This window comes from Antechinus flavipes, chromosome X (assembly GCF_016432865.1).
Source record: "Antechinus flavipes isolate AdamAnt ecotype Samford, QLD, Australia chromosome X, AdamAnt_v2, whole genome shotgun sequence".
NCBI lineage: Eukaryota > Metazoa > Chordata > Mammalia > Dasyuromorphia > Dasyuridae > Antechinus > Antechinus flavipes.
In genome coordinates, this window is record NC_067404.1 from 78,024,963 (window position 1) to 78,169,141 (window position 144,179).

General features: G+C 37.4%; 1 protein-coding gene and 1 long non-coding RNA gene across 4 annotated transcripts; one reads left to right on the plus strand and one right to left on the minus strand.

Annotated features, from left to right (window-relative positions):
• Positions 1-12,814: 12,814 nt before the first annotated feature.
• LOC127542309 (uncharacterized) lies at positions 12,815-16,617 on the minus strand. The gene is made up of 2 exons (XR_007948634.1): positions 16,565-16,617; positions 12,815-16,143 (listed from the first exon to the last, which is right to left on the minus strand). It is a non-coding gene; the product is annotated as an uncharacterized LOC127542309 (long non-coding RNA).
• A 155-nt stretch (positions 16,618-16,772) lies between these two features.
• Positions 16,773-114,717, plus strand: LRCH2 (leucine rich repeats and calponin homology domain containing 2). Of its 3 annotated transcripts, XM_051967770.1 has the most exons (22): positions 16,773-17,302; positions 38,991-39,135; positions 45,164-45,290; positions 56,879-56,984; positions 57,066-57,202; positions 68,566-68,699; positions 69,187-69,274; positions 71,338-71,449; positions 71,621-71,718; positions 71,838-71,896; positions 75,793-75,900; positions 81,402-81,479; positions 83,498-83,566; positions 87,202-87,250; positions 87,330-87,446; positions 101,094-101,138; positions 102,802-102,852; positions 104,559-104,616; positions 105,420-105,532; positions 105,717-105,854; positions 106,035-106,112; positions 110,064-114,717. In XM_051967770.1, exons 1-22 carry the CDS (start codon positions 16,978-16,980, stop codon positions 110,181-110,183), a joined length of 2,355 nt encoding a protein of 784 aa, XP_051823730.1. In that variant the 5' UTR covers positions 16,773-16,977; the 3' UTR covers positions 110,184-114,717. The 3 variants fall into 3 exon arrangements, with proteins under 3 accessions (XP_051823730.1, XP_051823731.1, XP_051823732.1); XM_051967771.1 differs by lacking the exon at positions 81,402-81,479 and having other exon boundaries at positions 16,774-17,302; XM_051967772.1 differs by lacking the exons at positions 81,402-81,479; positions 102,802-102,852 and having other exon boundaries at positions 16,774-17,302.
• Positions 114,718-144,179: the final 29,462 nt, after the last annotated feature.

Below are 144,179 nucleotides of genomic sequence, written 5' to 3' on the forward strand. Positions count from 1 at the left end.
AAATATATTAAATTTAAAGTATATGTTTATTTATATTAAATATATTATATATGTAATTGATATATTAATTAATCATATTAATATGCTAATTATTTATATTATGTTTATATTAAATTTAGAATCTATGTTTACATAAAAATATGTTCATATATTTTAATATGTTTAACATATATTGGATCACTTGCCATCTTGGGGAGGGGGCGGGGGAAGGAGGGGAAAATTTGGAACACAAGGTTTTTGCAAGAGTCAATGTTGAAAAATGATCCATGCGTATGTTTTGTAAATAAAAAAGCTATAATGATAAACATCATCTTCAGACTGGGCACGATACATGATGCGTTCCAGTATGACTCTGTCCCTCTCCCCCAAAAGATTCTGGGTGATATTTAGAGGGATGTTGAACTAGGAAAAGATAGTCGGGATGAACCTTACACTCCATTCCTCCTGGATCACTCCCCATGAGGCTACATCCCTGAGATCTATATTGAGAATTTCACTCAATAGGATATCAAAGCTGCTTCCCATTTCCCAGAAGAAGACACTTCCCCCTTTTTGGTGTTCAAATCGAGCAGTTGCTTCATGGCATGGGGAAGGCAATGATTTTATCCAGATAAGATCCACCCTTTATCCACCCTTGAGCAATTTCCCTTAGAAAGACCTTTTGATTGTCTGCCTATTAGCCTACCTTTTCTAGGAGCTTTCTCTAAATGTGTGAAAAGGGCTTTAGAGAGAAATCGTGATTTTTTATTTTTTATTTATTTATTTATTTTTTTGCTGAGGCAATGCCCAGGGTCACACAGCTAGAAATTGTTAAGTGTCTGAGGTCAGATTTGAACTCAGGTCCTCCTGACTTCAGGGCTGGTGCTCTATCTACTTTGCCACCTAGATGCCCTGAAATGTTGTTTCTTAATATTTCTAAGGAAGGAAAAAAATGTTAATGTGCTTCCACAACTCCCCTTCTGTAAAAAAATGAAAACATCGTCTTTATTAATTCTAAGATCTGTTTTGGATCTGCCATTTAATAGCAAGATAACATTACAAAATATGGAGTTCTCTGTTTTACTTATTTTTATTGTTGTTCAATCGTATCCAATTCTTTGTAACCCTATTTGAGGTTTTCTTAGCAGATACTATTATATATGTGTACATATGTATATATAGTATAATGTTATAAATATGATACCAGAGCAGTTTGCAATTTCCTTCTCCAACTCATTTTACAGATGAGGAGAAACTGAGGTAAGCAGAGTGAAGTAACTTGCTCAGGGTCACTCATAGGAAGTGTCTGAGGCCAGATTTGACCTTAGAAAGATGAGTCTTCCTGATTGCAACCTCAGGGCTCTATCTACTGCACCTTACACAGAGCTGCTTCTTTGAATGCAGCAAAATTAGTAAGATGACAAGTTTTATTCCAAATGCAATACAAGTATACCGAGTGACATAACAGGATTATGGCATTGCCTTGATTTGGTATATAGAAAGCAGTGTAATGGGTAGCGACAAACACAGTAGTCAAATGTGCAGTGAGTTTATAGCCATCCCTTTTCATCTGTAACCGTAAGTTGTACAACTTAAGAAAGCTGTTTAGGGACAAGGTGGTCTAGTTAAAGACAATTGGAACTTTCTCCTGCTCCTTAGTGGGTGGAGGGATAATCTGATCCCCTTAGTCGTAGCCCTTCAATCGTAGATATTTTGAGTCTAGATGCTGATTCTTCCCATAGGTCTCTGGTTCTCATCTGGAGAGTGACACCACATACTGCCATCACATCTGTAGCTCCAAAATTTGCTCACCCTGCAATTGGCCAGTTAGGAAGATCAGTCGGCTCATTCATTTCCTGTTCCATACCAGATATTTGGCTTTATTCCAGGAGGTCTTACTCTAAACTGACCCGGTTCTTGTGGGGGTTTGAGTTTCCATACACCACCCTGGACTCTTTTATCCTGCATGCATCCTTCTCAGGGTCCCCAAGTCAAGGCTCACATGCTTTCAAAGGTACAAAAAGTCATGCTGTGGGTGGCTGTGCTGAAATCTGAACCCAAGCACCTCCAGGGATAATTTTATGGTCAAAGGACAAGGAATTCTTGATTACTTGAACTGCCCGAGCAACATGGCCAACGGGGTTACCATGTATGACCGTTCAAGGCTGGCCAGTCAAGAATTTCTGGAACTCAGAGCATTGTGCTCTCCCATTGGGCTATCCTATTCTCTTCCCAATCTGATTCATGAGTGAGAAGAGACTTTATGTGGTTGCCTCATGTAGAAATAACAGGGACCATGGCTGAAGCTATCTGGATCTGAATCTGTAGCTCTTAATAAGAACAACGGTTTTTCCAATTGCACCAATTAGTGGCCTTTTCTTATCTAGGACTGAAAATACAGCTTCATTGTAAGATTGCCAATTAAATCTTGTTTACATCTCTCAGGCAGTAAGGACCATTCCGTCTGGTTCAATCAAGTTGTATCCATCAGATAACTGTAGTCTTAGAACAATCAGAATATTGGGAAGCAGCAGGTCATTGAAAGAAAGAGCCATGTAAAAATCCCTAGCGTACCATTTACAGCTATCCGTTCCCTTTCCCAATTTTAGATTCTGTAATAAAATAGAAGGGGCAATCGCGGGGACACCATAGGGCACAGAGTGCCGGGTCTGGAGTCAGGAAGGCTCATCTTCCTGAGTTCAAATGTAGCCTGGGAGATTTACTAGTTAAGCGAGCCTGGACAAGTGACTTCACCTTGTTTGCCTCAGTTTCCTCATCTGTAAAATGAACAGGAGAAGAAAATGGCCAGTCACTCCGGTATCCCTGCAAGAAAGCCCCATCTCAATCAGCTCACCGGCATTAGGAAGCATGCAAGGGAGATTCTGGTCAGTTATGGGCAGGTATGGGCACTGGTGATAACAATGTATAAAATAAATAGACATTTTGTATACTAGCATGCATACTTCACAAATATTTTATCCTAGTGTTAATATTTAATCTTTTTTGGTAAATTTCAAAGTTTATTGTAAATTTAAATGCAAAATAAGAAAATGAAAAAAATTGCCATGTGTACAGCAGAACATGAGAGAGGATTCGAGATAAAACAATACATTGCCATTTAAAGAAAACTTATATAATAAATACCACACATTGTTTTCAGAGCTGTTCAGCTTTTCTTTGCTTCCTTGTAGAGTTTCTTTTGTTCTCTGTTGTTTACTGGTTCCCCCGTCCCTTCCTCCTGCTCTAAGGAGGCTATAATTAAGTGCTGAGATATCTAGATATCTATATCTATGTCCTAGATATCTATATCTATAAACATAGATATAGATATATAGATATACACACATATATGTAAGACTAGAGTATGCTTATTTCCATTTGTTCATCTGTTTCTCTGAAAGTGGATAAGATTCCTTGATAAGTCCAAGTCTTTCCTTTTTTCCCCCTGAGGCAATTGGGTTTAAGTGATTTGCCTAAAGTCACACAGCTAGGAAGTGTTAAGTGTCTGAGGCCAGATTGGAACTCAGGTGGCCCTGACTTCAGGGCTGGTACTCTATTCAGTGCCATCTAGCTGCCCCTTTCCTTGTGTTTCTAAATTAAAGAGCTCATTTCCTATACCACAGCAATATTCCAGCTCACTCATATTCTATATGAGAGATTGTCTCTAAAAGTCCCCCCCCATTTTATGTATTCCTTCTACTCTTGGCTGCATTTTATTTATACAAAAAATCATAATTGAAAATAATCAAAATTATCCATTTTACACTTCAGCAGTTCTGATACTACTGAATCTGCTTACTTTATATCTTTTTTCCCCCAGGTTACTTTGAAGTTCCTGACCTTTTGTTCTTCCAAATGAATTTTCGTATTATTTTTTCTAACTCAGTAACATAATTTTTAGTAATTTAATGAGGATGGCATTACATAAATAGATCAATTAAGTAAAATTTTCACTTTTTTATTATATTGACTTTACCTACCAGTGAACAATAAATATTACTTAAGTTATTTAGATGTGATTTTATTTGTATAAAAAGTACTTTATGTTTATATAGTTCCTGTGTCTGTTTTGGCAAGTATACTCTCAGATATTTTATACCGTTTAGGTATTTTAAATGATCTAAAACCATATTGAATACTATTGCTGGCAGTGTAGTTTCCCTGATTGTCCTTTGATTAAATCTATTTTAGATTTTACTTTGGCTGAGATTTTGGATTTTCGCATTTAGGGTTAGGGATTTTTTGGCATCATAAATTCTACCCCTGACCCTTATTTTATCTTTAATGTGTGTCTCTCACTTTTTAGCATTTCCTAAAAGCAACATATTGTTGAATTCCAAATTTTCATCTGTTATCATTTTCCATTTCATGAGCAAATTCATCCCATTCCCATTCTAAACTATAATTATTTGTACATTTTCTTCCTTCCTATTTTTCCTCATTATCCTTCTAACCCTATTTACCTTATCCCTCCTCCCTCATCTAGGATGCCTTTCCTTTCTGTTTCTTAATCTACCTCTCCCTGTAAGAGTCTTCCTTCCCTTATCCTCTCCAACACTGTCCATATTAATCTACCTATCTTACTAAAAGTTTCTCCCTTCTCCCCTTCCTCCCTCCTAATTCTTAATCTATCCACCTTTCTAAAAGTCCTCTTATTCTTTCTCCTACCTCTCTTATTTCTTTCCATAGATTGTCTCTCCTCGATCTATTTTCCAGGTCAGTTATTTTCCCAACAAAGCATTTTACATTTTCTTTTCTATTTTTCATTTCTTTCTAAATCTATAAGACCTTTATACTCTTAGAGGTGTATGTGGGTCCCTTTTTAATCCATTTCTGATGAGAATAAGTTTCTAGCAATTCCTGCTCTTCCCCCCTACTTACTTTTTCTGTATCAATACTTCCTTTCATGCTTCATTTGTATGAAATAATTGATTCCTTTTTAATATATGCAGTTTTATTTTTTAGAACCATCTCATTTTACCCAGATCAGCCTAAGCCTTACTTTCAAATTAACCAAATGAAAATGACAGTCATAAAAGAACTAATAATATTGTATATATAAGAAGTAAACAAGTTGGTCTTATTGAGTCCTTAATGTTTACTTTATTTTTCTCCAGAATGTTATATATAGAATTTTCCTTTAAGTTCCACTGTTTTTTGTCACAAATACCTGAGAGTCTTTCAGTTTGTTAAATGTCCATCTTAAGCTCCATTATCTTCCTCTGAATATAAATAGAGATCTTCTCTATTCCCATAGTAGCTATCTATGGTTGAGTTCTTTCTTCTCTGCTTTCTATTTTTATTTTTGGTTTGATTTTGTTTTTAGCAGCTATTAATGCAATCAAGTTCTAGTCCTGAAATTTGGGGAATGATGCTCTAAGCCTCAGGTCCTCCTTACTGTTGCATTCTGGGGTCTATCTTACCTTGGGCTCTCTTCTCGACTCCTACTCCTCCTTCTCTAAATCCCACCTGCCATGCTCTTGTAAATGCTCTTGTTCCATTGGGTCTCCCTGATGGCTGCAAGCTCTAGCTGTTCTTTCTGCCTTGAAACTGGAACCGGGGACTCATCTCCAGTAAGTACGTACAGCCAGCAGGGTCCCTGGCCCTGTGCAGGGCCCCTCTCTCAGCAGGCATGTGCTAGCCCCTTCTCCCCCTCAATGATCTAAAACAATAACCAATACTATTTTTACAATGACATGGTCAATCCCAAGACATTCTGAGATTTACTTCTGAAAAATCCCTCTACTTCATTTAGTCTGTGAAAACACAAAGATCCCCAAGTTTATTCTTCACCAGGAGTTCTGATTTTGCTTTTTTACTTTTGGAAAACCGGTGAACAAGTGAGAAGGAAGGGACTGAAAGATCAAGAGAATGGCAGGGCTGAGGAGTGGGAGATGGGGGAGAATGGTGTCTGTAGACAATTGCAAGAGGCTATATTAGGTCCCTTGCAGACATCCTCTGATAAATGTTTAACCGTCCTAAAGGGAAGATGAGGATCATTTGACCCGGTCAAGGAAATTGTTTGGTTTTTCTAAGATTTGACAGCTTTTCCAACTTCCTCAAGTCCGCCCCACTATTTACCAAATTTAAATGGACACTTTGCCAAATCCACAGAATCCACAGTGGAATACTTGATATAGTCATTAATTTCTGGAAGAGCTGAGGAAACCTTGGGACTATATAATAGTCCTAATTCCTAAAACAGAATTCTGATCAAGGAGGATCAAACTTCCAAGTGTCGCCGACAACTGCTGCCAAGGAATGACATTCTAGGCACCCTTCTCACATCAACCACACTTCTAGCCAGTGATTTCCCAGAATCACCTTGTTGAAACTTATAAATCACACGAACATAAAACGACCTCAGGGACTTAAATGAACACTTACTTGGCATTCAAATAACAGGAATCCAGTTGAGTGCTTCTCCAGATCAGCTACATGCAAAAAAATTTCTAATTCAGCTACCAATTTGGGCATTCTACACCAGTTGTATTCAGAAGCCATTTTAGAGTAGATTTCACTTTTTATTCTTAGTTACAAAGGGTGGCAACCAGCAATTACGATACAGGGCACAGATCAAATAGGCAAGGAAAAATAATTGTCCCCCAATTAATTTATCAAGCCCAATGTAAATTTGGAGGGAATAAGCATTTATTAGGCACCTATTACATGCCAAGCACTGTGCCATTTTACATACATTATCCATCTTGGAAGGTAGGTACCATTTTACAGAAAACTGAGATAGAGATGAACTGACTTGTCTAGGGTCACATAACTAGTAAATGTCTGAGGCTAGATTTCAAGTCAGACTCCAGGCCCAGTGTCCTATCCACTAGCTACCTCATGATTAAAGACAGCTCCATGATTCTTGCTATTTTTCCACATCCACAAGGATAGCAGAATCTGTGAAGTTAACTTTGGAAATCATTAGCAAAAACTAACTCCAATTCTCTGAAGAGGAAATAAATATTTTCTCAAATACAATTTTACAGTATTGCAGGCAGGGCGATCTTTTCCCAGCTTGCTACTTTTCTGTTTATTTCAATGGTGTTAAAAAGTTCCTTAAACTTCCATTGCTGTCTCTTCTTTCTCCTCTTCTTCCTCCTCCTCTTCCTCTTTTTTCTCTCTTTGTCCATCTGTTTCTCTTTCTCTATGTCTGTCTCTGCCTCTGTTGATCTTTCCGCCTCTCTGTCTTTGTGTGTGTCTCTGTCTTTGTCTCTGGCTATGTGTCTGTCTCTGTCTCTTTCTGTCCCTCTCTCTCTGTCTCTCTCTCCTATCTTTCTGAATTGCTTTTTGCTGGAGATTATAACAGTTAGCAAAAAAAAGTCCTCATTTAAGTGAAAAAAATACCACTATTTCCTTGCTCTTGTGGAATCAGAAACTGAAGTCATTCATCAGAGCTCTAGGGTATACAGAGTTGCATTTTTTTTTAACTTTTAAGAGAACCTCCATAAACTTCTTATTGCCTTTTAATAGAACTTTAGTCTATACTGTATCAGTGTTATCTTTTATTTTCTTTAGTTCTTTTTTTTTCCATTTACTGACCCTGACAATTCTAAATTGAGCTTTTCTTTTTTTTCTTTTTTCTTTTTTTGGCATTTAAACCTTTTAAATTCATTTTTAATACTTTTGATTTTCAAAACACATGCATAGCTTTCAACATTTACCCTTGCAAAATCTTATGTTCCAATTTTTTCCTCCCTCCCTTCCTGTCCCCCCCTGTCTTAAATGGCTAGTAATCCAATATAGCTTACTCATGTGCAATTCTTTATTTTTCCACAATTATCATGCTGCACAAGAAAAATCAGATCAAAAAAGGGGAAAAAAAGAAAGATAACAAAAAGCAAGCAAACAACAATAACAAAGGTAAAAATACTATGCAGTGATCACATTCTGTCCCCCACAATCCTCTTTCTGGATGCAGAAGACTCTCTTCATCCCAAGTCTATTGGAACTGGCCTGAATTACCTTGTTGTTGAAAAGAGTCACGTCCATCAGAGTTGATCATCACATAATCTTGCTGTTGCCGTCTAAGATATTCTCTCGGTTCTACTCACTTCACTTAGCATCAGTTCAATGTTTTTATAAGTAAAATGCGATTGCTAGTGGAAAGAATAGAAAAGGAGGCAAAGTGAAAAAAAAAAAAGAATTCATTAAGCAGGTCCTGGGGGAAAAAACAACCACAAATAAAAATGCTTAGTAACATCATAGCCAAAATCCAGAGCTTCCAGGTTTGAAGTATCAAGGAGCCACAATCAGGATCACATTCAATTTAGCAGTCATCACTATAAAGAAGCAGAGAGCTTGGGATGGGATATTCCAGAAGACAAACAATATCGATTTACAGCTAAGAATAATTTAAGCAGAAAGACTAAGTATAATGCTATAGGTCAAAAAGTGGATTTTAATGAAATGAAGGACTTCCAAACATTCCTAAAGACCAGAACTATGTAGGAACTTTGAAGTTCGAGCACAGAAGCTAAGAGATGTTTAAAAAAAAAAAAAGAAAAGCTAAAAAGAAAGAACAATGAAAATGAGGGACTAAGCAAGGATAAAATGCTTACATTCAAATAGATGATACATGGAAACCTCCCTGATGTCTCTTATCAATAGGGATCATGGAAGGAGCTTAATTAGACTGAAGCTCTAGGAGTGGTTCTGTTATGCTATGATTATCTTAAAAGAAAAATGGAGAGGGAAGATAAATTATTTCACAGAATTGAGGTGTACAAATAGAAAGTTAGACAAAAAAAGGAATCAGGAATCAAGGGGAGGAGCTGATACTTGAACCTCATACTCATCTGAATTGGTGAAAGGAAGGAAGAATACATAGACACACACAGAGTTCCTTTAATAGGGAAATAGGAGGGGGAGAGCCGGCCATCTCTAATTGTTGTGATCTATATCTTGCCATTGTAGCCGGAGGGCTCCAGAGAAGAGAGTGAGGTTTCTGATAAAGGCCTGCTTTCCAAAATATATAGAGAAATGAGTCAAATTTATAAGAATACAAGTCATTCCCCAATTGATAAATGGTCAAATAAAGTTTTCAAATCAAGAAATCAAAGCTATCTATAGACCGAAGAATAAGCATTCTAAATAACTTTTGATTAGAGAAATGCAAATTAAAACAAATTAAAACCTCCTCACACCTTTCAGATTGGCTAATATGACAGAAAAGGAAAATGATAAAGGTGGGATGTGGGAAAATCGCAACACTAATGTACTGTTGGTGAAATTGTGAACAGATTCAACCATTCTGGAGAGCAATTTGGAACTATCCCCACAGAGCTACAAAACTGTGCATACCATTTGATCAAGCAAGGCCACTTGATCTGTATCCCAAAGAGTTCATAAAAAAGGAAAAGGATCCATAGGAACAAAAATGTTTATAAGAGCTCTTTTCATGGTGGCAAAGAATTGGAAATTGGGGGGAATGCCTAAAAATGGCTGGACAAATTGTGCATTTGTTCCGTATTATTTATAGAGCAATAATACTATTGTTCTATAAGAAATGGATTTCAGGAAAGAAAAACATGGAAAGACTTACATGAACTGATGTTACATGAAGTGAACAGAACCAGGAGAATGTTGTACACAGTAACGGGCAAGATTGTGCGATGATTGACTTTGATAGACTCAGCTCTTCTCAGCTAAGACAATGACAAAAGACCCATGATGGAAATGCTGTCCACATTCAGAGAAAGAACTATGGAGTCTGAATGTAGATCGAAGCAGACTATTTTCACTTTTTTGTGTTTTTTTTTCTTGTGGTTTTTCCCTTTTGTTCTGATTTTTCTTTCACAACATGACTAATGTGGAACTATGTTTAATATAATTGTACATGTCTAACTTATATAAGATTGCTTGTTCTCTGGGGTAAGGGATAAGGGGAGGAAGGGAAAAATGGAAATCAAAATCTTATAAATGTTGAAAACTAAAAAAAATGAAAAAAAAAGAATTGGAAAACACCTCAAAGAAGCCTACTTAAGGCTGAGAAGGCTGATCACTGAAAAGACATCTCTACAATATCCCTACCGATCAGTTATCCAGACTCTGCCCTTGACCTTCAAGAAAAATGCTCTGAATTTGTTTACTGGCATTACAGTGATGCAAGAATTTGGTTTGCACGGCATTGCCACACTGATATTTTAAGTATTATTGTTGTTGGTATGGTTGATCTCTAGAACTCAACCATTCCTTTGGAGTTTGACTAGAAATAAATATATGAACAGGCCCTATTTTGGTACACATAGCTAGTCCCTTTAAGTAACAAGTTGTTGTTTGGTAATAATGAAAACTTTGAGATGATTGTCAAGTTTCTCAAGTACCAAGCTCATGTAAGAAGAATCAAAAAGCAATAATAAATTCTAATGTCATGGAATAAAAAAAAAATTCCCCAAGGTATAAACATAGAAAAAAATGGTCTCAGGCAGAACTCCCACCTGATAAGTTTCCATCCTGCTATTGAGACTGCTTTGTGAGCTCTTTAGCAAGATTCTGGAAAATTACTAGGCCATTTAACATGATGTATTAGCAGACATCCTTGGATCTTAAAACATTTACTCTATTCTCTCTATGTGTTGTTGTTTGTGGGTCAGTTTACTTCGTGGGGTTTATTTCATTCCCTGTGGGTAGTTAGAGCCTCCAGGTGTTCTTGTTTACAGATTCTGTACATATTGTGATAATTGCATTGACCCCCACCCTCTCCCACCATTCCTATTGGATCATCTCTGTGATTTTCATATTCATTCAGAACTAACTTTCCATACAGGAAAAATCGACATAGAATACTCATAACCCGGATTAGGACACAAAACTGAATGGCTTGTCCATTCAATCAGACTATGTATTTTAGACAAGTACCATATATACCCAGTGAGCTGGTTTCTCAGCTGAAGAGGAAGAGGCAAATGAACGTGCTGCTTTGTATCTTTGTAGGTCCGGTATTTAATATAAGGCTATTATATTAATATATAGCTGCTATTAGAAGTTATTTTTTAACACCAGTATTCTCTCGATGATGTTATATGACTGACAATCATAGAAAATCAGGATCTCTGAAAAAATCAACATTAGAAATAACCCAAAGGGCACTAGAGAAGGGCAAAGTGAGCTTAAATAGACCATATCCCTTAATAGTAATGATGTGTATAAGAAGTGAGAAAGCTATCATCAGGGACAAGCGTGACTGCAAAAGGAGATGGGTCACATATGGTCCTGTTGGCTGGCAGATTCACTACTGAGAATGCCCTCTTTATACCTCCCACCTCCTTTGTCCTTTTCTCCTGCTGTGGCTGCTCCTATGGTTTGGATAAGAGAGGATTTACTAGCCCTTCCTGTGAGATGAAGGGCCACCAGGCCTTAGCATTTGCCCCATCACTGCCTCCTAAAGTCTTACGGGCCTTCCCAACCTGACTCCATGCCCTTCAGATCCCCAGCATTGTCATCTGACCCAAAGGCATAAACTAAGGATCCCTTGGACCTTTCAATCTAGCACTTTGAGATTTTATCATTCACCCTCCCTGCATCAGAACTCTCTTTTATATGTTATCTCTCCCAAGTAGAATGTGAACCCCTCAAGAGCAGGGACTGTCCTATTTTTTTCTATTGTATTTTCAGTGCTTGGCATATAATAAGTGGGGTTTTTCCATTCATTCACTCATAAATTGCAGCAAGGCATGATAAATTGAAGTACTACACTGCTACCTTGTGTTTATGGAAAGCCATGGACAAGAATGACAAAAGAGAAAAAGGCATTAATGGGTTGAAATTTGTGAGATCATGAATCCATCAACGCAGTGTGTCCTAATCCTGTAGCAAATGTGGGGGATAATCAATGGCTGGCCCAATTGTTGTACCCATAAGTTCAGATCTTCAGGGATCTGAGGATCACATTTTTTTCTTTTCATAATAGCTTTTTATTTTTCCAAATAGTTTTTTTTTGACATTCACCTTTTCAAAATTTTATGTTCCAATTTTTTCTCCCTCCCTTTAGACAGCAAGTAATTCAATATGGGTTAAATATGTACAATTCTTCTAAACATATTTCCGTATTCACCAACTGCACAAAAAAAAAATCATATCAAAAGGTAGGAAAGAAAACTAGAAAGACAAAAAGTCAAGCAAACAAAAACAACAAAAAGTGAAATACCATGCTTTGATCTACATTCAGTCTCCATAGGCCCTTTCTCTGGAGGTGAATGGTGTTTGCCATCCCATGTCCATTAGAATTGCCTTGAATCATCTCCTTGCTGAAAAGAGTCAAGTCAGGGGAGCTAAGTAGGTGGCACAATGGCTAGAGCACCAGCCCTGAAGTCAGGAGGACTTGAGTTCAAATCTAACCTCAGACACTTAACCTTTCCTAGTTGTGTGACCCTAGGCAAATCACTTAATCCCAATTTCCTCAGCAAAAAAAAAAAGGAAAAAAAAGAGTCAAGTCCATTACTGCTAGCTATCACTCATCTACTTTTTCTTATTTAGTGGAAGTTGTGTCCATGTTTCTCTGTGGATACTCCACAAGAGTTTCACAAAGAGTGTTCATGAGCTGTTAGAATAATCTAACACTTTGGTTAGATCCTCTATGGAGTTCACTAATTTAAAAAAAAATTTTTTTTCAATACTATTTTTTTCCAATTATATCTAAAACCAATTTTGAACATTCATTTTTTAAAGTCTTGAAAACTAAATTGTCTTCCTCTCTTCCCCTTCCTCATTCAGTGAGATGGTAAGCAATTTTATAAACTTATACATTTTAAAAATGCAAACATATTTCTGGATTACATTATTGAGATCACAGATCCTTTGAACTGTCAAAGAACTGTAGAGAGCAGTTAACTGGGGTTCTGAAAATGTGTAGTTTTAATATTTTAATAAGTACATTTCAGTATCATTGATATTCTTCAGAATCATGTATTTTATGCATTTAAAAACATTTTTCTGAGAAAGGGTCCCCGGGCTTCCCCAGGCTGCCTTCCCAAAGGATCCCACACAACACAAAAAAGATGAAGATGCTCTGCTTTGGAGACGTCTCATTTTACACAAAAGATATATGCCTTAAAAATGACTTGATATTTTTTTTGGGGGGGTGGTGGTGGCAAAAGGAAATGCATCTTAAAAACACTAGGGAAACTCACTAAAGGATCTTTCTGGTAAATCGATTTATGAAGCAAGAATTATTGTACAATGAAAATATTTCCTAATTTGTTGGTTTTGTAAGTGCTGATCTTCTGGTGCCGGATCAGGTTTTCTTAAAGCAAGATTCACCTGTAGTGTATGTGTGAGTTTTGTCCTGCTTAACTGTAAGACTTCCCTTCCCCATCCCCACCCCTGGACCTTTTCTTCTTCCCTCTCCATGCTTGTTTCACGTGCAGACTTCAGCTCTCCCATTAGTTTATTATCTCTATGATACATATTCAGCTTTCGTCTTTCTCCCAATCACTAATCCCCTAGGGCTGATGGGATATTTCGATCTGGATGTCCTACAGACAGCTTAAACTCATTATGTATACAAAACTAAGCTTAGAATTCCTCCTTCCATTACTCTTGAGAGCATCACTACCCTCCCGGTCCCTCAGATTCACAATCTGGGTATTATTCTGGGCTCCTCACTATCTCTCACCCTCCACGTCCACTTGGTTGCCAAAGTCTACGGATCTGACCTTTGCAATATCTCTCAAATGCTCCCCCCTTTTCTCTTCTGACATCGTCCCCATCCTGGTGCTGGTCTTCTTCACCTCTCTCGTGGACTATTGCAATAGGTGCTGGAGAGGTCGGCCTGATTCAAGTCTCTCCCCAGTCCAGACCATCCTCCACTCAGTTGCCAAAGTGATTTTCCTAAAGCACAGATTCCACCATGTCACCCTCCCCTCCACTCCAATGGCTCCCTATTCTTCCAGGATCAAATGACAACAGCTAACATTTATGCGGCACCTCCTGCATGCCAAGCACAACGCTAAGTGCTTTACAACGATAATTTCATTGGTTCCTCACGACAACTACCTGGGAGGTAGGTGATCCTATTGTACCCATTTTCCAAATGAGGAAACTGAGGCAAATAGCCATTAAGTGAATTGCCTAGAGTGAAATAACTAGTAGGTATCTGAGGTCAAATTTGAATACAGGGTCTTCCTAACTCCAAGCCTGGGGTTCTAGCCACTGTACCACCTAGCTCCCCTAAATCTAAAGATCTTTGGCTTTTAATGCCTTTTCTAACCTAGCCCCTTCTTCCACTTACAACCTTTTTATTCCCTCTTTCCCCCCATGTATTGCTGACTTCCTTGTTGTTCTATCTCCTGATTGCCTTTTCATGGGCAATTCTCCTGCCTAGGATGTATGCCCTTGCCCGGTCTCCTTCCATTTACCTGCCAATGTGACTTTGGGAAACTGATCCGGTGAGTCAACGGTTAAGGTGGTCTGTGAAAAACAACCCCCCAAACCCTAATAGAGAGATATTTGCCACTTTTGCCAACGAAGCCTATAATCCGGCCCTAGCTTCCCTGGGACCTCTGTGACTGCTCAGGGAAGAGAGATCTTGCCGGCTATATTGCTCTGGCCCCCTTTTTGGTAGCTCTCATTTGCCCACCCTAATAATATGCTACTGCCCTCCGTGTCTATTGGAGTCGTAGTCTGGATTATTTAGACAATATTGATTCAGTGGGCTGTGGTGACTTGTTCCTTAAGGTCGGTGACTCAAGGGTCCCTCCGCTATCTGCCTGTGGCAGCGTTTCGAAGACCCTGGCAATCACCTCTGACATCTGGATGGGCAAATTCTATGTTCTAGCTATTCCTGCATAAGTCCTAGTATATTAAAGATGATCTATTTGTTAAACACATTGCCTGGCCCAAGGAAGGGCCAGGAATCGCCTTCCAGCCCTCGTTCTGTTTACTTGGATTCGTTTGAACTTTGGACAAAGCTTGGAAGGGCTTCCAGCGCTACTAAAATCATCCCAAGAAACAAGGAGAAGTCCTCTGCCTTCGTGGCTCGGGCTCTCGGTGGGTAGCATTCCATTAAATCTATGTAATCTAGCAAAAGGCAGTTTCCCATTGCATTTAATCTGGCCAGCTCCATGCCAGAGTCTATAGATTTAGGTCACTGGCTCCGAATCACACTTCCATTGACCAAGACTATTATGTTTTCCTCACTCCAGGAAAAGCCCCACAGATACTGGAGGGAAGCGGGCAGACAGCTGGCAGACATCCTCATTGCCGGCCTGAGGGCTATAAAAAGCAATTCGCCAAATCTGTCTTGCCCCACTTCATTTCACATCATTTTTTTCAAGACTTCTACTTTTGCCCTCAGGATTTCAGCACGTCTGCTGACAAGAGAGCAGCCGAAATTGAGAATTCGTCACCATCTATTTGCATATTCATTCGCAGGGATTTTGGCCACCGGCTTCTTAACACTTTGGAGTAGTCTTTCTCCACAATCACCCCCCTCCCCTTCCTCCTCCCCCTCTCTCCATATAGTTTCAAGCAAGACTGCAGGATCAGGGATAGAAGGGACTTCAGTGAGAGTGTCTACTAGTCCACCCCCTATATGTTAGAGGGGAAAGGGAAGCGCCGAGATTTAACATCTTTGCTAAGAGCTTGGCTAAGGTCACACTCCAAGTCCTCTCCTTGGGAAGGCCGGGCCCCTCTCTCGGGTACCAAAAGGCCTCCGCCGGCACTTTCCCTTTAAACGTGCCGCGTGCTGCTTGATTAATTGGCTCAGGAGTGAGGGAGGGAGGGATAATGGGATTCAGAGTAGCCTCAGTAAAAAGGGAGAGAAGGGGAGAGGAGGGGAGGGGAAGGGGGGATTACAAAAGGAAGGGAATGGGCATATTCGTCTGCTATGTGCCAGGCACTGTGCCGTTGCCAACAGCCCGTTGCAAACGGGGACTCTCTCCTCCGCGGCTCTTGCCATAGACGGCATCTCTGTGCCCACGATGCAAAACGACTCGCTGGGATCCAGGCTGATCCCGGTCCAAGCCGTGCTCGGGGTGGGTGGGAGTGCGGACCCGGGACTCGGAACTTTCCGTGCGAGCGCAGCTCGGGGGGGCTGGGGCAAGAGGAGACAGACGCCTTTCTTTCTCGGGGCCGTCGAGCAGACGGTGCCAGGGGGCAGCAGGTGCCGGGGCCCCCACACTTGGCAGCGATCTCTTGCTTTCATCGGCCGGACGAGTCGCCCTAGCAGTTTGAGAGAGGAGAGAAGGCGGCTTGGGAGGGGGCGACCGGATCACTTGGCCGCGGCGATCAGGACTTTTCTGGCCGCGCTGCGCTTTTTGCCTTTCCGTTCTCGTGGCTACCCTTCCCCGACCCCCCCCCCCCCGCACCCCCGCCCCTGCTTTAGCCCGGTGAGCTCATAGTGAGTGACCTCCGGCTCACAGCTGTCATTTGCCTTTCCTGCCTGGGTCTCCCCCTCGTTCTTCCCCCGCTGCCAGCAGCCCCTAGCTTCCTCCGGCCAGAAGTGGGCCGGAGGACGCAGGTCCCACCCGCAGCGCCAGGAGCCTGCCGCCGCTCCCTCTGCCTGATGGGGGTCGATGCCCACCCCGAGCCGCGGAGCCCAACCTCCGAATCCTTTCCCTCAGGAACCCCGACCTGCCCTCACCGAGGCGGGTTCCTCCGGGGCACGCTCCTCTTCCCCTCCCATGCCAGGCGACAGGAACGGCCCCGCCCCCTCAGCCCCGCTCCTCATGGCCCCCTCCCCTCGGCCTCTCTCCTGCTGCGCTCCGCCCCGCCTCTCGCGCCCCCCGCCCGCCGGCTCCCATTCGGCGCATGCGCACCCCCCGCGCTCCACACCCCACAGCCCCCGCTCGGCCAGGAGTATTGTAGCGGGGTCTTGTCGCTGTCGCTCTGTTTCTCTCTGTTTCTCTCTTTCTTTTCTTTCTCTCCTCTCTGTCTGTGTGTCTGTCTCTTTCTTTTCTCTCTCGCTCTCTTGCTCTCGCTCTCTCGGTCTCTCCCCACTCTCCCATACAGGCACGCACACACACGGGCGACACTCGCCCGCTCGCTCCCAGGAACATGGCGGCGAGTCAGGGCAGCGGCGGCGGCGGTGGCGGCAGCGGCAACGGCGGCGGTGGCGGCGGGGGTAGTCCGGCTCCGGGGCCCGCGGGGTCGGGGGCGGGCCCGGGGGCGGGCCCGGGCCCGGGCCCGACGCTCTTCAGCCAGCCCTTCTCGGGCGGGCCGCAGTGGCCCCCGGGGAGCCTGCAGCCCCCGCCGGCCGCCGGCCGAAGCCTGGACCGGGCCCTGGAGGAGGCGGGCACGTCGGGCATCCTGAGCCTCAGCGGCCGCAAGCTCCGCGACTTCCCGGGCTGCGGCTACGACCTCACGGACACCACGCAAGCAGGTGCCAGGGGCCGGGCCGGGGGCGGAGAGGCGGCTGGGCGCCCTGGGCGTGGCGCGGCTGTGGATTCAGGGAGGGGGTCCCCAGGCTGGCACCTAGGTGGCAAAGTCCGCTCCTGCCGTCCCCTTCCCCTCTGTACCCCGGCCATGGCACAGCCCTTTGCTTTTCTCCAGTTCCCCCGCATTTCGTTTGTTATCCCGGGATGGGGGGGGGGGCGCGGCGGAGAAGGACGGTTTCTTCATTGTCCCGGGAGCGGAGGGGGTGCTGTGAGCTAGTGGGACTACGAGGTCGGATCCTGGGGAGCTTGCTTATTTGAGGTTAAACCGGAACCTTACTATTAAACCAAACAAAACGTGGCAAAATTTCTAAAGGGAAAAAACTGCTCCCCCCCACCAAAAAAAAAAGTTACTCCGGGATCAAATTACAAATAGGATGTTAAGTCGCTCAGGTAACATTGTTTAAGTGAGTGCCTACTGTGCGCCAGGCCCCTTGTTAATTGTTTTCCCGACCTCAAAGTGAGACTCTAAATATTAGGTATATTATTATCACTTTGACTGAGAAAGTGGCCATTATGTTGTTCCCACTTAGCAGTGCCCACCCAGTGTTCTTCGAATTCATCAAATACTTATTTTCTGCTAACCTCTGTGGTGTATTGCATTTTCTCTTATGAACACATCCCTTTCTCCCCCCTTCTTTCTTCCCAGCTAGGGTTGATTATTTTTGAGTGTGTGATGAAAAGGTCACTTTGCTTGTTCTTTAATTCTGTGCTCTCTTCCATTTTCTATATGGAGTTAAATCACAGATGAAATTGCTTTAATTGTTTTGAAATAGATATGGTGAATCTAAAGCTTTTAGGCTTCGCTGTGAATTTGCTGTTAATGAGAGAGAATAAAAAACCATTTATATGTAGAGCAAGATTTCAGCATGTTGAATTTCGGGCAAAAACAAAAACCAAGGTGTAATATTAGCTTACCTTCTCTTGTCTTTACATTTTGTCTTCCAGACAGCCTTTTAAGATAAATATCAAGAGAGCCATTTCCCTGATTTTACAGAGGCCCAGAAACCTTATTTGTCCAAAGTCATGTGGCAGTTAGGATTTGAAGCCAGATCAGTGGATAGAGTGTGGGACCTGAAGTCAGAAAGACTAGCCTCAGATACTTACAGGCCTTGCGACCCTGGGTATGTCACTTCACCCTGTTGGAATCAGTTTCCTCATCTGTGAATGAGTTGGAGCAGGAAATGGCAAACCACTCCAGTATCTCAGCTAAGAAACCCCCACCCCTCAAAGGGGTCCCAAAATTGACTTAACAAGAACTTTTGAGTTCAAGTCCACAGCTATTGCTGCTCCATGGTGCAGAAGTGGTCATTATGGAGAGAAAACAAAGCAGAAGTGATCTATTTTTTTTCCCTTTTAGCCCTTTAATTTGTGATTAATCTCCTTTCAAGTACAGGCTACTTTGAATTCATTCTTGGAACAAACATTTGTGATTTAGGGATCCCCCTGTGCAATACATCCTAAGTTATGGTTCCAGCCCTCAATAATCGTAAAACCTAATGGATATCAGAAGATATGTACACAGATATAATACAGATTGGATTAATTAGAGGTACATAAGGACAAGAAAAAGTCCTTTGAGCTCAGATAAGGAAAGATACATCCAAGCGTGGGAGAATCAGGGAATTGGCCTTCAAAAACTGTTGGTAAATTGCTATTTAGGGATGAATATGGAATTTGTGAAGGTTGCTAAATGTTCTTTCTCTCACGATAACTATATCGCCAAAACAACACAAATAGATATTTAAGTAACTTTTTTGTTAGGCTGTTCTTTGTATTTGCTTCTCTCTGAGAATGTTTGTGGAAGGGATTGTTCTGTATTGCCTTGTTACACAGAATTGAAAGTATTTATTCTTGATTAACTTTCAGACCTATATGATAAAAGTCAAACTTAGCCTGCTTATCATGGACCTCCAGTGTCCGGACACTGCAGATTTATCTTCCTTAATTGTGCCTCCCCTTTCCAATACGATTCCAGACACACTCACTGATCCCCTCTAGAAAATTATACTGTTTTCTGTTCCTCCCTATTGTCCATGTACCTTATTTGTACACACATTTGACCAAATTTAGCTCGTTTTCTTTGTGAAATCATTCTTGAGCATTCTAGCCTATAGTGAACTTTTCCTCTTTTGGTCTCTTGTATTGTTTTATATACTACATTTTTGGTATTTGTACTATCTTTCTTTTTTTGCTTTTTTCTTTTAAATAAAGTCACAGAAGCGAAGTCTTTTAGATGTAGAAGAGAACTCAGAGATCAGCTAATACTGGCTTTTGTGTTTGTTTCCCTTGACTAGGTTGCCTAGTCCCTGAAAGGTACTTAATCTTCCACTTGATATTCCCCCCTTTCCCCGAACCTAGTGCTGTCCTTTGCTCACAATAGGCAGTAGATAAATATTTATGCAGTGATTGGCCTGATGTGTGTTCATTTAGGAATTCCTGGAGTTATACATACATTTAGCAAACCAGTTTACTATTTCAAATTGAGGAGCTTCCAAGATGTTGTGGACTCCTTTCCAGGTAGTCATTTCCCTAGATTTATTAGAGAATTTAAAAAGTCAAAATTAGAGATAGTAAACTTTAACTCTAGTCCAATCCATCCTTGAAAGGCAAATAGCCACTCTGAAGTCTCTAATACAAAGTCATTTAACTCTCCTTGAAGACCCCTATGGATAGGGGAAACAGATTCTCTTTCAAGATACTTGGGAACAGCGCTGAGGGTTTACAAGTTTTCCCTCCAGCCGTCCCTTCTTCTGGACGTTCTCTAGCTTTTTGATATCTTTCTTAAACTGTGGTATCTCCAAACTGCACAGATGAAGTCTAAGGGCAGAAATCCTCTGAAATTCTTCTCTTCATTAATTTGATTTTAAATTTTGGTTAATGTAAACCTTTAATATTACACAGGAAATATTTTGTTGCTGGTATTTCTCTTCTCTCTTGAACTTTCTAAAAATTTTAGACTGTTGCCTATCCCCTTGAGCTGCTGCTCTCGCCTGGTTCTCTTAGCTGTCTGGTCTCAAGACACTGGGCTTTTGTGACCTAGGAAAATCATTTAACCCCTGTTTGCCTCAGTTTCCTCATCAGAATGGAGGTAATAACAACACTTAACTCCAAGGTTATTGTAAGACTCAGTGAGATAGATGTAAAGTGCCATATAAATGTTAGTTATTATTATTGTTGTTATTGTTGCTGCTGCTGCTACTACTAAACATGAATGTCCTAAGTTCTGTCCTAGATTCTCACCCTCAGCTCTTTTTCTCCCTTTCACCTGCCTGCTTTAAACACATCCAAAACATTCTTTTCCCCTAAAAGTACTCCTTCCTTTCATCTTCCTAATTTCTCTTGATAGCTGCTCTCCCATCCTTCCTGCCACCTCTGTTTCAAGTCTCTGGATCATCTCCAACTCTTTCCTTCATGTCCTACATCCTGTGATTATTTGACTGTCTATTCTTTCTCCCCAATTTCTCTCCCATCCCCCTGCTTTCCACCTATATCCATAGTTTCTAGTCCCATTTCAGACTTCTTTCCCCTTTCTTCAATTGTCTTTTTGCTCTAAATCGTCCTTAACATAACTACCAAAATCATGCTAGTAATGCATAAATCAGACCATAACACTCAGCTGCCCCAAACACTTTTGTGATTCCCTTTCACAGCTAGGATAAATAAAATACAAACTCAGCCTGGCTTTTAATGCCCTTCACAAATTTATTCTGCTATAACCTCCCAGCTTACTTTCATACTAGATCTTTTCTTGTGTTTTAGCCATTATCTGATCTTGTCTTTAGGGATGGCCATGCCCCATACCTTGAACATATGCTTTCTGCTTCCTTGCCTAAAAAATAAGCTTCCTTCAAGGCCCAAGTTAGCATCTCTTTCTCAAGCCTTCCCTTATTTCAACTGAATTGGATCTTTCCATTTTCAGATTTTCAAAGCTTGAATTGTGCTGCTTTGTATATCTCTTATCTCCTCCCTTAAATTTCATTCGATTTTGTTTTATTTTTTTCAGGTCTGAATTCTTACCTACTCTCCTCCCCAACCCATTGAGAAGGCCCTTCCTTCCTTCTTTCCTTCCTTCCTTCCTCCCTCCCTCCCTTCCTCCTTCCTTTCTTCCTTCTCTTCTCTTCTTCCTTCCTTCCCTTCCCTTTCCTTCCTTCCTTCTTTCCTCCCTTCCCTTTATTTCCTTTCCCTTTCCTTCCTTCCTCTCTTTCGTCCTCTCTTCCTTCCCTTTTTCTTTCCTTCCTCCCTCCCTCCCTCCTTCCTTCCTGCTTCCCTTCTTCCCTCTCACCCTCCTTCTCTCCTTCCTTTTCTTTCTTTCCTTCTTCCCTCCCTCCCTCTCTCCCTCCTTCCTTTCCCATTGATAGACCTAATTCTAGAACTCATCATCTTTGACCTGCTGTTTTTTCTGATTTGATTAGGTTTGCTCCTACTTAAGCAGTCTGGTGACCCTACTGAATTGTTAGTATTAGGGTTGGGCTTTAAAATGCTCTCCATATGTTATCTCATTTAATCCTCAAAACAACTCTGTGATGGAGATATTCTCTCCATTTTACAGACAAAGAACAGAGGCTTAGAGGCAAAGTGCTTTAGGGTCTCACAGCATTAATGGTTGTCAAAAGGTAGAATTTGAGATCAGACCTTTCCTGATTCAGATCTAATCCTCTGTTATACTACTCTATAAAAAATTCTCAGATAAGATTTAAAAACCTACTTCAGTTTTCTGTAATTTTTTTGTGTATTATATTCTCAAGTAGTTCTGCCTTGTGCCCAACTGCTTTTTTGCTATAATTTAAAACTGTTTTCTCTAGTATGGGCATGCACACATCCTGCGCAAGTCATTTATAGCCTTCATATATTTGACTATAGTTATTTTGCTCCACAATTTGCCTTGCGAATAAATAGATCTGACTTTTTATGCTGTTTTTATAGGACTTGTTTTCAAATCCATCAGTCTTCTCTAGACCACTTGTTCTGAAGATATGCATGCCAAAGTGTTAATTGAATGTGGTAATAAAACAACTGAGATCAATCCTAAAGCTAAGGAAGGAAGAATGATTTTGATAGAATGTCAAAATCCTGCCCAGATCTCCTTGGCTTAGGTTTTAACTTGTGGTTTCCTATTAATACCGCCCCCCCCCAGCTCTTTTATGATATACTTAAGCTTAGCTCAGTTGTGTTGCCTTTGATTTATTTTTATTCAACTCTACTATTTTTTACTTTGTTCTTTTAGCTTATGTGCCTTTTTGTAGGCCATCTGTCTAAATTATTGGAGCTGTTTTCAATTTGGAATTTTTGCAATTCTTTCTTTTAGTAATCTCTGTAATCCCTCCACCCACATCCCCTGTTCTCCCCCAAGGATGAACAATATTCCAGCAACAAAGTCACTCTGGCTAAACTCGGGCAGTTCTGACATTGCACCATTCATCCTTCCAGTTTAACAACCGGCATTGTAGTCAGGGAACCCCCTCTACTTATCAGCCAATGAAATGTAATTGTAGGCCATGTTTTCTGATCTTTTTTCAAAATAATATTAATGTATGGCACAGAGTAGGGCCTCAGATATTTTTGACTTGAATTGAAGTAGTCAGTTTACCTGTGAATTATAATTCTCCTCTCCCCTCAACTGATAAATTCCCTTTATAACATACCTAACAAATGCTCTCTTCCCTCTTTTCCCCATCCATTACAAATGATGGGGTGACCTATTACCTTACAAGGCAGCTTGCTCACTTCTTATATTGAGCCAAAATCTACCTCCCTGTAACTTCTTCACACTGATCCCATTGGGTAAACCAAATCCTATTCACTTGATATCACTTCCCCTATGTGAAGACACTATCATGTCCCCTTTCAACTTTCCTTGTTTGTATAAATGGAACAATAATAGTAACTGATGTTTGAGTAGTGCATGCATTTGCATGCTTTATTTCATTTGATCTTCATAACAGCCTTGTGAGATTAGATAATACAAATTTTGTTATTCCCATTTGACTAAGAAACTGAAGCACATTGAAAGTAAGTGATTCATAGAGCTGATGGTTGGTGATAGTTGGTGATAGAGTGGTTAGTCTCTCTCACACTGCATGTGCATCCTGTTACTTCAGCAATGTCTCATAATGAAATGGTTTTGAGTCACCTTAACCCTCCTGCTGGCTTTTCTCAGGATATGTTTCAGCTTGTCAGCATCACTCTTAAAATGTGGCTTGTAAGTCCTGCCTCTGACACCACGGACTGTGTGATGCCGGGCATGTCATTTCAACTTTCTTTGCTGAAGACTACTCTCTTACGGCTACAAATTGCAGAACAGATAGCAATCTGTATTGGTAGGGGGAGATTCCTCACCAGGAAGTTCCTGCACCTAAATCACAGGTCCAGAAAAAAAGAAAAACCCCGTAGGGTGAAATGAACATTTCTGGCTAATTCACATGGTTGATTAATATTTCATCTATAGTTACTACAGCTATATATCTATGTCTGTCTACTTATCCACACATACATACTTACCACCTACCCACACACATACATGCACACGTCTCATTTCTCCTTTGAGGATAAAAAAATTGAGAATGTACGTCAGCATATAACATGTATATATTTAATAAGAATAGCCAGCAATTACAGCATTTTGTAAAGCTTTTTATAGATATCATCTATATACAATTTGACTGTTTTAAGATACATATTCTTTTTGCATTTGCTGACTTTGGTAGCCTATATATATGGTTAGTTCATGTGAGAGATTTATTCTTTTTTTTTTTCCAGTTTTCTATAGTTTTTGTTCCAGGGTATAGAAATTAATTGAATTTTATTTGATGTCTACTTTGTTAACAATGTTTGTGATGATGACCAAAATACACTTTTGAAGATTTTTTTTATTTGTATGTTGTCAGTGCAAAAGAATTTTTGTTAAAAAAATGGCTTTTGACATCTTTTGTGTATGTATATACATTTTAAAGAACCAATTGTTACTTCTTGTTCAATTCTTTCCTTGGCCTTAATTTTGTGTGTATATATGCCTTTGACATGTAGAGTGATCAGGATGACAGGAAGTTTATGGGATCAGGAAATCAAATTCATCCTTTATTTCAGGGGTGGGGGTGGGAATGGGAGTGGGGTGTTGACCAATTGGAACCTGCAAGCTGTGACCGGAGGGCCAAAAACATGTGGCAATAACTTTTGGTGACTAAGAAATAGTTTTTACATTTTTTATAATAAAACTTGATTTTAAAGTGTAAAAACTCTTTTTACCTCTAGAGACGAACAAAAACAGGTGGTATCTAGACATATTTTGCTGATCCCTCCTTTATATAAAAGAAAAAAATAAGATTTCAGCCAGTCAGTAAACATTTATTACACTGTGCTAAGTAAGTGGACATAGAAAGAAAGGGAAGAGAAAGTCCTTGTCTTCAAGGAACTTAGTCTTACTAAAGGAGACAGCTTTCAAAACAGTAAGTGCAAATAAGCTACAGACAGGATAAATTTGAAATAATCAGTAGTGGGAAGATGCTAAGGGCCTAGATCTCTCCTCCTTCCAACTCACCAAAGGAGGATTTTCATCGGGTGTCGGGGGGGAGGTTGGGGTGGAGGGTGGGGATCAGACAGTCAAGTAACCATATGACTTAGTGAACCAGTCCAACATGAATGAATGATAAAACATTTATTAAGCATTTTCTCTGTTTAGAAATCACTGTACTAATAACTGGGGCTACAAACAGAAGTCTGCCAGTCCCGGCTTTCAAGGAATTCGTGTTAATACATGGGGAAGGTTTCCGCCGCCAGGCAGATGAAAATCGAGGTCGTTCTTTGTTTGTACAACTAGTTCTATTCCCTCACTTGAGTGACTACAATTGTCTAGATTTGGATGTTCACTGACACAAATAGGCATCTCTTTTTGATCCCTTCCATCCACCTGATAGCCTTGCTGGGAAAGAATGTCACTAGAAGTTGTTGGACAGCTTAGTGCCAATTTGGGGACACTATATATTTCCCATCCCTTGAAGAATGGTTTATGTGAATGAATTATTCAGAGATAATTTTCCTTGAGATTGATAACCTTCAGAATTTTACCATTTTTTCATAAATAATTGTATGGTTTTTAAAAACTCAATGTGAAATGATAGTTGTTAACAGTTATTTGAGAAAAGGAGTACTACATAAGTGACTAGGGGTGTCTGTGTGCAGAGTATTCATGTTCTCCAGCAGCAAGAACAGTGGACTGTGAATCTGGCCTCATTTTCCCACTCAGGTGGCTTACTTTGTCCCTCTGGGCTGCATAGCCTCCTTGGAGGAGGGGTAAAGGACTGAGATGAGGTTCTCTCCAAGGGACATTTTACAATTCCTGAGTCTGCCTGACTCCTGCTTGGCACTTGGGTTGCATAGTCCAGAGTGATTTAGGAAGATCTAAGTTCAAATCCTGTTTTAGACTTATCAAGCTGGCTGACCTGAGCAAATCACAGAATCTCTATCAACCTGCGTTTTCTCATCTGTAAAATGAGGGCATCGACTTTGATGTCCTCTACAATGGATTCTAGCTTTAAATCGATGATCCCCCTTCTAGCCATTTTAGAAATTTCTCCTTTTTAGGATTTTTCTAGTTGAATGTATTCCCTAACCCTACTAAATTGAGTGTGACTTAGAACATTTTGTCTTCCTGCTGTACCTTCTTGCTGCATTCCCATCATTTTGGATGGTGTGATCCTTGTATTGTCCTCCCAAGTCTGAAATCTGGGAATGATTTTTGATACTCATCTTTCTTCCCCAGAGGGCCCAGACAATTGGCTGCTTCTTGTCAGTTCTGGTTAACTTATTTTAATGGTATTCCAGTTGTCAGCCATTCTGGCATCTCCTGTATATTGCAACAAAAATAATTTCTTAATGTCTACTATTTTATTTAGTTAGATTAGAGTTCTCTAATTCAAGGAACTTAGTTATTTGGTCTCCCAGCTAGAGGCAGCCAGTAGGCACAGGAAATAAAATGTTATACTTAGACTTAGGAAGAAAGACATGAATTCACATCTGGCCCCAGACACTAATTTTGGTCCTAGATGCTTACAAACTGGGTGTGAGATCGAGTAAATTGCTTAAGCTCTGTTTGCTTCAGCTTTCTCAACTGTGAAATGGGGATAAGAATAGCACTTACCTTCTAGGGTTATGATGAGGATCAGATGACATGATATTTATAAAGTGCTTAGCACCACGCGTAGCAAATAGTAAGTACTTAACAAATAAATCCCACCTCTTTTCCTTCCCTGTCCTTACATTCATCTTATTAGAAAGAAGATGTTAAGAGAGCAAGTAGTTGCTAGAGAGAGGTCCTCCAGCACTATAAAGCAATGCCAGCTGCTGGGAGAGGCCTAGAAGTTCCAAAACAAGTTCCTGATAAAAGTCCTCAGTCTTACCTCTTTGGGGTCACTTTGCATACAAGTAGCCAGTTTTACATTCCTCCATAAGGCATCACAACATGGTAATCAGGGTTTAGAATTATTGAGAATCATCAAGCAGAGGCTAAATTGATTGGTCTATTCAGTTTTCCTATTTGTAAAATGTCTCCAAATGGAAGCACAGAAAGTCAGACTTGCCTTAAACAACCAGTAATACGCACTGAGAATGCTAAACATCATTCCTAACTGGTGCTACAGAACTAAGCAGAGAAGACTCCCCTAGAGAGTTTCCCCTCAGGAGCCTGGTTTTCATGACTCTAATTGAGCTCTCACCTTCCTATCCCCCACCAACCCCATCCCTATCCCCCCCCTCAGCAAACTCCAGTCCATCCTAGCTTGAGTCTTACAAAGGGGTTTCCTAGTAGCAGGAATTCTTGGTCTGTTATCCTTGCATTTGTTTTTTAAAAATATTTTGAGGACTCTATAGGAATGTAATTTGTTTTCCAAAATATTCATACACATGATTATTATCTATTATAATGTATAACATACACATGTATAATAATAATGTATGTACATACCTATGTATATTCATATATGCACATGTGTGTATACATATACATATACACATATACGCAGACATGGTGCTTCTGAACAGCACTCCAAACGCTTCCCCTTTAAGTTAAGGGGAAGTATCAGCAGCTCATGGCATGCAAGGCAAAGTGATTTCAATGTAAATAACTGTTCCGGTGTATGTGATTGCTCTTTTCAGAGAGAATAATGAGGTCTTGAAGTCTTTTTGCTTTCCTGCGCCCTTATTCCCTTTCTTCTTTTGTTTTCTCCTGGATTCACCTCCAGTTTTCCAGAATTCCTTATCATCACCCTTCATCCAAACTTGCCTTCTTCATACTCCCCAGTCATAAATTCCACGTCCTCCACTGAGTGACAGAAAAGGGCAGTTCGATTATGTGATTTAAAGGGTTTCACATTTGTGTCCCTTGCCTTTGCCCTGCACTCTTTCCTTCCTCACCAGGACAGAAGAACAGGAAGCAACAGATTGGTACCACACCGATTTCTGAAAGATTGCTTAATCCTTGTGGAAAGGTGTCTTTTGGATCGCCTTCAGCCAAATGTCCTAGAAAGCAGTCGTATGCATCTGGTCATTATCCTGTGCTGATTTATTGGCCTCATATCCAGGCTCATCCAGCAAGCATTTATTAAATGCTTATTACTATGGTCAAGGGTATTATGCTAAATGCTGGGGATTCAAAAACAAAACACAGTATAGCTCCTTCCCTCAAAGAACTTAGACTCTCCTAGGGCAAAAGCTCTTAGCCTGATAGCCATGAATAGATTTTAAGGGCTCTGTGAACTTTGAATCAGAAAAAAGTGACCTCTTTATTTTTATTCATTTCTACCTAAAATTTACCAATATTGTCAATGATGAATAGCACCAGTAAACCACAGGAGAATTGACAGTAGCCGTTGATTATGTCACCAGTTGAAGTGACAAATATTTTCATATTGCATTATAGTTGTAATACATATCTCCTAATGCTGTAATCACTGTATTTGTTAGCCCTTCTGCTGGATTGCATGTGATCCCAGTCTTCCTGCCCTCAGATGCTTCTGGAATGGAGCTGGCCACTTGGGGGAGTCCCTAAGTTTTACTTGATTGCTAAAGAGATCTCTGATACCAAAAAGGTTAAGAATAAGCACCATTGTCTTAGGAGGGTAAATATATATATCAACACAATTTAAGAGTGGGGCAGAATGGGTCAGAAAAGACACATAATGACTTTATGCTAGGAAGAGGTGGAAATGAAGAGTGCAATGTAAGCATGCATTGGGGCCACACCCAGACGGGAGAAGGAATGTTGCATCTAGGGAATAGCTAACTAGTAGGCAGATTTGGCCAGAGCATCGAGTGTTTGAAGGAAAATAATTTGTGTGGGCTAAGTCTGGAAAGATTGGCTGGACCAGATCAGAAAGGGCTTCAAAAGGGAAGCTGAAAAGTTTTCATTTTCTTTTAGAGGCGGTAAGAAACCAATGATGGCTCTTAAACAGGGAAGTGATATGGTCAGACTTGTGCTTCGGGAACAATCAATTTGGCAGCTGTGCTGGAATCCAGTCCAGTTAGGAATCCCTTGTAATAGTATAAGCCAGACATCATAATGGCCCAAACTTAGCAATGGCCCTTTCAGAGAGAAGGGCATGGGTGCAAGAGATACTGTGGAGGCACATTTAACAAAACTGCATTGATTTGATATGTGGGCGGGGGACAGGAAAAATTGAAGGGTGCCTTTAAGGTTGTCTCCTTTGGTGACTAAAAGGATAGTAGCACTCTCAGTAGAGTTAGGGATACTCTGATGGGGAAATGGGGCTGGGGGGAAGATAATGAATTGTATTTGGAGATGTCCAACAAGACACTGGGCAGCGTGGTGGTGAGGTGTTCAAGAAAAGAACGTGTCGACTGGGGTGTGGGGGGGAATTCTACCCTGGGATTTAGCAAATTTGTTTTAAAAAATATTGTGAATAACTAAACTTCAGTATAATTTTTGTATAATTCTTTGTAGTTTGTTTTATGCATTTAAAATATTCTGAGAAAGATTCACTAGGTTTTGCCAACCTGCCAAGGGCGTCTCTGACACACAGAAATTTAAGAACCCTTAATAGAGAACAGTTGTAGAGTTTGGGGTCCTAAGCTGTTCTATGCAGTGCTCCCAAGTTGGTACAGCTCTCTTGGTGTCACCTCAGGCTCCTTAAAGCATTTCCATATTTTTCTACTTTTTAGTCTCAACCTTGTTGTAGGCCTCCATCAGCTACATGTTTTCTTGTTAAAAACATAAAAAAGGCAAGCCAGTGTTTTTTCCCTATGTGTGTTGGCTTACATCTATATACATGGGCATTGTATGCATTTGATCAGCCTGCAAAAGTCAAGGCAGCAGAGACCCAACGGTTGACCTATGTCCTCTGAAACCTAAGTCTATCTAGTATATGATCTTGTCACATGGCCTATCTGTCCCTTCCCCAGCCTTAGCATTAGGAAGAGCTACCACCAGAGAAAGGTGAGTTTGCTTTGTGGATGATGAGCATGTCTGTCAGTGCTCTGGGATGATTTGTTAGGGTTTCGAGGTGGAAAGAAAAAGCTGCCGAAATTGCTGACAGACAGCTGCCAGGCCTTGGACAACTGGGTTCTGCTTCTTTTTTCCTCAATGTAAAGATCCCTCCTTTGAATGAGCCTGATGGCTACGGGGCCATTCACATTGCTAGATAATCCTCGTCATCTATGTTCAGAGTTGGGCCTTTTGCTTTTAATGTCAGTTTGTGTTTTTATTTTATTTTTTGCTTCTCAGGCTGTTTTTGTTTTCTCAAAATGGGCATCCCATCATCCATTGCTACAATTCAGAGAAGTCCTTTTGCTGTTGCTTTCCATAATTGGTAGTTGTACCACTTATTTCAGTGTGCATTGGGAAAGTTTCTTTATTCCATGATGTCTCTGTCATTGATTAAGTTCTTTGGGAGTATCTTAGAAATTTGGTGACCATGTATTTTATTCATCCCTATGAGCCTTCACTGGCATGGACTGATTGTATTAATTTGTCCTGATTGATAGTATGATTTCTTGAGAGTACTTAGTTGAGAAGTCACCTGTCCGTATAGGGCATCTGTTGAAAGCAGATGCCAAAGCCATGAGATAGTCATTTCCCATCAGGCTCCAGCACCAGTCTTCATTCCTTCAAAAATAATCTCAACTGCAGTATCCATAGCTCTAGCTACTGGCTCCTCTTTGCTATTCCTCTTGATAGTTCTTTTAGATGGGAAAATATAGAAGGAAGTAAGACTTGAGAGGATATTAATTAGTATGGTAACTGCTTTATATTGTCAAATTCATAAGGAACATAAGACTGTTTTCTTCTTTATTTTGACACTGAAGAGCTGAACATGTGCTGAGGGCTGTTAGGTCTTTTCTTAAATATTTTATAGAATTTATATAAAGTTCTAATGATACATACACAAGACCATACTGTATACAGTCCTGTTTAACAAAAACATTGTCCTTGTCACGAGAACCAAGCATACCTTTTTCTAGCATTTTTAAAAATTATGCATGTGGTGATCATGAATTTCTTGGATTGTTGTTATGTTTTTTCCTGGTACAAAGTTCAGAGTGTTTCATAGCTAGTTTCCAACATCCTTGAATGGTATTAGTGAGAATAGAAGGGATGGTAATAATCATGACACGTTCAAGATTTAATAACTAGCGATGGAGACAAAATTGGAATTTAAGTATATAGTTCAATGCTTCATCTGCTAGGCCAGAATTTCCCAAATGTTATCACCTAATACCTAAGAACTTTTGGAAACAGGCCTATGAGAAGAAAGTGTTGAAAATGCCATTCTCTTGATGAGTTGTTTAATTGCTAGATAAAAAATGTTAACTAATCTTAGAATTTCGCTAGAATTATGTATGTACTCAATGGCTTTGTTTTTCAAACTTTTTTCTCCCCCTTTTGTTGGTGTGATTCATCTAGGTTAGGGTACTAAGGAGGGAGCAGAAACTAGGGTTACTCTAGAATTGGAAAGACAGGCACAAGGTTTTGGGAAATTTGGGAGTGACACTTGAGGAGTTTTTGCTGAAATTAGAATTCACTTATGTACATTCTAGTCTCTAAATGTATCAAAAACAGAAAGGTTTTTTTGGAGTTTACAATCCAATCTCTGGGTCAGATTGCATATCTTTCTTGAGTCAGATCAGCAAATTGTCAATCCCAAGGATTTGTTGAAGGATAGTTGTTGATCACAATACTTAACCATGTAATGGCTTAATTTTTCTCCTCCTTACTGCTTACTATCATTAATTACATATAATCTTCCTTAACTACATATTATTTTTGTGATATTCAGCATCAGTTAAACAATCAATAGAGGAAAGACACTAGCATTAAGTAGGGAATCAGAAAAAGTTTCTTGTAGAATGGGGGATTTTACCTAGGACTTGAAGGAAATCCAAAGGCAGAGATGAGGAGAGAGAGCATTCCAGCCTGGGTGAGAGATCAGAATGTCTTGTTCAAGGAACCAGAAGCATTGATATGGTCAGCGGGAGTGAGTGATGTATAAGGAGACTGATAAGATATGAGGGGGCCAGAGGAAAAAGAGTTTAAACACCAAATGACAGACTTTATATTTAATCCCGGAGGTGATGAGGAGCCACTGAAATTTATTGGATGGGGAGGGTAGGAAATATCATCACATCTGTACTTTATGAGGAATAATCTGATACCTGAGTGGAGAATGGACTGCAGTGGGAAGAGAGGCAGATAGACCCACCAGCAGACTATTGGAGTAGTCCAGTTGTAACATGATAAGGACCTCCCCAAGGATGGCAGCAGTGTCATAGGTGAGGAGTATCTGCGAAAGATGTTACAAAGGTAAAATGAAGGATGTGCCTTATGAGAATGAAGAAGCAGGAATTGTGAGCCTGGGTAATTGGGAGGATGGTGATGTCCTTGACTAAGAGAGAAATTGGAAGAGGGTTTTGGAGAAAAGATAATGAATTCAGTTTGGGGCATGTTGAGAGATGTCTCTGGAACATTAGTTCGAGATATCCGTTAGGCAATTGAAAATGTAAGACTATACATCAGGACATAGGTCAGGGCTGAATAAATAGCTCTGAGAATCATGAGTAGAAAAATAATTGAATCCATGGGAGGGGATGAGATTATCAGGTGAAATAATGTGGGGAAAGAAGAGAAGAGGAAGTAGGACAGAATCCTGTGGGACACCCACCATTAATTGAAATGATCTGGACCAGGGATTCTTAAACTTTCTCCTCTCATGATCCATTTCTGCCTGATAAATTTGTGTATGACCCTGGGTATATAAGTATATAAAATAGGCATACAGATCACACTTTTACTAAGAATAAATTTTAGTTTGGGGACTCCCACATTCAGTTATGGAACCCCGTATGGGGTTGTATCCCAGAATTTAGGAAGCTGGACTAGATAAAGTCCAGCAAAGGAGGCTGAGAAGCAGTCAGATAGGAAGAGAACCAGGCTAGAGGAGTGTGTAGAAAGACTAGAGACAAGAATATCAGGAGAAGAGGCTGATTGACAGTGTCAAAGCCTACAAAGGTTAGGAAACATGAAGATAGTACAGTGATGTTAAAAATCTTTGATACCTTTGGAGAGAGCAGAGCCAGTTGAATTATGACATTTGAAGAAAGAGTTAAGAAGACTGAGAGGTAGGGCAGCTAGGTGGGGCAGTGGATAGAGCACCAGTCCCAGAATCATGAGGGCCCGAGTTCAAATGTGGCCTCAGACACTTAACACTTCCTAACTGTGTGACCCTGGGCACGTCACTTAACCCCAATTGCCATACCCTCCCCCCCCAAAAAAAAAAGGAAAGGAAAGAAAAAAAAAGATAACGAAGAGTGAGAGTAAAAGAATTAAGAGATTCCATTGTAGATGATCTTCTCAAGGAGTTTAATCTAAAGAGGAGAAATATGGAATGATAGCTAGTGAGGAGTGCATGAATCAGTGAGTTTTTTTTTTTTTAAAGATGGGGGACATATGGGCATATTTGTAGGCAGCAGAGAAGCAGCCATTAGACAGATTAGAAGATGAGTGGAAATGATAAGAGGGGAAAATCTATTGATGAAGAGAGGAATGGAATGAGATCATTTGTGCATGTGAAGGAGTTTGCCCTGGCAAGGAGAGGGTCTACCTCATTATGTGAGACAGGGAGTGTAAGATGAGGAAGGGAGAACAGGGAGCCCCCAGCTAATGGCCCTCAATTGTTTTCAATGAAATATGAGACTAGTTTCCCAGCTGAAAATATGGGAGGTTTGAGGAGGGATGAAAAGATTTAGAAAAGTTTCTGTGGTCAATGGGCTAGTGAATTAATTTGGACAATATAAAAAGGATTACCTTGTAGCATTGAGGATTAACTTGAGCTTGTATAACACAGATTTGTAGTGGACCCAATCAGCAGGAATTTGTAACTTTTTCTCCATTTTTGTTCAGCAGCAGGTATGTAGAAGTGAAGGCAGAGAGTAGAGGTTAAGGGAGTTTGCCTACGAAGACCGCCCTACGCCAGTGAAATCATACATTTGGATCATAATAGTATAACATGGTTTTATTTGTGATAAAGCATGTCAGTTACAAAAACTGATTTTTTTGTTCATTTAGAATCGCAAAATATGGTTCTTCTAGCAAACTTGGAACTTTATTGTAAGATATAAAGATAATCCAGGAAGCATAGCAGTTCATTCTACAGAAACACAAAAAGAGGTACAAATAAATATGGCTAAATATTTAACTAAATCCTAATTAAATAAAATTGAATATGATAGAAAACAAGATATTCATCATAATATCAACTTAATTAATAGAAGGAACCCATAGTGCCTTGAGATAAAAGTCTGTCTGTACCACAGCTTTTAGCAATCAATTAGTAAATATTAAATGTTGCATAGGGAGAATTGGATTCAGAAGGTATAAATAACCCGGGAAGAAAAACAAAAATGCAGATAGTTCACATTCGTTTCCCAGTGTTCTTTCTTTGGGTGTAGCACTGTTCGGTTCTGCAAACATATATTGTATCTAGGATATACTGCAACATATCCAACATATAAAGGACTGCTTGCCATCTAGGGGAGGGGGTGGAGGGAGGGAGGGGAAAAAAAGTCAGAACAGAAACGAGTGTCAATATAAAGTAATTATTAAATTAAAAAAAATCCTAAAATTAAAAAAAAAAAAGTAAATATTAAATGCCTTTCTTGTGCCAGAAGCTGGTCCTGGGAATCCAGATACAGAAAAGAAAATGAGCTCTATTGTCAAGGTGCTTGCATCCTATTGGGGGAGATAACATCTAATTATATAAAGAAGAGGGATTATGTGAGCTTATATTCTATCCCAGAGGCAGTAGGGATACACTGGAGTTTAGTGGAGAACTGCTATGGTCACATCAGCAATTAGGGAAACTCCCTTTGACAGCTGTATGCCAGATAGATTAGAGTGAGGAGACACTTATTAGGATGTCTTGACAGTAGGCCAGGTGAGAGTGGTGAGGACTTGCACTTCAACATCTGGTTTGTCTCTTACTTGTGCCACACGTTGTTCTTCTTGTTGACATCTTCCTCATTTTCTAGCTTTTGAAGCTCCAAGTGGTGTAAAGCAAAACTTATACCAAATTGTTTTAAATTATTAATATATTATCAGTCTAAGCAAGCTTTCAGCAGTTTCACAGACTTTTTATTTTTTTAATCTCTGTCTCTTTTTTTTATTTTCAAAATATATACACGAATAATTTTCAACATTCACCCTTACAAAATCTTGTGTTCTAAATTTTTTTCCTTGCCCTAGATAGCAAGTCATCTAATATATGTTAAACATGTACAATTCTTCTATACATATTTCCATAAATATTTTGCTGCATAGGAAAAATCAGATCAAAAAGGAAAAAATGAGAAAGAAAACAAAAAGCAAGCAAATAATAACAAAAAGAGTGAAAGTGCTATGTTGTGAATCATACTCAGTCCCCACAGCCCTCTCTCTGGGTGCAGTTGGTTCTCTTCATCACAAGACCATTGGAAGTATCCTGAATCATCTCACTGTTGAAAAGAGCTGTGTCCATCAGAATTGATCATCTTACAGTCTGGTTGCTTGCCATGTACGATGATCTCCTGGTTCTGCTCATTTCACTTAGCATCAATTCATGTAAGTCTCTTTAGGCCTCTCTGAAATCATCCTGCTGATTGTTTCTTATAAAACACTAATATTTTATAACCTTTATATACCATAATTTATTTAACGATTCCCCAACTGATGGGCATCCACTCAGTTTCCAGTTTCTTGCTACTACAAAAAGGGCTGTCACAAACATTATTGCACATGTGAGTCAGTTCCACTTTTTGGAAGAAAAAGTAGATAGCAGAAGATTTCTTTCTTTCTTTTTTTAGTACTGCTGTGTTAAGGAAGAAGCATTATTTCTGATGGAGTCATGGAGATAGCTTTTACTACTCAGAAAGTACAATGGAATTAAAAATTTAAGGAATGTTGCAAAGACTAACTCATTAATCCTCAGACCAAACTCTTGGAAAAATGTGGTTTTCTTGAGCATTTCCTCCTGCATGAAAAGCAGTCTCATATACATGGTACCCACTTTAATGTGGTCACGGTCCAGTTAACTATCTTAGTTTTTTTTAAATTTCAAATTTCAAGCCAGCTTTTACATTCTTCTTTTATTCTTATCAAGAGACTTCTTCTTAATTCTTCTTCATTTAGATATTGCTGAAACTATGCACAAAATCTTTTTAGTTTGCAGTTTACTGTGGCAGCCTTTGAGAATTCAGGCTCACCTCCCCAGAGCAATGAGGAAGGTAGCTTTGGTAGAAGAACATATAAAAGTTTATTATTGGGGTTTTTTGGGGAGGGAAAACAAAATTGGGGGGCATAAGGTGACAGTATTGTGAAATATTTCAAGAATGTGAGCAAATAAGTCTATTTGCTGCTTTCTCACCTCCCCTTATTCTATGGATCTACTTTCTTGCTCTTCTTTTAGCAGATTTACTTGTGCTGTTTGTTAAACCTCCACAAAGGATGTTTTTGCTCTTTCAAAATCTGAGGAAAATTGGAAGTAGACTTTGTTAATTAGAGGGTTGGTAATTAGCTAGTATTTTTATTTTGACTATAGTATGTATTATCTTCTTTGGCTCCACTAAATTAGACTAATTCTACAATTTTAAAGTCATGTTTACAAAGTGAATAGAAAACCTCCTGTAGAATTTGGTTGAGCACATTCATTAGGTGGCCTGGCGAAGCCTGGAAGCATCAAAATCTGAAGGAAGTTGTAAAATTCTTTTGGATGAGATAATGAAATGCTCTTTTTGGTGAGGGGAAATGGCTGTTAGAGAGAGGAATAAGGACTTGCTTGGGCTTTTCATCCTCCTTCAGTGTAGGACAGTGAAGGGGAGACCTTTTGTGCCACTGACAGCCTTGGAATATTGCCTGGGTACTGACAGGGAAAGTGACTTGCTCAGAGGGTCACATAGCCTGTAGCCTCTATGTTTATGTATGTACTTACTGTTTATGGACATACATGCAGTCATGTGTACGTGCAAGTATGTGGCATATGTCCATGTGCATGGTGTATATACAGTGTAGTTTGTTTAACATGATGTATATTTGTATGTGTGTATGTACATGTGTGTCAGAGGTAGCACTTAAAGGTAAGTCTTCCTGGTTCTGAAGACCATTCTCTTTATTCTTCCAAATGCTAACTCATTGAAAAAAGTTGATATTTTCATAAACAATGCTTTTTTATTTATTAAAATATCCATGTTTGTGTTTAAGTTAATAACTAAGTAAATTAAAATGTGTAGGTTATAAAAATATTTGTTTGCTATTCTAAAATTGGTGAGCGTGCTGAGCTCAGCATATGGAGGATCTATCTTCAGGTCCTCTGAAACACACGTTTCCCTCCTCCCAGTAATTGCTGCGACCCCCCCCCACCCCACCCCCCGGCAGTTCTCAAAAACTCAGTTGTAGAGCAGAAGGAGTTTCCTGACCAGGAGTTCCCTCTCTTGTGGTCATAGCCCTGTACAGTATACCACATTCATTTGCCCATTTCATGTCATACTCACTGATTCCCTTTACATTCTGGAATGAAAATATCGGCCAATGTTGTTTTAGCATACTTCTGCTTCCCAACTGTCAATATCATTGCAATAAGAATAACAATAAGAGCTTTTTAGGTAGTGATTTTAAGGTTTTTGTTGTTCAATATTTTTCAGGCATATCCCACTCTCTGACCCCATTGGGGTTTTCTTGGCAAAGGTACTGTAGTAGTTTGCCACTATCTTCTCCAACTGATTTTACAGGTGAGGAAACTGAGGCAAATAGGGTGAAGGGACTTAACCAGGATCACACAGCCAGTAAGTCTGAAACTAGACTTGACTTCTTGCCTCTTTCTTCTATTCCTGCACAATTGCCTAGAGATTTACAAATGAAAGGGACCTCAGTCCAATCCCCTTGGATTATATTTGGATTATAGTTGAAGCAACTGAAGTCTCCTTCCTACTTGCGTTGGGCATACATTTGAAAATGGGGTGACTCAGATTAAGGAGGACTCCGCAGTAAAGGAACTTAGCTTTGACTGATGACCTAGTTTAGTGGATGGAATCTGGGATGTGGAGTTAGAAGAGTTTATGACTTTGAATCAGCCACTGCCTCTTTGGACCTCATATTCTTCATCTTTGAAATGATGGTCACCAATGACCCTTCAACTCCAAATCGATTTTCCAGGAGGGATAGTTTATGTTCGAAGTAGTGACGAGGAGCAAAAGGAATATAGACAGAGGATTCAGCTTGAGAAGCCATTGAAATAAATCAGGGTTGAGAGGAAAGTCTGAAAGAGGAAGATAGCAGTAAGAGTAGAGACTAAAGGATGGACAATGAAGAGGAAATTACAGCAATGATTAGGAGCTATTTTGCCCAACTGTATGCCAATAAACCTGCTAATCTAAACAAAATGGGTGAATACTTACAAAAATATAGACTGCCCAGATTAACAGAAGAGGAGGTGAATTACTTAAATAGTCCCATTTTAAAAAAAGAAACTAAGCAAGTCTGTAGGGTGGATCTTGGAGATACTTTGAAGGAAATTGACCCCATTTCATTGGATTCAGAGTCCTTTTCTTTATTCATGGATGCTGACTGTTCAAGTAGTACCAAATGAGATTTCTCTGCCTTGACTGTCCCCTCCTTTCTCCACTCAGAAATGAGCTTTCATTTTGCATATTTCCACTTGGCCTGGCTCTTTGCATTTTTTCTTTGTCTTCATCATCATTATTTAAATAATTGTCCCTTTCCATTACAATCTGAAAGCATGTTCTGTCCTATTCAAACTTTTTTGTTCCTGTTACCTAGCACATTCAGTACTTTGTACATAATAAGCACGTAGCACAAGCAAGAACATTTCATCTATCTTATTTATTTGACGCATGCTGGAATGTAATACTCATATCAAATCCAGAATGTCAATAAAAATTCCTCTCCTGAGTGTGGTTTGGAAAGTTATGTTTTTTCCTTGTCTTCTAGGTCACAGTGGAGTGTTTTATATTTTATGTGTCTATGAATAACTTTGAACATTCTAATTCTACATCACTCATCATATATGAAAACGGTACTGTTGATTACCAAAGCTATAGATTCTTGGTTCTAATGTTCCAATAAAGACAAACTTTTATTTTCAGATCTTTCAAGAAATCGATTTACAGAGATTCCTTCTGATGTCTGGTTATTTGCACCACTCGAGACCTTAAATTTATATCATAATTGCATCAAAGCTATTCCTGAAACCATAAAAAACCTGCAGATGTTAACGTACCTTAACATTAGGTAAGCACACCTTTTTTCCCACCATGGTTCTCAGATTGTTATCCATTCTACTAGCTAGGGAATGTTTGGTTCCAGTTGACACAGAATTTTACTTATGTTCTATGTATTTTTTCTGGTTTTCCTTATTTATAATGATGAAAGAAGGATTGAGTTGGGAATTGGAGGGTCGTAATTTGACAAGCCCTAATGGGTTAATTTTGAACCTATCCAAGGAAAATAGATCACATTGCTGCTGTCATTTAATGGTTCTAGTGTGAATTACCTCTTAGAATTTATTTCTTGTTGGGTTCATTTAAGTTTGGGATAGCTATTTTTCTTCTAATTATAACATTTATTTAGCTGGAATTCAGGCAATGTGATCAATACCATTTTTCCTTTTACTGTGATCTCTCAGTTTTACACAAGTTCTCACTCAAAAGTATTTTTGGTTTCTTTTTTTTGTTTTGTTTTGTTTTTCATCTGTTATTTTTATTTTCTTTTATTTTTTTTAAAATAACTTTTTATTGATAGAACGCATGCCAGGGTAATTTTTTACAGCATTATCCCTTGCATTCACTTCTGTTCCGATTTTTCCCCTCCCTCCCTCCACCCCTTCCCCCAGATGGCAAGCAGTCCTTTACATGTTGAATGGGTTGCAGTATATCCTAGATACAATATATGTGTGCAGAACCGAACAGTTTTCTTGTTGCACAGGGAGAATTGAATTCCGAAGGTATAAATAACCCGGAAAGAAAAACAAAAATGCAAGCAGTTTATATTCATTTCCCAGTGTTCTTTCTCTGGGTGTAGCTGCTTCTGTTCATCTTTGATCAATTAAGGCTCTCTTTATCGAAGAGATCCACTTCCATCAGAATACATCCTCAAACAGTATCGTTGTTGAGGTATATAATGATCTCCTGGTTCTGCTCATCTCACTCAGCATCAGTTCATGTAAGTCTCGCCAGTCCTCTCTGTATTCATCCTACTGGTCATTCCTTACAGAACAATAATATTCCATAACATTCATATACCACAATTTACCCAACCATTCTCCAATGGATGGACATCCATTCATTTTCCAGCTTCTAGCCACTACAAACAGGGCTGCCACAAACATTTTGGCACATACAGGTCCCTTTCCTTTCTTTAGTATCTCTTTGGGGTATAAGCCCAGTAGAAACACTGCTGGATCAAAGGGTATGCACAGTTTGATAACTTTTTGAGCATAGTTCCAAATTGCTCTCCAGAATTGCTGGATCCATTCACAATTCCACCAACAATGTATCAGTGTCCCAGTTTCCCACGTCCCCTCCAACATTATTTTTCCCTGTCATTCTAGCCAATCTGACAGGTGTGTAGTGGTATCTCAGAGTTGTCTTAATTTGCATTTCTCTGATTAATAATGATTTGGAGCATATTTTCATATGTCTATAAATAGTTTCAATTTCAGAAGTATTTTTGAATGAACTATCCTTTGCTGTGTTTTTGACCAAGAAAGTAATGCTCACAAAAGCAAAAAACAAAACAAAACAACAAAAAACAAAAACAAGAGTGAATGTGGCAGCTGATGCCTGAGTTTTGTACTTGAACCTCATATTTCATGATTAGACAGTCCAAATCTTATAGTTTTGGTCTTTAATCCTCATTAACTTCTTTGTCTCTTTTTCCATTCCACACAGTATAGGTCACTTTGGGCAGGAAATTGAGAGAATCTTTATGGTTTTTTTGAATTTAGAATATTAATTCAGTTTCTACTCTGGATCTAAGATTTATTTAAGGAAAGGGAAGCTTAATATTTAAAACTTTCTGGTTATAAGATGGAATCTTTTCATCATTTGGATTGGCAGAACTGTTTTTTCTACTTTTTTTTGAATAAAAGAAATTTCCAAGGAGAACTTTCCCCATCAGAGTGGTAGTAGTTTGGACATATTAAATTGTCACATTTTATGTTGGAAATTTTAGTTTGTGTTGCCTATGGGCCCTGTAATGTTGATACTCTCGGGCCTTAGGTTCAAGTTGTAGGGACTTTTATGACTTGTTCAAGATCACATAGCTAGGAGGTATAGGAGCCACGAGTTGAACCTAGCTCCTTGACTATAAACCTAGTATTCATTGAATAGCATCAAAGCAATTAAATAACATATCCTGAAATAATTTATAAAGTACCTGGAAAATAAAGTAAACCACCAATCTTCTCTCTCAGTAAAGAAGGCAGGACTGAGGTCTTCCTGGAAATGAAGAGGGTAATGGTGAAGAACTTCATCTACATGGCATCTACGTCTCTGGGAAGATCATTCATTAGTTACTGCTTGGATATCTTCTTTCTGGGCTCTCTGGGGTATTAGGGACCATCTAGAATATTACCAGTCTTTTTGGTCTCTTTACATGGTTACAAACCCCAACTGAAAACTCCCCTTAAAAGCTCCATTTCCTTCCCAGCAGTTTCCTTGATGCTGTTGACACCCATCTGTCAGTAATTTTAAGAATTAGAGTTTTTCAGATAAGATGGAAACAGGACTTGTGATTTCATCATGGTACGGAGCTACCTGTGCTGAGAAAATTTGGTATCTTCACTGCAATTTAGCTCTAAAGAATTTCCAGCTTTAGAAGTGTCAAACTCTTGGGCCCTCAGAGTCTTAAGGGAGCCAGATTAAAATATAATTGGGAAATATTTAACAAAATAAATCAAAATACAACAAAATGTAGATAATGTTAACTTGTGGTTTCTTAAGTCAGTATGCTGCCAGCAGAGATCTGTTTCTCTGAGTTTGGCACTGCTGTTTTAGAGCACGAAAGTTTAAGTGATTTACCCATGGTCACACAGTCTGTATTTGTCAGAGACAGTACTTGAATCTAGGTCGTTATGGCTTTCACAGCAGTTCTTTTCAGTATTGCCACTCCACCACAAATTGTGAGATTTAGATATATTTGGTTCTCCCTCCTCCCCCACTTCATACTGTTTACTTTTTTGTAAACTGTGTAATAAATAGTATACATTGTTTTCAGAGTCACCCTGTTGTTCTGTGCTTCCTTCTAACTTTTCTTTTGTTTTTTTGCTGGACACTTTTTCCCCCTCTGTCCCTCTCTACCCTATCCTATAGAAGGCTACCATTAGACGTATATATGTATACATGTTAAACCATACTATATATCTGTTTATGGTTTTTCTTTGGAGGTGGATAGTATCATACTTCATTGGTTCTTTCTATCTTTTTTTAGTAGTTGGGATAATCAAAAGGACTTAGTTCAAAGTTGTTTTAAGAGCAATGTTGTTGTTACTGTGTACAGTGTTCCCTTGGTTCTCTTCATTTCACTCTTCAGTACTTCCTGCAAGTCTTTCCATGTTTTTCTAAAATCAACCAGCTCATCATTTCTTCACACAATAGTATTCCATCCTAATCATATGCCATAGCTTGTTCAGCCATTCTACAACTGATGAGTACTCCTTCAATTTCCTGTTCTTTGTCACTACAAAAAAGAATGCTTATTAATGTAATCTTGGCTATGTTGGTTTATTTGTACATACATTTTTTAAAATAATGTAATCAAAATTATCCATTTTAAACCTCACAATGGTCTTTATCTTTTATTTATTCATAAATTATTCTCCTACCCATAAGTCTGATAGGTAACATGTTCTAATTTTCTTATGAAAATCTCCTTTTATATCGAGATCATATATCCACTTATCTTGATTAATTGTGTAAGATATTTGTCTATGTCCCGTTTCAGACTGCTTCCCAGCCTTCCTGACCTTTTTTTAAACCAAATAATGCATTTTAGTCCCCCAAATCTTAAATCTTTACATTTGTCAAGCACAAAAGTACTATAATCATTTGCTACTCTGTATTGTTGGCCTAATTTGTTCCACTGATCTACTTTTCTCTTTCTTAGCCAATACCAGATAGTTTTGATAATTGTTGCTGTGTAGCATACTTTTAAGATCTGGTACTCCTAAAACTTCTTCCTTTACATTTTTTCATTCATTCCTTTGATATTCTTGATCTTTTGTTCTTCTGAATGAATGTGTTATTATTTTGTTTTAGTTCAATAAGATAATTTTTTGGTAATTTAATTGAAAAGGCATTGAATACATTAGTTTAGGTAAAACTGACATTTTTATTATATTGGCTTTGCCTTCTCATGAACAATTAATATTTCTCAAATTATTTAAATCTAACTTTATTTGTATTGTTTTATAATTATGTTCATGTAGTTCCTGGCTTTGTTTTGGTAACTATACTCCCAAGTGTTTTATATTGTCTACAGTTATTTTAAATGGCATATCTCTTACTATTTCTTCTTGTAGGGTTTTGTTGGTAATATATAAAAATGCTGCTGATTTATGTGGCATGATTTTATATCCTGCTACTCTGCTAAAATTATTGTTTCAGCTAACTAGTTGAACCTCTAGGATGTTACAAGGATATCATCATATCAGCAAAAAGAGATAGTTTCATTGCCCATTCTGATTCCTTCATTTTTTTCTTATTGCTTTTACTAGTATGAATAATATTGATGATAATGGGCATTCTTGTTTCACTACTACTCTTATTGGGAAAGCTTTTAGTTTATCTTCATTACAAATAATGTTTGCTAGTGGTTTTAGGTAGATGCTTATTATTATTTTAAGGAAAAATCCATTCACATCTATGATGTTTTTAATAGAAATGAGTGTTGTATTTTATCAAAAGCTATTTCTGCATCTACTGACATAATCATGTGATTTTTATTATTTTTGTTATTGATATAATCCAGTTATGTTAATAGTTTTCCTTATATCATCCTTGCTTCCCCAGTATAAATCCCACTTGATCACATTGTACAATATTGTTGTAGCCTTGTAACTAGTATTTTATTCAGGTTTTTTTTTTATATTTCTTAAGATGTATTATTTATAACCATTGTAGAAACTAAATAGTTGACTAGTAAGTCTCTACCAAATATTTCTTTAAATTTCTAAAACTTGATCTGATTTTCATTTCAGATTTTTGGAACATATTATATTAAAGAATGTCATCTAGTTCTGATGTTTTTTTTTTTTTACCAGTTTCCCAAGTATACAGTGAAAAGTGGTCAAATATATTTTCCTTTTTGTGTATAGGCAACTATAGTAAAGGAGGTTAATGATCCTAGATTTCATGATCTGTTACAAAGAGAAAGGGCTTGATCAATCATTAGAATGGAACATGACTCGAGTGTTGGCACTCATATCTTATTTATTATGTGGCTTACAGATTTAATCTGTTCATCTTTGTATAAATTTTTATATACCACATGTAGATTTTCACTAGTCTGAAAATTATATAGAAAGTAATTAATGTAGCCAGATCATATCAAAAGAAGATAAAGAAGAGAGAAAAAAATATTGCCTTTCCTTTTGTGAAATGGATAGAAGGAAATTGTTGCTTCTCCTAAGAAGAAGGAAGTTTAACAGAGCTTTCTGCTAGGCTTTTGACATTTACAGAGAGAAAAGATGGACAGGCTGCACCAAGATTGCTAAAGATGCTGAATATATTGCCTTCTGAAATCCAAAGTAGTACTTCCAATGAGATCAAGAACAGCCTGACAAGCCAAGAATAGGGGACAGCAGATACCAACAGGGGCAGTTTTCCAAACAATGATACTGAGATTGTCTGCTTTGAAAGCTTCAGACTCCTCACTCCTTACCTGCCATGGTGGTTGCAAAGAGGAAAAGACACAGCTCTGACAAAGCTATTAGTCTTTTGGATGAATTCATTTCTCAGGCTGTTATTCATAGGCATAGAGAGTGGACAGATACTTTTTGCACTGGAGAAGATGTACTGATATTATTTTTGTTGCCTTATTTACTTTTGTCCTGCTTAAATATCTTATGTACAAAAATATAATGGATTTTGATACCTAGCTTGGGAGACTCATGTTAGGTATTTGAGAATCAGTAGATAGGTTCATCTTCTTTGCAGAGTTATGCTATTAACTTTTAAAGTGAAATGCTTTTTCCTTGGCGACCTCATGTATTGTTTCAGAGAGATTTCTGACAATTTTTCTGTTTTTTTTTCTTTTTCAGTCGAAATCTTTTATCAACATTGCCAAAATATCTGTTTGATCTACCGCTAAAAGTTTTGGTTGTCAGTAATAATAAACTGGTATCCATTCCTGAAGAAATAGGGAAATTAAAAGACTTGATGGAATTGGTGAGTAAATTAATTGCTAATTATATTTCATATGAACAATGTAGTTTATCAGTTACATAGTTATCCTTTGTTAAGGCATAGACAGTATCTCAATACAATTTTTAACAAAATTGCCTTGACATATGATAGTCTTTTGTTTATTTTAATGGCATTTTAAGGTTGGCTTTTCCTGGTATCTAATAATCACCAAACTAGGAAGAAATCTGATAATAAGTCACTCTCCTTTAATAATCCCAAACTGACTTTTAAAGTGAGAAGGCTTATGAAAAGACCTAAGATGCTATCAAATGTTTTAAAGATGCTTCTCAAACCTGTAAACATTTTTCTTGCTTTATAAACAAAGGACATAGATAAGGAATAGGAGGGTTAAGTAAGGTTTTGTTTGATAGCTATGAGAATAGAAGTACAAGAAGGGGAAAAAGAAGAGAATAAGAGGCCTGAAGGTAGTAGGAAAATCAGAGCTTCCTTTTGCTTGTATGGTTTTTAATTTTACTTTAAGGTATGCAGGATAGGAAATGCAAGCAGTAAGCAAAGTGTAACATAAGTTAAAACAATTGCCTGGGCTTTTAAAATTAAAAACTCTAAGGAAGTTTGGAGGGGTGAAAAAAGTCAAATCTCAGATGCATCAGGATTTAGGGTAGGAGGAACCTCAAGAAGTTTTTTTGGTAGAGAGGAAACCAAAATCCCAGGGAAGTTGTGCCTTGTCTAAGATCCTACAGGTAAGTAAAGTTCCAAGTCTTTCGAGTACAAATTCAGTACTACTCAACAACTTCCTCTTGATACATCTTTCTGTATCACTACCTCACATAACAACCATCATGATAAGTAACATTTTTACTTTTTATTTTGAACATTAATCATAAATTTTTCCTTTTTCATTCAAGCTATGCTCCACAGGATCCTATTTCATTACTTCATTGTGAGATGGACATGACTTTGAGTTCTTGAAACTTATACTTATGAAACACAAGCTCTGGCAAGTTCTCTCATTTTGAGAAGACTTAAAATGTGGTAATGGACTGAGTCTGATTTCTGAGGATCAGCCCAAGTATGAGACACTCATCAGTATGTTGACAATCAAAATTCATAAAGCAAAGAAAGTAGAGTTTCCCTCTGGCTAGTGTGTTCCTTTTCTGTTTCTGTGATGGTGGGGGTAGAATGGTAGAGAATAGGTTTGAGGGTGTTAGAATCACCATTTTTATACCTTTTGTGGAAACTTGAACTTAGCTGTTGTTACTCTAAGCATGAGATCCTTTTCATATAGTGACCAAAGAGTGGACATGCTACAAGATGATCTGAGTTGTTTTATTCTTAACATTCTTTCAATGAACAAAACTAGAAAAAAAAGCTAGCTGTAGCTAATCGGCAAGATGGCTCACAGGTTTATCCTTGAAGAAGCAAAGAAAGGAAGTGGTGAACTTGGTTTTATTGTGCACCTAAAGGGTAAGGAGGAAACATTAGGAAAGTTGATTATCCCATATTGTAGTATTCGTGATAAGTATTTACAAAAAGACTATCTTGAAAATAATTTCAGCTTATGCACCAAAATTTCTACCAAAGGATGACAAGATGGAGAAATTCTGTGAAGAATTTGATAAGACTCTCCAAATTAAATTAACATACATCTTGATACTTGGCGACTTGAGTGAGTACAAAGGTGAGACTAGATGAGGATGGTGAGATGTAGCATAAGTTGGCCAGAGCATGCGCAAAAGCTGCCCTTTGGGCTTCTAGCCAACTCACATGTGCCCAACTGGCAAAAGCTGAGAAGCTTGGCACCTCGGGGGACAATGGTGACCAAGTAATCCCCTGTTGGCTGAGCATTTGACTCAGTGGACCTTTAAAAAGGAAGTAACTCTGTCCCTAGTTCTCAATTCTTCACTCCTCTTTCAAGCTTTGGGGCTGTTTGCAGGCTATTTTGAGCTGTTTTCCATAACATGTAGTGACTCCAGACCCCTGGCTGTCATTGCTTAAACCCTATTCTCTTTCCCCCACTAATTGTTCCCTTATTCTTATCCCTCTCAAACCCCCAAAGTTGAAAGTATTTTCTAAACTAACTAATAAGGAGTGAGCATGGAGGGACACAGAAGTGGGGAATTTAACCTTAACTGGGCCAGTTAAGCAAGAGGCTGAAAATAATACCCAGTCTATCAGTTTATTAGCTTTGTGGTCCTTGCATCCTGGAGGAGTTGCAGCAGTATCAGTCAAACAAATGTGAAAAATCTTTACAGTAAGTTTCTCTGACCAAGGTCTCATATGCAAAATATTTAAGGAACTGATTCAAATTTATAAAACTAAGAACTTGCAAAGGACTGCTTGCCATATAGGGGAGGGGGTGGAAGGAGGGAGGGAAAAAAATCGGAACAGAAACGAGTGTCAATATAAAGTAATTATTAAATAAAAATTAAAAAAAATTAAATTAAAAAAAAATAAATAAATAAGAAAAAAAAAGAAAGAGCAGTACAGTTTAATTGTCATCAAAGTAAGTGATAAAATAAGGGACCTCTTGGAATACCTGGAGGGAAGAGACAATTAAAGACAAATTGCCTCCTTTTTCAATATTTTTGTTAAGATTGAGGTTTATAACCAGTCAGTAAACATTTATTAAGTTCCTGCTATGTGCCAGGCATTGTGCAAAGTGCTGGAAATAATCCCTGCCTTTGAGGAATACACAACATAATGGAGAGATAACATGAAAACAACTATATACAAACAAACTATGTTCAGGATAAATTGGAAATAATCAACAGAGTATTTTACAGTCATATCCAACTCTTTGCAACCCCATTTGAGGTTTTCTGGGCAAGGATACTAGAGAGGTTTGGCATTTCCTTCTCTGGCATTCATTTTGCAGATGAGGAAACTGAGGCAGACAGGATTTAGTGAGTTGCCCAAAGTCATATGGCTGATTGAGTATCTGAAGCCAGATTTAAACTCATGAAGATAAATTTTCCTCATTCTATGCCCAGTGCCCTTTCCACTGAGCCATCTATCTATCCAAATTATAAGTAGTACAGTAGTAGTTCAATTATCTCTGTGTTGTCTTGGAAGTTTTTAATTCTGTAAAATTGTCCCGTGAACCATTTTATGAAATTATAATAGAACTTCTGTTGTAAAAACCAAAAAAAAAAAAAACCAAAAAACTAAGAACTTGCCCATATAGATAAATGGTCAAAGGAGATGGATAGGCAGGGTTTTTGTTTGCTTTTTTTAAAAGAATGTTTTTATTTTATTTTTCTCAATTATGAAAATTATAAAAATAATTTTAACATCAGTTTTTTTATAATTTTTGAGTTCTAGATTCCTTCTCTTCTTCCAGTTCCTTCTCCTTTAATACATAGATTATACATGTGCATTAATGCAAAACATTTTCACATCAGCTAATGTTGTAAAAGAGAATATAGAAAAAAAAAACCCCCAAGAAAAACAAAGTCAAATATTTAATATTTTAGGTGAGAATGGCATTTTCCATCTTGGATCACTGCATTGCTGAAAAGAGCTCAGTCATTCATAGTTGATCATTGAATAATGTTGCTGTTACTTGTACAGTGTTCTTCTGATTCTGCTCACTTCACTTTGTATCACTTCATGTAAGTCTTTCCAGGTTTTTCTGAAATCTGCCTATTCATCATTTGTTATGACATAATAGTATTCCATTATGTTCATATACTACAACTTATTCAACCATTCCCCAATTGAGGAGCATCCCCCCAATTTCCAATTCTTTGCTATCACTAAATAACTTCTCTAAATCTTTTATTAGATTATTTTAGTGTTCTATTTTTTCCACTTTGCTTCCAACATCTGTCATTTTCCTTTTCTGTCACATTACCCAATCCCATAGGTATGAGGTGGCATGTCAGAGTTGTTTTATTTATTTATTTTTGTTGACTAGTTGTATCTTACTCTTTGTGACCCTGTTTAGATATTGGAGTGGTTTGGCTTTTCCTTCCCCCCACTCATTTTATAGATGAGGAAACTAAGGCAGACATGGAAAAATGACTTATCTGGGGATATTCAGCTAGTTCCTGAGACTGGATTTGAAGTCTGGTCCTCCTAATTCCAGGGCCTGCATTTTTATCCACTGTAGCCCCTGGCTGTCCCTGTTTTAATGTGCATTTCTCTAATCAGTAGGAATTTAGAACATTTTTTCACTTAAGTATAAATAGCTTCGATTTTTTTCGTTTGAAAAGTGGACTGGGCAGTTATTAAAGGGAAAAAAGTCTATAAAGTAATAAAAGCATATGTGAAAGATCCTCTAGAGCTCTAATAAGTATTAGAAAAAATTAGAACAGTGAAAACAAGGGAAATTTCATCTTATATACTTTTCGTACTGGTGAAAATACCCAACAAATTGAAAATGGAATATGTTGAAGGAATTGGAGGAAAAAAAGCACCCTTGTTGGTGGACCTGTGGATTGGTACAGTCATCCTAGACAGCTGTTTAGAACTCTGCTTGGAAAGTTAACGAATTATGATCTAGCAATTCCACAACTAGGCCTATGGTAGAGAAAAAAGAAAAAGACCTACTTCATGTACAAAAACATTGCAGTTTTTTTTTTCATAGCAGTCAAAAATTGGAAATTATGGAGGTATTCTCTGTAAATGGCTAAATAGATTCTAGTACTTGAATGCAATGGAATATCTTTTTACTATAATGAGTGGTGAAATGAACAATTTTATATGAAACTATGAAATGATGTTGGGCAAAGTGAGCAGAACTGGGAGAAAATTCTTTACTACAACATTATAGAGGAAAATAAAATTGAAAGACATGAGAATTCTGATCAGTGCAATGATAAAACCAGAGTCCAGAGGACTGAGATAAAACATACCACTTACCTCCTACTGGGGATATAAAGAATTAAAAATGCCAAGATGAGCATAGATTTTCTTTTTTCTTTTAATTTAATAATATTTTATTTTTCCAATAACATAAAGATAGTTCCCAGCATTCATTATTGTAAGATTTGGGGTTCCAAATTTTTTTTTCTGCCTCTTTCCCTTTCCCTCCCCCTCCTTAAGACAGCAACCAATCTGATATCAGTTATACATATTACAATCATTTTTAACATATTTCCATATTAATCATGTTGTAAAAGAAAAATCAGAACTAAAGGGAAAAACCCATGAGAAAGAACAAATAAATTTCCTCCAAAAGGTGAAAATAGCTATGCTTTGATCCACATTCAGTCTCCATCATTATCTCTCTGGATGAAGATGGCATTTTCCATCCCAAATGTATTAGAATTGTCTTGGATCATTGCACTGCTGAGAAGAACTGAGGCATTCATAAATAATACTGCTGTTACTGAGTACAGTGTTCTCTTGCTTCTGCTCACTTCAGTCAGCATCAGTTCATGTAAGTTCTTTCCAATCTTTTCTGAAACCAGGACACTCATCATTTCTTATAGAACAATAGTATTCCGTTTTGATTAGTTATCCAATACCGTAACTTATTTAGCTACTCCCCATAGCATTCTCCAGGAGCATAGATTTTTAGGTATATCCAATGTGGGAATTTGTTTTGTTGGATTATATGTTTATCATGAGTTGTTTGTTTTTTACAGTGGGATAGAAGGATCATGGGGGACAGATTATAAATGAAAAAACAAAACCTAATAGATCTTCATTTAAAAAACAAAACAAGACCCCAGGATTCCGTAACTTATTCTTTGTGTATTGATAGAAACCTAAACTAAACAAATGGCTGTAAGAACTATTATTATAGTGGGAAGTTGAAAGTTAGTCATAGCAACATGAAGCAATTTGCAGAACTGCTGAATAGGCATTTATACGTTCACTTTAGCTCTCCACTGTCCAGACAACTCCAGATCCATGACTTCTTTCATGCTAGGCCAGGGCTTGGGCTTATACTATTCTGAGTGTTAGGTCAACAAGTGTTTATTAAGTACGTACTATATGCCATTGAGTGATCATCTTCCTTGACCCAGAAATATTCCTTGCTACCATTAAGCCCTCACTAGTCAACTCTTGAGGTTGCCTCCCAGACTGGACACATCCATTTCAGGATCTATCATGGTTCAGTCATCTGTGACCCGGCAAAGAAACACAAAATAGAAGGGGTAGCCACAGCCCTCAAGCGTTTCTAATGGAGTCCTTGCTCTGGCTGCCACGTGGGATCTGTTGTCAGGGGAAAGAACTGTAACCAGCCCTTGTCCCTACCCTTTCAGTGAAAGTATCAAAGAGGACTTGCATTATTTGCAGTCCACAAGAGAGAGGCAATTGAGAGTGGATCATTCCCTTTATTTTGTTTTTTCAGCACCTACATTTCATACTTTATACTTCATGCTCCTGCTTCCACATGACCATCTTTTGTAATAGAGAATAATCAATAAAGAGAAAAGAGTTCAGCAAAACCAACCTGTATGTCATAAAGATCTGATGATGTTTTATATGCATGTTCCCCTACTTTTGCAGTGAAGTAGAAGGAAGGGCCTTCTTATATCCCCTCCTTGTGAACAAGTTTGGTCATTGTACTTTTATAGCATCTAATTTTGATTGTTTTGAAATTAGAGAGGAGAGAGAATAATTATTTTAATAAGTGCCTATCATATGCTAAATAATATCTTATATGATCTTATTTGATCCTCACATCAACTTTGTGAATTAGTTACTATTATTATTATTACCCATTTTACAGTTAAGGAAATTGAGGCAGAGGAGGTGAGGTGATTTCCCTGGAGTCACACAGTTAATAAACATTTGAGATTGGATTTGAGATCTTCATGATTCCAATCTCAGTGCTTTATCCACTGTACCCCTTTGCTTTCCTCAGTTGTTGGACATTTAATTTGTTTCCAGTTTATTGCTCTCATAAAAAGTGATGATATAAATATTTCTTTACTTACAGGGACCTTTCTTTTTGTCAGTGACTTTCTTGTGGTATATGTATATCAGTAGAATCAAAGATATGGACATTTTAGTCAATTTCCTCACATAATTCCAGATTGTTTTCCAGAATGGTTATATTAATTTACAGATCCATCAACTATGTATTAGTCTGTCTATGATCCTATATTTCCCTCAGTATTTAACTCTTTCCATCTTTTCCATTTTTTATTTTCTTTATTCCTTTGCAGGATATGAGCTAAAATCTCTGAGTTACTTTGGTTTGAAATTCTCTTGTTAATGGTGATTCGGAAGCAGTCTTCCATATTATATTTAGAAGTTTGCCATTCTTTTGTAAACTTACGCTTATCATATGATTTGGTTCACTCTTCCTTGACTGCTGAGTTATCAGCTCATCCCTCTGTCTGTCCAAGATCTTTGCAGAATCTCATATACAATTGTTGATTCACAAAGGAAGATATGAAAAGTATGGAAAAGGTCTTGGATCTTGTTTTAATACTAAACGAATATGAAATTTTCCTGAGAATCATCTATATGTGCATTGCAAATACCCTCAGGGAAGGTAATAATAGAGATCCAGCAGAATTTCCAAGTTATATTCCCTAGTAGGTTAGATCTTTAAAATTGTGGAGCTGATGAAAGTTGCAAAGAATATAAGATCCACTGTATTTGTTGTTATTTATAAAATAGCACTTGATTTGATCAAGTAAAATGCCACCTTGTAGGTGCTCTTTCAACAATAGGGCTCTTATCCATATATCAAAATAATTTAAGGTTCCTTGAAAGGTAAAATAACAGAGGTAACCTTATTCTTTGCACTGGGCATAAATTTGAATTGAAGCATGTGTTTGGGAGATACTTGATGTGTTTACCATCACCATGGAAGAAATCTAGCATAAAATCCAGTTTGAAGGAGGATTTGCTGTGGCTGGCCAGGTCCTTCAGATGCTTCTTTTATGTGACGAAATGGTTTTCTTTGCATCCTTTTGGAACAGTGCTAAGCCTTTTAGAAGAGATGTAGATAACCTAAGAGTTCGGTGTGACTATCTACACAGGAAAAACTAAATAGCTGAATAATAAAGTCTATTATCAACATTATATGTGCTTAGATGAAACAATTCATTAGTATATTATCTTCAATAGTTAATGAAAATAGACAAGTTAGTCCCAGCATGAAACTGCAGAAGGAGGTTCATAAACTAGATTGTCTTCAGAATATTGCAAAGCTTCTTCAGTGACTCCAAAAATCTCCCAGAAATAAAGGCCTATTTAAAAAATAACATCCAATCAGTGTACGTTTATTAAGTACTTATTGTGTGCCAGGGATTATACTAAGCACTGGGTATACAAACAAAAAAAAGTCTTCCTTCAGGGAATTTATATTCTAATAGGAGAGACTGCAGAAATCAGAATAGTTGGAAGATAATCCTGGAGGCAATGGAACTAGAGCTAGGGAAATCAGGCAAAGGCTTTTGGCAGAGTTGGCTTTTGGTCTGATTCTTAAAGGAAACCAGAAATTACAAGAGCTAGAGGTTAAGAAAGAGAACATCCTAAATATGGAGAACATTAACTAAGTATGGGGACAGTGGTAAAAGTTTTTGTGAGGCTGGACCTTGGAGTACATAGGAGCTTGGACAAAGTAAAAAGGTTGGAAAGGTAGGAATGGGCCAGTGCATTTCTACTCGGTTCTGGAGGTAATAGGGAGCCACTGAAGTTTATTGGAGTGGGAAGAATGAAATGATGTGTTGTCAGCAAAATACTTTGGCTGCTAAGTGGAATATGGCTTGGAGTGGGGAGAGACTGGAATAAAGGAAACCAGTTAGATGACTACTGAAATAGCTGAAGTGAATGATAATAAAAATGTGGACTAGGGTAGTGTCTGTGTCAAGAGAAGAGGGGACACTTGTGCTATTGTAGAGAAAGGTATAAGCTTTAACAGCAGATTGGATATGTGTAATGGAAGGAGTGTGAGGAGTTGAGGGGGACATTGAGATCATGAATCTTGGTGCCTTGGGTGATGGTGGTCCCCTTAAAGTTAATAGAAGTTCAGGAGAAGGGATTTTTTTGGGAAAGATTAGTTTTGTTTTGCACAGTGAGTATGAATTGATTTTGGATTTCTGTGGAACATCGAGTTGGAAATGCCCAACAAGCCGTTGTTGATGTGAGCTTAGACTTCAGGAGATAGACTAAGGCTATAAAAGGAGTTCTGGGTACCATCTGTGGGAGGGAATGAGATCAGCAAGCAAGAGTACAGAGGGAAAAGACAAGAGAGACAGGGTAGATCCTTGGGAAACATACACAAGAGACTAATCTGAATGAAGATCCATCAGGAGTGACCAAAACAAGCAGAAGAACCAAGGGAGCAATCATGAAAATTCAAAGAGAATCTGGTATGTAGGAGAAAAAGGTATTTTTCAGATAAAAATGTTGGGTGCTACGGAAAAGTCAAGAAGGATGAGGACTGAGAAGAGGTCATTTGATTGGGCAAAGAAGAGCTTTTGAAGATTGCAGTTTCAATGAATGAGATTGGAAATTAATTTGGGAAAGTTTAGACGACAAACTGGTGACACTGATGACTTTTTCAAATTTAAGAAGCTGAGGAGAGGTATAAGACATTAGCTGGCAAGCTTGGGAGAATCTTAAGTATAAGAGACTGGGGTGTGTTTGTAGGCAGCAGAGAAGGAGCTAGTATATAGTATATAGGGAGGCTGAAGATTAGAGAGACAATGGGGGTGATGGTGAGAGCATGCTGGAGAAGACAGGAGGGGGTGGGATCTCGAGTGCTTGTATAACAATTGGCCTGAGCAAAGGCCACTTTCACATCAGAGGCTTTAGGAAGGAGGATATAGTAGAGGAAGATCTACATCAGGCATGAGAGATGAAGAGGAGGTGGCAGAAGAGGGGGGCTCTTGGTGAATGGCCTGTGTTTCAGTTAAAGAGGAGACAAGGCCTAGGTGGGGGGAAAGGAGGCATTCTGCACGCGTTACTATGTGGCCTCCATCCTCTGGGTTGGTTTTGGGGTAGATGTAGCTCATGAAGTGCTTTGTGCTGTTTCCTTGTCATTTTTACCTGCTGCTTCTCATTATGTGTTCTGGCCTCGACTTTACAGGTCACATTCTTTTTACACATGACTGCTTTGCAGATATTGGAAGACAAACTTCATCCTGTCCCATTCTACACACACACACACACACACACACACACACACACACACACACATACACACACACAATTTTCTTCCTTATGCTAAACATCCCCAGTTGGTTTTTTTGTGTATGTGAGTAGTATAAAGTCATCTCCACTGAGCTCCATACTTCATATTTTAAACACACGTGAATGTTAAACTCTTAGTTTTTTTGATAATCATTTTTAGGCAAATATTAGGCATGTTGTATGGGACAAGGTTAGGAAGGTAAACGTGATAAAAACTCTTGTTAGTATCATTACTGATTTTCTTATGGTTCCATTCTATCTCTTACCTCCAGGCCTTTGCACAGACTGTCCCCTGGAAGGGGATTATTCTCCTTCCTCAGCTCTGCCTCTTGGAATTCTTAGCTCTACTTTGGGTGTAGCTCATGTGCCACCTCCTACATGATCACACTTTCTTTTATTGCCTTAAGTGTTAATGCTTCTCCACCAGTTATTTATTTACTGCATTGCTTTTGATGAACTTAGCTGTGACATGTCGATTCCCTCAAGTAGAACATCTGTTCTCGGACAACAAGAACCGTTTTCATTTGTCTTTGTATTGTCTAGCACAGTACTGGACACATAGGAGTCACTTAATCCGTTCTTGTTAAATTAAATATTGATAATTAGCTTGATATTAGTTTTAATCTTTTCATGACTCTTTATTAATGGGTAAATTATATGTAAGTAGGAAGGAGAGAGCTAGCTAAGCCCTTTTCTTTATTCAGCTGTTATGGTAAAGCCATATATAGTAAGTTATATGTGGTAACTAACTAAACTTAGAGAAATTTCCAGGTCAACATCTTGGAAGAGCAGGCTGGGGATGTGAACCCTCAAACCGAACATCCTCTAATTTCCAACATAGTCACTTCTTTTGGACAAAAAGAGATGTATCACCTTCCTATTAATAGGGTCATAGATTTAGAGATGAAAGGGACATGTAGAAGTCATGTGGCCCACCTCACCCATTTTAAAGATATAGAAACTGAAGTAGAGAAAGGATAACTGACTTGCCAATATCCAAATCCAGGTCATGTGATCCCAAAGCCTGTCCTCTTTGCATTACACAAGCTGCTCAAACCTTTTCTCCACTTTCCCCTTTTCTCCTAGTCTTCTTTGTGCCCTCAATTTTTCTGCCTTCCTTCAGTAAGTACCCCATCATAGCTATTATTAGGGACTTAAAGGTTCCCAGTGTTTATTATTTTCTTTTACTTCTGGCTAAGCAGCAACTGTATTTTGGGTATTGCTCATTTTCCTGCATCGCCTGGTCAAAAGTAAATGTTCAGTTGACGTTTTTAAGCAGGACAGTTTGTTGAGTGATATTAGGTTAAAACATTAACTTTTCTATGAAAAGCTTTTTGGATAAGCAACAAGATATAGTAACAGATAATAGATTTTTAAGAGAAATCACATTATCAGGTTATAATTTTTTTCTGGGTAAGTAATCAGGTGCTATGTGAATAATTTAGTTGTGATATTTCCCAATTTGATAAAATTACTAATTTTGTTTTGTGTCTTTCATGTAGGATATTAGCTGCAATGAAATTCAAGTCCTTCCCCAACAAATAGGCAAATTACATTCACTTAGAGAACTAAATATAAGAAGAAACAATCTTCATATATTGCCAGATGGTAAGAAGCTCACTGTTCTTTACTTAACATGAACAACAGATTAAAGAGGTTTAAAATTTAACTATTTTTCTCTCTTGACAGAATTGGGAGATCTTCCCTTAGTTAAGCTGGATTTTTCTTGTAACAAAGTGACAGAAATTCCAGTTTGTTATAGGAAACTCCGTCATTTACAAGTGATAATTTTGGATAACAATCCAATGCAGATACCACCAGCACAGGTTTGTATCAGAAACTTATTCTTTCTTTCTGGCCTCCCATATCCAATTGCTTCTATCTCTCTTAATTCTTAAGAAACAACTGAATGGGAGCCAAATTTGTTGTGTATCTATCTGTATCTAAACATAATTGGTTTCTTTCTTTGCCTGGGATAGAAATTGTTAGCTTTATAAAGAAACCCCAGCTCAGGTACCAAGGTAGAGGCTTGTCCTTCACTTGTCCATGAAATTGGTATTGGTAAGCTGGGTCCTTCCATGCATTGTAATCACTAATTTACTAAGTAGTATTCCAATATTATCTTCAATGAGATAATTGTAAAGCATTTAGCACAGTGTCTGAAATATAGTAAGCACTATATAAATGTTATGTATTATTATTGTTGTCATTATTTATTATTAATCCAAAGGCTTTCATTTTCATTTCATTTCCCTCCCAAATGCATATAGTTTCTCAGTACAGTGATCGATTAGATCCAGCACCCTGTGGTATGATTGGGGCGGAGAGGGAATTTCTTCCTTTTTCACTTGATAATTTTCTTTCATGTAGTCACTTTCTGTGTAGATTAGTACCATACATGTTGTTTCTATAGAAACACAGCATCTGAACACTGGTAGCTAGGTTTCAGATATTTCCTTGAACTCTTAAATGGAAAAATCAACAAGTACTTATTGGGAAGCCTTTTGAGATAGCTAGCATTTTCTCCTACTGAGGATTTTTACTATACTAGATCACACATATTTTAAAAAATAGCTAATGTATATATGCACTCTCTCGGGCACTGGGGATACAGAGATGAAAAAGAGCATAGGCCTTGCTGTCAAGAAGCTTATGATCTAGTAGGGAAGGTAAGGCAGACCCAGCTAGCACGTGACACATGTAGACCAGAAAGTTCTATACTGTTGAATATTTTTATCACTGATACAGAGAACATTGTAGATAAATTAATCACCAAGTCTTTATGAAGTCCCTGACATGTTCCAGGTACTATGCTTTATGGTGGAATATGTGTTCTCTTGGGAGACACTAAGTCTCCCAAGTAAAGAAAGTAATTTTGGGGGGAAGAGGCTGAGGGAAATCAGAAAGGTTTATCAACTTAATGTAAAAACTAATAGTGAATTGTGAATATCTAATAATGATTGCTAAGAATGGCTTACCTTGACATGCCAGTTATGGGATTAGGACTTCTGTTAGAAAGTTATTTTACTTATATTCAATCCCATATTATATGATATGCTTATAAAACTTGCTGAGATGCAAATCTGACAGTTTTTGTCAGGCGATGGAGTCAGGCTCCAAAAGAGATCTCGATGCACTAGACCATTGGAACAATATTAGAAAATGTACCATAAAGAGGAGAAATGTCTGATACTTGGATTCATCAAGAGGTAGGAGGAAGGCAGGGCAAGAGGACATCTTGTCTGAAAAATCTCAAGGGCTAAGTTTTAGTGAACTTCCAGAAGCCACGAAGTGACCTGCTCAAGCTCATCCATGCCATTGTGCATGGCAAAGCTGGGATCCCGACTGAGGGCATCTGACTCACTTTCTCCAGAACTTCTTTGTGTCACCTGGGTAAGAGCATATTCAGGATATACCTGAGAGCTCTTTTCAGGTATCAAAGAGAGATTGCACTTGTTTTTGCTTGACTCTGGAAGGCAGAGCCAGAAGCAATGAATCAGTAGAATTTAGAGAGATGACAATTTAGGCTGGATATTAGGGGGAAATTTCCTAATCATGAGAAGGGACTGACTTAAGAGCTAGTTTTTTTTTTTCTTTCTTTCTTTTTTTTATTTTGAAAAAAATTTTTTTTACATTATCCCTTGCACTCACTTCTGTTCTGACTTTTTCCCTCCCTCCCTCCACCCCCTCCCCCAGGTGGCAAGCATTCCTATACATGTTAAATATGTCACAGTATATCCTAGATACAATATATGTGTGCAGAACCGAACAGTTCTCTTGTTGCACAGGAAGAATTGGATTCAGAAGGTAAAAATAACCCGGGAAGAAAAACAAAAATGCAAACAGTTTACATTCATTTCCCAGTGTTCTTTCTCGGGGTGTAGCTGCTTCTGTCCATCCTTGATCAATTGAAACTGAGTTAGATCTTTGTCGAAGAAATACGCTTCTGTCAGAATACATCCTCATACAGTATCTTTGTTGAAGTGTCTAATGATCTCCTGGTTCTGCTCATTTCACTTAGCATCAGTTCATGTAAAGTCTTTCCAAGCCTCTCTGAATTCATCCTGCTGGTCATTTCTTAAGAGCTAGTTTTTAAAAATAGTACTTTTTCAGCATTTCCTTTGATTTTCACAATAATCCTGAGAGGGAAGGGAGGGAAGGAGAAAGCTGAAGTGGGCAGAGGTTAAATGACTTACCTAGAAGCACAGAGGCTTTCCTGACTCTAAGGCTCACACTGTGTCTGCCCAGTAGCCTCTAGAGAGTTGTTTCCTTTCACTGTATGTCCTCTAGCAAAACCTGGATGCCTGCTTGTCTATGCCTGTATATGTAGATATCACTTTCAGAGATTGGATATTTCCAGCTTTGTCCTTTGTAATTCTGAAGTTTTCTGTTTCTGAATCTGCTCAGTTATACCATTGCTGCTCGTTGTTACATCCCCAGGAATGCTGCTCAAACATCTCAGAATCACAGAAACGGTGAATGTTGGAGACAGAGAGAGATTTAGGCCTGATGTAAAGAAAGCTCAGGTTCCTTATTTGTAAATAAGGGCTAAGATTAGATGACATTTGCCACCCCTTTTAGCTTTTAATCCTATGATCTGACATCACATTACAAGTTTAGGAAATTAGTAAATACTTAGGAGAGTTCTGAGTGATCTTATGTTGTGGGTGAAAGATGAAATGACTGAGAAAACAAAGGTTTGAGCTTCTGAGCATTTCATTTTATTTAGCAATTCTTGCCAGTTACCCAGCAAACTGGGACCAGACTTCCTCAATTTAGGTCTGGACCCTGATATATAGGGAGACAAGTTTTTATGTATTAAAAACAATTAATATTTTGGTGTATATGGGGATTTCATTATTAATGGCCTCCTTAGGTTCCTGTTTAGGAATGGAATCTCTGGGTTGTATGAACATTTTATTCACTTTATTCATATAATTACAGATTGCTTTTCAAAGTGGCTTAACTGATTTATAGCTCCACCAATTATTCACTTGCCACATCTGTTGTCTCCCACTTTCTCTTTGGAGAGGATGGAAATGAGTTTAATTATTTGTCCTTTGGAGCTTGACCCACATGCATTTGTAGAGTATAAGGAAGGTGCCAGTATATAAAGAAAGATTGAAGTGGAGGAAGGGAGGGATATAGATGAGAGACAGACAAAGACAGAGAAACAGGGAGAGACAGACACAGAAGATGGAGGAGAAGAAAGGAGAAGATTTGAATCACAAAGTGCCTGAAGTTTGGGAAAGAAATAGAAGTGGTAGGAGAGAATTGTGGCACTTCAAGGTTTACGATTCAATGAAATTCCCAGATAATAATGCCAGCAGGTTTCATAAAAGAAGAATTGACTTCTATTGAAGTCCTGTTCTCTCCTCTCCCTTGGGAAAGTCAGTGCTATGAAGCTCTTTTCTTCTCCCCATTCCGGCTATCATGTTGAACTCTTTCCTCTCACCACTGGATTATTTAATAGAAGGTTTGGTACTCAGTCCCCTTGCCTAGAAGAAGCATCCAAGACAGGCAGAGCTCTGAATTTGTTGTGCTTCAGCTGAGGTAGAAAAGACAAGCCTAACAGTTATGATCTCTTTTGAGATCAAATAGATTGTCTTGAGTAAAATTCAACAAAAGGTAGACTGAGGCATATTCTCTCCTAGCAAAATAACATTTTTATTAACAAGGACACTATAACCACAGACCTTAAATAGGAACTCAGATCCTTTTTTATAAGCATTGAACAAAGAACAGAATAGGGTAGGTGAGGTGTAATATTAAACTTGCTTATAGGTTGGTAACATTATGGGGATGATGAATCATATTGATTATGTAGATGAGGTGTGGGAAATTTATGTATGATTTGTTGGAAGTTGGAAATGAGGGGTTAGCAATAACTTTCTCTTTCCCTTCTGTGACTAAGAAATAAATATTCATTGTTTGAGTCCATGTGCAAAGTTAAAGATAGTAGATCAGATTTCTTTGGATAGCAAACCAGAAATCCTTGATAACTCGGTGGTGTAAAGATAGTAGATCAAACTCCCTGGTGTGTCCCCTTGCATTCTTCAAGCATAGCAGATTTCCATGAGGCAAGAATAGAACATCATTTAGCAGGAGAACTGTTTTTCTAAACTTAACTCTATCTGAATTTCTGCACTACATTAAGAGACAAAGAATCTTGTCTTAGGCAGTAAAAGGACAGTATCAGTTAGGTGTAAATAGGATCACTGAAAATTGCCCCAATTATCTCTTTTAATTAGATCTCTTCAAGATTACCTTCTGCTAAATGATAGCATAGAAAATGACAGAATATTAAAAGTAATCATATATGCAGCAAAGGGTATAGCATCCAAATTCTAGAAGGAAAAAAAGTTATGTGAGGAAGTAAGTAGTAGAAGTATAATATTGAAGTAACCTCAGTTACTTCTCAGATTCTATATAAATCTTCTTAGATTCTATATAAATATGATAATATAATAAACAAGAAAGAAATTAAAGTGAGAGATAGAATTTTAGTAAAGTTAGATATGACAGTTTTCAGAAAAGTATTAGAAGAGAAAAGAGGATATTCCTTTTTCAGGTATGCATAGCACTTTTACAAAAACAAAACATGTTTTAGGGCGTAAAAAATTCACAAGTAAAAACAGAAAAGTGGAAATATTAAATGTATCCTTTTGGGAGCATCATATAATAAAAATAATATTCAGAAAAGGACCTTTGAAGCATAGATTAAAAATTAATTACATATCTAATCTTAAAGAATGAGTGGGTCTAAGAATAAATCTTAGAAACTTTCAATAATGTAATTAAAGATAATGACAACATTGAAACAACATTCTAAAATTTGTGGAATATAGCTAATGTAATATTTAAGGGAAATTTTATATTTCTAAACACTTGTATCAACCAAAGAGAGAGAGCAGATCAATATATTAGACATGTAACTACAGAAAAAAAAAACTAGAAATAGGACAAAATAAAAATCCCTCAATCACCACAGTAGAAATGCTGAAAATCAAAAGAGATTATTAAAAATGAAGCAATTCTATCTACTTGCTAGATAAATAAAGTTGAGTTAGTTTTATTAAAAAATCCAGTAAAATTGCTAAATAGTTGATTAATTTGATTAAGAAAAGAAAGAAGAAAACCAAATTAACAGTTTCAAAAAAGTAAATGTGTAAATGCATGGCAAATGATAGAAAAATAAAATTATTAGGTCTTATTTTGCCTAACTATATGCCAATAAAACTGACTATCTATCTGAAATGGAATAATATTTATAAAAATATAGTTTTATCTAGATCAATAGAAGAGAAAATTGAACACTTAAATAACCCTATCTTAGAAAAAAGAAATTGAGCAAGATTTAAATGCACTCCCTAAGAAAAATATGCAGGACCAGAGGAATTTACAGATAAATTGTACCAAAAATTTAAAGAACAATTCGTTCCAATACTGTATAACGTATTTGAAAAAAAAATAGGTAAAGGAGTCCTACCAAATTCCTCCTATGATCGAGATTTGGTTTTTCATATCTACATCAGTTAGAACAAAACCAGAGAAATAAAGCTATAGATCAGTTTCTCCGATGAATGTTTGATGTACAATTTTTAAACAAAACACTATCAAGGAGATTACAGCAATATGCCATAAAAATCCTGTACCATGAACCAGGATGGATTTACACCAAGAATGTAGAGCTGGTTCAGTGTTAATAATCCTATGTATTAGTGCAAGGGATAATGTAAAAAATTACCCTGGCATGGATTCTGTCAATACAAAGTTATTATTAAATAAAATAAAATTAAAAAAAAATAATAATCCTGTGTATTATTGACCATATCTGTAAAAAACAGCAAAAGATTATATGACTATTTCAATAGATGTAATTTTTTTTAAATAAACTACAACAGCCATTCCTATTAAAAACAATAAAAAGCATTGGTATAAATGGAATTTTTCTTAAAGAGGTAAGTAATATTTTTCTAAAGCCAAGCACAAGCATTACGTGTAAGAGGCATAAGATGAATGCCTTTCCAATAAGATCAGAGTGAACCAGGGATTTCCATTAGAATTGTTGTCATTCGGTTTGTACTAGAAATGCTGGCTGTAGCAATGAAACAAGAAAAAGAAATTAAAAGAATAAACATAGGGAATTAGGAAACTGTAGTATCACTTTTGGCAAATGATAGTATCATATATTTAGAGAACTCTACAGAATCAGCTAAAAAGCTAGTCAAAACAATGAACAATTTCAGCAAAGTTACAGGATGTAAAATAGAGCCACAGAAATCATCAGCATTTCTGTACATTACCAATAGCGTCCAGCAGGAAGAGATACATACCATTTAAAATACCTATAGACAGTGTAAATACTTGGAAGTCTATCTGTCAAGACATAGGAACTATATACACACAATTACAAAACACTCATCATACAAATAAAAATTATGAATAAGGTAGTCCGGATGGCAGAGAACCTAGAGTTATAACCAAGAATCACCTACCAGCAAAACTGAGTGTAATCCTTCAGAGAAAAAAATAATGAAATGAAGGACTTTCAGACATTCCTAATGAAAAGATCAGAGCTAAATAGAAAATTTAACATTCAAACAGAAGACTCAAGAGAAGCACTCAATAAAGTCAAACTGTTCACATTCCTTTTTGGCAAGGTGATACATATAACTCCTAAGGACTTTATCATTATTAGGGCAGTTAAAAGTTTATATAGACAGGGGGCATGAGTGTGAGTTGATTATGTTGGAATCATCCCAAAAAAAGTAAAAAAGAGAGATGCATTGGGAGAAGGAGAAAGGGAGAGGTAGAATGAGGTAAATTTTGTCATATAAAAGAGCTATACAAGGAAGAGCTTTTACAATGAAGAGGAAAATGGAAGGGGGGACATGACAAATGGTGGCTTTAACCTCACTCTCATCAGAATTAATCCAAAGGGAGATGTGATTATGTTTATGTGTCTGTGTCTAGATATGTATATCTATATCTATCTATCTATATACAAAATTTATATAGTGTATGTAAGGTTTTGATTAGCTTTCTGGAGGTCTTGGGACCAAGAGAATAGTCAGGGATAAAGTCCAAAAGTCTTTGTCTCCTTCATAGTATGTCTCCTTTGCCTGAGGCTGGCTAGCTTTCTGGAGGCCCTCTGGAATGGGTGGGTCTTAGTTTCAGTGCAGGAGGCAGGAGAGCCACCACAAAGGTCTCTAGCTTGAAGTCTGTCTCTGACTGAGTTTGTCCCAGTTTATAAACTCTATTACAATTATATAATTACAGTATACTGATATAAACCAATCATTATAACACTAGGGAACCATTATTTGTTTTAAGATTAAATCAGTCATACTGAACTAGAGAACTCACATGCTAAACTAGATAACCATTGTCTTATCAATTCCACTGAGTTAACACCTTGTTTAAATCAATCATACTGAGCCTTAAGTATATTTTCCAAAGTTCCTTCCTTTTACAATTGTATGCAAGTAGATACACACATATGCATATGCATTTGAGTTATGTATAGAAATGTAACTTATCCAATAGGGAAATCATGAAGAGGGTGGAAAAAGAAAGTGCAGGGGGATGATGTAAGAAAAGAAAGATTAAGGGAGGCAGTGCTTAAAAGCACAATAGGCTTTTGAGGAGAGATGGGATAAAAAAGAGAGGAGGAAACAGAAGAAAATGGGAAATAAACGGTAATCATAACTGTAAATGTGAGTTGGATGAGCTCATCCATAAAATATTAGCAGATAACAGAATGGATTCGAAAACAGAATCCAACAATATGTTGTTTACAAGAGCAATTTGAAAGGGGAACACAAAGAGTTAAAATAAAAGCCTGGATCTGAATCCAGCATGCTTCAGCTGAAATAAAAAGGCTGGGATTGCAATTATAATCTCAGATAAAGCAAGAGCCAAAATAGGCCTAATTAAAAGGACTAATCAGTATAATTACATTTTGCTAAAAGATACCATGGGCAACGAAAAATATTTTTAAAGATCGCAGCAAGTTTGTCTAATAAAGGTCTTAAATACATACTGAGTGTAAAAGTGAGTTGGATTTTTTAAAATAAAGAGTTATTCCTCAAAATTTAAAACAGATAATGTTTAAAAAATCATTAAATAATGAAGAAATGCATCAATTTCAGTAAGGAAAAGGCTCATGAAAGGGAAGGTTAAGAGCAAGAAAGACACTCAAGCAAAGCAAATTTTGCCTTTAAAGGGTAGATTATAGAGGAGAACAAAAAACTGAGAAAGTGCTGAATAAATTGTGGTATGTGAATGTATTAGACTATTATTCTACCTTTAGAAGTGATAAAAGGGATGGATTCAGAGAAACCTAGAAAGACTTATATGATATGATTTAGAATGATGTGTGCCAAACTACAATTTCCACCTAGAATTCTATTCTGGAAGATTTTTGTCCTTTCATTTCCCCCTTCCCTGTTTACCATAGGGATAGGGATAATTGCAGACCTGCAATTTCATTGGTATAGGGAACTTCCAGGTGAGGAAATTCCCCCCATCAGTATGAGTTGGCACCTTCTCTGCAATTTATAGTCGCTGTGCTACTACTGTTGTTCCATTTGCCTTTGTACCTACCAGCAAATATCAAGATGTATCTGTATGTAAATGGTTGTTTGCATATTGTGTCCCTCATTAGAGAGTGAGCTCCTTAAGGTCAGAGTTTGTATTCCCAGGTTTTGGCATATGTGTTCAGTAAATACTAACTGCTAAATAATAATAAAAGACTAAATGACTCTTACCTATATGATCTTGGGCAAGGACACTTTTGTACTCTATTGTCTTTAGGTTCTTTTTGCCACTGTATCCATGAGCTTGTGACACCTGAGGATTTGACTTTGCATTACCAGGCCACCAAGCACTCCTTAGAGAGCTAACATAATTTGTGACATATAGAATTCGATTCTCTGTAATTGTCTTTTTGCTTTTTCTCTCTTTTTCATTAGACTGAACTCTTTGAGGGTTGGTGCTTTCTTTGTATCTTCAGTGCGTGGCACATTTATTAAGCTTAATAAATATTTGTTGACTTGTCTATAGATTCAGATCAGAGATCCTGTTTTACGGGTTTTGAGGATTCTTATGAAACTTATGTCCATTGTCACCTCATCTCATATTGGTGGGAATTAAAATTGAAGACAAAGGGGTAGGTGAAGTTTTCAAGGTAGGTAGTGTGGGCATGAAAGGGGAAGAGCAAGTTTAGGTGGGAAGAAGAGGAAGCTGTATGGAAAGGCTCTATTAAGGAACTAGCAAGAGGCTTAGGAGAGGATACATAGACCCTTTATTAAGTACTGACTCTAGAGTGGGTACTGCCTTAAGTACAGACAGTACAAATATAGGCAGTCAAGACAGTGACTACCCTAAAGGGGGAAGAAAATAAGTGCAAGTGTGTTGGAAAGCAGGGTGTTTATGGGAGGGAAAACTGTAGGATGAGGCAGACTTGGAGAAGGAGTAGGCTGAAGAGAGTCCACGCAAGATTGAGATGAAACGGTGGCCACGGGAAAGAGTCACCAGTGAGAGGGACCAGTTGTAGGCCAAGGTATGTCACGGGTGGCAGTGTTGGAGGTAAAAAGGAAGAGGAAGAGTCTGGAGAGGATCTAAATAATGTCTTGAATAGGCTCACAGAAGTCAGGGAATAGGAGAAAATTCAGCATTACCATGAGTATTCAATAAGAGAAGGCTCTCATTTTGTAGACAAGAGATAAGGAGACAGTAGATACGTTGAAAAAAGATCCTTAGATTTGGCAATTAGGGATCATTGGAGGGGCAGCTAGATGGCTCAATGAGTAGAGCACCAGCTCTGAAGTCTGGAAGACCTAAGTTCACATCTGACCTCAGACACTTAACACTTCCTGGCTTTGTGACTCTAGGCAAGTCATTTAACCCTAGTTGCCTCAGCAAACAAGAAAGAAAGAAAGATGTTTGGAGATGATAATTTTAAGTAGAATGAAGACAAATCAAATTATAGTGACTTGGGGTATGATTAGGGTGGTAAAGTAATAGAGGTTGAAAGTGTAAACTTCTCTTTCTAAAAGTTTATAAGTAGAAGACAAAAATAGGACAATAGCTTGGGGATACAGTAAGGGCCCTGGAAGGTTTGATTTTGTTTTGAAAAACAGGGGGAGAGAATTAGTTTACTGTTTTCTTCCTCTTTGTCTACAGAGAAGGAGAGATTGAAGATGGAATAGCATTTTGGAGGAGACTAGAAGGGATGGATCAGAGGAACAAATGAAAAGTATAGCTATGGCCAGGAGGGAAGTAGCTTCACATCAGAAGACCATCTCAGGGGAAACAGGAGTCAAGGTCATGTGTTATGGGGAATGTGATAGGAAATCATTAAGCTAGAAAAGATTGTGATTTTGTAAGGAGGGTCCATTTGAATTTAGGTACTATCAATTTGCAGTGGTCATAGAGAATCAGGGTTATCCAGTGCTGGAACACTGACCAAAGGATCAAAGGACACAAGGGTAAAGGAGAGCCATGTTGAAATGTCTAGCCATCAGGTCAAGACCACAAAGAGTAGAAGGCTGTGAATCAAGAACAGGAAAGGATGGATAAAGCAATTAGGGTAATAGGGAGAATAAAGAACAAATGAAGGAAGAATCTAGGAGGGGGAGAGGTTGTGATCATAGAATGAAATTTCAGAGTTCGAGATCCTAGAGTTAGTTTTGGTCATTGTGAAGTAAGGCATAAACCTTCCAGTGGATGGCAGAAGTAAGACTATTTTATCTCTAAATTTTTCAGCATATTCATGTTGAATTTTAAAGGATTTTAAAAAAACAATCTTTCCCTTTATCGTAATAGTATAGGTAGTGTTTTTGAATCCCCAAATGTTTCCATGGTTTTAAATTCTTGTGGCTCTGTTATTTCAAGAAGGAAATTTGGTGAAACAGATGGGAAAATAGTTAAGCTTTTGTTTTCTTTTCTCCATGAACAGGAGGTATCAATAAAATTTAACAGTTGGTTGTACTAAGGGAATCAAAATTTCATTTATGATAATAAAGTACAAAATATTGAAATATACAAAAAATCTATTTTGATACACTGATATGCCCATGTGATTTTAGAAGGAAAACAAAACAAATTTATAAAAACTCTGGGAAGTGTTGGTTCCCTTTGGGACTCTGGAGTTAAATCCATTATCTCTTATGTTCCCTGACAGATATGTTTAAAGGGTAAAGTACACATATTTAAATTCTTAAATATCCGAGCATGTTGCAGAATAGAGAAAAAGCCAGACTCCTTGGATCTTCCTTCATTAAGTAAAAGAATTCCATCCCAGCCTCTCACAGACAGGTAAGTTGGTATCACTAATGGCAGGATTGGGTAATATTTAGACTATAAATATGTATACAGTTTTCTTAATTTGAAAAAATCTATTATGACTCCTCACTCTGATATTTTCAGTATAATTACTTGAAGGAATGATGAGAACAAGTCTTGTATCCAAAACTCATCCTGTTGTGCTTTGTACTTGGTGAAATTGGGTGGTAGGTGCAGTTCGGCAAGCATTTATGGAGTACCTATGGAGTACCGAGGGCTGGGGTTCCTTATGCACACAAAAGGAAAGAAAAGCGTTAACATGGGGCTTAGGAAAAGGTTTGCTGAGAAGAAGCACAGTTTTTCCTTTTTGAAATTCAGGGATTTGGGGCTTTTTCAGAAAAGAAGGGTATGTTACTGGGGAAATATTTTTTCTTTTTGTTTTAGATGTAGCAGATATAATTATATGTTGAGGAAAAATGCTCTATTTGGGCTTTAAAAAATTAAATTCATATTTTTATAGCATGGAAGATTTCTATCCAAATAAAAACCATGGTCCTGACTCTGGTATTGGAAGTGATAATGGAGAGAAACGATTATCTACAACTGAAGTAAGCCTTGTTTTTTCTTCTGAGAAAATGTATTTTAAAATTGTCCTTAGAGTTTGAAATAAGCACACAACAAGAGGTATGTATATGCTTGGATTTTTCTTTCATTTAATTTATTTTTAAAAACTTTTATTCATTTTGAACTTACATGTTCTTAAAAGAGGATTCAATATAAAACCATGAATTTTCATTTCATACTTTATTTTTTTGAAAAAAACTATGTAATAAATACTACACATCATTTTTGGAACTACCCTGCTGTTCTGTTCTTCCTTCTAGTTTTCTTTTGTTTTCAACTGGGCCTTTTAAATTTTTTTTTCCCTCCTTCCCTACTTTTTTATAACAGATTTTTATTTTTCCAAATATATGCAAAGATAGTTTTCAATATTCACTTTTGCAAAATCATTTGTGTGTGTGTAAAATATTATACATTTTTCTATTTATCACTTCTTTCTCTGGAGGTGGATAGCATCTTCCTTTGATAGGTCCTTTATAGTTGATTTGAGTAATTATAATATCAAAATGACTTAGTTCTAAAAAAAATATTGCTGTTACTTTGTATTTTGTACAGATTTTTAAATTTTTCTCATTTCAATCAAGTCTTTCCGTGTTTTTCTAAAATCAACCTCCTCATCATTTTTTATAGCACAGTAGTATTCACAATGTTTTACCACAACTTGTTTAGCCATTGCTCAACTGACAAGTATCCCCTCAATTTTCAGTTCTTTCGCCATCACAAAGAGAAATACTACAGATGTTTTGAAATAGTAGGTTCTTTTCCTTTCCTCCCAATCACCTTGGGGAAAATACGTAATAGTGGTACTACTGGTTCTTTGGGCATTATTTGAGATTGTTCTCCAAAAGGGGATCAGTTCACAGTTCCCCTAACAATGTAGTAATGTCCCAGTTTTTCCACATTTCTTTCAACATTTGTCATTTTCTCCTTGTATCATTTTAGCCAGTCTGAGAGGTCTGAGATGTCATCTCAGAGTTGTTTTAATTTTCATTTCTCTATTCAGTAGTGATTTTTAATATGATTTCTTCATTGAAAAATTGTCTATTCATATTCTTTGACCATTTATCTATTGGGGAATGATTTGTATTCTTATACATTTGATGAAGTTCTTTATATATTTGTGATATGAGACCTTTAAGAAACAGAATATAAAAAATTTCTCCCAATTTTCTTTTTTCTTTCTAATCTTAGCTTTATTGGTTTTATTTGTACAAAAACCTTTTTTATTTAATGTAATCAAAATTATCTATTTTATACGTCACAATGGTCTTCAACTATTATTGATTCATAAATTCTTCTCATTCATAAGTCTGATAGATAGCGTGTTCCATGTTCTCCTGGTTTTTATGTGATATCTCCATTTATATATAGGTCACGTATCTGTTTTGACCTTATCTTGGTAAATGGTGTAAGGTATTGCTCTATGCCCGATTTCTTGCAGACAACTTTCCAGATATCCAAAAAACTTTTTACTAAATAATGAATTCTTGTCCCAAAAGCTTAAATCAAGGTTAATATAATCATTTGCTATTGTGTATTGTAGCCTCCTTAGCCAGTTACCAGATTGTTTTGGCAATTACTACTTTATTGTGTAATTTATAATATAATGCTAAACCTGCATTTATATTTTTGTTCCATTAAATTCTTTAAATATTTTTGATCCCTTTGTTCTTCTAGATGTATTTTGTTAATTATACTTTCCAGCTCAGTAAGATCATTTTTGGGTAATTTAATTGGGATGAAATTGAATTAAATAGGTAAATAAAATTGTTATTTTTATTGTATTGGGTCTGCCTAACCATGAATCATTTCATTTTTTAAAAAAAAGGATGTCAGTACTAATTTGGTATGGGATTTCAAGAGGTTAAATTTATTTACAATTTTAAAAATCAACTAATGTATCTTTCAGAATTGTACTTTTTGTCAAAAATTAGACATAACAAATATTCTGGTATTTATTTTGTTAGCAATGATGCAATTTAACTAAAATATGTTGCAACTTAATTTTTGTGCTCTATTCCCAATGTTGTTACTCTCTTATTTCTCACAGCCATCAGATGATGATACTATCAGCCTTCACTCTCAAGTATCAGAATCAACCAGAGACCAGACTCTAAGAAATGACAATCACTTGATGGGAACCAAAGTTGATTCTCATAAAGGTAGTTCATTGATGGGGTATTTCCTATTTTGGGTGCCAACTCCTTAGCGTTGATCTGGGCTCAAAAGCCAGGTTTAAATGTAATGACTGCCTGTATTCCGTATTATGATGACTATAAAGCAGAATGGTGGTATAATATTCTTATTTTCTAATACATGTAAACCTGTACTAGACCAGGAGATGTATGATTACATTGACCCCAACCCAGAGGATGTAGCGGTTCCTGAGCAAGGAGATGTGCATATTGGATCATTTGTCTCTTTTCTGAAGGTAGGAATATCATTTTTGCATTACTGTGAATGAATTTTTCCTTTGATCTCACAAAAATGAACTGAATATTTGAGTTTGGCCTAACAACACATATAAAAATTGTATTTCTTTTACTTAAGGGGCGAGAAAAATATTCTGAGAAATCTCAAAAAAATGAAGAATGGGGAGAAGAGAAAAGGTAAGTACGTGCTATCTATATAATTCAAAAAATAATTACATGTTAGATATTTGTCAAATATTCTAATTAGAATATTTATTTGAAAGAATTGAGGTATAATTATTTGCTCTGTATTTCATCTGTGTGTCCTTTTTTGATTAAACTTGGCTTTTTATTACTTCTCATACTTGTGGGACGTAGTCATATTAGAAATTGCTGAAAACACATAGTAAGCTGCTATCTGGACAGAGAGCAGAGCATTTATTGAATGCCTGCCATGTTGCAGGCACTGTGCTAAGTAATAGGGGCAGAGCTTACATTCTGCTGGAAGAAGACAATAGAAGTGCAGGAGATGGCAGGCTCAAGATCTGCACCCAGTGATATGGACGTGGTTGGGAAGGGCAATGGAGACTGGGCCTAGATGAGAAAAGGGAAAGCCTTGCCCGTCTGCACCACGGTAGATGCAGTGTGAGCGTTTCTTTTTGAAACATGATAATATACCTCTTAACATATTATACCTTATATATTCTTGGCAGAGGCAAGTGCTGATGAGCTTGGAGCCTTGAGAGATGGGATTTTGCATCTCATCTCTGACTCACTGATTGTGACTGTGAGCAAATCACTTCATTTCTCTAAGCTCCACTCTCTGTGTTCTCCATATGATGCTCATCCAGCAAGTGTTTATTGATGCTGTAAGAAAATTACTTTGTAAGCCTTAGTGCTGAATAGCAATCTAAGCTATTTATGCTTGGTGCCCCTAAATTCGCGCTGCCCTTTGGTTCCTGCCCTCCCCCATCTTGCCTTCTTTAAAGTTACCAACGAGCTCGTAATGGACATGTTCTCTCATTCCTCAGCCTTCTGATCTCTTTGCATTATTTGACACCATTGACCACCAGTTCCTTCTGGATCCTTTCTCCTTTGTGGGTTTTTGTGACTGCTAACTATTCTCCTATTTTTCTAGACTGATCCTTCTCAGCCTCCTTTGTTAGATTTTCATGTCTTGTAATGTCCAAGTTAGCTTTCTTGAGGTCCTCCGGATGGGCCTTGGTCTCAGTAGGATAGTCACCACGAGGATAGTCAGGAATAGAGTCTAAAGTCTTTATTCTCTCAGTCTGTCTCCTTCACAGTCTATCTCTGTCACAGTCTGACCTAATCTTGATCTTAGTGCAGGAGCGCAGGAGGCAGGAGAGCCACCAGGAGGATGGTCAAAGATGGAATGTCCCATTTCCAGTCTTCTCAGCCCTTAGATACCTTCATATGGTTACATCATTATAGCACACGGAGTATGTGGGAACTAGACAAGCATTACATCACCATGCTAAGTGCTAAGTATATATAAACTAGAGAACCATCATCTCATCATTCACACTGAGTAAACACCTTGTAAGTATCCTTGTTTCAAGTATACTTCTCCAAAGTTCCAGCCCTCTACAGTGTATCTCATGCCCCTTCCTGTGTCGTCTGAGGCTCTGGCCTGCATCCTCTTCTCTCATCAACTCCTATGAGTTCAGTGACCTCTCTTCAGTTCTATATATTCATCCCCAATCTGTAACATCACTGTCTATTTGGATGTCCTGAAAACAGCCTGAGACAACTCTTAGTACAGTGATTGGACATAGAAATGAGAAGCTATAAGTTCAAATGCTTTCTTATACAGTAGCATATAATCCTGAACAATTCATTTGACCTCGGCCTGCTTCAGTTTCCTTATCTGTAAAATGCAGATGATAATAGCACTTACTTCTGGGAATATTGTGAGGACAAAATGAGATGTGTGTGTGTGTGTGTGTGTGTGTGTGTGTGTGTGTGTGTGTGTGTTTTGTTTTTTGTTTTTTGCTGAGGCAATTGGGGTTAAGTGACTTGCCCAGGGTCATACAGCTAAGAAGTATTAAGTATCTGAGGTCACATTTGAACTCGAGTCTTCTTGACTTCAGGGCCAGCACACTATCCCCTGCACCATCTAGCTGCCCCCAAATGAGATATTTGTAAAGCTTTTTGCAAACCTTAAAGCACTATATTAATGTTCTTCTGATTATTATTTATTTCAAATCTGGCATGGTCAAAACAAAAATCATTGTCTTTTCCCTCCCAAAGCCTTCTGAAGTTCCTATTTCAGTCTCCCTGGTTTGCGAGTCACCCTCAACTCCTTACTCACTTCTTCCCACACTCCCAGGATGTTGCCAGCTCACCTCGTTTCTTTTTCCATGTTATCACGATGTCCTCCAGTCATACAACCATCAGCCTAGTTCCTATCCAGCTGTACAACAGATTCCTTATTGTTGGCGGGCTGCAAGTCTCTTCCTGTTCTGAGAAAGTGTGGGTTGGATAACACCATCTCTGAACTCGGGAAACTCCAGGCTTTCCCTTTTACCTTTGGGATCCCATAGTGACTCCACTGGTTGCCATTTCAAATTCTTCACAACTGGCTGCACACCTATCTTTCCATTCTTTTTGTACGTGATTAAGCTCTATGTTTTCACATCCCAAATCCTGACTGCTTTTGTGTAGGCTTACTGTCACCGGTGCTTGGAATGGTCTTCCTCGTCCCCTCCATCTTTTAGAATCTCTGGCTTTCTTTTAGACTCAGTAGAAAGATCACCTTCTGTAGGAGGCCTTTCCCTTTGTAAACTTGAAATTGCTATATAAATGCTAGCTATTATTGTTAATAACACCAATTCTTATGATTTCTTTATCTTATACATTTATGATTTTAATAACTGATGGCATGTTATAATCATATCTAATCACAGTGATTATTTATTATTCATAATAATAATAATAATAATATGTTAGTTATACTATATTAGACTCCACCATTACAATTATAATATTTATTCATCATTTTATTAATTATAAATATTTTATTGTATATTAATACTTCTCATTAGCACTGACATTTATTAATTGTGTATCCAGACACCATTCATCATAAAATATTTATTTATTATTATTGAAAAACAAGCCATATTTCTTTCTCTTTGCACACTTCTTTTTCTGTGGAACACATTACCATTCTTCCTGGCACCAAGACTTTTCACTGTCTTTGTCACTCTCCATTTGCAACTAAACACAATAGCCCGCTGATGTTCCTTTTTCTGTATCTTTTGGATTTAATGTCTCAGCCTTAGATTCCAGAGGGGACCAATAGTGACTTGAAAGGTATAGAAGAGACAGGTAGACAGGTCTTCTCATATTGTAATTTCATCTACTCTCAAGGTTTTTAAGGTGTTGCTAACTGCTTCTTGGATGAGTTTTGCTGTGGTCATGATAGCTGGAAAAGGAAGGAGAGAGGCATCTTTTTTTGCCTGGGTATTTATCCTTTATGAATAATATCAATGGCTTTTTGATTTGATGTTACCTTTCTTGAAAGTTTTGCTGATCTTATTTGAAAGTTATATTTGGCATTTCTTATAGTTGTATATATACAAAATATAATATATATTTTGGTTGCCATTTTTTCTTATCAGAAAACAGAAGTAAGTAGTCGATGAGTGAAATTTTTCTTCTGTCAAGTGGGAATGTTTATAGTGCTTGAGCTATTTCAGTTGCTTAATATGGAAATTCTCAGTGTTTCTTACCAGAGTTGGAGTGAGGGCTTTGGAAATGTCTGTGACTGACTCCTGCCTAATTCCTGTGGCCCTTCATTTATTACATGTGTGTGGAAGCTACAACACAATAGACTATTATGTTGTTAGCCAAGACTGTCTTTAAATAGCCAGCAGGTCACATTTCAAGTTAAGGCCCACTAAACTGTCAGCTCTATGAGAGCCCATCCAGGTTAGTGTTCAGAGTTCAGACATTGTTTAAAGGAGAATTAAAATGGTATTTATTTCCCAAAGTGGGTAGAATGACCTCTTTTGGGCCTGTTTTAACCTCTCTATCCACTGGGGAATAACAGCATTTGTCTCTCCTTTTAGGATTCAGAAAGAGCAATTCCTTGCAGAAGAAGAGGATGATGATTTGAAGGAAGTTACTGATTTAAGGAAAATAGCGGCTCAGTTATTGCAGCAGGAGCAGAAGAACAGGTATTTAATGAAGTCATCAGATTGAAATAGGAAGCTTATGTTAAGCACATTATTAGAAGTTAAAGTATATTAGATTTGTAGTAAACATTGGACCCTCTTTGGAGGATTTTCAAGGGCATAACTACTGAAAATGTAATGGGAAATATTTAGGCAAATGTATGCTTATATGTGTGTATGTGATTATAGCTTAGAAATGTGAATATATTTTAGAGAAAAACTTTATAAGGCAGGAATTTTTAAAATAATCTTTAGTTTATTTCACATTTCTTAGATGACTTCTCCCTAAGTGATAAATTTATTTTAATATATATACATATTTTTTTTTGTGTGTGTGTGTGTATGTGTGTGTGTGTGTGTGTGTGTTTGTATGTGTTTGTACAAATATACAATGTCCAGTGCAGTTTTAAGCATTGATTATTTTTGGAAGCATAAATGCTACAAACTTACCCAGAACATCATTTAAAAGTTTAAGTATTTAAGTGTTATTTACACTTGCTTAGTTTTGTGAATTGTGAATGATAAAATTTTAATTATAATAAGAAGGAACACCTTGTCATCGTGCATCGCACCTATGACAATTTTTAACATTTCTGAGATCATTGAATCTGTAGAGGAAGTTCAAAGTTTGAAAATCAACTAAAGCAACATATTGCTCAAAGTTGGAGTCTAATAAGAAACCAAGCAGTATTTCAAACACTGAAATAACTAACTTTTCACATATTTTTTTTTGTAACTGTAGCATTTATTCTTCTGAAGCTATTAAAGCTTCAACCTGCATGAAGACTTGGAACAGCCTCTGTGAGTGTGTGTATATAACATTATAACACACCTGTATATGTATATATATGTATGTGCACATATACACATAAACATCTTGTTTGCATGCATGTTTGAATAGTAGATAAGAAACATTTAATAGTTTTGTGTATGCTTAAAATAAATATTTAAATAATTATCATGTGCCTTTAAAAGATTCTAAAATGAATGTTAAAACTCTTTGGGGCACCTTGAATCATACAGCTGATATAGAGATTGGCTAAAACTTTGTGCTAAAGAATTCAAGCTGATAGGCTCCCATTGCTTTTTTTTCATGATCTGTACTGCATATGCCCAGCCATGGGCAGCCCTGAGGTCCTGGGAATGTGAATCAGTGCAAAGCTTTCCTAATTATTGGCAAAAAGGAGTGAAATTCCCTTCCTTACCAAGGTTAGCCTCATTGTAGCATCTCTTTATTCAAAGAAATTACATGCTGTAGGTGGCAACATAGCAGTGAAATCGCTGATATCTTAAGATTTTTAATGGTGCAGATGTGGAGTAGCCATGATTATTGGGCTCTTGTATTCTCATAGGAGTGTAGCATAGGAACTCTCAAAGCAACAGGTCTTTTTGGGTTGTTTTTATTAACATAAGAGAAGCAGTGTTGCCTAGTGGACAGAGATCCAGCATTGAAGTCAGAAAGCTTCAGGTTTGACCTTTGACAAATACCAGCTGTGTGACCCTGAGCAAAACAATCTCTCTAGATAATTTCTTCCTTAGGAAACTCTTTAAGATTGTAAATTTTTGAGGTGTCAATGTGCATTGATAGAATTCTCTTTGCCAATGAAATCACGAGTCCAGTCCCCAAAATATGTTATCATCTTTTTGGAATGGTGCAACTGAAGTGTTCCAGGCTTTATGTTATCATGTGTGCACTTTTCAGAGGTCATTGTGATCTTTTATTTACAGGTAGGCTGTTTTAAAAAATTTTTCTTGGATAGTCAGTGAATGGCATGCCAATATACAAGATATCCTTTAGTTTTCTTCTATGAAAAGGCCTGGACTAAAATATTAAGAAATTTATTACACTCCTAACCTTAGAATAGCAGCATAATAACTGGCTCGTGCCCTTTCTCCATGTCTGATGTGCCTTCTTTCCTAGTGATTTATGTCTTTTGTACCAATCGAGTCTCCATTTTCTGGGATGCCTTTATTTTTCCATCTTGAATCCTGTGATTACTTTCCTTTGGGCTTTCTGTACACTGGCTACCTGTTAGCTTTTTTCTTAATTTCAGAGATGAAGATGGAGGAGGTCAGCCCAGTTTTGCCTAATTTGATTACTCCCTGGGCTTAAAGTAGTCTGGTTCCTATTTTATTATCTAGTGGCAAGACAGTTTTATTTGCTTGTTTTTTTTTTTTTTACACTAAGGGACTCAAGAATGGGGGAAGGTGAGAATCGGAGCTGATCAAGGTGGCCCCACGGCAAGGGCTGTGTCCAGTTTGTCTGAATGCATTTGAGGGCAATTTCCCAAGCAACGCTAAAAAGCTCAATATGCTGTGAGATACTTTGGGCATCCCCATTAAGTATTTGAGCTTTACAATAGAAATGTCCATAGTGAATCTTTTTTTAAGCACCATATCTGTTAATTGATCATTTATCTTTTTCTCCTCACATGAACTGTTTTTAATACTGTAGGTTTTGTACAGGGACTGCATGGCAATTTTATAGTAATTTTTGTCTGAGAATTAATATAAAACCAACACTTGGGAAGGTACCTTACATGTGGCAGACAATCAGCATATGCTCAGTTAATTGGAAAATAAATCAAAGTTTATAGACCTCTTTATCTGAGAGTAACCTTTATTTGGCAAATAGCTATTTAAAAGAAATGACTTGGGCTATTTGTAAGATGACTGAAAAAGTTGATTTTTTTCTTGGTTATTTCTCTTATTAACTTTCCTTATCCCCTATAAAACATTTAATTATAAGATCTTTTCAGGTCTTTTACTAAATGTTGAAAGTTAATTATAGTGTTTTCTAACAAAATCCAAAATATTTAAAGGTATTGACAGGCAAAAAACTCAACAATTTAGTGAGATAAGTGAGAAAGCTGGCTAATTTTCCACCATTTACAATGTATTTAGAAGGTTAAATAGACTTTAAGAAAGGCAGTGAGGTGGAGTAGCAAGAGACCTCTCGGTTAGGAAGTCCTAGTCTGACTCACTAGCCATATGACCCTGGTAAGTCACTGACATGCTGCTCAACAGCTCTGTGTGGATATAAGTTGTAGAGCTGGCAGTGATCCCCAGTGGCTGAGGAAGCTTTTTGTACCAGTGAAATCACAGGGCCATCTCTTCTCCTTCAAAAAAGTAAGTTAAATTGTCCTGATACTTGTTCTTAGCCAGCATTGAGGCAGAGGTCAGGAGATCATATTTGGATTCTGGTGCTTTATTGACTAGATTGCTTTCCTCTGCTTCCAATAATCAGCTCTGCTTAAAATTTCTGGTGGATGCTCATATTCTTGGCTTCTTTTTGACAGTTGGATGTAATTGCAGAACCTTAAATTGAGCATGAGTATTAAGAACAGATTGTTCTGCAGAGACATTGGTATAGTCTCCGCCCTCTCCATCATACCCTCTAGAATTTCTGTTTTACCTTCCAGTTTTCCCCTCTATGGGTCCAGAGTTATTTTTTTTTACAGCAGAAATGATCTTAATGACTTCACAAGCTGCTTTTCTTTTCAGATCTCATTGTATTTGTTCCATTTGTTTTTGTCATCGTTGTATTTGATTAGAAAAAAAATCTTTCCTCCTAGAGGTTATCCTTGGCTACCAGAGTACATTAGCTATCTTTACTTTTAATGTTGATTACCTTGAATAATCACTTAACTATTCACTTACCACTTGCTTAGTTAATAGGGAAAATCAAGACATACTGTCAATTTACTAGTGAAGGGAATATTGATGTAGCTAATTCCAAAGAGCACAGAATGTCAAAGATATTGGTATTGAAGAACATATCATAGACAATTTTCTTCCAGAAACTGTTTTGTTCAGAGTGCATTTTAAAATTAGATAGAGTCAGTGCAGTGGATAGAGTATCAGCCCTGAGGTCAGTAGGACTTGAGTTCAAATGTGGCCTCAGACAATACTTCCTATCTGTATGATCCTGGGCAAGTCACTTAACCCCAATTGACTAAGAAAAATAATTGGACTGTTAAGTGGTGCAGTGGATGTAGTCCTGGCCCTGGAGTTAGGAAGAGTTTCATGAGTTCAGATTCAGCATCAGACACTGTGACCCTGGGTAAATAACCTAGCCCTGTGTATCTCAGTTTCCTTTTCTGTAAAATGAGATGGAGAAGGAAATGGCAAATTATTTCAATCTCTTTGCCTAGAAAAGCTCAGATGAGGTTATGAAGAATTAAACATGACTGCACAGTAACAAAATATTTGGAAGTTATTTTTCTTTTATTCTTTGAGCATTCACCACCTAGTTAATTCCTGAAGGCATCCAGAAGGGTCTTGACTGACATGGAGATTCTGGCAAACAATCAACATTTTTTCATTAGATAAACCATTGAGTGGACATTTTGTAATTGAATATTAGTAGGAAAAGATTTTAAGTAATCAAAAAATGAACATTTCCCTTCCCTTCCAGCCCAGCCCATCACAAACCCAAGAAGCATAAAATAGTTTCTGAATTTTCTTCATAGATTGATTTTATGTTCTATTGACTACTTAGGCATGTTTTTCTTCTAAAAATATACATTGTCTAATCCCTTTAAAAAAATTCTCTGCCTATTCTAAATTATTACATCTACATTTGATCATGTTGATGCCCATTTAAACTTTGTTCTTGCATGTATTTGAAACAGTCATTTAAAAAATATTGACTTTTTCCTTGAGAATAATTGGGATAATAAATTGCAACCTTTATAAGAAAATTTTCAGGCTTTATTAAAAAATTATTTAGTTTTTAGACATTTTAAACGACCTATCAAAAATTCCCCAACCTTACTCCCACTTACCATTATAAGAAAAGCGATATATTATCCGAGGATCGTCAGCAAAAGTGGAAATGATTGTAATAGCTACTGCTTGTCTTTTTGTGTTTTTTTAAAGCATGCCACCAGTCTCCTTAATTGATTTGATGCTCCTAGCATGTAGACTTGTTGCATTTCATTTGCCTGTTTTAAAGGAATGCTTCTCATACATTTGGGTCTGTGCATTGCATCATTTCACTTGGCCGGCCTTATTCCAGAGCATTTTCAGTCATGTCAATTTATTCAGTAGCATAGTAATTCTTTTATATGTCTCTTTTTGCCATCTCTTTATTTGCTTTTAGACAACATGAACGTTTTGACTTGTTAAGAAAAGGAGGTGGTACTAAGTATTGTATAAAATAACTCACATAACAGCAATCAGGAGTCACAGAGATCAATCACCGATTGAACTTCGCTCACTGTTTAAATTGACTAAGCAATATTGTTTTTGATTTGGGTTTAGAGTGGTGATGTGCATAGCTATTTTATGTGGCTATGAAAAACTCTTGTGAAAATTTCAATTTGAGGGTCATCAGATTAACTTCTGCCTTGCTATAACGAATCGCTCAGTTCTTTCTACTCTTGAAATCTCTCCATTCTTCTTTCCTTGCTGTACTAATGACTTCCCTGTCCTCTCCCATCAATATCTCCTTACTTCTTCCATCTTTGGGTTTGGTTGATGTGCGGGAAATGTGAATACAGACGGAGACCTTTAAGTTATAGAACATCATTCAGTGAAAAACTCTTCCAGAGGACCAGAGCAGCAGGACGTGCATCAAGGTATCTCAAGTTGGTGAAGTATTAAAGGGCCATTTTCACACAACTGATTGTAAAAACTTTTGGAAGTACACTTTAGCTTGGAACACTGCTATTAATTGTGTCTGGATTAGTGACATTTTTAGTGAGTGGCATAAGATCATAGCAGTTATCAGCGTGTGGGGCCACAGGTTTCTAAAGATGACATTATCAAGGAACTTAGAATGTTAAACAGAGTGAGTTATATTTTCCTGAAAAATTTAGAGAGTTGACTATTTTTATATTTCTTTATTTACATCGCCAAATGTCACATAGCCTGATTGCATTGCTATTGCATGAGCAGTCAGCTCTAAATTATACATTTCTAGAAAAGAATAGAGGTATGGGTAAGACCTAATATATAGCCAACAAACATGTCACATATGTTATTATTTATCTCGGGAATGTAGTCAGACTTATATGGATATGCCTAGACCTAAGCCAGATGTTTAGCTTCCATATTCCAAGCATAACTTCTCCTAGCTCTGGTTGGGTCTCATTTAGGTAGACGGCAGTGGGTAACAGAACCTTGATTCTCTGTGTACTGTCACTTAGTAATGGGACAATATTGTCCATTCACCCTTAGCTATTTGCTCACTACCTGATCCTTACCCTCCAAAATTACAAAAGGAGCATAAGAAGAAAGTGAACCCATGTTTCTTCATGAAGGGGAGAAGGGAGGCAGCTGTTTCCCCATTTTCTTGATGAAAGAAAGAACTCTGAACTAGGAGTTAGGAGAAATCGTGTGATTAGTCTTGAGCTGGTTCTACCACTAGCCTTCATTCTGGGCCTCAGTTTCCCAGTGTGTAAAATGAGGGGGTTAAGTGATCTTTGCTAGCACTCGCATTTGGCTATTCTAAATTGCCTGAATGGCCTTTCCTCTGTGGGGTTATATCAAAGGGATGTCCACCATGTGGATTAGTTATTGGATTACTTGTAATCTAGTTTGTTCTAGAAATAGAAAGGAATTTCAAGGACCCTTAAAATTAATGTTTAAATAAATGACTTTTATCCGGTTATTTTGACATCTATGAAATCACTCTGATGTCATCCAGTAAAAACTTGGGAATGTTTGTGGAGGGGTTGCACTTGAAAATGATCTTGCTGGGAAATAATTTCCCTGACATTCTTCTCCCAAGTGGCAGCTACATTCAGAGCCTTTTGTGACTTTGTGCCCTGTAAGGTTCATCGTCATGCCCTCCCCGTTTTTAGATCATGGGACCCGGCCCCCAAATTGCAGCTAGTTTTGTTCATTTTACTTTTCTGAAATCTTGGAGATTTAACCATCAAATTTCTGCAAATCCTTACTGTTTTACTAACCATATTGGTATTGGAACAATTGAAGGGAACAGCTTTAGAGTTAAGGATTCAAGCACTAAGCTCCAGGTAGAGACTGCTGGGAATTGAAAAAGGATTTTCCAAGTGAGAGTAAAGATTGTGGGATTATCATTTTCTTCTTTGAACTCTATCCTATCATATTCTTTTAAAAATTTAAAGTGTATAAATTAGTGTTGAGAATTAAGCTTGAGTGTGTTAAAGCTGCCATAAATAGAAGGGCTTATTAGTTTGCTGTCAGCGTTTTTGACTGTGTTATGGTGTCTTTTGGTTGTCAGATACATATACTGTGCTTTCCTTTATATAAAAATACATTCTAAATCAGTCATGCTAGCACCTAAAACATGTTTTCCTCTCTTTTTTTCTGTCTTGGAAAAATTGGCTTTCTCAGCTGGAATTGGTAGGTATACATGAGCATCATGACTAGGAGATGCCTCAGGCTTAAAAGAAGAGCCTTGTTTCTGCAGAGGTGCTTGAAAGGCTCCGTGAGCTTCATTCCTATTAAAAGTTGCCACTTTCATTAGAAGCCACTGTTCTAAATGGTTTTTCCCAACTTGTTTCCCACCAATTTTCTTTTTGACTTCATTTTAACTTAAAGATATTATTGATGAGTTTGTACTCTAGTTATTATAAATAAATGTTGATTTCTTGATTTGTTTTGTTTCTAGGCTTCTTAATCATTCATCTTCAGTAAACCCAAGAAACAGACCTAAGCAGACTGTGGAATTTGAAAAAAGGTATACAAAGATATGTAACCATGTCAGTGCTTACTTGTTTATGGTCATTTTTTTTTCTGGTTGCCTGTCACTCAAGGACAAGCCTAAATGCAGGGAAGCTTGTTTGCAGACTCTATGCCAAGAGACAGTCTTTTTGGTCACAGCCTGGTTCCAAAGCACAGGTAGGGGGAGCCACCTCCAGGACACTCTCAGATCCTGGGAATAGTGAACTCTTGGTTGATTCTTATGTGACTTGCTTGGCTTCCCTATAAATGGTTCACAGACTGGCCCAGCAGATGAAGAAGAAAAAAGCAATCGATAAAAATGCTTTATGATGGAGCAAAACAAACAAAAAGAGACTTGATTTGTTCTCCAGCTGGGTTCATATGTGCCTTTTGACTAGATAAATGATAATTTCAAATAGATAGTGTCAATTTTCCTCCTTGTAACTATGTTCATTCATGCATTTATAGTTGCATGTAGATCTGGATAGTAAGAATGGCTAGCATTTTGAGATCTCTTGCAGATTCACAAAGCATTTTATATATTTTATCTCGCATTATTCTCAGCAATCCTGTGTTATTTTTCTTGTTTTATGGATGAGGAAACTGAGATCAGAAGAGGATAAATGATTTCCTCAGGATCACCTGTCTAGATAGTCTCCGAAACTTCAGTCTTCCCGACTTTGAGTCCAATTACTCACTACCTCTGCCCTTTTAAAATAGTTTTGCCGAGTCCCTTTGTCTGCATATGTCGTCTCAGTGACTATGGGCACAATGCAGATGAAGCCCAGAAGACACATGGAAACTGGGACCCTGAGGGTTTGGCCTCAGGTGTGTAACTGATTGGTAGAAATTAGGCAGTCAAAACTGCTGAAGGGAGAGAAGATGAAAAGCCATGGAGATGAATGTGAGGGTGGAGCCAGAATCTGCCTCATAGAAAAGAGTCACTTAGAAAGAAAGGATAGATGTCCCCCCACTGTTCACGCAAAAATCATCACAAAGAACACAAACCGATCTTTGGAAGTCTCCCAGACTTATTTTGGACTCACCACAAAATTAATTTACATTTCCTTATTTTCACTCATAGGATAATTTTCAACTTGTATAATATGTCTACATAATTACAGCATTGTTTACTGGATGCAAAACTTTTGGGGTTTGTTTATTATAAGATAAAAATCACTTGATCTTTGCCTTCTCAGTAAAAGAAAGGGCTAGGATTTCATAGGCTCATAGGTCCCAGAATCCAGAGCTGGAAGGTCTTTAAGAGGCGTCTAGTCCAATCTTTAGGTAATTGAAGTAATTTTCTGTCTCCAGAGCCTGCACTCTTTCCACTCTATCTGCTGAATATGGTAACTTTTAAGGACACTTGCAACTTTCAAATCCCTTTTCCTTAATGGTAACAATGGAAGGAAAGAATTCTTTATGAATATTGGTGAAAGGAAGTAAATAAAACAAGATTTGTGCTCTTTGAGAATTTTGAAAATTATGTTCATCAATGAAAATACATGAGAATCTTTTTTATTTGATATTTTTGATAGTTTATATATAGAACACTGGTGTGTGTGTGTCCTGGATCTCTTTGTTAGTCTGATGAAGCCTTTGGAATTCTTTTCAGAATATTTTTATGTAAATAAAATGAAGAACATGAAAAGAAAGAAATTATACTGAAATACAGTTATTAAAATACTTTGCGAAAAATTCCTGGACCCTAGTTTAAGAACTCCTGTTGTAGGTGAGGAGAAGTGAACATTTATATAGTTATTATAATTTATTAGGTAGTAAAAATTAATTTTATTTTACCTCGAATTTTCAGAATGCAAATCAGTATGATATCCGGCCAAGATCTTTGCCACCATTTGTTTTAATGTGGCTTTGGTCACTGTGAAAGTTTAGCCCTTGTGAGTACTTTTGGGTTTGATGCTCAAGTTTACCAAATTGAGTTTACAGTGAGACAGTAGTAGATGCCTTGGTGAAGCCAGTTTACTAATCAATGAGTGTCCAATAAGACTTTTCTCCCCTTACTCAGTGATTCTCCATTGTCCCTCCTTTGCTACCTGAGAGTTTGTACCACCATAGTAGCTGTGCATGCCCAGTTATGAGTTACAAACATTGATATTCAAAGAGCAAGAGGTGGGTGTGTTCTTAATGCAGACAAGGTGTGCTTCAAGAAACTTTCACACAACTTGGACCTGTTTGTTAGGCAACCTCCTATTTTAAGTAGTAATAATAACAATGGCTAGCATTTATATAGCACCTACTATGTGCCAGATCCTATGCTAAATAAGCACTGCACAAATCTTATCTCATTTGATTCTCACATAGCCAAGAGAGGTAGGTGGGCACTATTATAATCCTCATTTTACAGATAAGAAAGATAAGGTCAACAGAGTGATTTGTCCAGTGTCATCTAATTATATCAGAGACCTATAAAACTCCACTTAAAACACTAACTTACAAAGATGTTGGAGCTATTTTCATTTTCTTTCTTTAAAAGCGGGAGGATTCCCTCCTTTCCTAGATTTTCACTTGAGGGCCTAAAGCCCCAGAATGTAATTTGTTGGGTTTTTAAATTTTTTATTTTAGTAGCATTTAGACTTAGTACAGTCAGTCACACCCTTTCTTTCAAAATACTGCATAAGCAGCAGCCACATTTTTTCCCTTCTCTTCTCTCTTTTCCATATTCTTTCAAAGTCTATCCTTTCTTCCAAACTTCACCTCTTCTCAAATGCACAGGATACTCTCCTTTTCCTGGAACCTCTCCCTCCAAAAAATCCCTCTTAAGCCCTCCTCTTCAACACAAATTTTTTTCCCCCTTGAAGAATTTGTTTTAACCTGTGTAGATATTGTGACACAATACAAACATTAGGAAATATGGCCTTGGCTAAAACCAAAACACTTCAGAAATGCAATAGAAAAGCAGTCATTCAGCTAAATTGATATGTAGAGCAGTTTAATGATCAATCGATTTAAGACTTTTTAATTATTTCAGTGTCATGAAAACAGAGCTGAAATGATCTTTCATTGTGAGTCTTTACCACTTTTTTTTTCCATAAGAGAATATTTTCCTGCATTAGAAATATTTGAACTTCTGTCTCCAGCTCTCAGGTGCCTAGAGTAATGCTTGGCATATGGGGCTTTTTCTCAGTGGTCTGGTCAGAATGGTCCTGTGATGCCATAGCTGCAAGTTAACAACTGCAGTGTAAGTTTTAGCTTCAAAAGTTGCTCAAGGCACTGAGAGCTTGAGCCCAAAGTCTAGCATCTGTCTGGGATCTGTCCAGGGTTGCTTAACTTAGTGCTGTTCAAACTAATTGGTGGAGGAATCTGAATCCAGTACTTCCTGCCTGGTTCTTTTTCTACTTTGCCTCTGTCTGTCACTTCAGAGAGCTCTTACTTTGTAAATGCTCATACACAATAAGCTGGTTTCTGTAGAGCATCATTTATTTCAAACTCTTGAGGTTTTATGGTAATACAGATTTTAGCAAATGAAATAAAAGGGTAGGCCCTAGTAAATTTATCATATAATTTATTTAACAAAAGAGAATTCCTATTATAAAAATGGTGACTTAATAATGAAACATGCTTTTTAACCAAATGTACACTTAAAGATCTTTCCAAGGATTTTAACAAATCAAGATATGTTTAATTTTTTAGTGTCTTGGCAGATGAAGTAAATTCCGCATTGTCACCCTTCATGTGGCAGGTAAAGATGAAATTAAATTGCTGTTATGTTCCTCACTGTGCACTAATTTGTATTGTTAAAAGACATTATTTTATTACAGCCTTTAGGAAATCAAAAGGATCCAGGTGATGAACAGCAGTGGCCTGAAACTCAACCTGTAATCTGGCAGAATGAAGAAAGGAGGCGAAGCAAGCAAATTAGAAAAGAATATTTCAAGGTATCTAGTTTTTTTTTTTTAATGTGCTATGTTCTTGTTGATTTTGTTACTTTTATTGTAAATGTCATTGTTTTACAATAGAACATATTGACCAAATTAAATGTTAGAACATGTAGTATCGATATGTGATCTAGTAATGTCTGATAAGAGAAAGTAATTTGAAAATGAGTCATGTCATGGTAAGAGAACCACAGTTTGCAAACTTTAGGAACAGCTCAGATCGAGGATCTTTATTGTTATAAGCTAGGGTAGGGAGAGATCACTTGATTAATAGTCTTCCATCATCAGGCACATGAGCTCTGGATAGAATTTCCTGCCATTATACAGGGCATTCTAAAAGTCTTAGGGTATTTTAAAGGTGTTCAAGCTTCAAAGTACCCTGAGACATATAGGAAGAAGAAAAAGGCTTCAGGAGCAGAGTGAAAGAACTTTGTTCTGTTTTATGGCTACCAAATGGTCATGGAGAGAGAGCATAAAGGTACAGTGGGATGATAGGAGGAGGGCATGCATATGATTTCACACTGAAATGAGACTAATTTAAAGTTGGAGTACTTAGGCTAGGAGGGGGAAGATCCAAGGCCCCTTTTGTACTCTGTGCTTTCAAACTCTTGAAAACTTCACTAAGTAATATTTACCTTCAATAGATCCATAAATACAGAGGCAGCACTGAAGACAAGGGGTAGAGAAGTGGCAGTAGCAGTAGCAAGGTGAGGGCATCACCAGCTTAGGGGTCACCACAGAACCCTCATCACATACTTGGAAAAGCTTTTTTTTTTAATTTTTATTTAATAATTACTTTATATTGACAGAATCCATGCCAGGGTAATTTTTTTTTACAACATTATCCTTTGCACTCGTTTCTGTTCCAATTTTTTCCCCCTCCCTCCCTCCACCCCCTCCCCTAGATGGCAAGCAGTCCTTTATATGTTGGATATGTTGCAGTATATCCTAGATACAATATATGTTTGCAGAACCGAACAGTTCTCTTGTTGCACAGGGAGAACTGGATTCAGAAGGTATAAATAACCCGGGAAGAAAAACAAAAATGCAGATAGTTCACATTCGTTTCCCAGTGTTCTTTCTTTGGGTGTAGCTGCTTTTGTCCGTCATTTATCAATTGAAACTGAGTTAGATCTCTTTGTCAAAGAAATCCACTTCCATCAAAATATGTCCTCATACAATATCGTTGTCGAAGTGTATAATGATCTCCTGGTTCTGCTCGTTTCACTCAGCACCAGTTCATGTAAGTCTCGCCAGTCCTCTCTGTATTCATCCTGCTGGTCATTTCTTACAGAACAATAATATTCCATAACATTCATATACCACAATTTACCCAGCCATTCTCCAATTGATGGGCATCCATTCATTTTCCAGTTTCTAGCCACCATACTTGGAAAAGCTAAAGGACAATAGGAATAGATACTCACACTTGGATGAGGTTGAGGATTCAGGAAACAAAGAGTTTCTAAGTCAGGGAATGAAAGAAAGAAAATTAACTTTGTTATCTTTGGTTGTTGTGTGTGCGTGTGTGTGTGTGTGTGTGTGTGTGTGTGTGTGTGTGTGTATGCGTGCTTGTGCATGTATATCAATCCTATAAGGGATAGAGGGCCCATCGAGGTGGGCTTTAGGATTTCTTTTAAAGCTCTTTTTCCTTGAACTTGATGGGGTGCAGTGTATAACAAGAGGCAGTACTTTCTGGCCCAAAGTTGGGTGAGTTATTTTCAGTGATATCTATGAATTCACATCAGTTTTTCATGTCTGATGATCCTTGTGGTAGATGACATTATGGGTAGTTAGGGTCTGGAACAGACTCTTTGGATAAAAGGCATTTTCTCCTATTAATGGGCTATTGTAAAGACTCTGCCTCCTAGTCTAGTGTTGTTTCAGAGATAATCAGGCAGGTGTACAGTTTTTAATACTTGCTGGTAAACCATTTCATTAGTCATTAGTCAACAAAGCTTTTTAAATGCTTACTATGTACCAGGTACTTTACTGTCTTAGTGGTGCTGTTGTCAGGAAATTCAGTTAGTTATTCCATAACCTCTAGACTTAGCGTGATGTGGTAAAGAGCTGTAAAGTCTTGAAATGTTTCCTTGTGATTGTTCTGTAAAATCGTTGACTCTCTTATTAGTGATAGAGAAAAGAGCTCAATCCCGGAAGAAGTTGCCTTTTCCTAACTGGAGGGGAATCTTTCCTACCAGGAAAAGTTTTACTTCAAGCCACGTTGTAGCAAACAATTACAAGTACATATTCAAGAGCAGTAATTTGATGTGAGAAAAATTAGTTCTTGCATTTATAAAGGTCCTCATGGTGGGAGATCAGCCAGCATCTTTGCCTCTATCAGGCTTAACAGTTTTGCTTCAGAAGTGAGGCAGCTTGAATCTTACTGTTGGGCTTATGAAATGAATTGGAAAGCAACTAATATCCTTTCCTTTTTTCAGTTATCATTGTTCCCCCGATGGTGAGGAAGATTACCCACCTGTTGACAAGGAGGGGTACCATTTTCAAAAGGCAAAATAATTTTGGACCTAGCCATTATGGGAATTTGTTTGCTGAACTTTCAATATTTACAAGGACTCAGTTTCCTTTTGTCTTTTTCCAGGGATGGGGTGGGAAATGGGGAGAAGGAGTGTAATGTTTTTGTTCAGTTTTCTGGAGGTCTCTGAGCAGCCTTCCCTTCAGTTCAGTAATCACCACAAGAATAGCCAGGTGTTAAAATCCAAATCCTTTATTATCTCTTTCAAAGTCTTGTCTCCTTGGCTGGAGCCCCGGTGGTTAGCTTTCTTAGAGACCTTCTGGAGTTTTGGTTTCAGTGGAGAAGCTAAGGAGGACAGGCCAGCCTCCACAAGGCTGATGAACATGGAAATGGATCTCTCACCTTGGCTCTGAGAGCTTGAGCTCCCGCCTCCAGTCTGCTTGTCTTCCCTGGCTCTCTCTCCAAGCTCTCTCGGTCCCCCAGGAGAATCACCAAGAGCCTGACCGAAGATGGAATGAATCTCGTCCAGTCTTTGCTAGCTGTTATATACTCCATTATCATAGGTGTGAATCTTGTGGAACTGTATTCAATACTAAGTACATGTACTGAACTAGAGAACTATTAAGCACCACGCTAAACTAGATAACCATTGTCTATCAATTCCACTGGCTTAACACCTTGTAAGAATCCTTGTTTCAGAGTTCTGGACCATAACAAGGGAGAGATAGGAGTAGAGTAGGAAGAAAAAGAGAAAAGAGTGTCATTAAAGCATCTTAAAAAAACAACAACTGTGAAAGGAACAGGAGGACAGACAAGAAGCAGAGATGCAGAAGGAGGATATTCCAGGTATGGAGCCCAGTTTGTACACTGAGATAGGTTATGGAAAGTCAGGTGTTCGTAATAGCAAGAAGGAAAGTCTGGCTGAATTCTAGAAAGCACATATAGTAAGCCAGGGAAAGTCATTTGGACTAGGTTTTGAAGCTAAACAGATGAATTGATAGTTGATCTTAAAGCTATTTGGAAATCATAAGAGTTTATTGAGTTAATCCCAGCCAACAAGCCTTTATTAAGCACCTGTTAAGTGCCTGGTACTGTGTTAAACTCTGTTGATACAAAAGAAAATAAAATACAATATCTGCTCCTTGGAACTCTTAGTCTAAGGAGAGAGATAACATGTAAGCATGACAAGGTAAATGGAGGGCAGTCTGACAGAGAAGTGTCTAGTTCGAGGAGCATCCTAGAGGCTAGTTCAGTGGAGAGGAGGGGTCAGTTTAGGAAGGTCTTTAAGAAGCAGAGGCCTTTCTGTTTGATCCTGGAGGTGATAGGGGCGCACTGGAATTTCTTGAGCGGAGGTGGACATGAAATGGTGTGATGTACACTTAAGGAAAATCTGACAGCTGAGCAAATGGCCTAGAGTGAGGAGAGATCTAGTGCAGGCAGGGGGTTGCAGTACTCCAACTGTGAGGTGCTGAGGGCTTGTGCCAGAGTGATGGCAGAGTAGGTGACATACACAAGATGCAACAGAAAATGAAGAGGAGGTGGTTTGAATTTGGATACGAAGGTTGAGAGAGTGAGCACTTGAGAAGGATTCTGGGGAGGGGGCCTCTATGGCTGGAAGGATGGTGGTGCCCTCAACAATAACAGGCAAGTTAGGAAGAGAGGGGAGGCTTGAGGTAGAAAGATGAACTCTGTTTTGGACATGCTGAGGCTAAGATGACAACAGCACATCCATTTCTAGGTGTCCATGAGGCAGTTGGAGATATGGGACTGGAAGTCAGTAGAGTAATTTGATTCAGCTGGATAGTGAGAAGCTGGGATCAGCATGTCACATGGTATAGAAGAAGAAAAGAGGTCCCAGCTCAGTGCCTCATGGGAATCTCCCATGGTGGGTACATGAGCTGGATGCATATCCAACCAAGGAGACTAAGAGCAGAACTAAGAGAGAGAAAAAAAGATGGGGATTGACAGGGTCGCAGTCTGCAGAGAGTTAGGAAGGACATGGTTTCAGAAAATGCCATTAGATTGGCAATTGGAAGACAAATAGTGGAGAGATAAGAGATTGAGATGCCAATTTGGAGAGATATCCATTGCAGATGGCCTTCTCAAGGTGTTTAACCACAAAGGTGAGGAGGGTTATGGGATAACACTTAGTGGAGTGAGGGTGTTTTGAAGATAGGTTCACTCGGGAGTACAGAAACTACGTATTTAGATAGGTATTTTAGAAAAGTAATTGATACTATATGGAGGATGGATTGGAGAGGGCAGAAATTTAAGGCAGGGAGACTAAAGGGAGACTTCTTCAGTTGTTCAAGTGAGAGGTGGTGGGAGCTAGAACTCTAGTCGGGCCCTGGAATTGACACCGTTTGGCAAATGAGTTGATATATGGAATGATATAGAAGAAAGAATTGAGGCCGGAAACCTGGATGAAGGGTAGCATGGCAGTGCCTTATGTGCTAATATGGAGCTTCAGAAGTTCCATATTAGTTGCGAAGAGGTAGATCTTTATTTTGGACTTGCCTTTGAGATGCATATGGATCCTTCATTTTAAAAAGTCCAAGAGTTATCTGTATAGGGATGATAAGTCAACCCATGGAGAAGAAAGAATTTAGAGAGAGAAAAGAATAAAGAGGATTATGTCCATTATTTGGGGATGTGATCTGATTGATTACCCAACTAAGGCAACTGACACGGAAGAGAACCAAGAGCCAGAGAAAAGGAGGGAGGAAAAGAGAGAGGGAGAGAAAGAAGGAAGCAGAGAGGAAAAGAGATGGGGAGAGAGTGTGTCCATCCAAGATAGGAGGAGGGGAGGGTGGCCAGCAGCATACAGTGCTTCAGGTAAAGAGGTACAGAGATTATAAAAGCAAGTCTTTAGCTTTGCTTAGTGATAAGGTTGCAGCTAGATCGCAATGGTTTGAAGAGTAAGAGAAGAAGTGGAAGTTCTGGCTGTAGATTTTTCCCTAAGAGTTTGTATAAATAAGGAGATTAAGGGAGTGGTTTAGCGGTGTGGATCACAAGAGTGAAGATTGGTTAAAGTTGGAGAAGATTTGGGCTTATTGGTGATCAGAAGACAAAGAGACAGGAGGAAGGATGGGATGGAAAATTAGAGAAAGGAGCTGATTGAATGGCTCTTGTTGCTGTTTGTCCTTGAGAATCAAGGAGGACCATTATGGCTGAGAGGTGATGCCGTGCTGTGATAGTGAGTTGGCTTTAGGTGAGGGTGAGCTGAGTGGAGCCGAGGTGATGGCATGAGGCCTGTGGACAAAGGGCTTGGTTTTGGTGGAAAGAAGGTAAGGCAAAGAAGTTTTTTAAGCATCTCCTAGCTAAATGCTGAGGATAAAAGTGCAAGGACAAAAAAGTCAATCTCTTCCTTCCAAGAGCTCACATTTCAATGGGGAAAACCAAATGGATGGTGAGATACCCTTTGTACATAATTATTTGTGGAATGAAACAAAACACTGACATCATATCAATGTGGGTTCAGTACCACAATGCTATGGCTGATGTAGGCACCAGGTGATGGCAGCCATCAAAGTTGGTCATGTGAAGAATTCCCAATGGCCACTCTCTTTAGCAGAAGGTAGATTTATTTAGGGGAAGAGGTTACAGACAGAGTGAAGGGATACAATAGACATGGAGAGTGGTAAATATGAAGTAGTGGGAGAGCATATGAAAGTCAGGTTCCTCAGTGGAACTCCCAATTACCCAATGGAATCCCCATGAGATTGGGGCATACCCTCAGCTGGCAGGCTAAATCCTGAAAGGGACTCAGCACTCTAAAAGACTTAGTTAGCTGAAAGGAAGAGAAGAGGGGTTGGGAAGCATAGTGGAGTTACCACAAGGCGTGAGGGAGGCTGAAGAGAAAGACACCAGAATGCCATGGCAGGCTGACCCAAAGGAAGACAGCAGCCATGGTATGGCTTACAAGTAGTTTTTATAGGGAAAATGTAACGTCAGGGAGGTGACTGAGATTTCTGACAGATTATGGCAAAGTGAGATTGCCTGAGGCCTCCAGAGGAGGGTCTTAGGAGTTTGACATGACTTGGGTTTCAAATTGGGCCACCTTCCTAGAGGGTGGGACCATGTTGCTGAACTGATCTCTATCAGAGCCTTCTCCCTGTCTGCCTCAGGGATCAATTTTTATCATTACTAACCATACCTAACCTTGAAGACATCAGTACTACAATCTCCATTATTAATTTTTTTTTAAGTTTTCAACTAAAAGTCTAGTAAAATATTTCCAGAAACAGTTGAACAAAAAAAGATTTTATGTGAAACCATTTTGTATGACTTGTTTAAGTACACAATAAATTATATACATTATATTCCAAACTGTCCTGGTTGTCTTATCTTCCATTTTCTTCTGTGCATTTAAAAAAAATTTCAGTGTCCCATCTCTCCTTTTTTGATTGTAAACCCAGTATCCTTTTCTTGTCTTTTCGTCAAAGATGTTGGAAAGTCTGTTTTTCTTTTACAGCCCTTCCCCTTTTTTACTTTATAGGATTATATTCACATTATCACAAATTCCCAGTGAATGGAGGCCAAATGTAGAGAGGGTTTGATTGTGTTTAAGTTTGTTGGTTCGCAGAGGAATTTGCAATGTTTCTTCCTAGGCACAAGATGTCACTGTGAGCACATTTCACAGACGGCCCTGGAATTCACAGCCTTTACAATCTAAATTAATTCAGAACTGATATTTTTTCATAGTTGAAATGCTTTGTAGTTATTCATTGCCTTTCTGTCAAAGAAAAGAAAAAAGATAGACGTTCTCTTTCTTCTTCGGTTGCCTGAGAATTAAGAAGATCTTTCACAGGATCTGTTATTGAACTTAATTTGAACTTGTATTTCTTTAAACAGTGAGTTTGGGTTCTCTAAAGAGAAAATTTGGATCTAAGAGAAGCATCATTTAACATGCTGAGTAGTGACACATCGGTTGGAATTATTTTATTGCTGTAACTTCATGAAATGTATCTGGAAGCTTTTTGTCTGATCAAGTTAAATACTGATAGACCACGAGAGCTTTATGGTTTTCCAATCTGTAAGCAAGCGTTAGTATTCTTCTAAGGGAGTTTTCAGTAAGTGACTGAATCTGCCAGTTTTGTGGGCAAGTGATGGATAAACTTTTTCAAAGGAGTTCTGGAAGCAATGAAGTTGCCATCAAATAATGCTACATTAGATGAGGAAATCAGCTCTCCTGGCACTGCTTTATGTGTTTGGGGGTCACTTCTTAGTGTTTCCCAAGACCGCTGAGCCTAATTGTGCCTCAGTGCATTTAGTGGCATCCTGTAGTGATCAGAACAATTGGATTCAACTTCAAGTATGAAGGGGTTCATTTTCTTTTAAACTGTAATCTAGGAAGTTATTTAATATCAGGATGTCAGCCGAACCTGCTGATCCTTTTTGCTGGTAATATTTGCTGCTTGTTGCTGATCAGAAGTTCGTCACTCTGATGAGTGAGTGAGTGTGTGTGTGTGTGTGTGTGTGTGTGTGTGTGTGTGATAGAACTTGAGAGCAATCTTCTTGTGTTACAGTGGAAAGAATGATAGACTTACACTCAGAGTATCCGAGTTCAAATTTATACATCTACTTGGCATGCTGGGCTTTCAGGCAAGTTTCTGATCTTTCTGTTCATGGTCTCTCAAATGAGAAAGTTAGAATCTTTGAAGCTCTAATTCTTTGATCTTGTGACTTTCTGGATACTCTGGTTCCTATCACTATTCCATAGACTGTGGTGTAATGAAAACTCCAAAATGCATTTCATTTTTATCAGAATGATGCTGCCTTTCAGCACTGCAGTTCAAATCAGCCAACTTTGTCAGGTGCCTCTTAAAGTGAAGCCTTTTCTGACTTCGCCTTCTCCACATCCCTTTTATTAAACTTTCTTTTTCTTGCCTTTTTTGGTACAACCTGACTAATGGGGAAGTATATTTTGCAGACTTCACATGTATAATGGCTATCATATTTCTTGCCTTCTCAGTAGATGGGGAGGGACAAAGGGGGAAGAGAATTTGAAATTCAAAATGAAAACCGAATCTCAAAAGAGATTACAAAAACACCCCAAGTGGCATCAAAACTCCCACAAGCACTCTAGTGCTTTTCCTCAAGGTGCTTGCACTCTTTTGAAAGAAAGTTTACATTTTCAATCTGGTTAGTGTAGGTCCCATTTAGTTCCTTTCTTATACATTAATGTAGGCTTAAGCTGCCTATCTGACAACTTACATTTTATTGTAACCCCTGAGTCCACAAAACCAAAAGTTCACCATTTCATACTAGGTAGTGTGTGAACCTAGAATTATTGAAATGTCTGATTTAGATTTTTAAACATTAACATCTATCTCACCTTAATATTTTCGAGCCTTTTATTGATTTTCAGACATGAAATATTTACTAGCTCGAATGTATAATTCATAATTAGCATGCTAATTGCTGGAATGGAGGTGACATTATTAGGGGAATGACCTAATCAGAGATTAAGAGCTAGAAAGCACCTTGAACTAGACTAGGGGTCTAGTTCAATACCCTCCCCTCCATTTAAAGATGAGGAATTGAAAGGCCTGTGAGATTCAGTGATGTGCCTGAGGTTACTCAATTCATAAATGACAGAGGTGGTTTGGGAACTTAGGACCTCTGACTTATGTCTGCCTTATCCAGAGTTTGGTCTGAGAAAAAAAAAAGAAAAGATGTATCTGGGGCTTTATTCCTTGGAAAAAAGCTGACATGTACATGTGGATACTTGGTAGTACAGTTAAAAATGAGCTCAGGGTGCACATAAGAAGCAGGGGATATAGAGACAAAAAGCATGAGGTGGGGTGTGATCATTTAGTGGTCCGATCAGGTTATTTCTGGTCAGGAGACATATCCTGGCCATATCTGGTTTGTACCTTGGGGTGGCGTCTACACAAGCCCATCTGAGTTGGCTCTCTAGCAGAGCCAGGTGCAGCAAGCGAACACTGCAAGGAATTTCTGACATGTCCAGCTTGAGGAATGCGGTGTGTCTCCTGCTTGGCTGATTCTGATTTCCAAGACAGTCTGGCCTCCTCTGAAGATTAGGGGAGCTTGAGCAAATCAAGGTGATTAGTAAAAATTGTCAACTGCCTCAGTTTTACACCTAAAATCCAGTGTTTTCTGATGTGGTTGATCTATGATGTGGAGTTTGGCCCCAAATGATGGCAGCCACCAAAGTTGGGGTTCGGTCATGTGAGGAGTTCATAGTGGCCATTCTCCTTGGCAAAAGGTACATTTATTTAGGGGCATAAGTTACAGACAAAATGAAGGGATACCATAGGCACCGGGAATGGTAAATATGAAGTAGAAGTGGGAGAGCATACGAAAGACAAGTTCCTCAGTGGAACCTCCAATTACCCAGTGGAAAGGAAGCCCTCCCCCCCCCCCCCATGAGGTTGGGGCATGCTCTCAACTGGCAGGCTAAATCCCAAAAGGGACCCTAAAAGCCACTAAAAGAGTCAGTTAGCTGTAAGGAGAAGAAGGGTTGGGAAGCATAGTGAAGTTAGAGGAGATACCATGTGGCGTGGGGGAGGCTGAAGAGAAAGACATAAGTTTTAATAGGGCAAATGTAACTTCAGGAACGGGAGTGGGATTTCTGACAGAGCATGACAAAGTGAGACTGTTCCAGGCCTCCAAAGGGGGGTCTCAGGGGTTTCACATGACTTGGGTTTCAGACTGGGCTACCTCCCTAGAGGGTGGGACCATGCAGCTGAACTGATCTCTATAGGAGCCTTCTCCTTGCCTGCCTCAGGGACCAATTTTTATCAATTCCTCTACTAAACACACCTAACCTTGAAGACCCAGGCACTGATTCCTTTCCTTTTCTCTAACTGAATTTTCTGGTCACCTGATGAATAGTCATTTATGCCTATAGTTGTAAATAAAAATGTTATAATAGCACCTTCACCTATGGGACACTCAAAATAGCTACTCCAAATTCATGGTACTCTGTGACTATGCTGCCAGTCAGTACCATCACTTCCTAGATAATCAGTTTTCTCCCCTAGTTATCAGAGGACGGTGTTCTTTTATAAAGCTTTTTATTTTCAAAACATAAGCATAGATCATTTTCAGCACTCATCCTTGTGAAACCTTGTTTTCCAAATTTTTTCCCTTCCTTTACTCCCCTCTCCCAGACAACAAGTAATCCACTATAGGTTAAACATGTGCAGTTCTTCTATACATATTTCCACAATTATCATGCAGCACAAGAAAAATCAGATCAAAAAGGGGAAAAAATGAGAAAGAAAACAAAATGCCACTGGCCTGAATCACCTCCCTGTTTGAAAAGAGCCACACAAAAGGCAGTTTTCAAAGCAAAGATTTTAATGAAATACCAGAGTAAGAAAAGTAATAGCAGATCTTCTCTTACTTCCCTACCCCCACCTCACCTGGGCTAGACTCTCACAAATATATCCAAAATCTGGGGGACCACTAGGTCTGCATGCTTGCATAGGGATTCATGAATAAGGCCACTGCCCCTCTCTCTCTTCCTCCCTCCTTCCCTCTGCTAATCCACACTTCTTTATTAGAAACTTATTTTTTTTTATTTTTCCCTGCTCTTCCTCTGGTTGTTACTGACCTTACCTTGATGCTTCTCAGGGAAGCTGGCTTACTTACAATAGACCAAAACTGAACCCCAAACCTCAAAGAAACATGACAACTCTGTACTTAATCACCATCTGATTTTTTCCCAGTCAGGAAATTGTTAATCTGCTCATCATATGGACCTTTCCAACTGGGTTATTATGTCTCTACCTCTCCTTAGTTCCTTCTTTCTAACTCATTTAAAACCAACATGGAAGGCACTTATTGAATACAACTTTACATTCTATAAACCCCTATTTGCAACTAGCTGTCCCTTTGAAAAAGCTTTTCATAAGGGAACCAAATCTTTTTCCTTTTGAACACTTATTTTGAACTCAATAGAAAGGATCTGAACCACCTTTTCTTCACTAGAGTACTTTATAATGCAAATTCATCCCATGTTTACCTATTTTTATTTTTTTTTTATATCCAGAGAATTATATTAACAACCACAACAACAAAAGGCTAGTATTTGAGACCTGTGCCTCAAAGGAATTTTCATACCAGATAGGAAATTCCAAGCCTTGATGGTAGTGATTAGCATATGAAAGCCATTCCCAGCTCCCTGAAGCTTTTTTATTTTAGAGAGAACACTTCAGTGTGAGAATCTTTTTGGTCCCTTTAGTATTCCTCACCTATGATTTTATCCACAAAGATATATTAAATCTGGTTTCTTGGAAGAGTCCAATTACTTCAGCGCTTGTAGCAAATTGGGATTGTAAATGGGTCCTTCTTTGGTGCTTTCCTAAGAAGATAGCTGATGATAGTTTTTTTTTTTTTTTTTTAATAATAGCTTTATTTTCAAAATATATGCAAAGGTAGTTTTCAACATTTACTCTTGCAGAACTTTGTATTGCATATTTTTCTCCTTTCTCCTACCCCCTCCCCTAGATGGCAGGTAACCTAATATATGTTAAACACGTGCAGTTCTTCTATACATATTTCCACAAATATGCTACTTGAGAAAAATCAGATCAAAAAGGAAAGAAAGTGAGAAAGAATAAAACGAGCAAGCAAACAACAAGAAAAAGGTGAAGATACTATGTTGTGATACACATTCAGTTCCCATAATCATCTCTTTGGATGCAGATGGCTATCTTCCTTACAAGTCCATTAGAATTGGCCCGAATCACCTCATTGTTGAAAAGAGCCGTGTCCATCAGAGCCGATCTTCACATAAATCTTGCTGTTGCTATGTACAATGTTCTCTTACTTCTGTTCATATAGTTTGTGCTTTTCAATATCTTGACCATGTTTTCCCTGCAGTCCTACTCAATTTGTACCTTTCCTGAAAAAGAGTTCTGCTTGGCATAGGTCAACTTCAACCTGTATCTTGTAGAAGATTATTCTATATTTTGGATTATTCAAGTCTTGATGATAAGGTTTCAATGTATTTTTAATATTGGCCACTTCATTCAGATTGGGTTTTTTGGAGCACGTCCTGTGTCCTGAATTTGATAGTTGTTGGTAGAGTCACTCTTGGTGCCTTCTAGGACCTTGGCTTCTTAAGGAAAGAACCTGAAACAAAGAAAGAACAATGCAAAGCCTTATCTATGATGTTGCCAAATTGGCTGTATTCAGTTCCTCCCAAGGTAGGGGACAACCCATAGAGAAGGAAAGGGGAGAGCAGCATTGGGGGGGGGCACACGAGAAACACTGAGCAGAGGCAGCCTAATTTGGAACAGTTGATGGATCATGGAAGGTGGAGGCCACAGCTTGAACAGAGGTCCATCATCTGGGAAAAATGAATTATGTGATTAATTGTGGAGGAATTTGATTTTCTAGAAAGAAAAGTGGAAGCTTTTGTGGTGCTTTAAGGTTTTCAATATTATATTTGAGCCTCACAACAACTTATTGAGGTTGATATTGCAGGTATTATGAACCACATTTTTACAGATGAAGAAACTAAGGCTCAAAGAAGTTAAGTGATTTGTTTACAACCACAGTAACCATCTCAAATAGGATTTGATCCCAGGTCTTCATTATTATGAGTCTAACCTTCTGTTACACCATGCTAGCTCTCTAGAACCTGCCAGTGAACTGCAGAATGAATTGGTCGTGGGAAAAGCTGGAATTAGGTAGACCACTTAAGAGAAGGGTATTACAGCCCTGCTATAGTGAGGTTCTGAGATATGGTCCCGGCAGTATAAATGAAGGGGAAGATCCATATCTGAGAGAGAATTCCCAGAAGAATTGACAGGTTTAGGCCAGAAATTGGACCTAAGGGATAAAGAAAAGGGAGGAGTTGTGATTGAGTGCATAGTCTCAAGCTTAGATAATAAAGAATGATGAAATGATTGTCGCTAAAGGAAGCATTGGGTTGGTTTAGTAGACAAGTAGCCATTGAAAAATTAGTTTCAGAATTGCAGCTATTTTTATAACCCACCACACTTGACTGCTTGCACTTTGTGGAAGCACCAAAATATAAATCATTCTCTTGGTCATAAAATTTCAGTAGTCTGGAGAAGGTAAGAAGTATGAGTTCTGCGGTACTTTAATCTTCAAATTTTATTGAATTTGATTTGAATTGAATGGTCTGGTAGACAGGAAAAAATCACTTTTGCTTTCCAAATGTTTTGCAGTATAAATCCTCAAGGAAGAATTCAAGTGGAAATGAACATGAGGAGGTAAGAAGATAATTACCAATATTGGAATTTAGTCTTGCTGTCTCTTATCTCTCTAATGCTTATGGCCTCTTCCTTACCTGCTTTTTTCTTGTGGGGGCAAATTTGTGATGTGGAAAACTCCTGGTTTGATTACTTCCTTCACCTCTGTCCATTACTAGTATAGGGAGTCTCAACCTGGTCGGTAGATAGATTCAGGGGGTCCTGATACTTGGGTAGAAAAAAAAATTACGTTTGAATTTACATTAACTTCTTGCTGAAATTCAGCATTTCCTTCACTTTTGACTATGTGGGAAACTCATTATTCTGAGCTGAGATCTGTAGGCTTCATCAGGTTGCCTAAAAGGCCTATGGCATCAGAAAGGTAAAGAACTTCTGGCTTTGACTGCAGTCACCTTCCCTGCAAGGTGAAATGACTTTTTTCCATGGTTACACAGCTAGTATGTTCTGGAAACATTTGAACCTGGGTCATACTGACGAAGCTGTCTCTAGGTACTGCACTGCATTGGCCAGCTCTGTGAACTTTTTAGTCCATAAAAAACATTTTTAACATCGATGGCACTCTGACTATTTTATCATGTAACTTCATAATACACATTAGCCCAAACTGGAGCGTCCGTCATATTGTCAATAGTGTGAGCAACATTTGTTTTTTGTCACCTTCATATGTTAATTGTGAATTTCAGCCTTCTATTCCTTTATCTTCTAGACCACGATTTAAATCTCAGGTTCTCATTGATAAATCAAAAAGATAAGAAGCTGATTTATAAATCCTGAGACTTAAGTAGGACTGTGCCCCACATTCTCAGTAGCTAGAACCACAATGTAGTCAAAGCGACAGACTTAAGAATAAACTCGAATAATCAATGGTTTGGATTCATAAGTGGTGACTGGGAGTAGAAGAGAGGTACACAAACAGATAGTTCATGTGACTGGGAATGCTGTAATTGTTGCTCCAAACTCTTGTGTTTAGGAAGTAGAACCAGAGCTGGGAGAAGTCAGGAATTGGCCCAATAGTCAGATTTTACTTTTACCAATCTAGGCGCTTGATTACTCCCCATGACCTCTCTGGAAAATTTTTAGCAGGAGAAACAATGGGTGATGTCGCACTAAGCAGCCAGTCATGGTTGTGGGAAAATGGTCCTGAGCTGGCTGTGGGGAATAAAGCATCACTGGGATGCAGAACTCCATGTTTAACAGAGTTTTACATACATGCTTTACATGTGTGACAGGCCTTCTGTTCTTAGCAGTAAGGTTCACTTCAATACTGAATTGCCTGAATTTAAGTCAGACTGGTCCAAAATATAGGGAAGTTAACATTTTAGACAGGTGCTTGCTGAGTAATCCTGCCAGCACAAGCCCGTTATTGGATATGCTCGGATGTCTGCTGGCCTGCCATAACTATCCCAGGACAGACGTGATATTCCATCATTGTCTGGCATCAGAAAGTAATCCTAGCTATGACTATTTTTTCACAGACGCATTATAAAGTGTTTTCACATGTGGTGTTTATAAGTGGTCACCCACACATGACCTGTACTAGAAGAGAAAGTTCAATGTCATATTTACTTGTTTGAAGCAATTTTTAGTTTCTCGTATGTCTCCTTAGATCATCGTTCACATGTTTTAATTTTTTCTGTTTCATATTTTTTATCTCTTATTTTAGCAAGACAGTGATAATGCTAATGTGTCCCCACAGTCTCCAGTATCATCTGAGGTACATGTTCTGTTTTTGTGTGTGTGTGTGTGTGTGTGTGTGTGTGTGTGTGCAAGAGAGAGAGAGAGAGAGAGAGAGAGAAAGTATGTGTGTGTGTGTGTGTGTGTGTGTGTGTGCACATTCCCCCTCCTGCTCCTAACATCCTCACTCCATCATCATATTTTGTATATTCTCCTTGCTTAAAACTAATTTTTTTTTTGGGGGGGGGATTGGTCCATGGGAAGTAATAGATACTCTTCACTATAAGTCAGTGATACTACCTTTTCTGTGCACATTCTCTTTTACTGAGGTCAGTCTTTGAGTTTGATACCCATGCATTATTATTGAGAGTTATTATTAAAGAACTTATGACTTTTTCCAGTTCTTCATTATTTGCAAATAAATAATGAATTTTAAGAACGAAGTAGCATCCCTAAACTCACATCCTAATGGTTACTTCTCACTTGTACTTGTATGAGCATTGTACAGCTGTACCCAACCATATGTATAGAGTAAGGAGATGATCAGGAGGGTAGCACAGCTTGGGAAGAATGCTGCTCTTCAAGTCAGGGACTGGATTCAAGTCCCAGCTCTGCTAATCTCTGTGTGGCTCGACCAAGGCCTTTTCTCTCTCTGTGCTTCAGTATATTCTTCTGTTAAGTGAGAGGTTTGGACTGGATGGCCTCTGAACTTTTTCCCAGATCAAGTTCTAGATTTCTCATTCTGAAGTTTTCTAGAGCAGTCACATATGGGCCAGATGAGCCATCATTCACTGAATTAGGGTTCAGGCCTTCTTCGCCTTGTTTCAGTAAATGAGAATATTAACTTAAATGTGTGTGCCTGAGAGGGTGGGTTTTTTTTTTTCATTTAAAAGAGGCAGCCTTTTTCTTTCTATTATATTTGCTTCACTACTTAATGTCTTAATATTTTACTAAAGATTTTCAATGCAATTGGGGGAATCATTTGGTAAATATGTATGGAGAAGTAATACTCATAATTTTCAGAAAATTTTTAGATTTGGATCCCTGACATAACATGTCTGGGATTCCACTCATTGATTCTGCATTTATTGCTGGATCAACGTCTTTAGCATTGATTATCTGAGCTAATGGAGGAGACTTGAACATTTGAGAGTTAATGGAGAATTCTGAGTGCTTCATGAAACGTTTATGTGCTCTACCTGTCCGATGCAGTTGTTACGATAATCAAATGAGATGTGCAGAGAAGGGCTTTGAAATGTGAAGTTTCACCCATAGGTCTGAGAATGGATTCAAATTTGCCCTGCAGATCCTACTCGTGAAAATTTGAAAATTTGCTGAGCGTAAGCTGCCACCCTAGTATAAATTCTTCACCTAGTAGATAATCAGTAAATGTTGCTGGCTGGTTAATATTTCTATTGAATTGTTGTTGAGTCTCAATGCAGAGATCACTTGATTTTTTTTTTGTCTTTAATTATTTCTTCAAATCCTATCTTTTATGATTATTGCTTCTGCCCTTTCTTCAAATTGAGTGTGATGAGACACACACAGACTTGTGTCTAGTAAGTCAGAAAATAAATAGTGATTGTTAAATGCTTTATCCACTTTGTTGGAAGCACAAATCTCTCCCATATAGAAGGGAATTACTTAGGGGGAGAACGAGTAAGGCAAAAGAAGGGTGCAGATATGAACGACTAGCTTGATGATTGTGAAAGCCAATAGGTTATATCGGTTTGTTCTCATTTGTAGGATTATGACAGAACTGACAGTTATTCACACGGTCCATTTGGCTTGAAGCCTAGATCAGGTAAAATATGTTCTCTAAATTTAATGTCTCCGAGGTTATATGTAAACTCAAGTTTCCAAATGAAATGGCTCTCAGTCCATAGCTGTTAGCTATATATAGTTTCTTTCTCCCTTCCTACAAAAGAGTTTTTTAGTTATTATTATTTGTCTTTCCAGTTTCTATTCTCCTTTTCTTTCTTCCAACTCTTCCCCATCAAGCTCCCAAAGACTTCAGCTTTTTGTATTTGAGTTACTGGAGTCTTATTTCTATTCTACTGGGTCTGCTTTTAAAATGACCGCTCCTGCCAGCAAACCCAAACCTGTCCAAAATGATAGTATGCCATTTTGGCGGCTTTCAAAAAGAGATCTTTTTTGCATTTGGCAAGCCCAAAAGAAAATGTATCCAGGTGCCTCAAATCACAGTCCTTAATCCTGAATAAGTATACTGACCTTCAAGAATAATAATTTTCTTTTGCTCTACAGAGAAAGAAGTCTGAATTATATTCAGTCATCATTTTTTAAAGCTAGGTAGTAAAATTCTAACAACTTATTTTCAGATCAGAACACACACAGGGATCCAAAAATACTTGCATGCTTGCTCTAGTTCTGTTCTCAATTATGCAGACGAGTATGTTTTTACTCTGTTGTATGAGTGTGTTTTAACATGTTTTGATGTAGTGATGATGAAACTGAAACACACATGTCACTTAATTTTGCACGGATTCCTCTTTATTATACCTCTTTCACCGGTGTTTGGTCGGTGTTCTTCTGTTTCACCATTTTCACTACCTATGTTAAAAGTAAACAAATATTTGGTTTTTATAGCTTTCAGCCGTTCATCTCGCCAGGAATATGGGACAGCAGATCCTGGATTTACGATGAGAAGAAAGATGGAGCATTTAAGGGAGGAGAGGGAGCAAATACGACAACTTCGTAACGTGAGTTAAATTTCTAGTTTTGATTTGCTGTGCGGAAATGGAATTGGATTTCAATTGCTGATTGGAAAATGAGGTTAATTTTGCTTTCAAAGAAGTGCCCTTAAAATATGTTGATTGTATAATATGAACTATTTAAAAGATATGAACTATTTGCAACTCACATCCTGTCTCTTTTTTAAACTAGAATCTTGAATCGAGGTTAAAAGTAATTTTGCCTGATGATATTGGAGCGGCATTAATGGATGGAGTAGTTCTTTGCCATTTAGCCAATCATATAAGGCCACGCTCTGTAGCTAGTATTCATGTACCATCACCAGCAGTGGTAAGTGCCTTATGTACAGAGTGAGTTTTGTCAAGTAGCTTGTAAATTTAGAAGTCCATTGCTCTGGAGTAATAAACTTTAATGTATTTAGTTTCTAGTTAGGCTATTTTCTATTATAAAGTTGATAATGACCTCTAGCTAAGGAAAATTTGATGACTCATGAAATTTTTCTCTTTACAGCCTAAACTAAGCATGGCAAAATGTCGAAGAAATGTAGAAAACTTTCTTGATGCTTGTAAAAAATTGGGTGTCTCACAGGTAATAAGTTGTTTTACATGTTGTCCCTAAAGTCCTCTCATGCCCATTCACTGTAGTCCTCTTCTTGGTGTAAAGGTACCCATGGTACTCAAAGGCAGATCGTAATCCCTTGTGTGGGGCATCCTATCAAACTGGAAGGGCCTGGCAATGGACTTTGTATTTGAGGAGTAAGTCAGCTAAATCTGGAGAGATTCCTTATCAAAGAGTGGCCACAAGGTAGCACGTTTATTTATTTTGGCCACAAAACTTTTGAAGACAGTCTTGCTGAGGCTCAGAGTGCTTGTAGTCTGTGTCATTGAAAGGTAATCACATCTTCTTGAAGTCCTGAAGGTTTTGTGTAGGTACCTTCTCTTGATAACTTTTCTTGATTCCCAGGTTGAGTTTTGGCTGCTGTTTAAATTAATGTGATTAGACTTTTTCTGACCAATTTTAGAAGCTGTTAAGTTGCAGTGGATTTGATCAAATACCTGGTGACACAGACCACTGTTCTTATAAGCCAGACAGTCATGAGCACTTGTGTCTCCCGTCATTTTACTCATCGGGAGACCTTGTTTCCTAATCCTTTGTAGGCCCATGAAGTCTGGGCTGGAGATTCAAGTCCATGTGAACAGTCCTATCTAGTATAGTAACCTAGTTTATTTTCCTTATTTCTTGAAAACTTTAGTAGCAGTTTGTGACTATTTCTGGACCAGTCTAACTTTCTAAAATTAGCAGTGATTCTGCTCACCTTTCACAGTATCTTCACTACTCTCAAATGAAGAATTTAAAACTTAATTAAAATACGACCATATCAAATTGATCTTGTAAACACAGGTGCAATTGACTGAGTGTGAAAAGGCCTGACTGCATGCCTGGATCAGTAGGCTATTAGTAGATGTGAGTCAGCCGAACTGTCTGTCCATTGAAGGTTATAGAAAATGTGGGCCTTGGCTCTGAGTTTTATGTCTTCAATGAAATTGAATTGGAAAGATCCCCCTTTTCTAAGAAAGGAAATGTAAATTTAAGTTATCATCATGTCTATATGTATAAAAATGTTTATAATGGCTCTCTTCACAGGGCAAAGGATTGGAAATTGAGGGGATGCTTATCACTTGGGTAATGACTGAATAAATTGTGGTGTATGATTGTCCTGAAATATTATTGTTCTGTGGGAAGTGATGAGCAGAATGCTCTTGGAAAAAAAAAGTCTTCCATGAACTCAAGCAAAGTGAAATGTACTGAGATACAAAATAAAAGTGATATTCTGGAATGACCAGCTATAAATGACTTTGCTATTCTCAGCAGTACAATGATCTATGACTACTCTGAAGGGCTTATAATGAAAAATCCTAATCATATCCAGAGAAGAAACTTGTGTCTGAATACAGATTGAATCATATCATAAAGTTTTTTATCATGGCATCATTGGATCATAGTTCTAGAGTTGGAGAGGACTTCAGAGGCTGCCTGGTTCGAGATATATCCTTATTTTACAGATGGGGAAGCACGGATCCAGAGAGTTGCTTGCTCCAGATCACAGAGTACTACATAAGTTAAGGATTTATGTACTCAGATCTTCCTGCCCCAGATTGAGTACATATTCCATAGAACTGTATTGTTCCCCAGTTTTTAAATTATTCTTAATTTTTTAACTTTAAAATATTTTTCTAATATGTCCCATATATGATAAACTTAAAATTCTAAGACTGTTAGCAAGAAATTTTTGTTTTTTCTCTTCCTTACCTACTACCTGTTTATGTATAAGATTCATATTGTTTTAAAGATGCATTTCCTAATTTCTTAACTGAGAGCATTTTTCTAACCCATTGTTTTATTCTTTACATTGGCCCTCTCTGCCATTTTTATTTTGATACTTTCATTTTCATTTTAAAAGAGACCACGCAGTTTATTTTGAAAACATTGGATTCTTCCTTAGCTTTTCTTACTGAAAAAACTTATTTGAAAACATGAAAATGGTATATTTTATTTCACAAAATACTCTCAGTATGTTAAATGACAAAGATATATTTTTAACTGGGTTGGGCTGGGCTGGAATATGCCTTTTGTAAATTCTTGTTTCATATTTCAAGCCAAAGGTTTTTTTTTTTTTAATAATAGCCTTTTATTTTTCAAAATTCATGCAATGATAATTTTCAACATTTACCCTTGAAAAACCTTATGTTCCAAATTTTTCTCTCCCTTCTTCCTCCCTCCCCTAGATAACACTTAATCCAATATATGTTAAATATGTGCAATTCTTCTAAACATATTTTACATTTATCATGCTGCACAAGAAAATCAGCTCAAAAAGGAAAAAAATGAGAAAAAAAAACAAGCAAGAAAACAGCAATAGAAACAATAGAAAATGCTGTGTTGTGATCCACATTCAGTCACCATAGTCCTCTCTCTGAATGCAGATGGCCTTCTCCATCACATGTCTTTTGGGGTTGATCTGAATTACTTTGCTGTTGAAAAGGGCCAGGTCCATCAGAGTTGATCATCATATAATCTTGTTGTTGCTGTGTATAATGTTCTTTTGATTCTATTCACTTCACTTAGCATCAGTTCATGTAAGTCTCTCCAGACCTTTCTGAAATCATCCTGCTGATCGTTTTTTGTAGAACAATAATATTCCATTACATTCATATGCCATGACTTATTCAGCCATTCCCTACTTGATGGCATGCACTCAGTTTTCAGTTCCTTGCCACTACAAAAGGGCTGCCACAAACATTTTTGTACATGTGGATCCTTTTCTCTTTTTTATGATCTCTTTGGGATACAGACTCACTAGACACACTGCTGGATCAAAGGGCATACACAATTTTATTGTTCTTTGGGCATAGTTCCAAATTGCTCTCCAGAATGGTTGGATCACTTCATAACTCCCTCAACAATGTGTTGGTGTCCCGGTTTTCCCACATCCCCTCCAACATTTATCATCTTTTTTGTCATCTTAGCTACTCTGAGAATTGTAAAGTGGTACCTCAGAGTTGTCTTAATTCTCCTTTCTCTTTTCAGTAGTAATTTAGAGTATTTTTTCATGCCACTAGAAATAGCTTTAATTTCTTCATCTGAAAATTCTCTGTTCTTATCTTTTCACTATCAATTGGAAAATGGCTTGTATTCTTATAAATTTGAGTCAAATCTTGATATGTTTTAGAAGTGAAGTTTTTATCAGAAACCTTGGGTGTAAAAATTTTTCCCCCATTTTCTTCTTCCCTCCTAATCTTGGCTGGATTGGTTTTGTTTCAAACCTTTTAAATCTAATATAATTTTATCCATTTTATATTTCATAATGTTCTCTAGTTCTTCTTTGACCATAAATTCCTTCCTTTTCCATAGATCTGAGAAGTAGACTACCTACCTCTTGTTCTCCTAATTTGCTTATAGTATCACCCTTCATGTCTAAATCATGAACCTATTTCGACCTTATCTTGGTATAGGATGTTAGGTATTGGTCTGTGCCTAGTTTCTGCCATACTATTGTCCAGTTTTCCCAGTGATTTTTGTCAAATAGTGAATTCTTATCCCAGAAGCTGAGGTCTTTGGGTTTATCAAACTAACTAGATTACTGTAGTCATTAACTATAGTCAAAGGGAACCTAACCTATTCCACCAATCCACTACTGTATTTCTTAGCCAGTACCAAATGGTTTTGATGAAAGTCAAAGATTTATAAGGGAATTACTTACTTAAAAGAGTAAACATGCCCAATACTTCCCAACGCAATTTGATAAGTTTTATTGATCATCATTTATCCTTTCTTGTCATCATTTATTAAAGCTAGTTTCATAGACAAAACCTTCACCGAGTCTGTTGTTCATATACTTTTTTCAGAAAAAGTAAATGGATCTTTAACAAATGTTCTCTTAATCAACCTATCATTAATTTGTACTGCTCTCTTGGCGAGTTACAATACAGCTCAAAAACCACCACTTAGAAATCATGGCTTGTCCTTTTTGTTTTCCAGGAAAGACTCTGCTTGCCGCACCATATTTTGGAAGAAAGAGGCCTGGTGAAAGTTGGTGTCACAGTTCAGGCTCTCCTGGAGCTGCCCACTACTAAGGCATCTCAGCTGTCAGCAGCTTGACATGACTGGAAGCAATTATGCAAAAATTCTAGTTTTATTTATTTATACTCATTTTAAGCACCTCAGCTTTCTGAATGAGAATGGCCAATCAAAAAGTTTTTGTCTAGAACAGTGTCTTTGTTTTATTATGTAGATAACATTGAAGTCAAATCAAAGCTTATGTAATTAAGCTCCTTTCAAAATGAGATTCACAAAGTTTCTCATGTACTCAAATTCTTTTTACTGAGTCAATCAATAATGCTTGGTTATTTTTTTGGAAAAACTAGATTATTGGTAAATCGAAAATGTGGCTTGCGTATTTTTGAAGCTCAACATGATGGTAGATATCAGATAAATGAATCCATTGTTACTACTAATTCCAAATAGTCTTATATTTGAGTTCTTAATTACACTCAAATATAATTCTCCAGTCTTTAGGGAGTAAAATACCTACACAGAACAAAGAGTCGGCAAAAAAGGCTTCTACTCCGATTCTTTTCGTCTGCTAGGTCGGTGCCAACACAGTTTCAGTTGTGCTGGAGACTGTTTACATGGGAAGTGCCTGTGTAATTGATGACTCTTAGAGTCTTAAACCTTTTTGGAATTTCTCTGTGTATGGATGTGTTCATTCGAACTTTGCTGATATTTTCCTAGTTTTCTGTCAGGCCAGTGATGGGTGAGGATTGAAATGCGCCTCACAATGTTTTATTGCACACTCTTTTTTAGATATTTCATGTTGTCAAAAAATAATATGTGATTTATTTATGCTATTTAATTTTATGAAACTTAATCATCTTTCAAAATGTATGATTACTTGAGTTGTATTTTATTTCATATTATCGTGAAACGAGGATACGTAGAATAGTGAGGTATTTGAGAACTAGGGAAATACTGATCATCAGGCATATTTTAATACAGCTGCCAAAATCTCAGGTTTACATCTTCACTTTCACATTTGTAATCACATCCTTCCTGGCTTCATGATACATCTGCATAGCAGCAGCAATCTCCATAAAGAATTTAAAATACAGGACAGCAGTTCGCTTAGCCACTTTTTGGGCATATTCATGTTCATGCATTGTGCTGTAGAGATGGCCTGCTTCTGGGTCCCATAGTTGCCATTGCAGCCAGTAGGCCATATGGGAATTCACAGCTTGAAGTCTTTCATGAGTTTAGAGTAAAAAAATCTTTGACTTAGAGGTGGTGGATTTTGAGGAGGCAGCAGTCAGAGAGAGCTCAACAATTTGCCTTGTTTGGCCTTTTTCCCCCTAGAAAACTCTGGCTGGTTACTTTTGAGGTAACCATGCCAAATACTTTGTCTTATCCTTCTTGTTATTATTTGCACTTGTTACCTCTTAACACATATGCAATTTGATTTAAAATTTTGGCCTGGGTATTTCAAAGAGTTCTAAGTTTGGTGGGAGAGAGGATGGGGTAAGTGAAGGGGGGAAAGGACGTCCAAGTTTCATTGTCTAAATGGATAAAACCTGTGAAACTAAACAGTGTTGTACTAAGAGCTGATTCAGGAGCGGTTCTGATTTTTTTCCCCCACTTGGTGAGTAGCCGTGCCAGTTATCATTGAATTTTGGCTTTAGGATAAACGATAGTCTTTACATTTCTCCAGTAGCAAATCGATGCTCTTCAGGAAGTATGCCTCCTGGTGGCTGTAAGATTTAATGAATTAATTCTATTTAGTTTATTTTTCAAAATATCTTGAAATAATTTTAAACAAAGTTTACTTTGAAGACAGCTCAGTGAAGTAACTGATCACTGCCTTCCTTGTGAAGTACTTGGACAACCTAAGAATTTGTGTCAGAAATGGCTAGGAAGCCGTTTTTTAAAACAGAAATTTGACAGTGTTCCAGTATTAGTATCATCAAAATGCAATGTCTTAACTCTTTTATCATATCATTCCCTTTGTGATCCAGTTATGACAGTATTTTGACAAATATTTTTATGTTCCACATGAGTGCACCTCAATGGAACCCCAGGAATGTTATTCACCCTGAAGACATTTAGGCTAGTACCTTATTACATATAAATTGACTGAGTAATTATTTATTACTTTACAAAATAGGCTAGATCCTCGATAAAATATTCTTTGTTGAAAGGCAGAATTCATTGTGAGGTGGGAGCTTCCCATCATAATCCACGGGGGTTTACATAATTGCCTGCGTATACCACAAGGCACTCTGTCCTGGAAGATGGGCCTGTGGCATAGTCCCCTAGATAGCGATAGAGCAAGGCTCCAATGTATTTCTCTTAGTAGATTTTCATTGTTGAAACTTGGTGTTGGTGTTTTTGGTGATGTTTTCTATTATGATATATTTATTTCAGCAGTTGCTGGATTAAGAATGATTTATTTACACTCTAGAAATTGGATTTGCTGTTACCTGGGGGATAGATTATCGAGCTTAAATATTTTCATGCGTCCTAAAATAACAGTATAGTAGATTGCTACTTCTGTAAGATTTGATGACTTTGTGGCACAAGGAAGCGTAATGTTAGATATGTTAGAATGGAAACAGAGTAAAAATGTATTAATGTTTGGTTAATCATTATCTTTAAATACTGTTAAGTTAGTGACCTTTTTTCGACTTGAGTCTTTTGGAAGCTTAGGAAATGTGTACTAGATCCTAGCTCTGCCATAATCCATTTTCATATGCATTGAGAATCTGTTAAACTGCTCATTGTAAATTACCCATGCCAACTGTGGGTGAAATGAAAGAATAAAAGTCTGGGACAGCATTTTTTAGCTTTCTTTTTCTAATATCAGAACTTCCATTTCTTTTCATGTCGTTGAAAGTTTAAAGGCTGTGCCCCCATGGTATGTATGTATGACTTTGACCACACAGAAAGCATTCATACGAGAAGCATTTCAGTGACAAATGTCTGTATATGTGTATGTTCGTATGTTATTTCAAAAAACAGCTCAAACTGCTTTTGTATTCCCGATGATAAGTAGACCTTTTTACACAAAATGAATTTAACTGTATATATTCTAATATGCAATTGGTTGACAGTGGTTTCAGTATGCATGGAGAGTAAAGCTGATATAAATTTTGATGGACTTTGCTGATTAAAAGAAGCAGCTTGGCGTAGTCAGAGGTCCAGTCCCTAACCTTAGTGCTTCCTAAATACTTTGGTCTGTAGTACTTGATTGGATTAACCCCATAATAGGGAATAAAACTTTCATCCTTTTTGTTTTCACATAATTCTACTCGAAAGCAAAAAATCTCTGCTCATGCTGCCTCCCCTTCCGGACAGGAAGGCCCTTGATGGCAACAGCTAGGACTTGGTTTCATTCTTGTTTCACTACTGCCTACAAATGTATTTTGTGAATACCGTGTGGCCAATAAAGGTTTATTGACTTGAATTTAATTTCCAGGATCGATCACAAGCTTTTAAGATGATCTTAATTGAATTTTGGATAAAAAGTGGATTGTTGTCCAGGGAAATTATTTCAGTTTATCCTGTTACTTAGCAGCCTAATCTTCAGTTTCAAATTTAGGAAATTGCTTAACTGGTGAACAATTTTTGTCATTATTGTTGTTCAATTTGTTCAGCTTAGTCCAATTCTTTGTGATCCCATTTGGGATTTTCTTGGCAAAGATGCCACAGTGGCTTGCCATTTCCTTCTCCAGTCCATTTTACAGATGAACAACAAACAAACAAAAAGAGTGAAGTGACTTAGAGTTATACAACTAGGAAGTGTCTGAGGCTATTGAACTGAGGAAGGGGAGTCTTCCTGATGTCAGCCCTCGTGCTCTGTGCACCATGATGCCACCTAACTACGCTACTGAACAGATTTGATATTTATTAAACGAATGCTAAAAGTTGACAGAATTTTAAGGCACACCAGTTGTATTCTTTGCTTTTGTAGCTTAATAACTATTTTTTTGTGTCAGATGGGGAAAAAATGTTCTGGAACTCTGGCCCATGGTGAAAAGTCCTGGAGCCTGGGTTGCCTTTGGCCTATTCTCCATCTATAAAATCGAGAGTTTCCAATACCCTACAAAATGAATTAAGTTGAGGAAATTACAAGTTAATCATCTGTTCACAGCTACATTTGAAGTTAATACTATGGCTTATTATAGTATCTTAAAGTTTCTCCCTGTGTTTTATTTCTTTGTAAAATCTGCTATATCCAGTATAATACTGATCACCCATGTGGGAAAGAAGAGTTCAAAAACTTATGTCATTTATGCTGGTGCAGTGCAACGAGAGAGAGAGAATACACTTTGAGGGAGCTCTTCATTCTCAGCAAAATCTAAAGGCCCAAGGTTCTTATGGAGTGCATTGTTGGTTTTGTAATACAAAAAAAAAATGTATTGATGAAAATCTTGCTTTCTCTATTTATAATTGAGATAACCTTGTCATTTCTAGTTGGGAATAAATGTGTTTTAATCAAGTCCATCATCTGGATGAAAAGTGTGTGGGGTATGTGTGCAAATGAAAACATGTGCATGGAATTAGATTTTTAAATGTTTATATTGGACTTTAAAAAAAAAAAAACAACCCTCGATATTTGTAATAAAAATGTCATAATTCCAAATGCTGCCTGAAATGATAGTTGCTAATTTCGAATCACTTTCAGCCACGTGGATAATTGAAGTCATATCATTCGGAATTGGGGCATTAATTTAATATAATCTATTTTACCAACTTTTCCCTCTAATTTTTCTATTTCAAAATGTTTTCTTACTACTTTTAAGGACTTTGATATTCTCCTAAAATTGCAAAGGGTATGGCTTAATGCTCTGGGGAGTTGTTATATATTTTTAATACACATATGAAATATATTTTAAAGTTCATAAAGTTTAAAGTTTAAATCTAGTTCTAAACAAGATAAAATATATTAGCATGAAAATTATTAGTATAAGCAAGAACTGATCAAGGAGGATCTAATCCTTGGAATACACGTTTAGTGAGCTTGCTTCTGGAGGTTCCTGATGCTGTGGGATGTTGGGGCCCAGCTCTCCACTTTGGAGTGTGTTACATGTATGGGCTAGTGCATAGTAGTGAAGTCTTTGGGTTTGCTGCTGAGCCAGAACTGAGTGTGCATACAAAAAGCTCTGAATAGCCAAAAAGAGCTTTCTCTGTGGCAAAGTAAAGGTTGCACGCTGCTGGGGGGGCCTTTGGGAAAAAGAAGACCCTTGGGACCTTGGGTACCAGCTCAACAGCAAGCATATGGTATGGCTGTTTTCCTGTCTCCTGTCTGTTTTTCTCTTTCGTAGGTGAAGGATTATTGCCTTAAACTAAGACTTTGTGAGTTTCAAGGTGTTGGAAGAGAGTACCCAGGCACTCCAAGAACTCGAGTCCTTAACAAAGTTTATTGGCAGCTGAGCAGTGCAGGCGTAGCCCAGAAGGAACAATCTACAAACCCATTAATGGATCAACCTGTCAGCTGAGATACTTTGTCTTTCAGCAAGGGAACAGCCTCGTTCATCTGTGATGCATTTGGAAGTGAATTTCATTGGGTGATTGCTTTGTAACAGCCCTATTAAATTGGAAGCTATTTACCTCTAGGGACTGAAGGGGTAGAGAGCAAGTGTACCTCATTTAGGGGGCAGTTTGGTACATATTTGATCCTTGTACTGTATTTTCAGGTAAATATCCTATATAAAAACAACTTGATATTAATTGGTTAAATTAGTAGTAGGGCTGTAATTATTGGTATTGATGATAATGAGGAGAAACATATTAATTGGTACTGCTGACTGATAGTAGGGGAAAACAGCAGGATTGGGACTGAAGCTGATGGAAGCAAAGAAAACTCCAGAATCATGGTGGGGGAATACAGCTAGCTACCCTTTGGGGAGCCGCCTTGCCTGTGTAAATACAAGTTGAGATGAGGACTCCCAGAGTCTGTATGGGTCAGTTACATTAAAAGTATTCAGGTAAGTTAGAATGAATACTTGGTGGATAAATAGGAAATAATGATAATCCTTCCTTAGAATGAGTCTTAAAACTACTAAATTCTAAAATTGAATTAATTGGTCTATCAGTTAAACATTCATTAAACTCCCACCACATATGGCAGGCCCTGTGCTAAACTCTGGAGATATAGAAAGAGGCAAAAAACAGTTTCCATTCCTTAATGGGTGAACACTGAATGCAAAGCAGTCCACCATGCCAACAAATATAGATAGGACAAATAGGAAATAATTAACAGAGGAAAATTATTGGAATTAAGAGAGGTTAGGGAGTGTGATTTGGAGGAAAATCGGCAATAGAGACAGAAGGAACAGTCAGAGAGGCAGAATGAAAACCAGAAGTGAGTGGAGTCTAATAAACCAAGAGAAGAGAATATTGAGGAGAGTGTGAAAGGCTGCAGAAAACTCAAGGAGAATGAGGTTTGAGAATAGGTCATTGGATTTGGTAATTAAGATATCATTGATAATCACATAGAGCAGTTTTGGTGGAATGATGAAGTTGGAAGCCAGCTTTTGAGGGGTTAAGAAGTTGAGAGGAGAGAAAGTGATAGCAGCCTTTTCCAGTTTAGCCACTAAGGACAAACCAATTAAAGGATGATACCATGAATAGAAAGATTAAATGAAAGTTTGTTTTCAGGATGGAGAAATCTGGGCCTTCTTGTGGTGGTTGTTCAGTTATTTTTCAGTCATATCCAGCTCTTTGTGACCCTTTTTGGGGTTTTCTTGGCAAAAATACAGGAGTGGTTCCCCATTTCTTTTTCCAGCTCATTTGCTGTTGGAGAAACTAGGCAAACAGGGTTTAGTGACTTGGCCAGGGTCACACAGCTAGGAAGTGTCTGAGGTCAGATTTAAACTCAGGAACGTGAGTCCCTAAGTCCTGTATCTATGCATTGAACCACCTAGATCCTTTGGAGGAGGACGTACTTATAAACAATAGAAAATGAGCTTGTAGAGTGGGAGAGTTTGAAGATAAATAAAAGAGTTGGGATGGCAGAGGGAGCAGTCTAGTGTGTTGGAGGAAATGGATTGGAATGGAATTTCTTGAGCAGGTAGAGCACTTGGCCTTGGTCAGGAGTAAAGTCACTATCATTTGAGACGGGTGGCAGAGGAAGAGTGGCAGATGGCACCTGAGGGATAGGGGATGAGGAAGGGAGGGCAGGAGAGGGAGTTTGTGGAGAATAAAGCTCAGTATTTTCAGTAAAGTAGGAGACACAGTTCTCAGAAGAGGGAGTTGGGACAGAGTAGGAGCCATAGGAGGTTTGAGGAGAGATGAAGTTAGGAAGAGCTGCTGGGAACAATGGGATAAGGGAGGTGGTGAAGTTCATTTAGAATTATTGCACTTTTTTCTTTTCTGCATGTTATTACCAAGAAACTGCTTAGCAAATCAGTAAATTCGAAAAATATATGAAATGGCTGTGAGATTTGAATAGGATAATTCCTAATAATAATTATAGCTAGCATTTTAAAGTTTGCAAAGCACTTTCCAGGTATTAACTCATTTATTGTCACAACAACACTGTGAGGTAGGTGCTGTTATTATTCCTCTTTTACAGATGAGGAAACTGAGGCAAAGATTAGAAATTTGTCCGTGGTTGTCGTGCTCATTAAATGTCTTGGGATGGATTCAGACTTTGATGTTCCAGTCCCAGGATCTCAGGCCTTTATCCATACTTTGCAGGAGACCAATTATTGTACAGGGTTATTTGTTGATAATAAACCCTTAGTGCAGATTTCTCCAGGCTTCCGTTTCCTTCCCTGTAAAACTTGGAGGGTCTGTAGCAAATGGTCTCTAAAACACCAGCTGTGACATCATCTGAATCTGTTATTTTACTCCATGACTGCATTTGCCTGGTCATTAGTTGGTCAGGATATGACAGAATGATATGTTCCTGGACTTCTGGGAAGTAGTTAGGCTTGTAAGTCAGTGGGGGAACTCATCAGCCAAAAGCTGCTAAGAATTATTCCATACATGTTGGGTTCCCTTTTGCCATTAAGTTTGAAATACATGGTTTAAAACTAGAATTTAAAAATCAAAGCTCCTTTCTCTCTTGGCTTCAAGTATATAAGAATAAAATGACGTGAGCTATTTGTTAGATGTCTGGTGAAGAAAAGTTTTCTTGTCAAACCATTTGGATCATTTTGGAAAACTTGCTCACTCAGTAATCTAGCCAAAGTAATGGAAACTTCACTGGTTTGAAAGACAGCTTGTTGTCCAAGTCTGAATTTCATTCTTATGCTGTGTCCATAATCACTTCTGTTCATAAAAATAAGAGTCAAAGAAATTTCGTAATTAAAATACAGTATATTTGGTCGACTGCCTAGTCTGTGCATAATACTGAACCTCCTCTGACCCCAGATACTCTAGTTATCACTGAATTATAACATGTAACATTGTTCCTGAAGTATTATATGGTATTGGTATTTATATTACGTTTTCTTTGTTTTAGCCTCCTCCTTCATTTTAAAAATGGAGAAGCAATGATCAGAAAGCTAGGTTGGTAACGATGAGGCTTTGAGATCTTGTCCATGTTAAGAACATTGGCTGGGGGAGATTTTCAGTTTTCTTGGAGGAATCCCAGCATTTCTCTGTACACATGGTTACAGATGATGACCTTTCCCTTTCTGAAAAGGGCAACAGTTTCTAAGTGAGTTTCTATGCACAGGCATAGAAGATAAAATTGCATTTTACTCTGTAACATGTGGCATATTCTTATTTTTGACATATATTGTTATTGACAACCCCCCCAAGTTGGTCATGTCCTCTCCTCAAAAAAAAAGTTTGATTGAAAAAAGGAAAAATGATTTATTTTAATAGGTTTATTAAATAATATGTTATCAAAATAACATTTATTAAATTAAACTTATTAAAATAAATAAGTAGATTTGTTTATTTAAATTCAGAATTAAAGGCATCGATCCATTGGTATCACAGAAAGATAATGAAAAGCTGAAGATGCTTGGTATTTAACACCTTGATGTACAGAGAGAGAGAGACACTAGAAAGATTCCAGTCAGTTCCTCTGATCTTCTAAGTTAGATCTTGCTTCCTCTTTTGTTTCTCTAGCTTCTGTAGTCAGCCTTGGTACTGATAAATCCAAAGGAACAAAGGTAGATGGGAAAGAGTAGAAATTTCTTGGTCTCAAGGAGATATTTTGACATTACTTCAAGGAATATAGAAGTTGGCACTAATTGAAATAATTCAAATTTCTTGATTGCCCAAGATACCAAACAACTTAAATTTTTGTATTGGTAAAAGACACACACACACACACACACACACACACACACACACACACACACACGTGTGCGTGCACATATACACGGACATGGAAAAGTCAATTATTGGAGCAGATTGAAGACATGACTAACCAAAGAGGGAAGAGAAAGGACTAAGTATTTATATAATTGTGATACAGGAGCCACCTGGCATGGTCCTTAACATATAATGCCAGCTACTCTGCTAGGAGCTAGCTGGCATGGTCCTTAACATATAATGCCAGCTACTCTGCTAAGTGCCTTTTATAAATACCACATTTGATTCTCACAGCCACCCTTGAAAGCAAATAGTTACTTAGGTATCTTGATTAATTTTTTATAGCTTTTTATATATAAAACATATGCATGGGTAATTTTTCAACATTGACCCTTGCAAAAACTTGTATTTCAACTTTTCCCCTTCCCTCCACATCCTCCCCTAGATGGCAAGTAGTCCCATACATGTTAAATATGTTAAAGTATATGTTAAATACTATATATTTCATTTCCCAGTGTTCTTTCTCTGAGTGTAGCTGGTTCTATTCATTCTTGAACAAATGGAACTGATTTGATTCATCTCATTGTTGAAGAGAGCCATATCCATCAGAATTGATCATCATATAGTATTGTTGTCGAAGTATATAATGATCTTCTGGTTCTGCTCATTTTACTTAGCATCAGGTCATGTAAGTCTCTCCAAGCCTCTCTGTATTCATCCCGCTGGTCATTTCCTACAGAACAATAATGTTCCATAACATTCATATACCAAAATTTACTCAACCATTCTCCAATTGATGGGCATCTACTCATTTTCCAGTTTCTAGCTGCCACAAACATTCTTGCATATATAGGTCCCTTTCCCTTCTTTAAAATCTCTTGGGGATATAAGCCCAGTGGAAGCACTGCTGGATCAAAGGGTATGTACAGTTTGATAGTTTTTTGAACATAGTTCCAAATTGCTCTCCAGAATGGTTGGATCCTTTCACAGCTCCAAGTTGAGGAGATTTGTGTTCAAATAATGATTGGACTAGATGTAGACGGTTTTAGGGCCACCTTCCAGTTCTGAATCTGTGAGGCATATGTTTTTGTTTTTTTGAATGTCTTTGTTTTTCTGTCAGAGATTTGTTATATAGAGTTTTACTGAAATGTCTTATTTGAATGTAATCTCATGTCAAGATATTAGGAGTTAACTTGTTTTCCAGAACTAAGGCCCAACTAGCAAGCTGTACTTTGAGTTTGGTGTAACAACAACTGTTTGATTCACCCTCTGGCAAAATCATGTAATTATTTGTATTTGACCAGTACCAGGTGTTCTCTGAGCTTGGACATGTACCCCAGTTCCAGTCAGGAAGGCCTAATATCAGTCAGACTTGTCTCATTGTTGCTGTTACCCTTCATTGTCAGGGCTACAGCTCACTGTGTAGCCATTGGTAGAAATAGTGAGATCTCAACACCCTGCCTCAGGACCCCCCAGCTGACACATGTATCTTTGCAAGTTGTTTCCCTCACTTTGAAATTAGATTTTTGTTTTATTACTGACTCTTCTGTCTCTAGCCTGTTCTGTTCAGCATTGACCACCCACAGGTTAGAGACCAGTTCCATGTGGTTGACATTATAAAGACCTTCTATGTGCCAGAGGCAAAATTAAAATGAGCACTAAGGGAAGATGAGCCACAAAATGGGGCTGAACAGCTGGCTGTATTCTAATAGTCAACTTCCAAGAAAAATTTGGGTTCCTCAGAATTTTCTTAAATTATGATCATGGTGTGTGCCTTCCAACAATTCTTTAACCAAAGCAGATTACAAAAGGAAATACATTTTAGTGCCAGTGAATAGGATTTTTATTTTTTTAGGATTCACCAGCATATTTACTTGCAAATTGTGATTTGTAATCCATTTGGAAAATGACCCGATTTTCCATTTTTCATATTATTAGAACTGGAGAATAAAAGTTTGATTAAAAATCCACAAACTTCTATTGAACATATTGAAAATATGTATAAGAAGATACTCGTGATTGTTGGAGAAAGCTGCTTAAGAGGTTCAGATTTGTTTTTTGTTTTTTTAAATGAACTAGCGTAAGATCCACCACATCTAAATACTCTATTGCTTTTCCTTGTGGGAGTTGTGACATCTTTCATCCTGAGCAGCCTTGATAGTTTTTAGCGTGAACTCTTGGCTATCTTTTTTTCCTTTTAAATCAGTTTTCAGTATATTTTTGGCCAAGACCATAACTGTCAGGTTCTGGGATAGCAAAAGGCAATTGAGAGAGAAAGGTAGAGATATGATAATGAACTTCTGTTGCTTAATTCTATCTCTTCCATGTTGGTTAGCTCTTACATCAGAATCTTTTCTCTAGTATATCTAGAAGTTTCCCTCCATAGTGCACTACCCTCTAATAAGTTGAGTTGATGTAGTCTCATTGAAGTAGGGGAGAGAAAGTGATGGTGGCCCCACTCAGATAAATTAACCATTCAAGTCTGGATGGTTTGCTCCTAGCACAAATGTGGGAACATAGAAATATGGCAGGTCTCATTGCCTTCACAAATGGCTTCTAGCTAGGACCTAGGCCCTTTTCCAGGAAATCATGGTATCACATCTGTCATCCAGGCATGAAAATAAGTCTTGGCTTTGGCCTGAGGAGAAGTGGGCATTGCGCCTAATCAGACGTTTACCATAGCTGTCCTTTCTCTAATTCCTTTTGCTTTTCTTCCCAGCAAACATCTTTGGAGGAGATTAATGTGTTTGTAGAAGGCAGATGCTTCGATTTCAGCATTCTAGGGAGATGTAAAAGGAGGCACAGGTGGTTTTGAAATATGTGAGAGAAACCAAAAAAGGTTTCCAGGCCTAATGGAAACTTTTTGCAAGTGCCCCCTGGGTCTGACATATGACTTGCCAATAAAAAAAGTCCATTGGTGCCAGGCCATGAAGAACAATCTGCTTTGGTTTGTATTTCTTCTGAGATTGTTTTGAGGAAATCCAGTTAAACTGAAGAAAAAGGCAGTTTTAAGAACCAAATGAGATAATAAATTGGAAGTTCATTATGCACAGAAAACCATGCCAGAAGTAAGCAACACATTCTTTGTGTCCAGTAGATTTTCATCTGATACTACTTTTCACGGGATGTTTTGTTGAATTGTTCCAGACTTCATGCAAATGTTCATGCCTTTGAGTCTGGATTGGATTCTGAGAGCTTTTTTAGGTTTCTGCCTCTTCTCTTGTTCCTCCTCTTAGACTGTATTGAGGGCATATGTGCTCTTCTGGACTTTTTGCTATGAGCTCTGGGTTTCCTGTGGCTAGCATTTACGAGAAGGTTGCTATTTTCCTCCTAGGCCCTTTAGGATACGTTGTTCTAGGAAGCTAGGTGGTGCAGTGGCTTGGCTACTGGGCCTGAAATCAGAAAGATCTGAGTTCAAATTTTGCTTCAGCTAGTTACCAGTTTTTGTGACCATGGGCAAGGCACCCTTAACTGTAAAATGGGGATGATAATAGCACAGATTGATACAAGGATAAAATTAGATTATTTGTGAAGTGCTTAGCATAGTGCCTACCAGTACCTATGCCTAGCATAGTATCTACACTTGATAAATGTTTGTTCCATACCCTTCTCCCATTGTACTTTGTACTTTGGTTATGGCTTGATCTCCCCAAAGGGGAACAGCTGTATAAACATAAAGAATAACCAAGACAGGCTTGTGGAATTGTAGTGGACAAAAATGGTTGACCGTTAATGGGAAAGAAGATCAAGCTGGATCAGATTATGGAGGAACTTTTAAAATTAGGCAAAGGCAATATAAATTGGGAGCAAACACCTTCTCTGGCTACCCAGAGTCCGTCCATTTACCTTAAGCCGCTCTTCTATTGCAAATTTATTTCTAGCCACTCCAGTATACAATGCTCTTCATCTTCTCTGAATTTCCCTGCATTTACCCAATATAAACACACTGTGCTCTGTTCATGTGTTTACCAACTTAACTGGAAACTCCCTGAGGGAACCATCCAGTGATAGTCAGTCAGTTGTGTATTTTCCTCATTGTCAGTCACAAGGATAAGCACATAGTAGCTGTTCAATAGGTTTTGTTGAGTGAGTGAAGCAATTGCCAGCCCATTCACAAGGATTTTGCAAAGTATTTTAAAAGTAAATGCTTTTCCCCATTTCTCGATAATTATATCCAGTTCCAAAGAACAGAAGTAAAGATGTCATCATGGAATTAAATGATACAAAGAAGATGAACTGAGCACATGGCAAGACGGAGGGATGGCTGATAAGCCAGAATAGTCAACTGGTAACTTTACAATGTTGGGAAAACAGATGAACCCTATCTGATGAACATGTAAAAGGATATGGACAAGAGTCCCACAAGCCATCGTCAAGGGGGAAGAATTTGTTCTCCTTTGCCATAACCAATCGCTGACCAACTTCTAGTGATGGGCAAGAAAGCCCAAAGGCCCTGAGTGGAGCACATAGATATGTGACCTGGCAACTGCTTCCTCAGCAGCCACAGCTTCTGACGATGCAGAAAAGAAAATTGTCATCAAAGTCCTTGCCACTATCGCATAGCAGAAAAGGATATGATTTTATTAATGGAAATGACCCTAGAGAAAAGGCATTATCATCTGCTTTGCTGTTGTACTCTTAAGAATGAAACCTCCCGTATATGTTGTCTCCCTCTTTTACAATGTGAATTTCTTGAGATCAGTGACTGCCTGGCTCTTCAGTTTGTTTCTTCACTGCTTAGTACACAGTAAACATTTACATGTTCAATTCATTCATTATAGATGAACAGACATGGATGGTTTGCAGTCATGTCCCTGAGTCAATGAGATCACAGATCCATTTTAAGTATTGATTGACTGTTCTTTTTTAACTACTCATCATCAAGTCTCTTGCCCTGTTGTTAGTGCTTTTGGACATGTTAGTCATTCAAAAATTATTTTATGAAAAAATGGTTATTTTAAGCCCAGACCTATCTACTTTAAAATATATGGCTTAGGTAAGCAGTCTTTTTTATTAAAGCTTTTTATTTTCAAAATATATGCATAAGTAATTTTCAATATTCACCCTTGCAAAATCTTGTGTTCCAAATTTGTTCCCTCTTTCCCCCTCCCCAGGTGGCAAGTAATTCAATATATGTCAAACATGTACAATTCTTATATACAAATTTCCAAAGTTGCCATGCTGCCCAAGAAAAATCATATCAAAAAGGGAAAAAATGGGAAAGAAAACAAAAATCAAGCAAACAACAACAAAAAGAGTAAAATTACTATGTTGTAATCCATACTCAGTCCCCACAGCCTTTTCTCTGGGTGCAGATGGCTCTATTCATGACAAGACCTTTGGAAGTGACCTGAGGCACCTCATTGTTGAAAAGAGTCATGTTGTAGATATGCAGTCTTGAAAAAAAATTGTGATTCATGGCAAATTCCATTTGTTTGGAACTCATTAAGTAAGTTCATGAATGAGTTCAGGAGAGTAGTTTAGGCTTAGCCAACTTAGCATGTTACACAATAGTTCTTCAGGTCATAATATTTTACCACATTCCTCATTTCTTATGGCCAACTTAACTTGAGAGTTGCAGAAGACAAATACTAATAAACTGTACATGGAATATTGGACTAAATCTGTACGTGCTCCAGTATCTTGTAAAATGGATTTTATTTATTTTTTTAAAGATGTATATTATAATACCAGATTGCTTGCTGTCTTGGGGAAAAGGGAAGTGGCGGGGGAGGGGGGGAGGGAGGGAAAATTTTGGATCAGAAAATCTTACAAAAATGGATTTTGAAAACTATATGTCTATTTGGAAAAATAAAGTACTATTGAGAAAAAAGAAAAAAATGCTATCTACATCTAGAGAAAGAACTGATTTGGAATCTGAATGTACATCAAAGCATACTATTTTCAAAAAAAGTACATAATATTGAATTGTTAGCTTTCTTGTTATTTGCCTTTTCCCTCAAATTAGAAGCCCTACTCTTATTTGTTTATTTAGGATCCTAGATAATGAGGATTTTTACTATATTAGTACAAATAATAGTACCAGTTTTGTGATGTGGGAAAACCAAAATGAGATTCCTCCAAACAAAAGGAAACTATCAATTTTGCAAACAGAAGGGCAATTACAATCCTGTTTGAAATCTGGGGTAATAAAAAATTCAATAAACTCTAAAAAACCTACTATAAGCATTATGCTTAAGATGAAAAAAACCCACCTTATTTGAATTATTAAAGGACATATTTCAGTGATGTTTTAACTTAGAATTTCTATTCGATTGTCTTAATTTTGAAAACCAAAATGGCGTAGTGGATACAGCACTGGACCTGGGATTGGGAAGACAGGAGTTTGAATACTACCACAAACATTTGCGTCTTTGAGCTTCAGTTACCGTATCTATAGAAAATGTATTGACTCACATTGTTAGGGAAGTTCCTTTTTACCAAGAAAATCAGTGATCCAGCCCTTATCCCTAACCTTGACCTTTGGCAAGTCAATTTCTTATTGGGTCCATGGTTCTTTTCCTTTCTGTAAAATGTGCAGCTATGTGGTGGATAGACCCAACGATCTCTAAGATCACTTAGTTCTAACTTTCTAGCACTTTGAAAGTGGAGACTATGGTTTCTGTCCCCTTAAGCTGGTCTTAATTCCTCCATTAGATTAGATCTTTCATAACACATGTATTCCCTGGCTCTGAATACTCTCATCATCTTTAAGCATTATATTAAACACAAAAATTCATAGCCAGCTCATAGAGATGGGCTATATTTTCTTTAAAAGGAGAAAGAAAGGGAACAAGTGTATATCATCTACCATATGTCAGATACTGTGTTAATTACTGGGAAATAGTTTTAAGAAAATAGTTTTAACTGGTAAAAAAAATCAGTTTGTAGAAAACTGAGGTACACAGAGTTTAAATGACTTGTCCCCAAAGTCACAAAGCTACTAAATGTTTGAGGCAGGATTTGAATTCACACCTTAACCTCAGGCTAAGTGTCCTATCCATTGTAGTACCACCTAGTGGTCTCAGTGATAGGACCGAGTCCTAGGACCCACTGGCAATTTGGACTTGTTCTCAGGAAATTTTTTTAAATGCATAAAATAAAATACTTATGATTGCAAAGTAGAATTAAAATAGAGTTTTTAAGTTTAAAAAAAATTTCCTGAATCCTAAGATAAAAGCTTCTTTGGTTAAGATATTAGCTCTTTTATTTAGCTTTTAAATTTCTATATAACCTAACTCCAAACTTCTTGTTTCATTGGATATTATTCCCTCTTCCACACTCTTTGATTCTGCCAAACTGCCTTTTCTCTGTTCCTCACAAACAACATTCATTTTATCTTCCAACAATATTTCCTCATGCTGACTGGCCACCACTCCTAGAATGCCTTCCCTCCTTACCTCTTCCTCATAGAGTCTTTTCCTTTAAGATGCGTGCAGCTCAGTTACCTTTATCTGTTCCCTATTACTAGTAACTCTCTAATTGTCTTGTATTTAATTTCTTTTTTTTAAAAAAAAAAATTCCCTGCTCCATATCCATTGGGAAGGAAAAAAAGAAGGAAACAAACATTTCTTAAGTGGCTATTATGTATCAGGTACTGTGTTTAGCACCTTACAAATATGATCTCACTTGATCCTCAGAACAACCCTGGAATGTAGCATTTATTTTTGCCCCCATTTTACAGTTGAGGAAATTGAGGTAAACAAAGGTTAAGTGACTCACCCAGGGTCATGTGTATGAAGCTGCATTTGAACAGGTCTTTCTGACTCTGGGCCCAGAATTTTATCCACTGCGCTATCTAGCTGCCAAAACTCATTACAAATATGTATAATCAAACAAAAGAAATTACTGCATGTAATTTTAGAAAAAGAAGGAAGGAACAAGGAAAAGAGTCTTCATTTTGCTGAGTCTATCATTTCTTTATCTGGAGCTTCATTGTGAATCTTTTGGGATTGTGGATGATCTTTGTGTTGACCAGAAATCCCAAGTCTTTCAGAGTTACAATATTGTGATTATATAAATTGTTTTGGTTCTTCTCATTTAACATTACGTCAGTTCATACAAGTCTTCCCAGATTTTCTGAAACCGTCCCCTTCATCATTTCTTATAGAACAACAGTATTTTATCATCTTCGTGTACTGTATTTTATTCAGCCATTTCCTAAATGATGGGTTTTCCTCAGTTTACAACAAAAAGAACTGCTATAGATATTTTTGTGCATATGTATCCTTCAATCTTCCCATACTCCCTCCTCTCTCCCCATAATATCTCTTGGTCAATGAGTATGCACCATTTAATAGTTTTTTGATTCTTTTCCAGAGTGATTAGTTTATATTTAATTCCTTGCATTTGTATATATTTATTATGAGCTTTATACTTCATATATTTTAACGTACTTGTCTCTCCCAGTAAACAGTAAGCGTATTAAAGTAGGAATTGTTTCACTCACCGATACCTAGCACATAGGAAGTACTTAATAAATACTTATTGATTGATTGAACGCTGATTGAGTGAATACAGAATTTGAAGTTAGAAAGATGTTTTAGAATCCTGCCTCAAATACTATCTGTGTGATCCTTAACAAGTTACTCAACTTCTGTGTAAATCAGTTTCCTTGTGTCTAAAACAAGAAGGTTGTTCTGGATGATTTTTCTTCCCGCTTTAAATCTCTGGACCTATGTAATAATGTGATTCTTAACTCTCTGATAAATTTGCCCACTAAAGGAGACAAAAAAGGTGAGCTATTTCCCTGATAATTAGAATTGATATCTATCAATATTTTTACTTTTTGGAATACTGGTGATCTTCACATGCTCAGGAAAATGAAATGGTTTTGCCTGACCAAAAAAAAAAATATTCTATCATAATCTTACAACAGTTTTTCCAGCCTTTCCCCAAATGATGGTCATCTCAATTTCTATTTCTTTGCTACCACATAAAAAGCTGCTATAAATGTTTCTGTGTATTATGTTATAAATATGGGTTTGTGTTTGGTCTCTTTGGTCTATAGACCTACTAGTGGTATTGGTTGGTCAAAAGTTATGCATGGTTTTATAGCTCTTCGGGCATAGTTCTAAATAGTTCCACAGAATGTTTGAATCAGTATATAGCTTTACTAGCAGTGCATTAGGGTCTCAATTTTCCCACTCCCCTTCAACATTTGTCATTTTTTTCCTGTCATATTGGCCAATCTGATAAGCACAGGGTGATAGCATAGAAATATTTTAAGTTGCATTTTTCTAATCAATAGTGATTTAGAACATTTTTTTCAAATGACTATAAGTAGCTTTGATTACTATGAAAACTGTTCAAATCCTTTGACCATACATTAAAATTTTCAATGGAGATGCTATTTGGGTCAGTGTATTTACTTAGGACAACAATTATATTAATAGCTCACATATTTGTAGCATTTGCATTATCTCATTTGATTCTCACAAGAGCATGATGAGACAGTTATAATTACTTTCCTCGTTTTATAATTGAGAAAACCTGAATGATGAAGTCAAAACAGATACAACCTTGCCTTTTGTAAAGAAAGAAAAGCAATTGGAAATGAAGAACTAATTTCTAAACTCCTTTGCTAGTCAAGTGACTACCAGTTTGCATTCCCTTCAATTCATTCTTTTAGAACTTGCTTCATTCTACTCTTATTTTTTAAAAAAATTTGCGACATTTTAATAAAATTTATTTGGACAACTAGTTGGGTAAAAATACTGACAAAATGAAAAGAAAAGCTGGCATATTTTCCATCTTTAATAAAGCAATCATCATCAAAATAATCTGGAAAAAAATGGAGGAAAATCAGTAGCAAAAAATAGATATATCAGACATCCAACCAAATGTATACAAATTAGCATTTGGTAAATTTAAATGGTAAAATATCAGTTTTTTCCAAATTTATTTTATTTGAAGAAACAGAATAAGAAAAAAGAAAAACATAAAAGCAATACGAAACAAAACAAAAGAGAACATTGTCAGGTGCCCAGCGAGCGGAACATCAGGGGAGATTCAAAATATATAACAACAAATATTAATTTAAGAAAAAATATATATACACATATATATTACTAGAAGAAATTATATTCATGAGTATCCATAATTTAAAAAAAATTTCCATCTTTTCTTTACTTCCTTGTAAATTGTTCTTTCATTCTCTGCTGAGCATCTTTTTTTATGTTCTTCTTTTTTTCCCTTTCATCCCCCCTACCACTTCCAAGCAGGTTATAGTTAAGAAAGGATATATTTCTATATACATATATAGATATATACATACATACACACTTGCATGTAGGTCCACCCCAGATACACACACATGTCTTTCCTATCCCTGCTGACTCCCATTAAATTCTACTCCATAACTTGGCTTACTATTACTTAACCTCCCGCCACCCAGGCATCCCTCCTTGTCTTCTTCCCTCACTCTTTGCTTCCCCATCCACCTATTCCTACCTCCATATTCCTTTATAAATTTTGGAGGGTGCTATACCTTTCATAGTATATATGTACTGTTGTCTTTTGAACCCACACCCGATATGAGTAGTTTTTCAGAACTACAAGCCCTCCTCCTAGTGCCTGTGTGTCTATTCTTCCTTTGCACATCATTTGTATAACATGATTATTATTTATACCATTACTCTGCTGATCTGTTTTTTGAGTTATCCTGTTGTTGATGTAAATCTTAAACATAAAGTTTACCTTTGCTATGTAAAAAAACCAATTTGTCCATGTTGAGTTCCTTAAAATTGATCTTTGATATCGGCTCTTATATGCTAAGTTTTCTGTTAAGTTCGGGTTTGGTTGATGGAACATCCTGAAAATCTGCAAGTTCATTGAATGTCCATTTTTTTCTCATCCAAAATTATACATAATTTTACTGGATATGATATTTTTGGACTCAGGCCTAGTTCTTTTGTTTGTCTATAAATGTGATTCCAAGACCTGCAGCCTTTTACTGTAGCTGCTGATAAGTAAAGTCTTATATAATTCTAACTGTAGCTCCAATGTATTTGAATTGCTTTATTCTTGTTGCAAAATTTTCTCTTTGATGTAGGGGCTTTGAAATTTGACAATATTATTCCTATGTGTTTTCCACAAAGAATCTCTTTGAGGTGGTGATCGGTGGATTTTTTCTATTTCTACTTTATCCTCATGTCCTATCGCTTCAGGAAAATTTTCTAGGATTATTTCCTGCATCATTTTGTAAAAGTTCTCTTTTTGGTCACAACTTCCTGGCAGTATAATAATTCTTATATTTTCTTTTCTTGATCTGTTCTCTAGATCTGTCATTTTTTCTTATAAAATGTTGCACATGCTGTTCTATTTTCTCATTTTTTAATTGTCTATTTTGTTATTTCTTCCTGTCTCATAGTTTCACTGGCTTCCCCTTGCCCAATTCTAATTTTCAAAGAGTTATTTTCATCTTTGAGACTCTATATCTCCTTTTCTAATTGGCTGACGTTTTCCTCTGTAATCTTGCTTTTCTTGGATGGTTTTCATTTTTTCTTTACTTTTTCCTCACTGTCTCTCATTTGATTTTTGAATTCTTTTTTGAGTTCTTCTATAAATTCTCTCTGGGCAGAGAGCCATTTTACATTACTCTTTAGGGTAGGAGCTTTTTTTTTTTTTTTTTAACTAAAGTGTCTTCCTCTGAAGATGAACTCCAGTCTTTTCTGTTCCCATAATATGTTTCAGTGGTGGGATTCTTTCTTCTTTGCTGGTTCATTTTTTTTTTTTTTAGAATTAGAATTATTAGTGTAAGTACTTCTAATTTTGAGGTGGGAAGATGGTGCCTCAAGCTTTCCTTAAGCTCTCCACTCTGACCTGGAAACCCAAATCTTCCTGCAGGTGCCCACAGCCAGCAGTGCCCCTGCCCCACTGCCTCTGCACTCACAGGCTGCTGGTTCCTATTCTCTCAGAATTGCTTCTCAGCAGCACAGCTTAGGGGGCATTCCCAGTCAGCTGAGATTCATTCTGTCTTTCTGGACAAACAGTCCAGAAGGTGAAAGTCTATGGTTTCTGCTGAGAATCCATTTATACTCAGCTAGCCTGAGGTGTCACCACTGGATGTATCTAAGGAGCTACCTTGGAGGTGTTTGCACTTCAGATAGGCTAATCCCAGCCAGGGATCTTTCTTCAGATCTTCTTTCTTTGTATCTGGAGGACCCATATTCTGCCCCAAATCTTCTTGATTTTTTACCAGTCTGTGTTCTCTGTGAGGCGTAAATTTGTTCTATTTGTGAAGGAAATGCAGGAGGCTTTACTAGTCTACTCTACCATATTCCCAAAATCCTCCCTAGGAAAAATATTGTTTACCCAATTTGCTTGGAAAATTCGTTTGACAATTTCATAGAAAAGAAGTTTGAATCTACCTTGTTTACATTAGTTGTAAATGAGAAATTATATATATATATATAATAGCTTTTTATTTACAGAACATATACATGGGTTATTGTTCCCCTTCTCCCCCCCCCCCCAACCCAGATGGCAGGTATTCCAATACATGTTAAAATATATGTTAAATCCAATATATGTATACATATCCATACAGTTATCTTGCTGCACAAGAAAAATCTAAAAAACAAAAACCTGAGAAGGAAAACAAAAATGCAAGCAAACAACATCAGAAAAGTGAAAATGCTATGTTGTGGTCCACACTCTCTTCCCACAGTCCTCTCCCTAGGTATAGATGGCTCTCTTCATTACTGAACAATTGAAACTGATCTGAATCAGTTCATTGTTGAAGAGAACCACCACCATCAGAATTGATCATTGTATAGTCTTGTTGCTATAATCTCCTGGTTCTTCTTACTTCCCTTAGCATCAGTTCATGTAAGTCTCTCCAGGTCTCTCTTGAAATCCTCCTGCCGGTCATTTCTTATAGAACAATAATATTCCATAACATTCATATACTATAACATATTCCCCAACAGATGGGCATCCACTCAGTTTCCAGTTTCTAGCCACTACGAATAGGGCTGCCATAAACATTTTTGCACATGTGGGTCCCTTTCCCTCCTTTAGGATCTCTTTGGGATGTAAGCCCAGTAATAACACTGCTGGATCAAAGAGTATGCACAGTTTGATAACTTTTTGAGCATAGTTCCAAATCATTCTCCAGAATGGCTGGATGTATTCACAATTCCAACAATAATGTTTTCTTACATCCCCTCTAACATTCATCATTATGTTTTCCTGTCATCTTAGCCAATCTGAGAAGTGTATAGTGGTATCTCACAGTTGTCTTCATTTGCATTTCTCTGACCTATAGTGATTTGGAGCACATTTTCATATGACTAGAAATAGTTTCAATTTTTCATCTGAAAATTGTTCACATCCTTTGATCATTTATCAACTGGAGAAGGGTTTGATTTCTTATAAATTTGAGTCAATTCTCTCTATATATTTTAGGAATGAGGCCTTCATCAGAACCACTGAATGTAAAAATGTTTTCCCAGTTTATTGCTTTCCTTCTAATCTTGTCTGTATTAGTTTTGTTTGTACAAAAACTTTTTAACTTAATATAATCAAAATTACCTATTTTGTGATCAATAGTGATCTCTCATTCTTCTTTGATCACAAATTCCTTCCTCTTCCACAAACTGTCCTATGTTTTTCTAATTTACTTATAATCTCATTCTTTATGCCTAGATCACGAACCCATTTTGACCTTATTTTGGTATACGGTGTTAAGTGTGGGTCATTGCCTAGTTTCTGCCAGATCAGTTTCCAATTTTTCCAGCAGTTATTACCAAATAGTGAATCCTTATCCCAAAAGTTGGGGTCTTTGGATTTGTCAAACATTGGATTGCTATAGTTATTGACAATTTTTTCCCTGTGAACCTAACTTATTCCACTGATCAACTAGTCTATTTCTTAGCCAGTACCAAATGGTTTTGGTGACCACTGCTTTATAATATAGTTTTAGATCAAGTACAGTTAAGCTACCTTCATTTAATTTTTTTTCATTAGTTCCCTTAAAATTCTTGACCTTTTATTCTTCCAGATGAATTTTGTTGTTATTTTTTCTAGGTCAGTAAAATAGTTTCTTGGGAGTTTGATTGATATGGCACTAAATAAATAGATTAGTTTAGGTAGTATTGTCATTTTTATTATATTTGCTCAACCTATCCAAGAGCATTTGATATTTTTCCAATTGTTTAGATCTTACCTTATTTGTGTGGAGAGTGTTTTGTAGTTTTCCTCAAATAGTTCCTGACTTTCTCTTGGCAGATAGATTCCTAAATAAATGAGAAATTTTTAATGAAAAATTATTCTATTTTGTTTTCACTTTCACGTCTCTCCCTCATATCCACTTTCTCCACCCATTGAAAAGGCAAGAAAAATTAAAACCATTGCAAATATATATAGACACGCAAAATAAATTTCCATGTTAGCCATGTTTCAAGGGGAGAAACGAGTAAGGAAAAAAAAATAGAAGAAAATACATTTCATTCTGCACTGAGAGTGAGGTAGATAGCATGTTTCATCATGAATCTTTTCCACTTGTTGGTCACTGTTGATGAGAGTTAAGTCTTTCAGTTGATTAGCTTTACAATGTTGCTATTACTGTATACAATGTTCTCCTAGTTCTGTTCCCTTCACTTTGTATCAATTCATATGAATCTTCCCAGATTTTTCTCTATATTTCTTTTAAAGAACTCAGTAAGGATGAGAGGATCACTAAAGAGAAGCCAGTTGTCTCCTTTTTCTCTTGGGCTTTGGAACACTACTTTTCCTTCTGCCTAATCTCAAGACTTAATTATAGTAGCATTATGTTGGATTTTAGACTAAAATTTTCTTCTTGGTTTTGTCTACTTGTTTGAACAGATGATGGATAAAGCGGTAGAGAATGTACTCTCATCAGTAAAATGATATGATAGAAATATGACGACTCTGGACGATAAAGAAATTTGGCCTGAGACCCTTACTGTATGCCTAGAGATAAAGGGATTTTTATAATTTCCAGGCCAGTAGGTAGTATACCTCAAGGAGGGAGTAAGGTAAGTGTTTTTGCACTGATCAAATTTCAAATCAACTTTAGAGCAAGCTGCTCTTTTGTTATTCATCTAGCTTTATCTCCTCTGCCAATTTCCTTTCTTTTCCAAATCTTACATTATCTTCTTTCTACCTTTAGTCAATAGATGTGCCAATCATCACTTTTCTGAGCTGAGTTCTGATATTACTTTATTTTTCCCCACTTAATAGTATTTTATTTTTAATTCATGTAAAAATCGTTTCTGATACTCAGTTTTGTAAGATTTTGAGTTCCAATTTTTTTTTTGTCCCTATCTCTCTACCCTAATCTAATCCCTCCCCAAGACAACAAGCAATCAATCTGATGCGGGTTAAATATGTGCAGTCCTTTTAAATATATTTCCATATTTGTCATACTATGCAAGAAAAATCAAATCAAAAGGGAAAAAAATCACAAGAGAAAAAAAACACAAAAAGATGAAAATACTATTCTCCCATCCACATTCAATCTACATAGTTCTCTCTTTGGATGTGATTGGCATTTTCCATCCCAAGTCTATTGGAATTACCTTGAGTCACCACACTGTTGTGAAGAGCCGAGTTCATTGCAGTTGATTATCACATAATCTTATCATTACACAATGTTCTCTTGGTTCTGCTCATTTCACTTAGCATCAGTTCATGCAGGTCTTTCCAGGCTTTTCTGAAATCATCATGCTCATCATTTTGCAGAGAAAAATAACTTACATATCTTAACAGCCATTCCACAACTGATGGGCATCCACTCATTTTCCAATTCCTTGACAATACAAAAAGAGCTGCTATACACATTTTGGCATATGTGGGTCCATTTCTTTCTTTTATGATCTCTTTGGGATACAGACCCTGTAGTGACACTGCTGGATCAAAAGATATGTCTAGTTTCATAGCCCTATGATATTATTTTAGAGATATGATATCAAACTCAAACATATTCTTCCAGACCTCATATCTATTCAAAAAAATACATTAATATTATATTGTATTTTCTTTTTATAAACATTTCCCAGTTACATTTTAATCTGATTCCTCCACACTTGACACTTCTCTTTTAGAGAATATATATAGTGACTTTGTGGAAGATGTGTGGCTATATGGTTGATTGGATTATCTATTCAGAGATGATAAAGCACCTGAGAGGTAATTTCATCCAATCTTCTTATTAGAGTACTATAGTGAGGGCAGAGTGCCCAGAGAGAGCAAGCTAATGAGTTTGATATGATGCTTAAGAATTGACATTATTAGGCTGTTATATCCAGTTCCCTGATCTCTCAGCCATCGTATCATTCTCTCTCCCACTCACTTATGTTTACTTTTTCTTAGCTCTTGCCCTAACACCCTAGTTGAGGGAAATTCAAAGCCTAGGATCCAGTGGTTTACTGCCATGCCAACCTCTGCTCGGAGGTTGTTGCTCCTGGGCTCCATCTAGGTTATCCCTAACCCTTCCTGAATCTACAAAAATGACAAAGAGAGCCCTAAACTATGGCCACCTTTGCAGCAACATTTACCAGCAGTCCTTACTTACCCCTTCCCTTAATCTTATCAGAATATTGTGATCTTGAGACCTATTTCCAGTTACTCTGATAGTACTCCTTCCTAATATGTTCTAAGATACTAATGGATTAATGGCCCTTCCTTCTCAAGTAAAATGGTATTTTTCAGGGGATTTCCAGAGATTATTTATATCTTGATGCAATAGAATTACCTTAATGCAATGACTTATCGGCATTTCTAAAACTCTACCACATAAGTGGTCTGCAGTCCAATAATGTGTTTGCTTGCTAAATTAGAATGAAATTCAGAACATTTGGTGCCTTAGTTGGCTCAAGATAAAACTTCAGAATAAAAGGAAACTCCTTAAAACATGTTCTCATGCCATTGCCTAATAATAAGCAAAATCTGAATTCTGGCATTTTCTGATTGAAGATATATATCACCAGATATTGAGAGATCAGAATCCCGGGAAATGTAGTGTACTTCTCCACTGAATTCTGCTGGCCAAGCAAAAAGCATTCTCAAAGTAAGGACACTCATTTTGTGTGCTGCCAAAGAATAAAAAGAAAGGGGCAGCCAAGAATCACATCACCACTCTGGCTGCGTTCTTCCCCACACTCTAAACATTTAATTCTTAAGAAATACTATTGGAATAGTTTCTGATTGTGCCTTGCACAAGATAGTCCAAGTATGAGGCCTGATTTCTGGAAGCAAGGATTTGGCTTTAAGCTGTATACTTCTATTTTGTGCATCCTGGTGAGGCATTCATCCCAAATGATTTTAGTACTGTTTAACTTTATTTCAAGAGAACAAGTTTGGGGCAAAAAACAAATTCTATAAATGTCTATAAAAAGGTCCTTACTGAAGTGACCAATAAGACTATCATAATTCATTTTCATTGAGATTTCAGTTTCTACACAAGCTGAATCAGAGTCCATGGTATAAAAACTGTGGTCACTATCCCATTTTCCGTGTACACTCTTACTGTGGCTGATACTGGGCTCCTTAGCTAGAAAGAGGGAAATGGACAAAATAGTACATGTTGATTAGAAAAAGATAGACATTTCAATGAAAAGTCACAAAGATAGCTAAATAGTTAGAAAATATAAATTTTAAGGGAAGGTAAAGGGAACTGGGTATTGTGCCACCTATCGGTAACAGTCAAACGATGGCTAAACTTTATTGCTCCAAAAACTGCAGAATCTTAAATGGTACCAAATACTAAGGAACTCAGTGGAAATAAAACTCCTATGATACATATTTGGCACTGAGAAGAATTGTGAGAGTACTGGGCTAGAATTAGAACCTGGATTCAAATTTTACCTCAAATACTTTTTAGTTTTATTACTCTGGGCATATCATTAAACTACTCTGAACCTCAGTTTCCTCTTGTGCAAAATTGGGATAATAATAGAAACTATCCTGGGGTCATTGTCAGGGTCTAAGCCTTGAAGCATTAGAGAAATGGTTGCTATTTTTATATCGTAGCATAAGAAAAGAGAGCACTGGTTTTGTAGTAAGATGTTTTGGTTTCAAGTCCTTGCTCTGCTACTTAGAACTATATGATCTTTTCCACTATAGGCCTTCATTTCCTCATTTGTACTATGAATGAGGTTGGACTGGATGATCTTGAAGCTCTTTTCCAGTTTCAAATCTTATTAAGAAGCCTAGGAATTTTGTAATAGCTAAATAGCTTTCTTTCAGAAAGAAGAGGAAGGATTCAGGCAAAAAACATAAGGAAATGATTTCTGCTGATATAAATAATGAAATATTGGCATGTGGAATGGAGATCTATTGTTATTTTGAATGAGGCATCTAGCCTAAGATTCATGACACAAAATGGGGATAATAACTGACTTGTCTGTCCCACCAGGTTGGTGGTGTAATAGCTTACATTTAAATAGAATTTTAAAATTTACAAAGCACTTTTCTTACAAATACAGGGAGATGTATAAGGAAAAATAGAGGAAGGCTCCCATTGTACTCGCTATAGAGTATACATAGGAAGAAATGGATAAGTTGCCCAAAATAAGTATGAATGAATCATGTTATATTCCATTGGAGGGTTGCTTTCCCAGTTATATAAATGAGGACACTGAGGCTTAGGGAGGTTTAAAATAGCATATTCAAGAACCTGTGATTTCACTGATACAGAGAACACCTTCCACCAACAGAGATTGCAACCCATATATCTAAAGGCATGTAGAAAATCGTCTTACCTTTATGGAAATTTCTTTTGCATATCCATATTTGTAATGGGTTTTATTTTCCTTGCCTTCTCAATGAGTAGGGGAAGGAACACATTTAGAACTGAAGATAAAATAAAATTGAATTATAAAAACCCCCCACAAAAAACCCAGAAAGTTGCCTAAGTCCAGAGTGGTTATGAACTTGCCCATGATTACATGGCCAGTAAGTATCAGACTGTATTTGAATTCCAGGTCTTTGTGATTCAGAGATCAGTATTCTGTGTGCTATGCGTTGCAACCTCTCTTGGAATAGGCATACTAAATAATCAAGCTAAACTCTTTTGACTGAGTCTATTTCTTATTTATGAGGCTCTGTAATTATTCTGGGCTGATATAATAACTACAATATCATACATAGATAAGAGTATCAGGATGACCTTGACATCAAAAGGGAGCAGCTCTTCCATTTGGACTGAATAGTAGTTGTTCTCTATGATAGTGCCAAAGGCATCTGGTGAGGATTTTTGAGGATGTAGGATATTAATACTCAGTGTGATAGTTTGTCAATATCTGCTCTTTTATCCATTTATCATTTTTCAGTGTCAATGGATTTGTTTAAATAGTTTGAGTTAGAGCTGTTTTTTTTTCTTTCTTTCTTTCTTTCTTTCTTTCTTTCTTTCTTTCTTTCTTTTTTTTTGGAATTGATACTTTTATCCTGACCAATTTTTTTAATAGCTTTTTATTTAGAAGATACATGAATGGGTAATTTTACAGCATTGACAATTGCCAAACCTTTTGTTTCAATTTTTCCCTTCCTTCCCCCCCCCACCCCCTCCCCTAGATGACAGGATGACCAGTAGATGTTAAATATATTAAAGTATAAATTAGATACACAATAAGTATACATGACCAAACTGTTATTTTGCTGTACAAAAAGAATCGGACTCTGAAATAGTTTACAATTAGCCTGTGAAGGAAATGCAAAATGCAGGCGGGCAAAAATATAGGGATTGGAAATTCAATGTAATGGTTCTTAGTCATCTCCCAGAGTTCTTTCCCTGGGTGTAGCTGGTTCAGTTCATTACTGCTCCATTGGAATTGATTTGGTTCATCTCATTGCTGAGGATGGCCAGGTCCATCAGAATTGATCATCATACAGTATCGTTGTTGAAGTCTATAATGATCTTCCGGCCCTGCTCGTTTCACTCAGCATCAGTTCAGATAAGTCTCTCCAGGCCTTTCTGAAATCATCCTGTTGGTCATTTCTTACCGAACAGCAATAATATTCATATGCCACAATTTATTCAGCCATTCTCCAATTGATGGGCATCCACTCAGCTTCCAGTTTCTGGCCACTACAAAGAGAGCTGCTACGAACATTCGTGCACATACAGGTCCCTTTCCCTTCTTTATGATCTCTTTGGGATATAAGCCTAGTAGTAACACTGCTGGATCAAAGGGTATGCACAGTTTGATAACTTTTTGAGCGTAGTTCCAAATTTAGAGCTGTTTTCCTTATAAATCATTTAAAAATATTATTTGCTATTACATTTGATTTTTTTATAATTAGTTTTTTATAACAAGTTGATGGTCTAAGTATTTACAAATAGCTCATTAGGAAATAATAACAACATTCTTACAATCCTTTCCTGTTTGTTAAAATGTTGTCATTTTCCAAATATCTATGAGACTAAATTTGTCAGTAGATAAGTGAACAAATAATTTTAATAAGAAGAAATGTGATAAAATAACTGCTTTTTATATTTGAATAAAAATATTATAGGAATATAAACTCATCCACTGTAAATTCATTAAAAGCGTTCTTAGCAAAAACTTCAGTAGCTAACAGGACAACATGCATGACATGTACCTCATCCTATTATTGTAGTAAAGTAGTAGTAGTTTTTTTTAAAAGACAATGAAAATATGTTTTATAAATATGACAAATGCAAATTCCAAGCCTACTGTGAAATTGGCAACTGATAAAATATAGAAATAATCAGTATTGGAAGGGTTTGGGACACCACTATGCTGCTGGTAAAGCTGTGTGTTTATCCAACCATTATGGAAAATAGCTGTTAATTATGAACAGGATTTATGCCTTTTGTCTCAGTAATATTATTAAGCTTATTTCTCTCATATTGGGATGGATTTTCATATAAGCCCATTAATAATATTTAGTGTAGGCTAATAGTTTTATATAATTGAATTTTGGACTTAGTTCAAATCTCACCTCTTCCATTTAATCCATGTGTGTATGGGTTAATCACTCAACTGGTTTGTAAATTGAGGACAGTAATGCCTATTGAACTTCTGTCAGGGAATCCTTTTTTTTCCCGTCACAGAGATTTATTAGCTGATGACTCTGAGCAAGTCACTTAACCTCTCTCAGTTTCATTTTCCTCATCTTGTAAAATGGAAATAATCAAAGCACCTCACAGGGTTGTTAGAAGGACCAAATGAGATAATGTCCACAAAGTGATTGTAAATTTTAAAGCAGCTATAGAAATTATATATGTGTGTACATACGTAAATACATACTCATACAAATATTTATTGCTTGAATGGAATGAGGTATTGCATTGTATTAGTCAGTTGTCATTCTTGTAATAAGAGCCCTAGATGTAGAATTAGAGACATAGAAGTCCCTGTTCAGATCACATCTGGAATGATGTGTATCTCAGGGGATTCTTTTTAAGGGCTTAGGCAACATATATAAAGTATGTAAAGCTTTGTAAACCTTAAAGTGCTTTATAAATTTCAGCTATTATTGTTTCTAGAGGACCAGTGATGAAACACATCTCACTTTTTGCCATAGAGAGGTATTAGACCTCAGGTTTGAATTTAATCAATCAGCTAGGATTATTAAACTCTTCCTGTGTGACAAGCACCTTTCTATTTACTGGTGACAAGTCACAAGGCAAGTGAAAACAATTGTGTCCCCAAAACACAAATAGTCTGTCCACAGTACACAACATATACATATAAAAGAAACATAAAATGATTTTAAAAGGAGGAAGGCACCAGTTATTAAAGAGATCAGGAAGAGCAGAGTTGGAACTTGAACCAAGATTTTTTTGCTCAGGCAATTAGGATTAAGTGACTTGCCCAGGATCACACAACTAGTAAATATTAAGTGTCTGAGGTCAGATTTGAACTCAGGTCCTCCTTACTCTATCTACTACACTATCTAGATGCCCCATTGAACAAAGATTTTTGATGTGGAGAAACCTTGCATTTGCAGTCAGAAGATTTGGGTTTGAATTCTGGATTTGCTACTTCCTACCTGTGTGACTTTGACTTAATTACTTTACTTCTCGAGCCCAATTCCTCATCTGTAAAATAGTATATGGCTTCTTTCAGTTCTAAATGCTTTGAACTGCAAGTCTAGCATTTTTTCTTCTAGACCCATAATCAGCAAATCCAGAACTAATTAGATGTTTCTTCTACCTAAGGGGCTATTAGCCATTGATTAGGATCTTTAGTCAATTAAAATGGTATTTAATTTGATGGTGTTTCTCATTAAGTATCAGGAAGCAAAGCTAAGCAATAGTATATCTGACCAAGCAGAAAGGTTTACCTAACCTAATAAGTTTTCTCAACTGAAATATAAATATGGGATTAAGAGTTTTGCAAACTGAATGGAGTTGGAAAGATATCCAAGAAGCTGTCTGTAACTATCCATAAAGAAGCCTTCCTTGGACAATAAGAACACTGGATCCAAGATCAGCGGACCCAAAGTTGAATTCTGCCTCTACCACTTAACTACTTGGGTGTCCTTAGATAAGTCACTTCCTGTTTCCAAGATGCTTTCCATCTCTAAATATATGATCCCATGCTCCTTCACAAGTCTCTGCTTAGAGATCTCTAGGGAAAACTCACTATCTCTGAAGACACTACAACTCCTTCCACTTTTGGACAGCTTTAATTGGAAGATACTTTTCCCTTTGTTGTTTTTGTTGTTCAGTCATTCAGTCATGTTTGATTCTTTGTGACCCCATGGACTGGAGGGCACACCAGGCCCCTCTACCTTTAACTTTTTCTTGAAGTCTGTTCAATTTTATATTCGTTATTTCCATGATACCATCTATCCATCTCCTGCTCTGTCATCCCCTTTCCTTTTTTGCCTTTGGACTCTTCCCAAAATCAGGGTCTTTACAAATGAGTCCTGTCTTCTCATTATGTAGCCTGAGTATTTAAGCTTCATCTTCAGGATTTGACCTTCCAGTGAATAGTCTGAATTAATTTCTTTAAGTATTGACTATTTTGTCTCTTTGTTATCCAAGAGACTCTCAAGTTTTTTTCTAGCACCACAATTCAAAAGTGTTGATTCTATGGTGCTCAGCTTTCCTTTGCAGCCCAACTTTCACAGCCATACATTATTATTGGAAAAATCATAGCTTTGACTATACGGACCTTTATCAACAACATGATGTTTCTGCTTTTTAATATGCTGGCTAGATTTGCCAGAGCTTTCTTTTGAAAGAGCAAGCATTTTCATGGCTTCAGTCACTGTCTGCAATGATCTTGGAGCCCAGGAATATAAACTCTGACATTGCTCCCATCTCTTCTTCCTCTATTTGCTAGGAAGTGATGGGACCAGTTGTCAAGATCATACCTTCAAACTAGCCTTTTCACTCTCCTCATCAAGAGGCTTCTTTTTCACTTTCTGCCATCAGAGTGAGTTTGTCTACATCTCTGAGATAATTGGGATGTCCCCCAGCAAACTTAATTCTGGATTTTGATTCATCCAGCTAGGAATTTTGTGATGTACTTTGCATTTAAATTAAATAAATAAGGTGACAATATACGGTCATTGTGGTGCTTATCAGTGATGTTAACATCTTTCTTGTATAGATCTTTGGTGTATTCTTGCCTACTCTTCTTAATCTTTTATATTTCCGTTACATGCTTACTATTTTTGGTTTTTTATTTTGCCCATTTTGACATGAAATGTTCCCTTGATATCTCTAATTTTCTTGAAGAGATCTCTTGTCTTTCCCATTGTGTTGTTTTCTTCTATTTCCTTGCATTGCTTATGTAAGAAAAGATTATCTCTTGCTGCTATTCTCTGGCATTCACTTAGGTGTATCTTTCCCTTTCCTCAGCTATTTGTAAAGCCTCATCAGACAGCCACCACTTCCACTAGCCTTATAATTGTTATTGTGCTTGCTAAGGCCCATTCTCCAGGATGTCTGGCTCTAGATCAATAACCACATCACCATGGTTATTGATAATGTTAACATCTTTCTTGTTTAGTTTGTATATTCCTCCCCCTTCATTATTTCTACTGCCTCTGTAAACTTCCTACCACTTTTGTCTTTTATTATGCCCATTTTTTTCATGAAACATTCCCCTGATATTTCTAATTTTCTTGCCTGAAGAACTATGGACAGAGGTTCTCAATATCGTATAGGAGGCAACAACAAAAATCCTTCCAGAGCAAGAAAGCAAAATGGATGTCTGATAACACTTTATAAATAGCCGAGGAAAGAAGGAGAGCAAAAGGAAAAGGAGAAAGGGAAAGATATACCCAACTAAATACAGAATTCCAAAAAAAGAAAGAAGAATTGGGAAGATTTTCTTAAATGAGTAATGCAAAGAAATAGAATTTTCCTGTACATGAAGCCAAAATGTGCTTCAGCCTCTACATGTTGCTTACTCATAGTACTGCCACCTGGGGCCAAATAGAACAAGTCAACAAGTCCAATAATGTTTTTATGTGATAGCCTTAGAAATACTTGAAGATAGCTAGCGTGTCTCTCCTAAGTCTCTTTTAGATTAAACATCATCATTTCCTTCAAGCTGATCTTGATATGGTATAATCTTGAATCATCTCACCATTTGAGAACCCTTTCCTAGATGGGCTCTATTTGACCTAAACTGGAATCAGTCTATGATTATCACTCTGACTTTATTTTCTTCCATATTTTAACCTTCAATCTATGTTCTATCACTTGCATATTTAATTTCTTATTCCCTTCTCCAAGAATCCTTTACCTCTTTGACCTCTTGGCAGTTGTGACGTGATGATTCTTATCACTTGGAAATGTAACTCCTACCATTAATTTTTTCCATTCCTGCCTTGTGTTACTAGAGAATGTGCTGAAACTGAACTGATTTCACCCCT

What these genes read in the sequence shown, in the direction of transcription:
- LRCH2 (XM_051967770.1), top strand. Translation starts at nt 16,978, where the DNA reads ATGGCGGCGAGTCAGGGCAGCGGCGGCGGCGGTGGCGGCAGCGGCAAC. An exon ending in TTAACGTACCTTAACATTAG is followed by an intron (nt 39,136 to 45,163) that starts GTAAGCACACCT and finishes TTTCTTTTTCAG; the next exon opens with TCGAAATCTTTTATCAACAT. An exon ending in AAATACGACAACTTCGTAAC is followed by an intron (nt 105,533 to 105,716) that starts GTGAGTTAAATT and finishes TTTTTAAACTAG; the next exon opens with AATCTTGAATCGAGGTTAAA.